At 41.4% G+C, this 142,836-nt stretch overlaps 8 protein-coding genes across 14 annotated transcripts; 3 read left to right on the top strand and 5 right to left on the bottom strand.

The window, feature by feature from the left end:
• Positions 1 to 28,322: 28,322 nt before the first annotated feature.
• LOC308116459 (uncharacterized protein) lies at positions 28,323 to 30,451 on the bottom strand. Its single transcript, XM_080474660.1, has 3 exons — positions 29,755 to 30,451; positions 29,487 to 29,604; positions 28,323 to 29,039 (listed from the first exon to the last, which is right to left on the bottom strand). Exons 1-2 carry the CDS (start codon positions 30,284 to 30,286, stop codon positions 29,489 to 29,491), a joined length of 648 nt encoding a protein of 215 aa, XP_080330786.1. The 5' UTR covers positions 30,287 to 30,451; the 3' UTR covers positions 28,323 to 29,039; positions 29,487 to 29,488.
• Positions 30,452 to 36,854: 6,403 nt separating this feature from the next.
• Positions 36,855 to 62,572, top strand: ptdss2 (phosphatidylserine synthase 2). 6 transcript variants are annotated; one of them, XM_080476144.1, is made up of 14 exons: positions 36,867 to 37,044; positions 37,917 to 38,274; positions 42,315 to 42,416; positions 44,413 to 44,495; positions 47,315 to 47,382; positions 48,004 to 48,138; positions 49,723 to 49,773; positions 50,782 to 50,895; positions 52,309 to 52,427; positions 52,806 to 52,920; positions 53,498 to 53,643; positions 53,792 to 53,977; positions 57,918 to 58,113; positions 62,351 to 62,572. In XM_080476144.1, the coding sequence occupies exons 2-13, from the start codon at positions 38,048 to 38,050 to the stop codon at positions 58,069 to 58,071; spliced, it is 1,500 nt and encodes a 499-aa protein (XP_080332270.1). In that variant the 5' UTR covers positions 36,867 to 37,044; positions 37,917 to 38,047; the 3' UTR covers positions 58,072 to 58,113; positions 62,351 to 62,572. The 6 variants fall into 6 exon arrangements, with proteins under 6 accessions (XP_080332265.1, XP_080332270.1, XP_080332269.1 ...); XM_080476143.1 differs by having other exon boundaries at positions 37,869 to 38,274; XM_080476139.1 differs by lacking the exon at positions 62,351 to 62,572 and having other exon boundaries at positions 36,855 to 37,044; positions 37,869 to 38,274; positions 57,918 to 59,812.
• On the bottom strand, positions 62,292 to 67,607 carry tmem168b (transmembrane protein 168b). Of its 2 annotated transcripts, XM_080476138.1 has the most exons (5): positions 67,421 to 67,607; positions 66,142 to 67,295; positions 65,279 to 65,421; positions 64,669 to 64,943; positions 62,737 to 64,093 (listed from the first exon to the last, which is right to left on the bottom strand). In XM_080476138.1, exons 2-5 carry the CDS (start codon positions 67,276 to 67,278, stop codon positions 63,546 to 63,548), a joined length of 2,103 nt encoding a protein of 700 aa, XP_080332264.1. In that variant the 5' UTR covers positions 67,279 to 67,295; positions 67,421 to 67,607; the 3' UTR covers positions 62,737 to 63,545. The 2 variants fall into 2 exon arrangements, with proteins under 2 accessions (XP_080332263.1, XP_080332264.1); XM_080476137.1 differs by having other exon boundaries at positions 62,292 to 64,093; positions 66,142 to 67,607.
• Positions 67,608 to 68,625: 1,018 nt separating this feature from the next.
• Positions 68,626 to 76,547, bottom strand: samtor (S-adenosylmethionine sensor upstream of mTORC1). Its single transcript, XM_080475827.1, has 5 exons — positions 76,346 to 76,547; positions 73,223 to 73,364; positions 72,986 to 73,114; positions 71,646 to 71,760; positions 68,626 to 71,348 (listed from the first exon to the last, which is right to left on the bottom strand). The coding sequence occupies exons 1-5, from the start codon at positions 76,503 to 76,505 to the stop codon at positions 70,716 to 70,718; spliced, it is 1,179 nt and encodes a 392-aa protein (XP_080331953.1). The 5' UTR covers positions 76,506 to 76,547; the 3' UTR covers positions 68,626 to 70,715.
• Positions 76,548 to 83,224: 6,677 nt separating this feature from the next.
• LOC308116531 (protein phosphatase 1 regulatory subunit 3A-like) lies at positions 83,225 to 86,183 on the bottom strand (the record flags this gene model as incomplete). The annotated part of the gene is made up of 5 exons (XM_080474782.1): positions 83,225 to 83,242; positions 83,352 to 84,095; positions 84,617 to 84,693; positions 84,805 to 84,872; positions 85,399 to 86,183. 5 exons carry the CDS (start codon positions 86,181 to 86,183, stop codon positions 83,225 to 83,227), a joined length of 1,692 nt encoding a protein of 563 aa, XP_080330908.1.
• A 3,267-nt stretch (positions 86,184 to 89,450) lies between these two features.
• LOC308116530 (forkhead box protein P1-like) lies at positions 89,451 to 101,401 on the top strand. The gene is made up of 16 exons (XM_080474781.1): positions 89,451 to 89,482; positions 90,316 to 90,487; positions 92,251 to 92,355; positions 93,347 to 93,427; positions 94,142 to 94,253; positions 94,866 to 95,043; positions 95,505 to 95,609; positions 95,746 to 95,833; positions 97,025 to 97,156; positions 97,754 to 97,949; positions 98,037 to 98,107; positions 98,586 to 98,687; positions 98,797 to 98,918; positions 99,912 to 99,981; positions 100,092 to 100,210; positions 100,307 to 101,401. The coding sequence occupies exons 2-16, from the start codon at positions 90,329 to 90,331 to the stop codon at positions 100,428 to 100,430; spliced, it is 1,764 nt and encodes a 587-aa protein (XP_080330907.1). The 5' UTR covers positions 89,451 to 89,482; positions 90,316 to 90,328; the 3' UTR covers positions 100,431 to 101,401.
• A 4,073-nt stretch (positions 101,402 to 105,474) lies between these two features.
• Positions 105,475 to 109,467, top strand: LOC308116286 (uncharacterized protein). The gene is made up of 4 exons (XM_080474382.1): positions 105,475 to 105,619; positions 105,986 to 106,075; positions 106,322 to 106,564; positions 109,124 to 109,467. The coding sequence occupies exons 1-4, from the start codon at positions 105,559 to 105,561 to the stop codon at positions 109,393 to 109,395; spliced, it is 666 nt and encodes a 221-aa protein (XP_080330508.1). The 5' UTR covers positions 105,475 to 105,558; the 3' UTR covers positions 109,396 to 109,467.
• Positions 109,468 to 115,460: 5,993 nt separating this feature from the next.
• Positions 115,461 to 139,283, bottom strand: ankrd26 (ankyrin repeat domain containing 26). The gene is made up of 42 exons (XM_080474411.1): positions 139,203 to 139,283; positions 137,938 to 138,223; positions 137,297 to 137,411; positions 136,995 to 137,168; positions 136,452 to 136,558; positions 136,230 to 136,367; positions 135,805 to 135,962; positions 135,650 to 135,676; positions 135,325 to 135,361; positions 135,175 to 135,244; positions 135,037 to 135,088; positions 132,466 to 134,624; positions 132,173 to 132,338; positions 131,727 to 131,788; positions 131,544 to 131,643; positions 130,747 to 130,811; positions 130,265 to 130,334; positions 130,125 to 130,169; positions 129,345 to 129,614; positions 128,930 to 129,000; positions 126,348 to 126,517; positions 125,851 to 126,057; positions 124,941 to 124,971; positions 124,700 to 124,841; positions 124,327 to 124,540; positions 123,985 to 124,168; positions 123,662 to 123,808; positions 122,994 to 123,456; positions 122,203 to 122,708; positions 121,918 to 122,070; positions 121,575 to 121,750; positions 121,041 to 121,134; positions 120,875 to 120,901; positions 120,429 to 120,506; positions 120,016 to 120,150; positions 119,811 to 119,923; positions 119,273 to 119,420; positions 118,900 to 119,190; positions 118,503 to 118,738; positions 118,118 to 118,361; positions 116,511 to 116,556; positions 115,461 to 116,429 (listed from the first exon to the last, which is right to left on the bottom strand). The coding sequence occupies exons 2-42, from the start codon at positions 138,135 to 138,137 to the stop codon at positions 116,299 to 116,301; spliced, it is 8,022 nt and encodes a 2,673-aa protein (XP_080330537.1). The 5' UTR covers positions 138,138 to 138,223; positions 139,203 to 139,283; the 3' UTR covers positions 115,461 to 116,298.
• Positions 139,284 to 142,836: the final 3,553 nt, after the last annotated feature.

The following is a 142,836-nucleotide window of genomic DNA, read 5'->3' as shown; positions in this document are numbered from 1 at the left end:
ACCATAAGTCGCTACTGAAATTGGATTTGATGTGTTGGATTTCACTCTGTTAAAACCACCTAGAAATGACTGTGTTGTATTTGGTGCTTTATAAGTAATGTTGAATTGAACTGAATTGAATTGAACTGAATAGAATTGAATTAAATTGGAAAAAATCTAACCTTATTTGTATTTTTCAAAGGCAAGAAATTTACTCTTTCAACATAGGAAATGTCTGCTTTATAGCTACATTTGTGTATTATAGTGTAATTTATAAATACCTGGTTCTAATGTAGATATTGTATACATTGAAAATAAGTCCAATGCCTGATATTTACAGTACAATTCTAGTTAAAAGTTAAAACAAGCTGTTTTCTACTCTTACTTGAGTATTTTAAAAGCAGTATCTTATTTGCTTATAATTAAGTACAAGCAATGTATTTGGGTATAATTTTCAGTACTCTTCCCCTCTGTTATTAAGGAATTACTGTAGCAGGCTGTAAGGTAATAACCTTTGTGACATTATTAAAGGAGTTACAGTCATTAAAGTTTCTGAGGGCTCATTACTTTTTCTAATCTTACAGTAAACTGTTGTGACACTTAGTGTACCTGGTTCTGTCAAGAACAAGTTTCATGCTGGTTTGTGCATGACTGGTGAAAATGTCTTCAGTCTCACATGAGAGCTTACAGTCGAAAATATCAGTCTTCAGTAATAATGGATTAACAGTCTAATTAACCAGGCAAAGTAACACAAGTCAACGTTTCACTTTCTAGCAACTAATGTGACTTCAGATAAAACACATCATATTGAGTGAATCAGACCGACAGCCCAGCTAATGTGTCACATCTACACTACAACTATATGTGCACATTAACAAAACATCTGAATTCAAAGGATGATGAAGAAAATGTTAAAAAGCCTTTTCAAGTAATTACTTTTGTTTGAAGTAGCATCAGAGGATGCTGAAATACACTCTATATCAAAGGTTTTGACAGCATTTTACATCTCCATAAAAAACCACTGCATTTTCCTCGTGATCATGAGGCAGTTTATCTTATTATCTTTCTCTAAAAATAAAAGGCTGTTACTCTGTGACTAGAAACCCTTTGCTAAGATCACAATAAGTCTAACAACTTGTTGTCACTCTTGTGACTTTCATCAGTCCAACCGTGCCAAGAATGACAGGTCAAACACTGGTGCCCTTTGTTTTTCCAAAAATCGGATTTCTGCATCACGACTATGGTGGAGACAGCAACAACTTTAATTTACGTCAAAAATTGAATTAAAGTGAACACCCATGATGCATTGAATATAATTCAGTGTCAATGTTACAAGTCAGCACAATGATTGGCTGTTAATGGAATCCTAAAGCAGAAAGGTTATTAGGATCAGGGTCTTTTACATTAAGCAAAGATATCTAATGTTGCCTCTATACATTGATCCTTTAAAAATCCAGCTCACACCTCAGCAAAAAAAAGAAAGAAAGAAAGGCTCTATTATCTTATAATTGAGTTAGCGTCATGAATCATTGAAGCTGAAATTACTCCAGTCACGAGCAGCTATCTCTGGTTATTTCCATTCTGACAGCTTCCAGAGGGATAACAGAGGTCCCACAGATGGTTTTTCACAGATGGATAAACTGTAGCTGTTTATCATATGGCCCTCTGCCTTCACTCAGCAACCGCTGCAGCGAGGTGGGATGCGGGCCTGACTCCCCAGACTCTCCTCTGCAGACGCAGCACTGCCCCGGCCTCGGCCTGCTGTGCAGCACCAGGCTGCAGCGGAATTTTCATTATTTTCAAAGCGGCTGCTCCTTCTTGGGTGGTCCTCGCCATGTGTCAGCCCCCAGTATGTGTAAATATGTGCGTGTTTGAGTATGTGTACGTGTTAGTGAGTTTGAGACTTGTTGCTTGCACGTTTTTTGAATAAATTTTCGCAAGTGTGCGTTTTTGCCCAAAACAGCACAAGTCACAGATTCCCTCCCCAAGTAATTAGCCATGGCTGCCTTTTACGAGGGCGATAATCTAAACTAGGCTGCAGCCAAGTGGTTATGATACGGCTAAGTACAGCTGCTGTCCACCCCGACAGGAGAGATGGCTCTGAAACAGACAGAAATAGCAGATTTGGAGATTTGACTGAAGTCTTGCGTTTATTTTCACCGACAGAAATCAGATTAAAATCTTTTCATAGCTAGAAATAATAGCACAGACATGAAGTATTACTAGCTTTGTTTCTCATGTTTGTCTTTGAACATAAAATTCTTTTTTTTTTCAATATTCCAGGATCTTTGTGTCATCTTATACTGGGAAAACAATTTTTTCAAATAAATGCATGAATCCATAGCCTCATATTCTGTACGTATTACATCCCAAAAATAAAAATAATCTTCTCCCAAGAACCTACAGTACATATGACAATTTTTTCTGGGGACAACACTGATGAGGCAATTACTAATGATACTGGAGTTCCACACAAATACGTCCTTTACTATGCCATAAACATCATTTTTCCATGCAATTGAATTTTACTGTCAAATTGCATCATGCTCCTGCTCTCTTTCATTTGCCTTAAAGCTGAGAAGCAACTCTCTGAACATGCTGTCGAACAAGTGCACAAACAGGAGACCCAGTCGGGGGGGGGGGGGGGGGGGGGGGGGCTTAGATTAAAAGCAAGTGACTCAAAAGTTAAAACGAATTATGACCCAACCTGTAGAAATGTAAAACCCTCAACAGTCAAAATGGAAAATGATCTCAACAGAACCCAGCAAAAACAACAAACTCTAACCATAAACAAACCAATTATGGTGAAATTATGCAAAACAATTGCTCGATGGAGATACAATTACCCACAAATGATCTCTACATACAAAAGCATTATATTGTATATTGAACAACCTGCTATATAAATGTGAGGTTCTTGACTTGTTGAAATCTGTAACCAAATGAAGTGAAAAGCTCAATCTGCACTATGTTCCTGGATAGGATTAGCCCTTTTTATGGACAGATAAATTGCACAATGAAAGTCCAAACACGTCAAACAATAGAGTAATTCGCTTCTTTAAAGCAGCTCATCCATATACGTAGATATAGCTGAACTGTCTGAGTTCTCTACCACGCTGAAACAGTGAGAGGAGATCAAACAACTCATGTCCTGATAGGAGACTCCCTCCATGTCTTTTGTCCTGTGCATGATTTCTGCTAATGTTCATCTTTAAAAAAATAAAAAAAAAACAATTAAAATGAGTTCAACTGAAGAAAAAAAACAACAAAAAAAAAACTCCCTTTGTCCAGTGTGCGTGCACCACAGCTCGATGCAAATGTTTAAATATTTGTGGTTGTTGGAGAAAAGGGCTGCTTGGAAATTTGACTCTTCTGCTCCAAAATGATTTTTCCATTGTTTTGGCCAATTCCACAGAAGTTGGAAATGCTGCCAAGCCCCAAGCCAACTGTGAGCCCCAGCAAAGCTGCACATGTTTTTCGAGTATACACCAGCTGTATATGTCATCATACCATTATCTAAATACAAATGTGGCACACTAATCACACAGAGAAACTGCACCAATTTTCTTGTCACGACCTGTCATGTGGCTCATTTACCAAAAATACAGCACATCCAAGTTTGGGACTAATTCAGTGTAAGTACTATTTTCCATGCAAAGTGATAAGTGAAGGAGAGCTGGAAAGGCAAAACATCCATTATGATTACTATTTTTCCCCGCTATGGACCATGGTTCCTGGTCTTAAAAGTACATTACGTTTTCCACCACAACTGGAAGTGAGTATCCATCTATCAGACACCCTGACATCTACTTCCTGTGTTAAATGCAAAGTTAATTTAAATAAATACAATCAAACCTTTTTTTTTTTTTCACCTGCGGATGTAGAGTAGTATGAATTTACTGACCCATCACAAAAAAAAAGAATCTTCACTTAGAGTTGCACAATGACATTGTGGTTCCATGTTCTCCCTGTGGGTGGGTGGGTGGGTTTTCTCCAAGTGCTCTAGTCTCCTCCAAAAGTCGAAAGACATGCTTATTGAGTGAATTAGTGTCTCTAAGTTGACCGCGGGTGTAAATGGACTGTTGATTTTTACAGGGTGCGCCCTGCCTTTCATTCTATGCCACATGAGACCTGATCCAATAAACCCAACTTAATTTTGTTCTCCCAAAGAAGATGCAATAGAGAATGCATTGCACTGATTTCATAACCCTGTTAGTTTACTAGGTGGCTCCTATTTGCCCATGCGAGGGTTAGGGTGAGTGTGTTTCTGTGCATTAGGCCTGTGTTTTACTGTGACTTGTCAGTTGCACCCTGTCCTTAGCCCAAAGTGATCTGTCTATTCCTCATGACTCCTAAACCTAAATGTTCTGCACACAAAAATGATTGAATGCAGATTGACAACACAAATACAGACTGATGAAAAGAACAATACCTTTGCTCTTAAGATTATGGATGCAGTGAAATGTGGCTTAAAGCTAAAAGAAAGTGCAAAGTGCTCTTGGGGAATCGTATTTTTATAATTATCACTGTTATAGCTACATTAAGTCCTATGTCCAGCCATATTCATGGATTAAAGCACATTTTTAGAAAAGTTATTGAGTCTCTTGTTTGTTCCAAGACAAATTGACTGCAGTGTAAATAGGAAAAAGCCCTAACCAACTTTTTGCTTAATATGCAAATATCTAATCAAACTACTTAGCGAAGCATTTTTAAAATCACTTAAGCGAAGTGCATGGTGAATAAAATAATTAACAAACAAAAAAAACATTACTTGACAAATAACAGTCACAATAATTACGTGGGAGGAGGAAAAGACACTGTGATCTCAGACAATAAGTCAGCAAGAAACAGGCCTGCGGGAGACTGACGGAAGAGAAAGTCTGCTGAATCACTCGCAGATAAAACAACCGAAACTCGAGAAGACATGAGAGGTCATGGTGCCATTGCACAATTGTAGCCAGCATAACAACAACATTCTGCAATTATCATATATATCTGATCTGTGAGGAGAGTTGTAACTGTAGTGAACAGCTGTATTTAGCAGAATGAAAGACTGCAAATCGTAATGCATTTTTGAAAGGTTTCACGTTGAAATGTGCACATGTGTCTCCCTGAGGGGGTTTTTGTTGCCGTTTATGTGAACATGCCTCCTTCTCTTCCCCACTGGCAGGAACAATAGATTGTGCTGAAGTGGTGAGGATCAGCCAAAGCCGGGAACAATGAGCGGGGCGTCGCGTGTCGCAGCGGGAGGCGCTTCATGCCCTCATCAAGGAAAACGTCAAGAGACACGCCGAGAACCAGGTAAAATGTCTGGAATGTCAGAATCCTGTCTGGCTTCCTGAAACGGAAAATCAAGCCAATGGAAGCCAGACGGAGAGAAAGTGGAGGATTGTGGTCTCTGTCCAAAAAGGTGGAATGTCGAGCTGCGGAGAACACCAGGGAGCGCAAGCAGAGAAAGCTGAGAGTCCAGCTCTTATACTTATGAGGGGGTCAGAGCAGTGGCAGCAAGAGGTCAAAGCCAAAATATATTCTCTTCCAATCCTTATGTATTGATGCATTACCATTGATATCCAAAATCAGACACATGCTGTAGGAGATTCTAAATTGACTCAGTGAAACGAAATTCAACTTGTAACTCTAATAAATGAGCGCACTGTAATCATTTGATGTGCTTAGTAGGAATGGACACAAGAGGAGGAGCTTCTTAAATGATAATGTAGCACAGCTGTAAGATGACATGTACGGCAATATTTCAGCTTCCTGTCAAGCCCTTCTCCATGTATATGTTGGATTATTTTATTCACTGTTAAACCTTGTACGTATTAGTATGTGCTTATTTAATATTTCAATTTATTCTTTCTACTTATTTCATATTTTGATATTCAATTATGTGTTGAAGGAAGTATTTCCAACTCTATTGTAATTTCACACACAGGGAGTAACAATGTTAAAAGGGGTTGTATCGGACAGGTGGAGCGATATTGTCATTGTTATTTTTTTTGTGTTTTTTTTGAGATTCTGACTCTGTCTCTCAGTTTAGGCCTCTTGACTTCCTCTCTTTGTGTCTGATTGCTGTTCCCCGCCCTGATGTGTTTCACCTGTGCCTGAGTGAGTGCTTGTCTGCACCTGGGGCCGGTGATTATATATTTAGCATCATGCGGTTGTTTGCTTGTCTGTGTTCTCTGTGTGTTGCTTTTTAGGCCACATGTACACGTACCCGGGCTGCGTATTTACACATAAACGCAGCGACGACTCACCACAAATGATGACTCCTGAAAACAGTGGAGATCTGGATAAACTCTGTGTCTCTGGTTGCATCTAAAGGGGGGTAGGCGGATATTTACGTCACAATTCGTGATGTGGTGTTTTTGTTTCTCCAGGATTCTGATTGGCTATCATGGCTTCATGCTTCTCGTTACACTGCCCCCTACAGGTTTGGCATGCTCATAGTAGCTCTGAACCAGGTGTATATGTGGGTCCATGTAAATGAAGATTTTTTTTTTTTTTAAAGGTTAAAGAGGAACTGTTGGAAAACAGAACCGCAACAGTATGCACAACAAGTAGAAATCTAAACCGTCCAACTTCATGTGATAGTAACAATGACTAAAGTAAATGTAATGATGACAAAGGAAAACTTTTACTGGGGAAAGGTGATTTTATAAGTGTATGTTTCATGGATAATGATAATATATCCTTATATAAAATCAAAACTTACAAATTAAGTTACAATTTGAAGAAAGACAACAACAAAAGTTTTTGGTACATATCCCTCAACCCCATCAGGAAATCACACCCTGCTAATGCTTATGATGAAGGAGAGCTTCTGCTAAAGAAGAGCATTATAGAAAAACAATAAATCAAATTCTGTGCCGGTACAAAGATCATCAGGAGTGTTTTTTCCCCCCAAAATAAACACACATCATTTTTGTACTTAAAAAAAATGAATAAATCAACAGCGCAAAAAGTTATGTCGAGATCAGCTCATGGATGTGCGGTCACGGGGCTTATGATCCTTGCAGTAACAGAAATAGTGTAAAGTGAGACTGCTTGCACTGTACACCTGCACGTTTATGACTGGGTTGTGGTGATTGAGCCCCTGAGCCTGAAGCATAATGGAAACAGCAGGTGCTGATTAGCCAATAAAAGCAAAACTGCCTGAACTAAGGCATGATGTGCGATTCCTTTTTTATTTGTGCATGAAAACTGCCTGTTTTTGAAAAAGTATTGAGAAAAAGTGTACCGGATGACATAAAGAAAACAAAACAAGCAGCAGCAGGCTTTATAGTTATAGTTTAAAAGAGAAAACCTGAGCTGAGTGCTTGTTTTAATTTTTCACTATTTAATTGCTCTTGTATGTATTTAATTCTGTTGTGAGCTACTAAACAATGCGTCATACTTCTTTGAAACAATCATAACAAATTCTATTCTGCAATACTACCTGATACATAATGATGTCGTTTCCAATGATGCATAGTTGTTTTCTTTTTCTTTTTTTTACAGTTCATTTGTTTCCCTCAAAGCTACTCCCAAAAAATGTTAACTTAAACAAGCATTCAAACTCACAGCAAACATAAAAATCTCAGCCTCAGCTCCGACAGCCACTATGGTGATATAAACAACTCAGAAAGGCTTCTGCGTTAAAACCAGTCCGGACAAGTCACTGCTCACTTTCTCTTTTTTCTTTTTTTTGGGGCGGGCGGGAGTTCGCCTTCATGTCCCAGATCTTTCAATCATTCAACCCGAGAAAGGGGACGATAATGGATGGGTTGATGAAAAGAAAATATCATTTTGATCAGGATTTCACAAACGATTGCAGGTTTCATTCAACCGCAAAGAGGACAGTAAAAGTGAGCTTTAATGTCTCACTCTGTAATCTGTCTTCCTTTGCCGCCATTTTCTTACCTGAGGTGTGAATTTTTTTTGCAACCACATAGTCTGCACTTCGCCGAACATTTTGTTTCATATAGTTTCTAATCTACTCTGCCTGCAGGGAACACCTGGAGGAGTTTAAAGGTCGACAGTTTGTGTTTGAGCGTCCAAATGGATGTGAATGTGAGTTTGGCAGTGAGGAAAAGGTCAACGGTCTTATTGTTCTTTCAATACTTAATTACAAGTGTGAATAAAATCCTTCTTTTTATACAGAGTTTGCATGCTGGGTGACGCCGGTTTGGTTAAAGCAAGCAGAAAGTATAAATTCCAAGCACAGCTTATTGGAAATAAGAATTGTCTTATTCACAGCTACACATTTCAGACAGAATGGAAGAAGTAACACAAAGAATGACGGGCTATCCGGATCTTTAATCACATACCTTTTAATAGAGTAATCTTTGTTCACAGCACACTGAACATGACAAACAGCCAAAACTACACAACTGAAGTATAATCTACTCCAACAACAAGAGTCTGTATGCCAACTTCAGTAAGATCGAAGACTATTTCCATAACTATTAGGTACAACTTCAATTTCGGAAAACTTGAATCTCCATAAAAGAGACTTTGAACTGAAAAGGGAACTGATTTGTAAAAACAGGTGCTTGATAGTGTGCTATTGCAAAAGTAATAATGTTTGCAAAAATAAATGTGATAAAGTGTAACCCAATGACTGAACTAGATGGATGGATGGATAGATAGATAGATGGATGGATGGATGGATCTCTGTCACAAAGGTATTTCTTATCAGTCTGAAGTTAAAGTTCCAACTTATCTTTACTCGAGATAAGATGAGACCTCAGGTTGCATTGGTGGCTGAGGCTATTTTGTGCATACGAGGAAAGGTAAACAACAACATGAATGTGAAATATGTTGCTGTTGGAAATACCAGGTGTGCACAACAAACTGATGGAAGTTACATTTTGAAGAGACTTCAAGTGTGAGTCACTGAAATGACACACAGAAGAGTTTCACATTAAAAAGATTAATTTGAATTGTTGATGTTCGTCTTGCACTTCAAAAGCAAAATGACACCTTGCAATGAGTCCACTGCATTAATTTCCAACGCCCGTGAGCTTAATCAACCTGGATCCTTTAGCTTTTCCCTGACATCCTCAGCTCGAATGGTTGCCAGTGATTATATGAACGTCCATTGTGAAAATGAATGGCACAGATCGTAAATAGGTGCTTTGGGACGTGTTTAACCCTTCTGTCTCTGTGTCTCGTGGCGTCCCAGCTTTAGCGTGAAGCCTCATTTAATCACTGTTATTGATTGTCCTTAATCACTGCTACTGGTTTCATGTCATTTGGTTACCACGTCTGCCATGCTAATGATATGGCTGGTGCCATCTGTGCAGTTTTCAGGCAGATCAAATTATCTGCCATGTGGCACCTATTCCCAGTCGACAGCGCCGCTCCTGCCTCCCAGCTCATTACTGATTACTGTTTCCTGGGGGACGCTTGTGTCTGCAGATGGGTGTGCCTGCAGGATGGGTAGGTAATGGTTGCTTATTTTGACCTTTATAGATTGCGTAGCCACATGTATTTTTGTTTTGCTGCGAAAGATTAAAGAAAGTGGCATTCAAACAAACAAACAAAAAAAAAAGCCTCCCCATTATATTTATTTCCTGCCCGCTAAATGATTTGTCACTGACATTTAATGGCAACGGTTGTTGTGATAAAAACACTGTGACAAAGCCCCAGAGGGGGTATGGCGTCTATAGTGGAGCATGAGAGTGTTCACAATGGAGACAAAGCAAGCAAACTAGAAAAAAACTGCACTGACAAACAAGTGAATTGCAATTGAAGGCTGCAGCTCACAACAAGGACACCGAATAATAATGGGCACTCTGTGCTTCTCCTGATGGCCTGCAGTTTTACAGCCAGGGGAGAAGGCCTTTTACTGTCTGGTAACTCAGCACCAACAGATGTGTTTACACAACCTTTATTACCTGTCATTAACGAGCTGTCAGCATGTGTGTGTGGAAACAATTGAAGGTTTACCTCAGAGACATGTGCGCAGAGGATGTAACCAGGAGCAGGTTTGAATCTTTGAATTTGATCTGAAAAAGTGGGGGAATATTGAAAATGCCAACAAGTACAGAACTCCAAATTACCTCAGTGTTTAGGGAGGTAACCTAATCTTCTCATCATTATATATGAGTGCGAAAGTAACTTCATGTCTGCACACACAGTAGATGTGTTTAGTCTAGTGTTAGCTTGGCACAAAGACTGGAAGCAGCCAGGAAGCTTCAAAAGTCAGGAAAGTGTGAAACAGGTCAGTGTTTAAAAACTGAGGAGAATCCAAGAATCTGTCGAGAATAGCAAAGTGCAACGTTTTCAACATGAGCTGCAAGAGGACATTTTTTATGTCTGACGGCATCAAGCAAAACAAAAGGCCTATTGATAACAACAATCACCTGTGAAATGTAGTAAAATAAGACATGAAGCAACCACAATGTAGGTATCCATTCACAACTTCTATGAAGGTTTATTTAGATCTTTATCTGCATTGCTTGCCTTTTTCTTATTTGCAATCAGTATTTTTATTCCAGTGAATATGCAAACAAGTTCTATTCCCTTTTTCTACAAATGCATCTTTTTGCAGTAAATTGTATTGTTGTCTGCAAATAAAATCGAAGCTGAAATATCCCAGAAGAAAATGTCACAAGAACATTTTACGGATGCGCGCAAAGTCGTTGTGCAGGCTCCCTCTCCTGTGCATAATTTGTCATAGACCGAAAATAAATTGTAAAAATGCATTTATCTTTATGTGAAGGCATTAATCTGACTTTCCTTTGCCTCCTCCAAAGGCTCACTGTGGAGAGGTCAGAGCTGCAGAACAGGAACCTGGCAAGGACACCGTGTCCTGCGTGATACTGTAGCAGAGTGAATGCTTGCAGGCCCAAAGGCCTGATTCCATTATTTTCTCCTATTGCTTTAAAGAAGAGCTTGATGTTTTGGAAATGTTGCTTCTTCATATATATATATATATATATATATATATATATATCTATATATCATACAGACACGCGTGATCCTGGTCACCGTTACTACGAAGCAGGTTATCACCTCGCTAGTTCAACCCAGACCTACGTGTGCCCGTTCACATGAAAGGGGCGGAGTTTGCAGCGTGTGACCAATCACACTCACGGAGAAACTCTGCGGTGCAGTTCACAGATTGCTGAAGGAGCAAATATTCCCTGAGAATATGAAGAATTCAAACACATCCTCCAAGCTAAAAGCAACACTGCTGCTGCAGCCATAATGGTGAGATTATACAATATTGATTAATCTGACAATATAAACGTACGGCACTTTAAACAGTCAATTTCACTTTATTACAGTAGAAAGTTTCTGCCAGAAACGTGTCGGGCTGAACTTCCTCACTGCTCTTTTTCTTAGTTTAGATTTTCCATCCAGTTGTTTCGAGTTTTCCCCCGTGTGTGTTTTGTATTGGAATATGAATTAATCACCACGACGGCATGAGAAGATGTGTGCTCCATAAATTCATGTTTCTGCAGTCCTGTCAGGTGTGATCATTACAGTAACCTCATTATTACAGATCAACCCTCGTGGAGCTGAACAGACTTGGAACAACCGCGATAAACATTGAGAAACATCCTTCAAAGCCTCAGTAACAAGGATTTATTTTATTATGTCAAAAAGATCGCTGTAAAGTACTTTCTCATCTCCTATAAAGAAGGAACGTAATGACATTGTTTCTACCGCTGCCAACAACACAACAGTGTCCTTTTCTTTTTCCAGTTCAGTGGGATAAATCCCATCTACTTTGACCATTTTCTTAAACTGACTGAAGACCTTGTCTATGCACGGCTGGAAAAATCTGACAATCCCCTTCAAAGTGCAAAGGAAAATGACTGGAGAGGCCTTGCAAAAAGAATAAAAGTGTCTGTTTATTTTCTGCCCGTCCAGAGTTTGTTGCCGTTTCTGGTTGGCTGCAGTCTCGGCTTTGGAGAAGTCCACAGCTGCAGGCTGTAGTGTACCATACAGACCACTGCAATTATAGTAGAGCATGTCAGCCAAGCAAACAGCTACAGTGGACACTCCAGGGAATGTGTGTATACGTGTGCATGTCTGTTCTGTTACATTGTGTGTTTAGTTATGGACAGCTGCCAGTGGAAGGAGAGAACAGGGACGGGGGGGCTGGTTGGATATCAGTGTTTGTTCTGGCTCTGTACCAAAGGCCTCCTCTGTTTTTTTCAGCTGGCGATAATAAAAGGAGAGGACAGAAACAGAGAAAAAGAGCAAGAACCAACCAAGAAGAATGGGAGAAAGAAAGAAGATGAAGAGTGAAAAGGAAAAGGAGATAGACGCCACAGAACGGTGTAAAAAATAAAGTCTGCAAAGAAAGGGTGCAAATACAAAATGAGAGAAATCCCAAAAGGAGCGATAACTGGAAGAAAGGTTGACAGTGAGGAGGAGCTGTCGGGAATCGTAGGGAACAGGATGAGGAAAAGAAATGACTGAGGGAACAATTCAGGGAAGGAACAAGGAGAAGAAGAAAAGGAGAAAAAGGGGAGGACTATGGCCCAAAGTGCACTTTCAGACAATGTCCTCGAACAGATGTAGAAGACAACCCTGTGAGAAAATGTCACAAAACTCTCAATTTCCTCAACAAAAAAAACCCAAAACACAATCGCTCCAATGTAAAATAAAAGCAGATATAAACTACAGACCACACTCGTAAAAAAACAGTCACCCTGTGCTGGTATGATTTAATTAAACACAGCTGTTTCCATCTCTGTTGAGACAGTGAAATCAAACCGCAGCCTCTTTTATTGCCGCTCACCAGACGGACACTACAACCAACAAAAACAAACAGCACTGAGTGTTTGTCTGATATACACGGCGACGCTGGAAATTACCCGTCCAATCACGACGTCCAACAATGTCCTTTCATTTATTTTCCGTGAAAAATCACCGGAGTTAGATTATTCGTGTGCAAACCATCGCACTGCCTGCTCACAGGGAATCGACCCTGGCTTTCTATGATTCTGCAAACTCTGGACAGGCTGAAGGTTACCACTCATTTAGATCCACCGAGCCCCCCAGTGTGAAAAGAAAATCACCTCTACTGGCTGTTGTACCTGTGGCGAATACAATGAAGAAAATCATGCGAGACATTCAGAACTTTATGTGATGACAAAGTTCATATTACAAGAATGTTTTTTAGTAGAAACCATAAATATGATCCACAATGTTATTTTGACTGATTTCTTTTTTCTTGTTAAGGTTGTACAGTTGGAGGATTATCACTCCTCCCTAGCAGTGAAGGAGCCTGAGTGGAGTTTGCATGTTTTTCTTGTGGTGGTTCCGGTTAATTGGTACAATAAAGTCCCCATCTATCTATGGACACATGGATGGTCTTTGGAGGAGTCTAACCATGTTGTTTAGCAGCCATGTGGAGACAATTGTGTATGTTGTGTATATTGATTTCTGCTCGCTGGAAACGTTGATACACACTGAATTTTGGTTTTACAAACACAAACACATATCAACGTTCTGCATGAGTGGAAAATCTCTACATCATATCCCACAAAAGGTAGTATGAAAATACATGTTTATGGCTCAGTCACATTTCTTTTTTAACTGCTCCCTAGCAGATTTAGTCTGGATATGTTTGGTAGTTTATGGATTAAACTCATTTCGTTAATGGTTCAGATGTTGCAACTGAAGTTACCTGCTCTGCAGGGGCTGCTTCCTTCCTCTGCAGAATGCTGCAGAAACACGAGCCTCGCCCAGCCAGTGGCTGTCACACCAGCAATTCATGGTGAAAAATACACACCCTTGCACAAACGCACACGCGGAGTGCGTCAGAGAGTGGCACTGTTATCGTCATGTTAGCTCATCAAGCTATACGGCGGTCAGGGTCATAAAGAGTTACAACATGAGAACCCATGTATTTGTGAAAGTGGCGCGCGCGCACACACACACACACAGCAGCAGACCTACCATCCCTACCAGTGGCTTTGATCACAGCAGCCACAAATCCGAGTGAGGCGGCGTTTATAGTGTGTAGTTGTCGCCTCTGTGTGACTTCAGGCTGGGAGAGGAGGGCGTTGCACCAAGTGGCATGACTCCCATGTTCATAAAGATCATGATATTAGTTCAGTGTTTCTACAGTCTGGCTCAGCTATGTCCAGGATTTTTCCTGCTTTTTTTTTTTAATGTTGGCCTCTATGTCTGTTGTTGTTCAAATGACCCCCCCCCCCCCCCCCCCCAAAAAAAAAATGAAAAGAGGGATAGGGCGGCAGTGAAGTAGCAACGTTAACTAATTGGGAGCCACATCTGACACAGGTCTCCTCTGATGCCAGTGCGTAGCCCAGATGTGTCGCTGTGGGCAGATGAAAGAGTTCAAAAGATGTGATGGGGGTTTTTTTTGGAGGGGGGGGGGGGGGGGGGGGGGTTCATCCAGGGAAACAAGGAGCGAATGGAGGCCTGGCCTACGAGGAGATGAAAGAACTGAGGGATCATTTTAAGCATAGTGGTTTAATAATAGTGGACTCTCCATCGCCGAAACAGAATCATAATGCCGGCACACAAAGCGGATGGGAGGGAGCGGCAGATAAAGGAGGCCGGCTCCTTTGGGTTCAGACGGCTTTTCAAAGTGTTTGTTGTTGTTCGGTTTTGAAGTTTTCTGTTGACGATAAGAGGCCCCTCTGATCATAGGGCCGTCTTATTAAAGTATTCAGAAGGCAACTCATTACAGCCATCTGATAAAAAAAAAGAGCAAAACAAAAAGAATGATTCGTGTTTTCATGACAAAAGATAAACACACAATATCTCGGTCCCAGTGGGTTTGTTTGCTTACTTTGCTTGCCTCCCCTCCTGGCTGAGCTGCAAGTGTCTCTTGAGGTTGACAGTGTTTTTTGAGGGGCTTTAAAATCTTAACACTCTCTTTCTTTGTCGAGGGACTTTAATCAAAGGAGGGAAAATCCTCTTGGATGCAGTAGAGGCAGGGATTGAATCTGTTAGTGAGATGACCAACAAGCCTTTCAGATACTCATGAATGAAACCTTCTGATCCACAGTGAAAAGACATTATCTACCACCCCACTGTTTCACGGGGTGAGATGTTTCCCATTCCTAGAGCTTGATGTACAGCTTCTACAACTCTCGTCTTCAGGTTTTACAAAGATTGTGTTTTGATTACTATCCAGATTTTAAAAAGTGTGTCTCGCTGTATTAAAAAGTTGTAAAGTAATATATATCGTGATGATTTCCTGACTTTGATTCCCCAGGGTGAAGTCATTTTCAAGGAATACTCTCTTTTCAACAAGTAGGCCCTATCTTTAAAAAGACTTCTCAGGCCAAAGTAATGATATCACTAATTTTACCAGCTTCAAACCCCACCAAAGCCACAGAAAGCATCACGTGTAATGATTTATTTATTTAATTTTTTTTAAGAGCTTGGCTGTGCTTTGGCCACTTCCCCTATTTGTATTACTGTCTGAACAAACCTTAATATATCAGATGTGATCTCGAAGGTGATTAAATAAGAAATGTTGTCTTAATAATGCATTAGGTGAAAGCTATAGCCGATACAGTTTGTCATAAATGCCGATCCATTGTGCAAGAGGAAAAGTAAAGGACGTGAACTTGGAGTGCAGTTGGACATGAAGCATATACAGTTTCATCCATCACACATATTTAAAGGAATAAATCTGTTTAATTGGCAGTGAGTCTGTTTGATAGACAAAAAAAAAAGCTATGCAAAAAAACCAAAAAACCCTCCAATACAAGTTTAACAAAACTGTTTAAAATCATGAAGAAGGGGGGCAAGAACTGGGCTGTGAAAAAAAGAGTTTTCAGTTAGTAAGTTCATTCACGCTGTTACCAACCATGATGTATTAATATATATATATATATATATGTATATATAACTATGATAGGCAAGACAGAATCATAAATAATGTATTTCTGTTTAAATTCACCAAATAGCCTATAAAAACACAGAGCTTTTTCCTCCCTCCGTTTTCGACCTTTTACTTCTCCCAATGATCACATGGGGGCATACTTGAACCGAGAGACTGCTTTTTCTTACACACTGTCCTGTTTGGACACACACACACACACACACACACACACACGCACACGCACACACACATTCAAACATTCACTCTCACACAGGGCGACACCCCCTCTCTTTAAAAATACACAATCACCATTCACTCTGCAAAATCCACACACACCACGTCCTGTCTGCTTGGGTACACTCTATCAACACACACGCGCTCCTGCACATGCACGCTCACACCACTACACACACACACACACTTCACGGAGGGCCCCTCGCCTTATTGCCTCTCCATTTGGCTGGTGCTATTTGTTCCACACTTTTTGTCAGTGTCTGAGTAAAAGCTGCTCAGGACTGGTGGTGATGTAAGGCCACATGATGGAAGTCTTGTCCTGACTTGTTGGGGACTTATGTCATGACCTGAGACTCCAGCAAGCATCTATCCATCAGATCCCCTGATATTCTCAGCGCTGCAATAGCATTTAGAAGTTGATCACATTGAACACATCGAGTTGAAGCAAATTAGTTCTATCAGGGAACACATGCTCATGCTCTTTAAAACCTGTTACTGTCTCCATATATTTACAATAGATCGAGCATAAAGCCCATCTGGGACCCATGAATGTTTTTTTTTCTTTTATTAAAAAAAAAAATTAAAAATCTAATTACATGTGTGCTTAGTTTAGATGCCAGGCATCTCGCATTCGTCGGGTTGTATTTAGACTTAAAGGGAGAGCTGACCCTGGCACCTGATTGGGATTTACACATGCTATGTGAATTCAATGGAGCTAAAATACTAAAATACTATTAAAAAGGTTATTGAGTTCATCTCCCCTGAGAGTCTACATGCATGGAGATGTGGTAGATTTGGAGTTCCATCTCAAAACTGTTGGAAGGTGAAAAAAAACCTTTATTTAGACTTTTTGGGGTTTCACAAATACTCAAATTGTATTATATGAAGACAACTTTATGAAAAGATTGACATGGATCAGATCATCTCCTGGTTTCCTGGGTTAACTTAGATCAAACTTTAATAATCCCACATGAGGAAAACACATTGCACAAAATAGTTAAAGTATAATTTATTTTATTACAGTATAGTTACACACAGAAAAACGGGCTATATATAAATAGATAATAGATACATATATACATGTATATATACACATTCAGTTTGTGCTGTTGAACTGACTCACAGCAGCAGGTATGAATGACCTGAGGTCGCTCCTTCCTGGATGGTGGCTGCAGTAGTCTGACACTGTAAGAGCTGGTTAATGCTCCCTCAGTGTCGTGGAGGGGAGGGGAGGGGAGGAGAGGCGTTGTCCATGATGGATTCCAGCTATGCCAGGATCCTCCTCTCACCCACCTCTTTGATGGTCTGCGGCGGGGTCTCCAGGATAGAACCAGCCCTCCTAACCAGTCTGTTCATTCTGATCCTGTTCCTGACTGTAGCAGAGAAGCGCCAGCAGACCACTGCACAGAAGATAGCTGATGCTACCGCAGTATCACAAAATGCCTTTAACAGCGCCCTGCACACGCCGAAGGACCTCAGCCTCCTCAGCAGGACGTTGGCTTTGGCCCTTCTTGTACAGGGCGTCTGTGTTGGTGGTCCAAGTGAATTTATTGTTGAGGTGAACACCCAGGTATTTGTAGGAGTCCACTGTCTCTGTGTCCACACCCTGGATGTTCACCAGAGTGTGTGTCGACGCCTTCCTGTGGAAGTCGATCACCATCTCCTTTGTCCTACTGGCGTTGATCTGGAGATGGTTCTGACCACACCGGTCAACAAAGTTGGCAGTTGTGCTTCCGTCTCATATGGGAACTATTAAAACACAGATTTAGCTGTCGTTTGAAAACAGTCCCTCAGAGCCTCCTTGGCCTCTTCAGTCCATCTCCTCACATATCTGGAGGCAGGGGGTTGTTTTCTCACCATTGGTATGTAAATCAGACATACAGCATGTCCAGAGTTTTGTTGTTTCTTGTGGGGCACTGGACGTATGAGATGAGATGAGAAGGGATGGGATGGGATGGGATGGGATGGGATGGGATGGGATGGGATGGGATGACACAAAGTGCAACGTGAGGAAGTAGGCTATGATTACCTTGGGCTGTTGGTGTATGAGAATGACACAAGGTACGCAGAGTAATACATTTAACATATACAATTGACAGTGCTGGTGTCATATACTGGAAGCTGTTCTGTGAAGCTGTCATTATTTAAACCCAAATATAATATACATTTTGGTACCCGGACAACAATATCTATGCTGTAAAGCTGTACTCTAACTCTAAACCTGCCCAAAAACAGTAAATACAGAAAATGATTTTAAAGACATTAAACCACTACTGTTTTTTTTGTGTGTTTTTTTGTAAAGTCGGTATGTTGGATTGTGGGATAGTGTCCTGGGTAACCTGGCTTTTAACACAGCAGACACTCATCAGCATTTCTGTTCTGTACAGCACTACTGCAACTGCAACTTCTGCATCCTAATATCATTCTCTCTCCTTTTCTCTGGTTCACAAACGCTGAAATACATTCTTTATTTTCATCCCTCTCGCTTTTTGTAATCTTTCTCTCTCCCTGCTCATGAAAAGATGCATTTATTATTTCCTCCATGTGAACATGAAGGCATGCACGAGGCCGACAAAACCAGCAGATTATGATTACACAAATGGGACCACACACTGACATACACTTGAGCACATGTGGTGCACACACACACACACACACACACACACACCTGAGCCTCACTTGACTCCTTGGGTGGTGCTCAACTTGCAAAATTTTCTTTAAATAAACCAGCAGCATGCAGCAAGGCGTGCAGCATAATCAAGGCTGTGAGAGTGAGAGTAACGAGCTAGTATCTTGGTTAAGGCTAAACATGGCAGTGCCTTAAATGTCTGCTGTGAAATTACACTTTTTACACTGTGTATTTATGCAGTGGCTTGCAATGGAAATGAATAAACATTTGGGTGCTGGAGCCGATCCCATCAACATATGGTGTCTGTTGGACACCGACACCCCCTCACAAACACGCAAAGGGAATAATTAATAATGAATTGATTTTTGTCAGACGTTCTTTAGATGAAGTTCAAAACAACGGGCCAGCTGGAAGCTGAAGATTTTTAAATGCTTCAAATACTATGACCTCACTGGGATGGGTCTATGCATTAAACAAACAGTATTCAAATCAGTGAGGCTGACTCCTGTCAGGCCCCGCCTCCCATTCTCAGTCACTCTCTAGGAACAAATCGGCTATCGCAAGAGAAGTTTCCACAGGGAAGAAGGTAAAAGTGTGGGATGAATTTGGGGGACGGACAGGAAAGGAGGTGCCCATGGTGCCTGAGAGCAGATGGCGTGCCGCTCCCTCTCTCTCTCTCTTTTTGGTGACGTCCACTGGGAATTGGAGAGGCCTTTAAGCATTCCTTTAGAGGCCAGAGACAGATAAGTGAGTTATGCAGTTCGCCACCATCTGGGCTCAGACATTGCCTGGCCTGCAGCTGACAAGTGCATGTGTGTATGTGTATACTATAGTAATAGTAGCTGGGAGGAGTAGAGTGGTGGTGGTGGGGTGTTTCCATAGCGATAGGTCTTCTTCCTGGAGAGAGGTCTATCCATACACATGCACGCTGCCCTCCTCCATAGTGCTGTGTTGTTATTGTTAACTTGGGATGTTTTGTTTTTGTTTTTTTTGCTTCCCCCCTTTTTTTCCCCTTAGTCCACCGTTATTGTCAACAAATTTCGGCCCATTCTTGTGCAGCTGACAGTGTCTTCGTGGAACATAGCATCTGTTGTGAAACAGAGGGAGGGAGCGAGGGATGATGGCAGGACACCGTGTTAGGTTTGCCAATTTCCCTGTTCCCATCGTTCAAGGCTTTGTGTGCATTGTAAGATGCTGCACCACGCTGCCAATTCTGAACTGCGCTTGACCTGATGTATATCTACGTGTTGTTATCTGGGTCGAGATCTTTTGTTTTTCTCAAGGGCGACATGGTATATGCACAGTTAAAGAATGTCTAAACCCCCCCAACAGTAAATTATGGCCAAAAAATTACTTGAACCTTGGGAAATTACATAAATCTGTCCTAAAGCGGGATTTCATATGAGTCTAAGTCACCGGTAGTAAAGACTTGCAACACAGAAACACAACTTGCTTTACCTAAAACAAACCTAACCATTATAATAATAGATGTGAAACTGATCACGGCTGTTAAACATCCATCGAGCTGCTGAAAAATGAAGGCAAATCTCTTTTCTAGGACAAATCTGAGTTGGAAATCTGAAGTCTATTAATGAAAGAGCTGATCAACATTGTCTTGCAAAAAGCACTCAAAAAGACCCATACTTTTGACCACAGTCTTTGTGCTGTAACCACCTAATAAATCATTAATTGATAAAACGTATACCATCACAGCTCCTAAACGTTTTTGACAACAACTCTAGCTGTAGTTAGATGCATGATGCAAGGCTGCAATACCTGAAGTAGCCAAACTGCAAACATACGGAGCAAGCGTTTAGAATAGTAATTGTTGGAAAGTGAGTTTGTTTATCACGCAGGCTGCCTCATGTAAGTTGTGAACACGAGTAAGATATCGTTGCCTAAATGTCCCCAAAATTTGCTGCAAGCCTTTTGTTACTTTTATCCAGAGGACAATGCTGGGGAAGTACCCACTCTGATAAACTAATGAACTATCGGCAAAGCAAACTATTAGCAAAAGGTAAACACAAGCCAAAGAAATCCTTAAACAGAAGCTCACAGCACTGGCCTGTCAAAGCATCATTTTTCAAATGGTAATCAGTTCAATCAAAGTGATGAAGTGGCTTTGCCAAAGACACGTCTGGAGAAGTATTGCAGAGATCAACACATGAGTTCAGGTTACTTGGTTAAACTTTCAAAGTACTGAATTGTAGCTCACATAGAATAAAGTTTTTTGTGGTAATTAGCACATTTATTATTTCTAAAAGCGATATGGAAAGAGAAAACAAAAAGTTGAGCTTTTACCGTTGTTGTATTTCTTTAGTGAAGCACTCACTTGCCAACACTAATGAAAGAGCCTCTTTTCTATACCTCAATCTCCTCAGGACAATGTGGTCACACTCTTTGGAATCAATCTAGAAAATTTCCCATCTTTGCCAGGAATCTGTTGGCATTCTGACGCTCTAACAGGGTACACTGCCATGTCTGTGAAGATAAGCTGCTGCTCAGCTCCTCGATACATTGATTTCCATGTACACAATGTCAGCTGAATACCCAGTGTGTAAGTACAAAACACCAAAACACACACTGAGACAGTTTCTCCTTCAAGCCGGCCCTCCGCCACATCACCTGCTTCTTTGCCTTCTCAGCCAACTATTCATGCATCTTTCCATCCATCCATCCATGCACTTTTATATGTGTGCGTGTGTGTATGCACGCATGCATATGGGTGCATGTCTAAGCAGGCCTTTCCCGCTGTGTAATTGCGGGCTGTGTATCAGCCCACTGGCGCTGCCCTGTGTGGAGACTAAAAGATGTTGCTAATCCGCCAGGTCAAGCAGCCAGCAGTGACTGAATTCAACCCCAGGACCACAGCCACAAATTAGGACAGGCTGACAAGGCCCTGAGGCATTCTGGGTATTGTTGCGAGCTGCCAACGGGCCTCTAAAGCTTCAGGTCCAGTGTGAAAGAGCAGCCAAGGAAAGGTGAAGATTAATAGTGGCTTGGTGACCTGGGAGTATGGCTGTCGATCTATATCGCCACCAGACGCGCTCTGTGTTTAACACACACACCCACACACACACACACACACACACACCATGTGAAAGTTCAGACGTGACTGAGTCCAAGTCTGGAGAAACTTTCTACGAAAAGGCAACACAGACTAGTGGAAGATGTTTCTCTCCATCGGCTGTTTTCTCATCTTGGACCCATCTTTTCCTTCGCCCATAGATAAAACAGATATGATAGAAAACAGAAAATAATGAATCCCACTGAAAAGACATCCATGCCTGAATATGACGCTGGCAAGAGCAGGCAGCTGAGCGCTTGCAGGATGAACCCAAACTTTGCCACTCTTGTGTTCTCTGCTGCCTGATGAATGATGGCCCTTTGTTGTGTGTCCCATAAAGGCTGCCGTGGCCATCCCTTTTCATAAGACCTGGCGAGCAAATGTGAGGCGTGAATAGCATTAGTCCGAGTCAGTGCACCCATAGCAGTGTAGCCAGCCCTGAAAACACAGCCTGCTCGCCCTCCTCCCGAAGTTTTATGAGCCAAGATGATTGAAGGAGAAGAAAACTGCTATGCCAAATAGAGAGGGGCAGGGAGGAGACGAGCGAGCAGGAGAAGAGATGGATGGATGGACAGATAAAACAGAGACAGCAGCCGCTCAACAGAGGACTCGCATCACATAGAAGGGGAACAGTGAAGGGGAACAGGTTTGCCTCCGAGGGACTGAAAAGGATTCGTACAAAGGGAAAGAGGACAAGAATGGAGGTGGAGGACTCTGGCTGTCAGGACTGGTGCTGCGATGGAGTTAGATCTCATTTCTCAAGTGTCATCGCGCTATCTGCGTCTCCTCCTTTCTCCTCTCTGTCCAATTACTGCCACAATGAAGTAGGCCTCCTCCTGCAGAGATGCATATGGCTCTCCGGTTGTTAAGCGATCACGAGCTACGCACTTTTTGATGGGTACAGTATGTGTGACTCTCAAAAGGCCGCAGTAGGTTATTGTTTGACTGAGCGTGGGCGGCTGCTGCGATCGCTTGTCACCACATTATTGCTTGTGAATGCTAACACACCACCGGTCTGTCACTGACGACAAGCTACTGTGCAGGAATAAAACATTTACCATACACTTCAACATCACCCTCAAACTTCATTATTCCAGACATTAAAGCCAAAAGAGATTCAATTCTAAATCAAAGCTCTGGATTATAAGTGCAACAGGAACATCAAAATGCCTTCCTGACTTTCATGTTGTGAAGGAATTCAGTGATCGCATAGCATCACTGATGTGTGTCTTCTGTGGGAATCCAACAGACACCATATGTTGATGGGAATCTGCCATAGAGACCAACTCTTTGTATGACCGCAGCTCAGGGGCAGTCACATGATCAGCCAGACAGGAATCACAGTTTATTTCAAGGTCTGTTTGACAAGAGAGATACTTTCATAAGAGCCACCACAAGCTGATTTGATTGTTTGAAATAAGATATGAGGAGAAGATGTAATTTATCTTCATGTCACATCCAGTATGAAACAGAGAAGAATAATTAATCGTGTTATCAGACAGCTGCAGCAAATATCAATGTGTTTTAAAGCCAATATAGCAAGTACAAGTGTTTTATTGTGGTGTGCCCGTTCAATGTTTTCCAAGCAGGAAAATATATGATTTCCAAGGAAAATGTAAAAAGACTAGTTTAGATTATTATTTTTTTTTCTCAATTTGGTTGAACAAAGAAATTGTAATAAAAACTGGAATATATGGCACATTGACTAAGTAATCAAAACACAAGAGAAATTGAATAGATATATTATTAAACATTAGATAAAACTCGATTTTGGAGTTACATTATTTTTTATTATATTTTAAGGGGGATAATGTTGCAATTAACTATTAATACAAATGGGTTTTTTTTACAAGAAAATCCTGAATGTCAGCTTAAATTACTGACACATTGCAATTGTATTTATACGTGATAGTAAAATAAGCCAAATATAAATAAATGATGGATGAAAAAAGATTTAAAAGTTGGCACCATACAATTACATCAATTTGAAAGCATGCTGGAGCCATAAAGGGGTGAAGGAGCTGGTTTTATAAAAGAAAACATCTTGTGTTTTAATGAGCCATCATCATCCCCTGCATGTCCTCTGACATTTATTTTCATAAAAGTTTAAACTTGTGAAAAAGCGCAATGGTGCATGTGAACCACAAAAATAAGCAGTTTCATGAAGCACACTTTTTACGTGCATTAATTAAACTGTGAAAATATCTGAATAATTTTTTTTTTTTCCTGCGAAATAAACATAGAGGCCTTTTTGTATCAGACAGGGTTGACCCTTTCACCTTTTCGGTCCCATAGAGAAAAGACATTTAACTGACATTCTTTACAAGAAAATCTTCCACTTTAAGTCAATTAGTCTCATATTAGGTCCTAAAATGTTATTTCGCTTTCGAAAAGGGACAAATTACAACCCACAGTGGAAAAGTACACGAGGCCCTACATCTTTTCTTTGTGTCTCATTAAGTCTTTTTCAGGCCCAATTTACAGGTTCATTTTTATCAGGTTTTTATTAAGGGTTTCTTTTTTTCTTTATTTTTCCCCTCTAAACCACACAGTTGTGAACGTTTTAAAAGCTGCAGCACGCCAGCAAACACTTTAAAATCCAGAGCCTTCAGACTACTCAGCCCATGATCATCGCTGCACTTGGCATCTGTTCTATCGCTTCTATCGAGAGTGTATTTACGCATAGTGCATGTGACATTCAATATACTATTTTCCTCTCTGTGATAGTTTACACTTTGCTGCGAAGCATCCCAGATCGCCCCCTCCCAAAGACACAGCGAGCCCCTCGCTCCGTCACGTTATGAAACACTGTAAAGGATCTGCCTTTTCTCTTCTTGTGCGCAGTATTAAATCCGATCCCCTTGATGCATGGGGAGAGCAAAGTGAATTAGAGATTGAGGTGGCAGGCCGACCCCCCCCCCCCCCCCCCCCCACCTCCCTCCTCCGACATCCAAAGTCGGGATGCAAATAAAAAAGGAGGAGACGCAGAAAGAAGATATTTGAAAAGCTGCCACGAGTTCCCTGTCACACCGCCTCCTGCGTGGATTGAGCCGTGCTCTTTGTTACCCACAGGCATGAATACTGAGTGGATGTAAAGAGAAAAAGGCCCAGGATGAGGAAGAATAGAGGACACTGGGGCAAGTCTGCGTCTGGGAGAGCTCAAACTAAAAATAACTTGACCTATTATTTTAGTTTATGTGATTCCCTTATTATAAACTTTATTTTTATATATAAAAAGCTTATTTTTTTCCCCCAGGTGTTACAGAAGTTTTCTTGTTTCGTTTGCAATTAATCTATTGAAAATGTTTAGTTATGTAGATTGGATTTGTGTCTAAACCATTTGGGTTTTATTATAATTACGCGTAAGTATCGAAAAATGTACGTATTCAAATTATCAAATCTTTATAAGGTGTGTTTTAAACACACACGCAGATTCTTTGGCCAATACAATCACCTTCCAGGTCCGTCGACCCACTCCACTCGTGCTCAGTCAGTGAAGGGGGGACAGGTGTCCAACAATCCAACAGCTATCCACCCCCACTCTGCACTCACTCCTGCCACTAAACGCACTGAAAAAGCCAGAGGGCATACGCACAAAAAGAGAAACAAACAGGAATAATTTAAGAAACTTGTGAATTGATCCCAATTTATTCAACTGTGGTCGAGAATTAAATTAGGCCAGTCACTGAACGCGCAACGGGAATTTTGGAGACATTTTGGTGCGCAAAGTCGCAAATGATCCGCGCGTCGAAGGATCAGTGTAAGAAAAACATGCCGTTAAGAAACGTTCCGACTAATTTATGTAGTTTGTACAATATTATATCAAACTCAAACTATTGAGCAGATAACCTTCACTGACTCATTAATGTATTTAATGGAGAAAGTGCTGATTACCCTGTTGTTTCGGGGATAAGCAGGTTGAAAGAGTCTGTATTAACGAAACAAACCTGCAGAATTACATTGTTTGCGCTTTTTCAAAAGCTCTTTTTTGACAGTTTTGGTGTGCAACTCCTAAACATACACAAGCCCCCCTTCGTCACGCTATAGATTTGGTGGAGAAAAAAAAAAGAAGTGTTTTTTAGGTAGGGGTGGGGGGTAAAGGGGGTCAGGGAGCTTTAACTCGGTGACAAAGCCTCATTTGCAGGTCAATGCGATGGCACACTCGCCTCTCCTCTCCATCCAGCTCGCCTTTGTTCCCTGTCGCCTGCGCCGATGCCAGATGGTCATGGAAAATGCTAATTCTCTCTGGCTGATTTTCATCCTTTCTATATTTAATTGCAGTCTTTGCAGACTGTCCCGTTAATTGTGCGTTTTGAGTGGTAAATGTGTTCTTTGAAACTATATTTCTAGTTGCAACATTTAGTTTGAACCCATGAGACGTGTCAAAGTAGCTGCATTTAATATATGAATACCGGTGAAGGGTAAGACATTATTTTCACGTGGGCTTTGCTCAATTTTGATGAATTAATGGAAAATGCATGTTTTGCTTTTTCACTACATATGTAAGAAATGTGCTTACAATAACAGCAGAGTCAGATTTACAATTTATTTGTTGCCTTGACGTGCGATCATATTGTTATAAGACAGACTGAATTGATCCATTCTTTTGATGCGTTATAATATTCTTTAATCTTGGAGATGGAATTTAGGCTAATGAAGATTTATTCGGGATTATAGAAACAGTTTTGAAAGAACACAGTCGTGTTGATATTTGAAGTTTTGTGGTGATGTTTGTCTTAAATGTTCAGAAAAATATAAAAGGAGATGCATGGATTTCCTGAAACTTGTACAGGCTGGAAGAAGCAAATAAGTACTGTTTTGCTGATGTCTGGGGAACACTGGGGAGAAAAAAGGTCAGCCGGGACACTGCTGGGACCATGAGGCTGATCCTCTCCATCAGCAGCTGGCTGCTTAATGATATTCTGTAGGAAAAGGCATGTTAATGAGGCTGTATGTTCGCTGTCATATTGTTCCTTTAGGCCCGTCATATTTACAACAGGACTGAATTAAGTCATAATCATACACTTTATTATGTAGAGCCCACACAGTAGAAGTTGCACCATTTGGGCCCTAAATGGTATTCCATTTCTATTTTTTTGTTAGCCTGAATAAAATGATTTGCAATTTAAAATACAACCACACTTCGTTGTATCATTTCTAAAAGAGGTTTGCCAGCTGATTTACAGGCTTTAACCCACGACCTTTCACAGAAAAGCTCAAATTCAAATCCTTTTGGGGAAAAAGAATAAGATTTTAGGTTCTATTTACAAGGACAAAATGTATATAGTTACACAGCTGTGGAGACAAATAAAGGAAGATGACCCCTTTAGCACGATGTGAGACTGGAGCCCCCGGAATGTGTCCAGTCTCCAGCATAGAGGGGACTTCATTAAAGTAACACATAAACAGCTGTTGTCTTTAACATGTAAACTATTGAGAATTTAAAACTGCACTGAATGGCTCTGCAGCTCCCCGTGGGCATATGGGCGTTAATTAGCTGGATATAGCCATAGATTAATTATAATTTTTTTCGCCCATTCGTATCAATAGAAGAGCCAGACAAAGTGTCTTTTGTTCTCTGATGCAGGACATTCTGCGGCTGACTGAATGGGTCTTGGCTATGTCTACATGGATTTGCCATATGGCAACAAAAAGGAAAGAATAGAGACGGAGAGCGCTTTGTGTTGGAAACCAGAACAAGCTCCGTCAGAGCTTATTGCTGCAGAGAACTGACAAAGTCACTCAGCCCATCAAAAGTCTCCATTTTTATCAAAACATTCATGTCAGACAGTCAAATCCATTCAAATGAGTGTAGAAACTTATGGGGAATTATGAAATGCACCAGTGTTTTGTGCGCAATTTTATAGGCGCAGCCCACGCAGGCCCGGCGCGCATTCACAGCCTGCATTTGGCTTCTTTCAATTAAGAGTAAACTTGCAAGTATGACCTGCTGAATGGTTTGTTTCAATAGACGAGGACAATTACAAAGACTAGTAGTTTTCTTTTTCGAGATCTGGCAGGTGGCCTCCACGCCCGGTGTGTCCACGATGGGGTAAACAGTGTGTGTGAGTGGGTCTTTAGAGGGCTAGTCGAGTGCGGGTGGATGTGGGGGTGTCTTCGTGGCGGACAAAGCGGGGATCCAAAGGCAGCTGCTGCTTCTTTAGAAGGGCGAAAGGGCCTTTAAATCCGAGCCTATATCCCGCAGCTGCCACGCTGCCCAAGGCTGTGCGTCTCAACGCGTTTTACCCGCAAGCTCCAGCCCAGACAGAGACAACCTTTACGCACTCTACCTGTCTCCACCAGGGAGGGGTGGGGCATTCAAAAATCATCCAGGATAATGAGGTGTGGAGAATTGGGTGGCGTGTATTGTGTTACTTTAAGCTGTGTAAACCACTGGAAAGATCAACGTCCACAATCAAAATAGAGACTAACGCTAGTTTCATAATGCTGCTGTTCAGCATGAAATGTGATGCCAATCTGTGAAGCGTGAGGCAACGAAACAATACAACCTCTTCTCGGTTTCACTTTCCAGACTATTTTTTACCAAACGGTTTTTTTTCTTAAAGAGGCAGGCTGAACCAAACAAATAACACAAACAAGGCTGCTTTAAATTTAAGTGAAAGATATTTTATTCCCATCTTTTGCAAGACATTAGGGCAATTGTATGAAAACACACACACAGAAAAAAAAACGGCTCAGAGACACACAAAACAAACTATTTCAAGTGTGGAACTACTATGTGGAAGCTACATGATTGCAAAACATCACAATACAAAAAAATGTAAATAATAAAATACAAATAAAATAAAATATGCCCTTTGGCTAAATCAACAAGGCATTTAACAAATATAAAGAAACATAAATAAATTATAAGTTAGAATAAACTTAAAAATATAAATTTACAGAGAAAAAAAAAACAGAAATAAACATTTATAAGCTATTGTCTCTATAAAGCTGTACACTTTTGGCCAGTGTAGACGATTCTTTTAAAGAAGTTTAGGATTGCACAGATGTTAAAACATTTAACACTGTCGAGTGGCTGTATGCAAAAGCAACAATGAATGCTACATTTGTACTGGATAGAAGTCATTCGGTGAGATTTCCTCTCTTTCCTCCTCCCTCCTCTGCCCAAACCGTTCAGTCCTGAGAGTGTGCTCCGGTGTTGAGGCTGCGCTCCGCCGCCGGGTCGACGCACCGAGCCGCAGCCGGCCGCTCGGACTTCTTTTGTGTCCTCCTCAGTCCTCTTCTCCAGCGTTTGAGGGAATCAAACCGATTTCCCCGAGTTCCTCAAAATGCGCAGGCAAATATAGTGCAAAAACCACCTGAGGGAGGAACAAAAACACGATAAGCTCTCTTAAGATCGGATAATTCCGCAGAAAGACGGCGAGTCAGCTTTCCGAGGAAAAGAAGCAGACCTCAGCAGCAGGCGTCACCCTTTACCAGAGCCTTTTCCCGCCACACGGTGACGCACATCCCCCCTCCCCCAACCACTGGCGGTAGTACAGCTACTACTATCACTACTACTGCGATTTCACCACCACAAACTCTCCCCACCCCCAACCCTGATAACAGTCTGCGCTTCTTGGCACTCATAGCCTCCTGCGATCAATGCGTAAAAACTGAATTACGCAAGTACTCTGAGAGGTATAATGCGTAAATAATCCCAACTAGTGATGATTAAAGTAAGACATATCATAGTGGCACAATGTATTTGATCAGAAAGGTTTAAAAAAAGTTTAAAATTAGAAGAAGAAAAACAATTTAAATACCTTCAACGAATCCTCTTTCGTGGAGTTTGTTCTAGCGGAATCGGAGACTTGGAAAGATGGCAAGAGCTCATTTCAGTCGTTTTTTTATCAGCACCCCTCTTTCGTTTCACGAAGAAGTCTGTAGGGAAAAGAAATCAAGTTATCACTTAAATCGGTCCAGTTGTTTCGATGAAATGATGTGGATGTTGTGCGATAATGCGCTCTGACCAAAAGCGCACAGGGGAGTGTGTGTGTGATTTTTTTTTTTTTTTTAAGCCCTCTTATTTACCTGGGATGTGTGTGTTGTTGTCAGTAGTGTCCGTTCTCTTGTGTCTTACACACGGGAGCTGTCTGTGAGCCGTCTTGCCTGAGTTGAGTTTGTCTGTGCGGTTCTCCTGGTTGATCTCCACCCGGCAGGGAGTGCTGCTACTTTCCGGCACGGCCAAGCGCTCCAGTACATCCATGCTGGGGGTCTCTGCCAGAGCAGGGTCCGAGGAGGTCCCCTGCTTGGCGGCTGCAGCAGACACTCGGCTCCTGCCGTTTTCAAGAGAGTCATGATAAAACACCGGGCTGTTATCCACCGGCACCTCTTCCCATTCATAATCCCCATCCAGCGGGGTGTTGGCTTCGAAATTAAAGTTCCATCTCTGCTGGTCTCGATCGGAAATTTCCAGCATCTTGACTTTCATGTCCCGGTTCACCTCGTCGTGATCCACCGGTCCGAAGAGGTTGCGGCAGACGCTGGTGCGTCTGTGAAGAGGGAAGGTTCTCCTGGCCACCAGCCTCTCCAGCGCACTGCTTGATAACTGGACGTGAGACATCTCCAAAAGCTTTTCCAAAGCAATCTCCCAAAACCACAAAATCAGACGGCGGATTTATCCCCGGTGCTGCTGTTGTTGTTGTTGTTGTTATTGTGGCTCAAGTGTTTGCGTGACTCCTCTCCTCGCTCTCACGTCTCTCCACTGCTCACGGTTCTGTTTAAATGTACCTTTCATGGTGAGTATCTGGGTATATAACCTCCCGACAAGTCGTAAGTCAGAGCAGGCACCTCGGGCGACTTTCTCATTGGTTGCCGTAAATCCAGCCCTCTCCAGAAACACAGACAACCCCCACCCGATTTCCCTTCGACCCCCTGTGCCGACTTGGCTGTGCGCCGAGCAGAGCGCAGCGTTTTGATTTTCCTCGCAGTGTCAACCAGATAAAACCCAGCGTACTTTCCCGGTGTCAAGGGGAAGGTGTCGGAGCTACATTTCAGGTTTTAGGCAGAACATTTCCCCCTTTTTAGCTTGCTTCCGTCTTTGGATACTATGGTTTTAATCCCTCATCCGTTACATATAATCTCACGCGTCCTATCACCATATATAAATGTTACACACTTGGCATTGTATTGTATTGAAGCACCAACAGGTGAACAATGTTATCCCGACTCGTTTTTCTTTTCTTGATTTTTCGTTGTTGTTTTTTCTTCAATTTTCGAGCACAAACTGAAAACATTGGCTTTCGCTCGTTAAAGCTTCTGTTTGATACCAACACGTATGCACAAACCCACATTTCAGCCTTTTCACATTCTCATTTCTCCTCTTCTGTCTTTCACCACAATAATACCACTATGAGCTCATCGGATCTTATGTAGTCTGGTATCAGCAGTCCGCTGCAGGGCCTTTGAGCTGAGACGGCTCATTTGGTTTTACGCACAAGAGCATAGTAAACAACAGTAAGGAGAAGCGGTCAGAAAAGAAAAAAAATGTTTTGTGTAGGATAGTCATATGACCGTCTCATGATTTATTAACCAAGAAAAACAGTTTGAGCTTTTTTTCCTGACAGAAAATTGATTTTGAACAGATAAACTTAAGAGTATTTACCATGCAAAGTGGATTAAGGCTCATTATCATGTCAAATCACAGTTTTTAGTTTGAGGATAAGCGTGTTTGGCTTAAAGATAATGACACAATCAGCCTGGTACTACTACTATGTGCCAAGTTTTTGCGCAGCTTCGTGTGGTAATAAGTGCGTCCAGAACATTGAGGAATAACACACCATCACTTCCATCTCACCAGAACAATAGCGGAGACAACTTTGGCTTTCGAGTGCTGGTGGAGTCCGTCGAGTCTCCGGATCCAAGGCGGACCAGGGACAACGCCTTAGCAGCAGACTGATGGTGCACAGCGACGTGCAGTGGCTCAAAGCACAACTGCAGCACATCAAAAGTGCAGACGCAGCAAAATGTGATGACGACCACTGAAAGATCGATAGGAAACATAAAGTATCATTATCACCAGCAAAAGCCGAACAATTGTGTCTACTAAAATGATCACTGATGTATTATATTGAAATACATACAATGTTGACGATTTCTGTAGCTGTAGGTCGGTGTGCACACTTCTACCATGTATTACTTAAAATGTACTCAAACTGTAAGTCTTTGCTCACAGAGGAGTGATTCCCAGAATGAATGAGCACAGACACAATATGTGCTCCATGCATCTCATCCATCTTAATAATGGTCACTCAAGTGTGTGAATAGATGAATAAAATAAATTAAAACAAGGAACATAAAATAAATTGATGTTTGATTAACACTTTTGTTTTTTCTCATACCATATATGAAACGTTGCTTTGTCACAGATCAACTGAAAAACTGAGCACCGACAACACATACAACAAATAAAATTTGAAATGGTGAGAGAAATTCAGAGAATACATAAAATGTTGTTTTATAATACCCCACATGGGATCAACCGGGCGAGCGAAGATGAATGGAAATGTTGTTTGTTGGCTCCCTCTAGCGGTGAAAAGGCACGTAAACATATATTGCTTCATATAATCTTGATTGAGTGCGCTCTGGTATTTTCAATTTAATTTGTATTCCTTATTGCCACTTGAGAGAGCAAATAAACAAATGAATCACTGATAAGAACTAAATATCGGGTTTTTTGGCACATGAAATGATGACCGATGTTCATAGGACATCGTTCTACTTTGTTTAAAGCTTATTACATATCTGCTCTGCGTGATACCTTCAGGCACACTTGTCAAACAAATATCATCAACTGATGTTTTGAAGGCCACAAGATTGCAAAGACGACGTCTGTATTAATCATGTTCGGAGCAGCCGAATGGCCATGATGTCTCCTGACAGAGTTGTGTCTTTGAATCACACAGACACACGCACATATTTGAGATGGCTTAGCTTGCTTTTTGACAGAAATGGAAATATCTAGAGGGCTGAGTTCTACTTAAAAAGAGTCTGCATGCTCTGCCTGACTCCGACATCTCGTTGATTAATGGAGCGAACAGAGACCAAAAACCGGTTTGGGGGTGTGTGCCTGAGCAGTGAGGCATTTTGAAGGGCTCCAGCTATTGTCAGGTGTTTGATAAATCACCGCAAGACATTGAACCCACTGAAACAAAAAAACGGTTCATGATCATATCAAATGTTTTTTAATAGGGATCAAAAATCTGTTATGTTATGTTTTTTTTCTGAATAAAGAGGCATAGGGCCTGTGGTTAAAGGTGAATAGTCAAACTGGTTCAAAATGACTGGAAATCAATATTCCAATTGCCATTCGTGACAACCAAGGCAATTAACAACACTTTAAATGTTGAAGCAGATAGGCTACAGCAACAGAAATCCACAAAAAATGTCACTTCTGTCAGAATCCACAATGCACATGAGCTCATCAAAGTTAGTCAGCAGAAATTTTAGCATGTCAAATTACCTCAAGCATCAAAACAAAACATGAGTTCAATTGACTCACACGGCCTCTGCTAATCACCTAATTTCAATCCAATTGAGCATTTTGGGGATGTGTTGGGAAAGGAGGTCATAGTTATGCTGTGTCATGTATACAAAGAATGAAAACAGTTAGGGCACAACAAGATCCGACCCAGTAATGACAAAGCATAACTAATACTGTGATAGCAATGAGAAATATAATAAATATGCACAATGATGTCTTAAAAAGAAAATCCATCTGAGTTCCTATGTTAAAGCAAAACCACCTCCTTTGCCAGAATCCCCAGTGAGGGGTAAACCTTCTGAGCCTCACTCCAAGATATTTATTTTAACTCTATCAATCAACGTCTACTTTTAACTACTTGTATTGACGTTTGTTTAGCAGGTTGCTGCTGCTGCTGAGTGTTCTTTCTGACTTGTAAAAGCGTTAACTACAACGCCCTCTCCACACCCACCCCCACACAGCCCACTAACCTGAAGGGACTAATCCTTTTGATGTCGTAAAGGGGCTGTGGGCGTCACTCCTGGGCCCGTTTGAAGCCAGATAAATGGTCATTTGATCCCACCATCAAAGGTAAAACCAACAGAACTGTTTTCACTGCATGTTGCCTTTAAGCTTGATGTTGGCAATTGTGATAAATCAGATTAGACTGATTTCCTTGATGAGTCTGTGACTATTTGACAGCCGCTGGTCCACCGTAGTAAAACAGCACTTGAACCACTCTCACGTCAGGAGTCATTTTCAGTTGAATCCTGATGTTTTTCACTTTATGAAATACTTTTAATGGCTGTTCGGATCCATAAGCAATAAAAAAACATGACTCTTTTAATTTGAATTATCCAGTACAACTGCTACTACTTGTGACTTTAGGCAAAAGTTTGTTTTTTAAGTTTAGTTTGTGTTCATTTCGCTTACATTAAATTGAGGCCGAAACATATGTGTTATTGAAAAAAAAAAAAAAGAAAAGAAAAGGAAATGGGATCCTTCTGACCCAAGTTTCCTGAAACTTTCCGGCACCCCCAGAAAAACCAGCCACACATTTTGAAAGCTAATGTAGTGCAGTAATACGTGTTGAAGCTCATCAGATCTTTCAATCAAGATACATACAAAATGTATGGCCGGCTGTGTCTTCAAACTTGGATTCTACTAATAAGTCTGTTTACTTGCAATCTCAGATCCTCTTTTTTTTTTCTGTCTGTGTAAAAAAAACAAAAAAACTAAACAGAGGCATTTACTCTTTGCATATATTACTACTGAGCTGTGCATCAACTGACCACGGAATAATGTTGCGTCAACACTTCTTCCTGACAAACGATGTAAGACTCTCATAAAATCCACTTACTGAAGCCAGCATCCAGCTGGACCACAGATTCCTGCTGCCAGAACATGTTCTGAAATGACCTGACCCCGTGTCAAGCACTGTGAAAACATTTTGTACAGAGCTGCTTGTTCGGGAGTTAAAATAGCTCTCGGAATGTTTTCATAATACTTTTGTACGAGTAGCGACCTTGCCTGCACTGCGCGCTGCTCGCACCTAACGTGAGCTGTTTCTGTCCTGATAAGATTTTATAGCTACGTGCTTTTGTGTGGGTGACTCTTTGAACTCCGCTTGAACCCCACCTCTCTATTATTCTGGCAGCAAGAGACGTTTCAATGCCTTTCCTGTAAACGACTTGTTACGTTGCGCTTCACGTAGGGACATGATATTCCAAGAATGGTCTCTGATGAAACAATGAATGTAGTCAAAGAAGCAACAAATCAGTGGGGTTTTTTTTTTTTATTTGGTTTTTCTTGCTCATTGTCTTATCTTTCACAAAGTCATACTTTCCTACGACACTTTGTTAAGACAATAAAACCTTGTGGTTCTCTCACCAATCATTTACCTGTCTGAAAACAAAATTTCCGTCCTCACAGTTTATGATCTACAGTGGCCTTCGGGTCTGTTTGCCTCAACAGTGGTCATCTAGGTTATCCAGATGGTTGCCACTGGTAACCACCCTGCAAGCACACAGAACCTCATCACAAGTTCTCAACCTAAGATGGAGTTGCAGTGTTGAAAATTGGCAAGATGTGAAACTTCCGTCTGTTTGTTTTTGTTTAAAAAGAGTATATTTGTTTGAAAATACAGCACATTTAAACAGATGGCGCACGCTTACATGGATTGTGGTTGAAGTAATGTATGTATGCCTACAATCAATAGAAGCAGAAGATTCTAAATAACACAGTAGAAATCAAAAAAAGGAAAGACCAATTGACATCAATTACAAAATAATTTGTAGAGGTGATTCATTTCTAAAAACATTTTCTATGGGAGCAGCATGTGGGCCTCTCTCGTCCGCTTTGCATGGTAAAACTTTTTCGCAGCTTTTCGGGATTTGTCTGGAAATGCTTAGCTGTTAACGTCCCAAAATCTATCGGATTGGTCCTTGAATGATGACAAATCATGAGTTTGTCAGTGAATACTCATCAGTTCACTGGTTCAACAGAGAAAAGCTGGTAAAAACCTGCTTCAATAGCTGCAAAGGAAGAAAAGTGCTTGCACATTTCAGGTTGCTTCATCAATGGTCCTACCAAGTTGAGCACCATTAAAGAGAATAGAGTAGAATAGAATTCCTTTATTGTCACTCTCTAACAATGTTCAAACAGAGTTAGCAGCAGTGAAATGTTGTGACAGCAACCTCAGTGAGCAATAGAAAAAAACACACACACACTCGTAGAAAATTATAATACAGAGAGATGAGATGTAAATATTAAAATCTTAAAATATGTACAACCAGATTTTTCACAAACTATATGACTACAAAGCTAACATGTGCAAAAAGTGATATTTCCTTTTAGCCATGACACATGATGGAATAAGGGGCCAGCACAGGTGGGGGTGGGGCTGGGGGTGGTGGGTAGTGCGGGTTTGTATGTTCTCCCATGCAGTGTGTGCATGGGTTTCCTCCAAAAACATGCATGTGAGGTTATTTGGTGACCATAAGGTGTGAATGTGAGTGTGGCTGGTTGTCTGCTTCTGTGTGTTTGCCTTGTGATGAGCTGGTGACCTGTCCATGGTGCCCTCCCCCATAGGAATTGGCTCCAGCTCCTCTGAACAGGATGACGCGGTATAGAAGATGGATGGGTGGATAACTGTCACTCGTGCATCTTTTGATGAAAAACTATTCAAGTTATTGAGAAAATACAAAAATGTTGACCCCAAATTGCAATGTAACATTCACGAGTGAATATGGGAACGTATGTTTGATCAGAAAAGAAAATAAATTATCATTCTTCAAAGCATTAAGAAAAAATAAATACATAAATTAGTCTTTATATTAACGAAATTATTCCTTATTGGTTTATTTTTATTTTGGAATTTCTCTAATTTGTTGAAATCAAAATATTGGTAATTTTTTAAACTGTTTATCTTCTCTGAGCTCTTATTAATATGAGTTTTACTCTATTTCATGTGCAGTTTCCATTAGTGATGAGACAGAAAACAACTTGCTGTGTGTTTTCAGAATTTCGACACTGGACAAAAGGCGGAAGATGGCTCAGCCTGTCAGCGCTTCATGTCGCGTGATGCGAGATCCTGTTATTTCAAATTAAGAGCGCCGCACAGTGAGTTGAGCGGGGATTATTTTATTGTGGAGATTTGAAGTGGATGCGGGATTGTTGCCCCAGTCAGCGCTGGGGCCATGTGATGTGTTTGTGTGGACACAGTAAGATCGACATTCTGCAGCGGCATGGCTGTGTTCAGTCACTTTTCATGACGGATTTTAAAGGCTTGCACTAATGTAGCGTTCACAGTTTGGGGGACTGGTCCGGGATTACAATCTGTAATCCCTCAAATTCATCTAGTAAGTATCATTAGCTTCATTTTGACTCGGAAAACGCCCGTTTTCTGCGAGAGGGTTAATAGATATCTAAGTTCTCAGTGAACTTAGTTCCACTTTAACACGAAAACGTTCTCTGGATTAAAAAAAAAAAGAAAAAAAAGAAGCGCAACTTTAATGAAACCCGTAGCTCTTGGCGCATGTGCACTGTGGCTACACCGACCGTGGTCTGCGCATGCGCGAGTTATAAAAACAACAATGGCGGATCCCGGTGTAACGCTTGTGCCGCTTTTTGATTTAGCGCTTCTCTGACACGTTGCTCTGTACCATCACCTGTATCACTAAAGCTATTTCTCGCAGATACCGCTTGGGCCCGTATGACGAAGAAGGACGGCTGAAAAGCGTTTTAATATTGACAAGTTCTGTCTTTCGTTCGCATGCGAGACACACAGCGCCCGCTAGCGGCTTGGCATGCAAACTAAAGCGGTTGCTGCTCGCTGTCTCGGGTAGTTATATCAAAACGTGTTGTTTTTTTTCGCCTGGAAGAGTAACTTTCCTGTAACGGAAGCACCACGGCGTTTCCAGTAGTCTTCTCTCCAGGGCTGAAGTCTGGCTGAGCAGGTGATAAACACGGCGTGCTAACGCAGCTAACTGCGCCGGGTGACATGCGGGCTAAACGCTCCCACACCGTCAGTCATTCGCCGTCTATTACTTCTCCGCTCGAGTCACAGGGTGGCCGTTGTTGACACATGCCGGTCCTGGAGACGCTTTGTTGTGAGTAGGAGGCGCTATAGAGGAAAATCTCAGCACGTTGTTTCTGATCCGCATGTGTTTGACGTGATTTTCAGGTTGTTCTCTCCTCCCCCGGTAACGCTCGTTTCCTCCGACCACCCCAGGATGCTCCCTGTCACTTGGGTGGGGCAGACGCGGGTGACGGTAGACGGGATCGGAGCTCAGGGATCGCTTTAAATCAAGGGCACCGTCGTGGGCGGTCGGTCGGTTTAAAAAAAAAAAAAAAAAACAAGCCATGACCAAACCGGAGCCCAAGAAAAGTAGCGTGACCGCCTCCAGCAAGTGCGCCACAGCCGCATCCGCTGCCGAGCAGATCAACAACAACGGCTCCGTGGATCCCGGCTGTCCGGAGCAGAGCACCGTAACCAAAGCCAAGGTGATGAAGCAGACCTCCAGGGAGAGTCTCCACCGGAAAAACACCGAGTGTGAGGTGTATGACGACGGGACCAACACCTTCTTCTGGTGAGCACTTTGTGACAATGTCACAGCCTACATGATGACTTTTATTGAACAGTTCCTGTCGGGGAAAAAAAAACAGAAATGTGCACAGTAAGGGTGTGTTATGTATCAAGGTGAACTGAAAGACGAGCTTAAGTGACCACTGTTAATCACAAAATACCTTGTGACCTTGGGCCAAACCTCTAAATATACACCGATCTATTCCTGATGTCAGCGATCAAAGTCAAATCACTGGCGATATTGTTAAAATTGATTGCAAGGGATCAACAGGGCATATTGTCTCTGTCAAAAGAGGCTCATGTGGCTTGCACAAGGTCTGAGCTTGCTGTTGGCAGGACACCCGTTAATATCCCACCCTGCCCCTTCAGCAGAAAGAGATCCACAGCTGACAAATATCATGTCCATTCAGCATGGCTGAGTGAAATCTGCCCGCGCCGTCACAATTCACACACACAGAGTGAGCAGTTGATATGTACAACCTGCAGGTGTTGCAGAGCGAGGGTGTTGCAGCCAGTCTGGAAAAGTGGCATTCCTTTCTGCAGCCGTTTTTTTTTTTTTTAAATTGACAGCTACCTTCAGCCTGTCGCCCTTGACGCTTTTTAGCGCAGCGAGGGTGTATGTGTTTCATCTCTGCTTGGTGTGCAAAGCAAGGGTCAATAAGAAACTGCTAAGCGATCCAATATCTTTGGCAGCAGACGAGGCTGGTCCTCCCAGAGAGAGCCTTAATGAGAATCTTTTATTACAGTGTTACAGCTTTGTTCTCTGGGTTCAGTATTAATATCATAAGTAGCAGAAGTACCATTCGACTTCATAAAGAAACACGTATTCATAGTGTATACGGTGGATTCTATTATATTACATAATAGTGACACCTTCCCAAATCCTTTCCAGAGTTGCTCTAAACTCAGTTTGACATTTGTCTAATAGATATCCAGTAATACTGACTGTAGAATTGAATGCAACTTTTGAGTGGAGAGCAAAATTCAAGCATTGTAAAGATGTTGTATTAAAATATTATAGTTAGTTTGACTAGTTTCTTCCTGAGTTTGTCCAGCTCTGGTTGAAACTGATTTATGTCATTCAAGGTCAGAGATCTGATCCTTGCAGTTTAGTTAAAGAGGTGGAACTGGGTCCTGTGAAACCAGAGAAAGCCTAAATATACAAGCTCAGAGAATAAAACAGAACTTTGAAATGCATCTCACTGGAAATGTGTATCATCTCGGTGTGAAAAATAACAAACATTAAAAGTTCACACTCCTTAGTTATGTTCTTTACCACACTTACTGTCCACTCAATTATCAAATGAAAACACGAAGAAGAATTACAAGCCACAATGTAATAGCTGTTGCAAAATATGGTGTTGCTTTGCCACAAACCAGCATGAGCAGTCCAGGATATGGCAGTGAGAACGATCTCTGTGGATTTCTGCCTGTGGAGTCAGAGCAGGAACACACTGTCTGTGTGGGAGTCAACCAAGTGTTTCAGAGTTAAAACGAGGAACTGTTTGTGGATGACGGCAGCTTCCTCCAGTTGTTAAGGAGGACGATCACGTGGATTCCAGCCTACCTTATTGGGACAGATTGGAGGTGGAAAAGTCTTGTTTTTCTTTCCAAATTTGATTTTGATTTCCAACCACAAGTCAGGTGAATAATCTGTCTTTGAAGCTTCACTGGCTTCGGCTGCACCGCCACACTGTCATCCACGTCCCTTCACTCCCAGTGTTGTGCGGTTGTCAGGCAAGAGAGAGGCCAGGCCCTCCCCTGTGTCTCCTGCCAAACAGGTTGGATCGGGAGGTGGAACAGGGAGAAAATTCTAATAACACCTGGCACACCGTCTTGTGATTCAGACTGCGCTGAAGGGCAGGTAGAGGGATGATTGCCGTTCTTCAGTTTGACCAATGATAGCAGTGACACAAATGGAAAATAAGCTTTTCAAACTGCCATCACATTGCACTGTACAACGCTCTCAAATAAACGGGCTGATCTTGTGTCATCACCAAGCTTGTTTTGCTTAAGCCTCTCATTTACCACGGTTGCTGTGTCAAAATATTTCAGAGCAAATCAATGAGGCATACAAAGGGGCTACGCTTTCTTTAATTTCAGTTAACAAAGAGACGACATTCATTGAGAAACAATACGATGACCACATCCTTCAAACCAGTCCTCTAAGCCCCAGTGGACCAGTTATGAACAAAAACTTCTTCTTTATTCTTGTTGGTCAGTGTTGGCCCGCACACAGCATGTTTAACACCCCTGCTCTAAATAGTCGCACATTCTGCTGCCTTTCGTAGTTTACTGAGTTGAGAGTCACAAACTGCTTTCCGTGATAGTAAATCACTGTGTTGAGAAATTCGTTAACACGGGTGACGATTACGAATGTAATACCGACTACCTGATTTAATTATATCACATGTTATCAAGAGTACATAGGGTTATATATATATATATATATATGTCCTTATGTTTGAGAAGGCTATTGACCTTAACTGACTCCTCTGTATTTTCAACTCTTTTTCTTTATTGAGGCTGCGTCATAGATCGAAAAGCTTGGTGAGATGGGAGACCTCAGCTCAAGAAAAGAGGTTTCTTAGCAACCAGTGTTCATAGATGCAGCGCAGGCGTGTCAAATGTTGACATGTATACAGCCACCTAATATTCTATCAGATGTATTGTGGAGCTCTAATTCTGAGGAGATTTGACCAGCATGAAGAGGAGAGATTTTTGAGGTTACGTAGGAGCAAAATGACCTTGCTGCTCCGTCCTTGCTATTGGGACTCATTCAAAGCACGTATTTATCCCTGTGCGTTAGAAAGTTAAGCAAATATTGTTGATAAGAACTGAAGTTTGCTCTGAATACCAGTACTTAACATACCACAAAAACGGAAGTTTATTTTTTTAGACGCTCCTCTCTCATTCCAGAAGCTACTGTAAACAAACACTTATTAAAACAAAGATTTCCCGGGATCCAAAGCAAGCTGCCAGTGTATTTCATTAACATTTCACTTATCTGAGCTTCACAGCCTGCTTTCAGCTTACCTGCTCACAATGTCCTTTAGTGGAGCACTGGGGTGTTTCTGACTGCTGCAGGCATACACTGAAGAAATGAATAAAGAGGGGGAAATGGCTAAAACGTATTCAAAAAGCTTGGTTTTCATATGACCCAATGCTTTCTGTATTAATCCATATCTCAAGTTTCTATGTAATGTGTAATGAAAAAGTATTTTATAAATGTCGGTATGATTCCCAATGCTTTCACTCAGCATCTGTGGAGTGAGATAACAAACGGATCTTTTAAGTGATCTATCTCTTTAAGTAACCTGTCTTTAGATCTTTCTGGTGGTCTGACTGATTTCACATCGCTGTTTGACTTGGACATTATCAGTAATCACAATAATTAGCCTTTGCCCCCTAAGTGTAGTTGAAGGCCACACATCGTACTATAAATAACAAAGGCCAAGGTTGAAGTGCAGCCATGGCGTGATGCGTGTGGTGTGAGGCTGTGGACTTCCACTCATCCACTCACATTCAATGTTGGATATGAGGAGTTTCACAGGCCACAGTTAGGGGGGCAAGTCCTCAGGCATTTTGATGCAAAAGCAATTTTTGATTTGTATTCTTTCCTTTAAAGGAAATTTTTGAACTGAAGTTTGTGGCACATCCTCTTTTTTTTTTTTCCCCCAAACTATTTTCAGCCACAGTAACCCAGTTTCTCAAAAGAAATCATTTTAAACTCGTGGTCTGTTTTTATCTCATCTTCACTGCTTTCATTTAGTAGTTGTCTGTACTTTTACGATCAGGAACGTAGATGTTTCAAATAAAGGCGCAGGGTGCTAAGCTTTGTGAAGTTGCTTCTGTTTATCCATCGTCAACATGTTCTCACTTTACTTGCAATGCAATAATGAACCTAAATGCTCACCCATGGTGCCGTCACTGCAATGTGTATCATAGTGTTTTCAGCCCTCAAGTGACTTTTATTGAATTTTTCTTTTGGGAAATTGTATTAACATCCCTCCTTCTGCCTCTGCTCTCTTCTTTTGTCCACAGGCGAGCCCACACTGTGACGGTGCTGTTTATCCTGACCTGTGCGCTGGTCTATGTCACACTGTTGGAGGAGACTCCTCAGGACACGGCTTACAACACTAAAAGGTTAGTTCACCATTTCGGTTTGGTCCAAAGAGCCAAAACCCTGCAGGGCAGGGCAGCCAGCCCATAACATCTCACCTTAACTACTGGAGACTTTAATTTAACTGAACTTTCATGCTCTCATGTATGTCTTCACATAAATAGTCTTCTTCATGTAGTTGCACATTTGAGCTTTTTTAAGTGTCATGAACTGGCGAACTGTGTTGTTTTTCTACGACTGATATCGATGTAAAATGACTCTTATTCAACACTTTGTTGTGAAGCCACAACAACACGGGTGAGTTGTTTCCAAGTGAATCACTTTTTGGTAACATTCACCTTAAGCCCTGCTGGCTCCTCCTCAAGGCCCCGTGTAGAAACATGTTGCTTTTCACCCAAATATGAAATCCCGATCAGCACAAATACTACACCATGGTGTACCGACTTGAATTAAAACGAGCTTCTGAGTATATTGAGGGGAAGAGGCTCGGAGGAAATAACGGAAAAGTGATTCAGTTTCCTTTTGTTTGTGCCAACATGAGAAAGTGGCACAGTGCAGCTGGGTCTGGAAAGTCGTTGGCATCTGTGTCAACTGCTCCAGAAAACGGTGTCAGAAACAAGGCTCCACTGCAGTAATCGAAAAGTGCTTAATGCTTCATACGAAAGAGTTTGAATAGCAATGTAAATATATTGTTATTGATATTTTGTTTTTGTCTGGTAACTTCGGTTGTGGTGCACGTGGTAGTGTGATTGTCTTGGTGGAGTCTGGCGCCCGGAGGTGTTTTTCTTCACACACTTTGAGGGAAGATGTCTGTCACTGCTCTGTCATCTCTGAATGAGTGTTGTAACTCGTGACTTATTCACAAAGTATTTGATAGCAAAGTTCACAAGAGTTGAACTGGCATCGTGTTAAAAATGTCGAAAGACCCTGTTCAGTAACAAAGCTGTCTTTTTGTTTATCATTTGACTGGCTAAGTTTGTTGACACACTTGAGGCACAAGCAGCCTGAATCAGACTCGTGTGTGTGTGTGTGTGTGTGTGTGTGTGTGTGTGTGTGTGTGTGTGTGTGTGTGTGTGTGTGTGTGTGTGTGTGTGTGTGTGTGTGTGTGTGTGTGTGTGTGTGTGTGTGTGTGTGTGTGTGTGTGTGTGTGTGTGTGTGTGTGTGTGTGTGTGTGTGTGTGTGTGTGTGTGTGTGTGTGTGTGTGTGTGTGTGTGTGTGTGTGTGTGTGTGTGTGTGTGTGTGTGTGTGATTGTAGGTTGTGTTTATGTGCATGTTGGTGCTGCGAGGGATTGTGAGAAGGTTCTTAACAGGATTTGCTGCAGTCAGCGCTGTCCGGCTCGTCAGGATAAAGACCCTAAAGCTTCTTCCTGGCAACACACACACACACACACACACACACGCAGTCACACTGGTGGTCATGCTCTCACTTGTGCACGTAAACCACACGTAGTATTATAATTAAGAATTATTTTCCCAAGCTATATCTTCACTTCCACACAACATTGTACTCTTTAAAACACACACACTTAAATCCCCACCCACACTCAGTCATTCACAATCAATCACTCAATCTCACACTCGTGTGCCCACACTGGCTGGCAGACACAAGCTGTAATCTCATTGCATGGCTAGTCCCTTAAGCCTACTCTCTTTACCTTTTAAGTTCGAGGAATATCCTGATTTGGTCTTTTGGTTGCCAGATCCCAGTGCAAATGTTTTTCTGAGATTGCTCGGATCGCTCGGCAAACAGAAGTAGTCTGTCGTGAGGCGTAAGCCCGTGACCAGCAGCTGAGACAGACCTCCGGATTGTGGTTAAATCAAATTATAGCTCATTACTTTCCCCTTCCTTCGCTGCATACCTACGGTTTGTTTAAGCCGTTGATATGTCAGATATTTTTAGGAAAGCACAGGCTTAAAAAAAAAAAAGACAGTTCAAAGTGTTTTCAGCCGGTAGAAAACGAATGGTTTACAAAGAATGTCTTTAAATAACATCTTTGGCTGATGATTTTGTCTCTGCAGAGGGATTGTTGCCAGCATCCTGGTGTTCCTCTGTTTTGGAGTGACACAAGCTAAAGATGGACCCTTCACCAGACCACATCCAGGTATGTCAAGCACATTTATCTTCCAAACAAAGTGACTAGTGATTAAAATGTGTTTATTATAGCTCATTAGAGTGGAATAAATCACAGGTCATTTTGTGTCAATCGAGCGGTTGCAGTGCTGAATAATGCCACTCTTTGTCAGGGGAGTGTTTGCTCATGAAGGTTGTATCTGCTGACTACAACATAGAGGAGTAACTTGAAAGATGGTGTTTTTTGGTAGTTCACACCAAAGTAAAAGTACAGTGTGAAATATGGCCTTTTTTAAGCGTGAAACCTTTTTCAGAAGAACTCAGTTCAGGTGTCACAGGCACAATGGAACAAAATGAAGAAAAAAACATTTTTGAAGAACTGAATTGAAGCAAATATACAACAAGCCTCATTATGAAATAACCCCCTCCCTTTTTAAGCTCCGGGTTGCAGACTAAATCTTGTTTATATGGAATCTTTTTTTCAGAAATAAGATAATAACACATGGCATTAAGCAGCAGCTGTTAACAAATTTTAAATACCAGATAACCCATGTTTAAAAAACCCTTTTATAAGGCTTTGCAATTGTAAACAAGGTTTGCACACCATATATTGTTGGGGCGGGGACAACACACACATCCGGAGGAAGTTTACCCCTCAGTGAGACTGACTCCTCATTCCCATTGGACCTCATTATCAATCATCTCTCCGCTTTTTGTTTACACGGTCTCCGTAAAGACGGCCCATTACACCGCATGAATCTCCACCAGCGCAGACAAGACAACAGCAAATATCTTTTTCCTTAGATCCCACATATAATACAACCTCACTTTTCCGGGTTATATCCGGCTCAATCCAGCAAAACCAGATGGCCACAATCATAACCGTGTAAATTCACCAAACTTCTCAGAGGTTTCCTCCTCACTGTTTTATATACATTCTTCAGTCTTCAGCCCTCTCATAGATCTCCTGCCTTCCCCTCCAATAGTGTGTCATCCTTGTTTCTGTAAAAAAAAAAAAGCTTTTCACGCCCTCTGAACAGTTTTTTTAACAACGGCATCCAGCTCCTGTAGCTGGCTTGTCATTCACCTGGTAAGGCCACCAAGGCATCTGTCGTCATACCCAGTCAGGTGAATGTTTCACTCTTGTCTGAGGCCCCACGTGTTGTTGTCATTCAGAATTCAGCAGAACACCAAGAGCTGGATATTGGCTAAGACAACCCCGCTTTTTTTAGATCTATTTCCAGGGAGGGGAAGCGTCTTATATTTAGACCGATGAGCTAATTGCATTATAAAGTTCTCGATTCTCTTCCTGCACATGAACTCTGTTGATAAACAAGTAGTATTGATACATTCCAGGATAATTGTTTGCTAAAAATCTTGTCAGAAGCACTTATAGATCTCCTGCTCAGTTGCATATTCTGCCACCATTGACCCAGAAACTTTTGTTTAAGATTTAAGTCACATGACACAATACCTACTCGCTCAACTGCAAAACCAACCATTGGTAGCCACATTTATTCTTGTTTCAGACTTGAGTCAGTCAGTGTAATGGGCAAGGCTTTGTGTGGCGCAATGTTGATGGATACTGCTGCATTTTGTTGTTCTTTTTTCATATAAGTGAAAATATTGATTTGCATTTGCGAGCATCCTCCAAAGCATTAGCAGCGATGGAGTTCATACAGCAGAACCCCAGGTGTTGTATTGATTATTTCTCCCTTTGCTTCCCGTTGAGAAGGGTAAGAGTCAATAGTAACATCTGAGAATCTCATGTTGGCTTCCAAATATGAAATACAAGGCTTTTAAGTGGTGGGGATCAATACTAAATGTAGTCATCAAGCCAAAGGAGACGTCTGAATAAATGAAAAATTGTGTTGAGAGCAAGTGGAGCCTCTTAGGTTTCAGTCAGTGTCCCGTAGATAATGAGATAAACGCCAACAAACAGATCAGACGGACTGAATGCTTCTCCTGATTTATAGCTGTAATATTGACGGTACGTTCATATCACCACATCTCACAGCAGCTGACTTCAGAGGGCAAAGAATTAAGATGGGGCAGAGGGCGGAGGGCGGAGGCAGGCTCGCACTGAATGTAGTCTCTTTTTGTAGGTCTGAAGTGCCCGGGCAAGAATTTGAGTTACCACTGTGCACTACTTGCCCCCTCCTTTTGCGGACTGAAAGACAAGGGGCGGTTTGTGTGTGATGCACTGCGTCGTACACCCTGACCTGTTGAGCCAGCCATGTGGCTTCTGATGCCGCTCACTTACTCACAGCTCAAACGACACTCCACCAATTAGTATCTGGGAATAAAAGAAAACCCCGAGGGTGTTGTCAGATGTGTAGTAACCTGTCACGCTCGCTGGATCACAACTTTCGCAATAAATACGAGTCGCTGGAACAATTTGTCTTTGTTGCATTTTTGTTCTTGAAAGAAAAAGTCTTCTGAAGTGTAAATTGAACAGAAATGAGATTTTGCTGATTAAAATACTTATTTCACATCTCTTTACCCGTCGTGTTTGCCACGGTGGACGGCGTTCATGTCAATGATTATGTGACTTTTTGGGGGCTTCACAGCAAAAGCCACATTATCCCAAATATTTATTGTGTGTGGGCAGGATAAGAGCACTGATGAGAAAACTAAATGTTTTAAACAGGACACGAACACAGAAATCACATAACCAAAACATGAAAATCTTGACAAGAGCTGAGAGCAGCGCAGAAATGAATAGTTAGGTTTGTAATTCACAGGAATGAATTTAGAAATGTGATTACATTACCATCCTATGTGTTTTTAATTCACTTTATTTTTACATGTTTTTGTTTTCTCGTGTGTAATTTCTCTCTCTCTTGACAGCTTACTGGAGGTTTTGGCTTTGTGTCACTGTCGTCTACGAGCTGTTCCTCATTTTCATCCTATTTCAGGTTGGTGTTCCAAGATGAGGCTCAAAGCAGTCAGAGGTTCAGTCAGTCATATAGTTTCACTGCTTTGAGAAAAAGACATTGCATTTGCATACCGGGTTAGGATTCATACTGTGATTGTCCTTTATATGGGTTCTCAAACATTTTGGAGACACATTCCCTCTGCTTTCCTCACAAGAAAGCAGCTTTACTTCCACTTTGAATGTGTCCTCTATTTTCTGGGCATTCACTCTTAACCTTTATTCAGATATTGGACGTAGTGGTCCAGAAAACTAAAGTCTCATTGGAGTTCTTGGAGGTGTCTTAAACCATACTTAATCACCCATCAAATGAAAGGATTTTTAATTTTATTTCAGCTCTAATCACTGGTGTTTTCTGCGGTGATCCTTGGAAGCCTCTTTCAGTTTAATTTGAATGTCTGTCTCTTTGCCAAACGCTGTATCTTAATCAAGCTTGCTCACTTAAAGAGAAAAAAAAGAATAAGATTGCCAGAGATTCAACTACAGTTTGCAGGGTAGAGCTATAAATCTGTATTGTACGATATGATGTACAACCGAGGAATGGAATGGTCACGTTGTGACGATAACCTATTAAACTCTGACGTTTCTCCTCCTCATTCCACAGACGGTGCATGATGGAAGACAGTTCATGAAATACATTGACCCCAAACTGGGGGTCCCTTTACCTGAACGTGACTATGGAGGGAACTGCCTTATGTATGACCCAGGCAACACTACAGACCCCTTCCACAACATCTGGGTGAGAAAACCTATAGATACTACTTGGTTTTGAAAAATATTTAATACATGTAGTATGAAGAAGGAGCTGCCGGGGAAGAGGAAGACCTCAGAGAAGGTTCATGGATGGGATGAGGAAGGGTGTGCAAGATGGCTGGTGTCATGGTCAAGGAGCCAGGGGATGAAATGGAGGCAAATGATCTGCTTCAACACAGACTTGGCTTCCTTTCCCCTTTTCTCTTCCTTTGCTCTCCGTCTCTGGCTGTTTGTCATTCACATAAACCAGCTCATACAGTGTGTGTGTGTGTGTGTGTGTCTTAGTGTGTGCGAAGTGACCCCAGCAGTTTATGTGCTGCAAATGGCTGCAAGTCAGTGGAAGCATAGCTTCTTCTCCTGTCCCCGGGGGGGGGAGGCAGTCTGCTGCTGTCTGCTGCTCTGACCCCCATCTCTGCTGTTAGCCTCATTTCAGCACGTCAAAGCAGGTCGCAACACAACTTCCGTCAGTGAAATACAGACCCCCTTTGAAAATGTCAAAATACTTTCTGATATTTGGAAAGTACCTTTTTCCCCAGGTATAAAAGTTGCAGTAACCCTTGAAATCAAAAGTAGAAAAATACGATTCTCTCTGCAAACTTACTGTGCAGGAGCCAGTATTACTCGGTGCTCGTTTCTGCTCTGTAGCAGTGTGAACAGGTTGTTGGGCTTTATTAGGCCAGTGAGTGTGCAGCTTTGGTGGCCCAGCATGGGTGTGAGTGACATGTAGTACATCTGGGCTGCCCAGACCATGTGCTCGCCTGTCAAAACGGCTCGCATGATATGGGGAAAAAGAAAATGGCGAATAACCTAGGATATTAACTGACGGAGTGGCACTAATAAACACAATCCGAGCCTGTCACTCCACTGGTCTCATCAGTCTGAAAACTGCTGCAGTTGGAGGCAGCAAAACCGTCAGTGCCCCGAAGGATCGCTGAGCCACTCTAAATTGTCTTTGCTCGTTATGCAGGGTAAGTTGGGAGCCTCCTGCTGTCAGTCGCAGGACATTTAATGAGGACTAATGCTGGAAAGAACTGCGTAATAGCAGTGCACCCTGGTGTGGCACTCATCAAAATAGAGTGTGCATGTCATCTGCACATATGCTTGTCTGCATATCATCTGTATATATGCATGCGTTTTCAGGAGGATGCAGGTGGCTTCAGATACAGTGAACTGGGGAGCCAGGAATTCCATATCTGTGTAGCAGCAATAGATGCCTTTTATAAAGAAGAACTTGTATCCATTACCGATGATGCATACTTTCACTGGGGAACCAAATCTATTTAGTTCCAGCTTTGATTGAATTATTGCTCCATAGTATTTACTTTGTATTCCAAATAAAGTTACAGTTCTCAGCAGTCACTTTTTTGGGAGAAACTGACGCATAAAGCTAATTTTAAAGAAGCCACCAAACTGTTGGCATGCAGCTTGCTCTTGTTTGTACGGTGATATTTAAGATGAGCTTAATGATGGGTTTGATGACTGCTTGTCAGGAACGTATTTGACTTTGAAGCTCAGTATCACTTCATCATGAAACACGATGTTAAACCATCACCCTGGTGTGCCTTTGCAGGACAAAATGGATGGTTTTGTTCCAGCTCACTTCCTGGGGTGGTACATCAAGGTAAGTTTGACACAGGCGGCTCGGCACACTCAGATCAGCTATTATATTCTCATTCCGTCGCTGCTGGCAGGATTTGGCATGTATTTATATATACATGAAGAAAACAGTACAGAGGAATAGCGCTTGCTTTGTACTTTTACAAGTCATTACGGTGGTCTCCAACACTTCCACAGTACAACCATATAATGAGAGATGAGATTCACCACCATGCAGTCAGAAATGCATAATATTTGATACCTGCCAGATCTAGAACCACGAACTACCGACTATAAAAAAAAAACCACAATCTATGATTTATTGCAAACATGGCTTCCGCTACACCAATTCAACACAGCTTAGCTCTGGCTGAGATTCACCACTTTGTCTGCATATTAAAAAAACCAAAAAACTATTGCGTGCCTGCATCATGAAGTCAGTTTAATATACTGTGCAAAATATGTGTGCAGAATTTCATTGAATATACACCCATTTTTTTATGATGTTCAATTTCAATATTTTTTCAGTAAAAAGAGTACAGAGAACGGGTTTCAGATTTGATTGACAGTTACATCAGCCAGTTGAACTCTAAATGGTATGTTCAGCTGTTTTATTTATGTAATCACTGAGAGTGGGGCATAGAAAACAAACAAGCAAACATTTTTTTGTTGTTTACACATTTCTACAACATTTGACTGTTTAACATAAAGGCTTCTCCCTTGTCTCTTACTGTGGAAGCATTTTTTGACAAGTATTTGTGCCAGATCAAGAAACAAGTGTACAGTTAGCCCAGACACAAGCCAAAACTGTAGAAAAGTATTTTTCATTTCATGAGCTCTTGATAGTGAAGAGGACTTGCTGAAGAAAAACAAATTCAATTGAGATTATTACTAATATTAAACCCTGTATTTCTTTCTCGCATAATTCAGGAATTCATTTTACATTTCTGTTGTGTTATGTGTTGCTGATCTCTTTGCACCATTCTCATTTTCTTCTTATCTCATTTAACTCTATTCCCCCCCCCCCCTATAGACGCTGGTGATTCGGGATTGGTGGATGTGCATGATAATCAGTGTTATGTTTGAGTTTCTGGAGTACAGTCTGGAGCACCAGTTGCCAAACTTTTCTGAGTGTTGGTGGGACCACGTAAGTATGAATATGTTCAAATGCTAATATGTCTTCACCTGCTGAAATGTGTTGTCATGGCCAACTATTTCACAACAATATAGTGTATCAATAAGACTTAACAGCTCGTATAACCTTTCTGGCCATTTTAATCCGTCTTTATTGCAGACTCTTAGGTCCATGTAAAAACATAAAAACAGTGAACGCTATAAAAACAGGCAACATATATATTATCCAACTTATAGTACTTCACAAGTGATGAATAGAGTCATTGGAGGAAATATATTTGTATACATACACAAATACATATAAATATTCAGAACTGCAAAAATGAAACGTAGAGACCAAAACGCACCCGAAACAGTTGATTAAAATGAACCAATAAAAGGTGATTAAAATACTAAACGCTGGAATGAATGTCAATTAAAGTACTTAATTGAGTCAGAATAGAGGAGAGGTTTAAGTGTAAAGATATTAATAGTGCTGTCAATATCCTAATGCCATCAAACCTTTTAACCCTAATGATTCCTCTGTATCATAGTAATGATAATATGAGAAGTGGGATGTAGAATAACAGTTGAAAAAGAGCAATCTGCAGGCAGCCTATCTAGAATGTTTGTTACCCCGGCCTGTGTTCTTTGCTATTGGGGACATTGTTCAGTCTCCATGACATTGACAAAGTGGTTAAAGATGATGGACGCATGTCAATAATGTTCCTTTCCTGTTGCACACAGAGGACAGAGGAAAAACTGCACTGTCTGTAATTAAAAGAATTACAGTCAAATCAGAGCACAAACTATAGAAACAAACAAAAAAGACTTTGTCCCTTATTTCTTTTGAAATATCCTCCAAGGCAGCGTTTTAGAGAGAAACTGCTGCGACTCAATGAAATGACCAAAAAGTGGTGAAAATCAAACTTAAATTTTTCTTGTTGGGACTTTTAGCAGCAATAAAATCCACATTTATTGTATGATAATACCTGCTTATCTACTAGATCTACTAATCAATGCGATTGCAGGAACACCTGGTGTGCAACTTTAGATGCAAATATAGTAGAACGTAAACGGAACATTAATGGGGGTATTGTACAAGGATAAACATTTGATGGTTGAAGCCGTTTTTATTAAATCTGTATTGCCTGTCGGTTTATACTTAAATAAAAATATTTTTGATGGTAACCTTTATTGAAAGTAAAATGTAGAGGAGTTTTATTTTTATCCTAGCTGAAGCGTCAGCGTCAGCAACTCAGCTTCTCTTCAGAAGTCAACAAACTCCCGAACCCAAAAATAACAATGCCGGGTGAATTCACTTTTAGCAGGAGGGTCAAGAAGCCTGATCTTTTATCTCCCACACATTTGTAATAAAAGTGTCGTTGTCTGTGGGCGGCGGATGGTTGCGTAGGAGCGTTGCTAATAAAGCCGCTTCCTCCTGCAGTGGATCATGGATGTGCTGGTCTGCAACAGTTTGGGGATCTACTGCGGCATGAAGACCCTGGCGTGGTTGTCCATGAAGCCGTACCAGTGGCAGGGCCTCTGGAACATTCCCACATACAAGTATGACTTTATAAATCTCTACTCTTCTTGAATAAACCAAAAATATGAAGTGATTTCTTTTCTAAAAATATTCTTCTCTCATCTAGTTTCTCCATCAAATGACCAAACAGTGCTGTGATAGTGAGAATTAGAATGAAACATTCATTTTCCTCTCGCTTGACTCACTGAAACTTCCATATATTTTACATTTATTACTTAAAAACTATTTTAAAGGATCTTTTTTTTTTTTGAAGCAGACTATCATGATGACAATCCAATGTTTTATTGCTTGAAACTCTTGAGTTTATAAACAGCTGACAAAACAATGACATCTTTTTGAGATGCTCCTGTGCCTTCAGTGGTTTTTATCTGACATCGTTTGATATTTCTGCCCAACAGGGGGAAGATAAAACGAATAGCTTTTCAGTTCACACCGTACAGCTGGGCGAAGTTCGAGTGGAAGCCGGCGTCCAGCCTCCGTCGCTGGCTCGCTGTGTTAGGCATCATCTTCATGGTGAGAAGAAATTGTTTGGTGATCCTAGAATGAAGTATTGTACAGTATTTATTTTTAGCATCCATTAAAGCTGTGAAAATAAGTATACATGTATATATTTGCCTCGGTGTTTCCTTCCCAAACCTTAAAAACTCATTGATTCTCACACTGAAGTATTGGGCTCCCTCTACTGCTTATGCAGGGAAGTGATTTTAAAAAATAAAAAATAAAAAAAAAATAAAGAAAACTAGATGTAATATTTTGAAATAGTACAAAATATAAAATAAGCCTAGAAAATTTGACAGTCCTCCTTTTCTGATTAAAAAAAAAAAATAAATAACAGCTGTTATTTTTCATGTTTATGCTTTGAGTGATTAAAAGTAGCTACACTTTGTTCAGATGACTTTATTTAAACTTTCCAAAGCTAATCAGGGAAGCAGCTCTTAACTATATCAGCTTGGTCATGGTGGTAATACACAACGGTCAACTTTTTCTCGCTGTGAAAAAGTTTAAGAATCATTGATTTACTTTATAAAATAAAAAAATATTTTGTTTTCCTTCTCATCTCTTTATTATCCCTTGTTTTCTTTCCTCCCAGTTTCTGTTGGCCGAGCTGAACACCTTCTACCTGAAGTTTGTGTTGTGGATGCCTCCTGAACACTACCTGGTGCTGCTCCGCCTCGTCTTTTTCGTCAACGTGGGAGGAGTCGCCATGAGGGAGATCTACGACTTCATGGACGACCCGTAAGTAGACGTGAAAATCAGTAAAGCAGATCTTTCCATCAGTCTCAGTTAGAATAACACAATTAACCACCCATAGGTACTCTTTTAATTACTATTTTGTATTTACTCATCTCAGCTCGCCATAATAATTTCTGTGATTTCCCATCAGGAAGTTCCATAAGAAGCTGGGCCAGCAGGCGTGGCTGGTGGCTGCCATCACAGTGACCGAGTTCCTCATAGTGGTCAAGTACGACCCCAACACCATCATGCTGCCCATCCCCTTCTTCATCATGCAGTGCTGGTTCTTAGGAATCCTCCTCATCCTAATCTGGACCCTGTGGAGGTTCTTTATCCGGTAAGAAGGGGTCAATGTGGGACAGTAGGTGCTTAAACTCTTAAGGGAAACCTGTGCTTCTCAATGACAAACAAGGCAGCCGTAGACGAGGTTTATTGTGAAATGCCTCTTGCAGTGAAACACAAGTAGCGTTTCCATCTGACCAGACGTCCTAAAGCTGCATTTGGAGCTTTTGAAGTCATATCTCGTGTCAAAAAGATGAAAAAGCTCACAGAATAAAAAAACAAATCTATTTATGTTTGACTTAACAAAGCTTGTTGTAGGTTGTTTTGGTTTTTTTTTTAATGAAAATCACTAAAACTTTGGAGCACAGTGTATTTCAACAGTTTTGTTGTCTGTGTGCCTGTGAGAAAGAAAAACGTGTAAAGATAAATGTAAGCATCTATTTGTGAGTCTTATTTGTTCCTTTTGATGGAGATGGGAAGAAGTTGTTTTTTCACTTGGTTGATGTCTGAGCTGCCTGCAGCCTCCTCAGGTTGGACAGAACAGTGTTGTGTTGGCTGCTGGTTAATCTGTAACACTGTGTGTACACGGCCAAGGCAGTTCTCTCTCTGATTGGCTTTACTTTACATCACGGGATTAAAAGATTTGATTACAATTTTTTTCCATCAATTTGATTAATTTTGTTATTGATAATAAGACCGCCTCAGCATTTATTTCATTAAGTAGATGTTCACATTCAGTATTTATGGGGATGTGGAGAGAAACGGTGCTTTTTAATCTGAATGTCGTCACTAGAAACCGAGTCAGTTTATTCACATTAAGCCTCGGCGTTTTGCTTCTGGTCCACACAGACTTTGGTCCTCTGTTGTGTGTTGATTTGTCCTGTTCATTATGAAAGAAGAAGTTGTTTGCTGGTTGTCAAGTCAGGGATATAAATCTCCCCGAATGTGGAACATCTGATCCCTGTGAGCGTTCCCACAGTGGGCCTTTCTTTTGAACCGGCGGGTCAGCTGCGACGCTCAGTGACCTGTCGTGGTCTTTTAAGCACTTTAGCACTTCTGATCTGCAGCTCTTGAATACGTTTCCAGCGTGCAGGCGATGAGATGTGTCGGATCAATGTTTCGAAGCTGAGGTCAGAGAGAGTTGTCTTGATAGACTTTAATTAAGACTGCTGTGCCTGATATTTAATGATCTCCACTATAAATACTGAGGGTAGATGAAACATTGAACCACCTGTGCTCAGCGGTGCTCAGTGATTTTTGAACTTTATATTATCTGAATAAGACTCGCCTTAAAGGAGACATATCATGCTTTTAAATCCTTCCTTTTTACATATAAATCATACAGTTGTGGTCTATATAAAGCGGAACTGCAATGCTTGGGTCTGAATTCCTCATTATTATAGCTCCACAGGCCCCTTTTCAACCCCTTTTCTGATGCGCTTCTGAGAGCAACTCGTTTTGGGGCGGTCTCTTCAAATGCAAATGAGACACTTCATACCCCTCCTCCTCTCCAGGTTGCAGAGGTGACACTCGGTTCAACGCCACCCTGTTCGGCCATCTTTGTAGTTTGATAGAACAGATACAATTATCTAGCGGCGTAGAAACTTTATATTCACACATTATTTACAAAATGTCAACAAGGGAAGATTTGTCCATCCAGCCATACATGTTGGAGCCAGAGTCGGACCCGGCGGAGCGAGATGAAAATGACCATGATGCACCTACAGAACAACGTCTTCATATGGATGTAACGCAATGGTGTGTTACTATATTTACACTAACTTCTCCATCCATGCCCACTACTACAATACTGCCTGTATTACAACGACTATTTAACACAGAAGTTACATTATAATCTAAAACGAGCACACAGCGCTAACATATGAAGACGGTGCAACTGCTAATGCTAACAAAACAATGACAGGGACGTCTTATCATCACACTTTTTAGCGTTATATACAGCTTACCAAAGTACTCTGTTCGTCGTCTCCATAGATAGAAGGAACTGACCGCTCAATCAGACCAAGTCTTTCGGCAAATCCTTCTTTATACTGGCGGAGGTTGCTGAAGCAGTCGTCCTTAAAGTGCTTCGCGCACACAAAAATGACCTTACCCACAGATGTGGGTACATTTCTGTGAAAAATAAAACTCAACCAGGCACTTTGAAAAGGTTCTGATGCTGGGAGACGGTGTAACGAAGCTTGTGGGTTACTACATCCAACAACCGAACATTTCGACTTATCCTCTCGTAACTTCGGTTGGACTACAAAATCGCAGCGAGAAACAAAAATGGCGGATTGCTCGAAGTGTCGATGTCCTAATTTGGCAGTTCCGCCGGGAATACTGTGACGTCATTGTTCAAAAAACGTAATAGAGAATAGAAAAATCGAAACCGATCGCAAAATATGACCAAAACAGAATATAAAGATATCAACGGAGCACCTGAAGAGACTACTTTGAACTTTTCTGTACTTCTAAACACTCTAAATATACAACAAAATGCATTTAAGGGCTAAAAAAGTGGATTTAGCATGATATGTCCCCTTTAATAAAAGTGAGCCTGCTAGTCTTGACTGAGGGCAAAAACTCCTGGTATTATTGATGAACCTGGGCAGGAGAACATTAATTTGTAAAAGTTCCAGCTGGATGTGAAAATGGACATTTACAGTTTTAGAAGGAGCACAAACAATTTCACACAAGTTCTCAGGGTCTCATAGGAGAGCTGGTGGATTACAATCCTGCCTTTAGAGACACATACACACAGACCACTGCAGTAAATTAACTGAGTCCTGCAGCTTTAGAATCATTCACTCACTGCTACCTTATGAAATATAACATCCCATCCAGAGTGTGTCTGTTCTGCCGGTTTAATTTGACCTCATCTTCTCGTATAATCCGGTGGTTTTAGTTGCCTTTGGTTTAATTCACCTCCTGAGGATTATTCCTGTAAAGTGCAACCCTGCCCCAGCTTGTTAAGCTTCTTGTCTGTTTTCTTCTTCCTCTTCCTCCTCCTCCTCCTCCCCTACTTTACTCCTTCGGTCCATTCCGACTTCCTTCCGCTAATTCTCAGCAGTAATGCGGTAATGTCCTTGTCCAGTGAGGTAGGTATGGCAGACGGCTGCTTTACCCTCCTATCACTCTCTCCTATCAGCAGTCTTGTTTTTATTGTTTTGGTTCACAACTGTTTTGGATGCATCATAACGACAAATACTCCAAAAGTCACTTTCCATGGATTCACCTCCAGCACGACACTCTTCACAGTTTTTATTACTTTCATTCCCCATGACATCTTATTGACTCTCGGTGTGCTGAAATGAGATGAGTAGAGGGAACGCAAAGGTTAACCCTTTATGTTCCTATCCTGTCATCACTGACAGGCTTCAATATTCTCATAAGAACTCACTGTTTATAATGTTTAGAAGATTCAAATATCTCTGAAAAAGATGCAGAAGCTCGCACTGTTTTTGCTTTTATGGAAGTTCTACATAACTGATAACTGTTTTTAATGCTGCACCGAGTCCACTGCATAGATTCGTTCGTGTCACCGTCTAATCAGGGATTTACCAGCATGTCTCACTTTGCTAAAGCAAGTGTCTCTGTCCCATCAGCTCAGTAACATTGAAGAATGACCACGTATTTTGTCAAGTCTGCAGCCTGGAAATGAAGAAAAAAAAAAACCATCCCTTGTAGTGACAAAAAGCTTCACAGACACAGTCAGCATGTCGACTCCTTCCACTGACCTGTCCGTCACTGAGCCAATCAGATGAGCTCAGCCACTTGTCCTGGTGCACCCCACCTCCAGCCGTGTGCTGCAGAGCATCCAGAGCACCACAGCATGCCGGTCTGTAGATAATCAGCCAGAAGACTTTAAAACAGTGTAGAAATGGAAGGACCATGCCGCTCCGAGCACACCCAGTAACTCTATGAGGAAACGCATTAAGTAGTAAGAGTTAATATAGTTCTTCTTATTTCTTTTTCATCCAACCTCTTCACAGTGACATCACGCTACGCTACAAAGAAACATGTCGACGCAAACAGGAAGGTCCCACCAACCGGGACTCTTCTTTGGGCAACGGCAGCACGGCCACCCCGTCCGGGCGAAGCAAGCTGAACGGCAGCTCCGAGACGCTGCGGCAGAGGAAGTCCTGAGAGGACGTCGCGTCAGACAAACGGTCTGACAGCGACTGACAGGTGGGAAGAGGACGAGGGTCGAGAGCACGGGGGGGGACTGGAGGGGGGGGGGGGGGGCGAATCAAGCCACAGAGAGGCAATAAATGGACACATGTGCTGTGTAGATGGTTCTCGTGCCTACAAGTAGTCTTTCAATTGGGGGGGGGGGTGTAGTTCATATATGTGTAGTTAGGGTCATACTACAGGGAGTTACCTCATTCTATTTTTAAAGAACATTTTGGGGAGTCAAACATCAGACCGGATACATTTTTGTGTTATGAATAGATCATTGTGATTGTTTGGTGATGATGGGGGGGAGGAGGGGTTGGAGAGAGGTGGAGCAGAGGGAGGAGGGGTGTAGAGAGACCAAAAATCCACGGCAGTTTCCATTTCCTCAGCTGCACTTTGTCTTAAACAACAGAAGGTGAACGTCAGGAAGGCGTTCTCCACTGTAAATACGCTCCGTTCAGTGTCGTCCAGGAAAGAGGACTTTCTGTTGGCATAATGACTGATTTGGATTCTGTTTATCGATCACTGCTATGCAATCTTCACAATCCGTCTGGGACTTTTGGACACAAGATGTCCTTGCAGCAGTTAAAATGGTTAGTGATGACAACGACGAGACATGCCATTGGCTCATTCCGATGACACCTTATCTGTTCACTGATTCACATTTTGGCTTTAAGCAGGCGTGGTCCCAGGCACATGGCGCCTTGTTTACATGTGGGGAAACAACAAAAGCTTATTTGCAGTTCATTCCTGTAAACACTGAGGCCCGTCCCTCAGTTGGACTCGGAGAGGAGATCCGGCCCGGAGTCGCTCTCCTCTCAGGGTCTGTTCTTTGAAAAGAACGCCACGTTTGTTTGGAACAAAACACAACGTTAAGATGTACCATAATGGGTTATTTAACTGGTAATATTATACGTGATAAATGGGATATAGTTTTGGTGTTTTTTTTTTGTAGATGTTTTGTGATCACTATTGTTTTGTTATATTTTTTCTTTGGGTTTAACACATCCACGACAATCACACAGACTGGTTAGGATTGAATTTATTATCTGATCTTTTTTTCTTTTTTTTTCTAAAGCCAAATTTCTTTTTCCATGGAAAGTTTTATCGTGATCACTTTGTGTGCTGGCTGAATTAGTGAAACCCAAATATAAGAGGATGGAGGTTTGACCAGCCTCTTCGTCTCTGTGGGTTGTTTTTTTTCCATATTGCACAAGCAACCGGCCAAAGCTTCAGTCTCATTCTCTCTTCAGCCATAAGTACCACCCAAGACCCGCCTCAGCCTGTCGGTTGGTTTTAAAAGCGAAACTTAATAGATTTTTAAAGGTAGCAGAGTAAACATCGGGGGTCAGGCGACTGAAACCAAACAGAAATGTCATAAATTCACATTTCTTAATCGGCGGCGATCTTTGTTGATTTGCTTTTTTGGTCTGTGTCGATAAGAACCCCGATAAATGTGGAAGCTGCAGTGTCCTGTCCACACATTACTCTGGACACCTGAATCCTTTTGTCCCGCACACTGAAGAAAAGAAAAAAAATCCCCAAAACGTGTTGAGTTTAGGTTGAATAAAACCATTTTCTGTTGTTACGTGACCAATGTCCTAATGCTTACTGTTAAATGCTGCTGTACAAACAGATATGTACAAACTCACTTCAAAAAAAAAAAGAAAGAAAAAAGCACAAGTGTCTCAGTTCAGTCTCTGCTTGACCTCGCCAACATGCTTCGAGGACGTGGAAGGCTGGATGGACGGAGCAGTAAATAAACAACATACTCAGACCAAGTATGCAAAGATACAGATAAATCTCGAGACATAAAATACAGTGGAAACATTTGTTACTCAGTGAAAGCTTCATTTTACTATTTTTGATTATTCATTATTCTTCAAGCTTGTGAGTTATTCAAATGAAAAACATTGCATCTCAGAATAATAGAATATTAGAACTGGGTGTCAATGATTATCGCAGCAAAAATATGTTTAACTGCGCAAAACATTTCAATTAATGTAATGAGTGTAAAAAAACAAATGATTTTCCAGTGTTTTTTTTTTTGTTTGTTTTTTTTAAGGCTGCAGCTGTATAAAGGAACCAGGTGCTCTTGTTGTGTGGGACAAAATCTGCATTAACCCGTGTGAATATTTCGGATTTCTTTCCCAGTATAAAACTGTGGACTCGTCTTCAGTGTGAGAGTTCGATGTTCATAGGTGAGGCTTTGTGATATCAGACCGAGCGTCTTTAGGCTGTGGGCTTGTTGGTGGACAAAATAAGGAATTTGAAGCTATAAATAGGCTTTAGTCACCAGTTGTCAAACATTGTATAGACATGATGATTAATCAGGTAAAAAAAGAAAAGAGTCTGTTGATAGAAGTGTTTGTCGCTGTAGCTAAATGTTTAAGAGGACTAAAATAAAAAAAAGCTTTATATTAACAAAGGTTCGACTGAAGCAAGTCCAGCTCGACGTCCACCGTCGCCACATGGAGTGTTTTTTTCCTGTCCTCCATCCGTGTGCCCGGTAACGCCGCCTCGTGGCGACCTAGACTACGTGAGCGACGCTCGCCGCAGCCGCTTCTGTGGGTAAACGTCGTACTCTTCTGGTGAATGTAATCCAGCAGGAGCTGCTGTTCAGACCAGAGGGGGTTTGGATATATAATTTCATTAAAAACACTAAAGTTTGGTGATTCCTGTACATCTGGCTGCTGCCTTGCGTCGCCCTGTGAACGCAGCGGTTGAATTGCTGCTCAACCTAAAACCCTGAACATATTGTTTGTCTTTGTTGTGTCTCGACTTTGAACTTGTGATGTGCTGATTCGGTCACTGGAGGAGTCCCACTTTCTCTGGGTGCTATTAGATCAATGAAACGACTTTGGCGTGCACGTGGAGAGTTTTGTGGATTTTGATTGGCGTTCAATGATATTTGTGAGCCTCCTAAAGGTGTGCATGTGTGCGTGCTGGGAGAGAATTGGCCAAACCTGTTCGGTTTTGTTTGCCCTCGGCGTAGACTGGCAGGCTCACACTTGTCACACTGTGTGCCTTTTGGTTTGCACTCTGACTCCTTTGTTATACAACCTTCACAACACTAAGTAGTACCGCCCAAAAAAAACATCACATGAAATCCCTTTGACAAGAGTGAGCCTTTCGAGTCCAGGCCGAGGGCAAAAAAAAACCTTAAATGGATGGACCAGAGTGGTCTTTGGTACGCATCAAGCATATTACACATGCGCTCAGTGTATTATGCACACAATCTGCACAAACTGACAGATACAAATCAAGACATGCACAACTCCACATGCACTCACAAGTCTTTGCTACTATGATATCCACGTCTTTGTTCATTTAAAGCTTGTTCAGTGTGCTGAGGATTTGCTATGTTCATGCTTCAGGTGAACTCTTAAACCAACCTGTCATGATTTCTCAAAACAAACTTAAAAAAATTAAAAAATCAATGGGAACAGTAGGACCTTTTCTTTGTGTGTTTGAGGGTTGAGTTCAGTGTCGCTTATAGCCACATGGGGGCAGTAGACACCATCTGCCCTCTGCAATCTCGTCTGCCCGACTATTGACAACTTGCTGTAAATGCCATTTTCACCTTGTGCAAATATGAACATGTTAAAGGTCATGGAAACTGAAAAATGCTGCTGCAACACATAATTTTATAATGTTTTCAATAAAATCCAGAAAACCTGTTTTACAGTGTCTGCTTGAGGTTCTACATCAATCGGTTGTTAAAGAGGAGAAAGGGAAAGTTTCTGTCTTGGAACTTGTGAGGAAGAAAAAGAGCAGCCATTTCCCTCGGATGAATACCGAGTGCTTGTAGTTGTCTGAACGTTGGAAGACATTTTCCATCTTCATAAAGGAACATTGGCTTAAGTTCACGCCTCCTTTCAACTCCATCACAGTTTAATTCTTTATAATTTGCCACACAATTGTTTTCACAAGAAGTTATTTAAGACAGAAGAACGATTGGATGAGCTATTCTCTAAACACCGGGACATTTGACGGCTCCATCGCCGCCTCACAGATGTCTCATCCTGATGTGGTCGTCTTTGTGAGCCGACACCAAGTGAAGCTGAAAGGGAGCAAAGGTGTCGTGAATGTTGGCACCAGGAGACTAACCCACAGGAATGAAGGAAATTCTTTCTTTAGTGGGTCCGTGGAGACACTTTTCAGGAAACAAATCAACTAAAGAAGCCAAAGTGGTTTGTGTTTTTAATGTTATGCAAGTGTAACGGCTCCATGCACTTAAATCTTGCAGACTGACTGAGTCCCTCAGCCTCCATCTGAACAGCTTCACCCAAGACAAATGGCTCCGTCGTCTTCTTTCTCCACAATTCACATCTACATAAAGTGCTCATGGGTGAATCAAACGTTTATCTGTTCACAAAATTGTCAATTCTACCAAATTTGTCAATTCTTTCATCATTTCGCCTTCTTGTATCCATCCCTTGGTTTGTCATTAAAGGGGAGGTAAACAGAGCTTTGCCCTGCCGTCCTTCCTCTCTTCACTCTGGATCCGGTCCAAAAACACTGAAACTACTCAACCATTGGTAATCTCATTACAAGTTTAACTTCACGATACAGATGCAGTCGAGAAGACTAGTATAAATAGTAGAATAAAGACACAATAAACCATTTGGTTTAGTTGGTATAAATATATATTTGATGGGAAGTATGAAGAGATCAGTAAAGGGATCATTTGAGCAGTAGAGACCTTATTTATTGCATAGTTCCATCCATCATACTTTCACCATTAAGACTAAACTTGCTTATTGCAGTAAATAGTAACAAGCCAAGGAAAGTTCAGTCATTTGTCCCTGCTTGTAGTGCATTCATCAGTACAGTTAAAACTTTGGAAGCAGCTGGAGTGGATTTAAAAGGTCACTCCCAAAAGCATAGAAAGAGCAATAAAGCAGTGCATCGGAGCAGATCACAAGCCGTGTCTGAAAAGCATTAAATACAAGAGGAACCATCAAAAGTCAAAGTGGTACTTCAAAAACTTGACCACTGAGAAGATTTCATGCCTGAGACGGTACCGTGACGGTACCACGTTGTCACTTTGGTTAACATAGGAAAGCTCTGCACAGGAACTTGGTGTTTGGTGAGTTTCAGGAGGAAGGCACCGTGTGAATGTAGAGATTTAAGGTGGAATTGACTTAATAGAGAACAAAATTGTGCAAATCAGTGTGCTTGGTCTAAAACCCACAAACTGGCATGTGTGACTGACGGGACGTCAGGGCAAGGTCTAAAACTCACATTAACAGAACAACTTTCCAAAACGTAGCTAAAGTTAGTGGTGAAGATTCCATCAGTAACTGATTCATTTTTAGGTATTTGACTTATGAAGATGCTGGTTAGCAAGGAGTTTAAAAACCAATAGCTGCCTATTTTCTCGGTACAAAACTCACTTTTAGGAAAAAAAACTTGGACACAGAAACCCGTTGCTGGTGTTCCTATGACCGGACCAGTTTGAAGCCCTGCCCCGTGTCCAGGACGGCCGGAGGAAACCAGTTCAGCTTGAGCCTCTTCAGACACCGCAGGCAGACGCCGCAGATCCACAGCAGGTTCAGGCCGCCGCACCACAGCGCCAGCTGCACCACCGGGTAGGTCATCCGCGGAAAATACACACTCCAGTGGTTGGTGACGTCACTTCCCGTGGGCAGGTGCAGCGTGTAGTCGCTCCAGTGTTTGGAGATGCCGTAGGCGGCGGAGACGGCCCGGCCTCGCTCCGCCCACTGGATGCCGCTGTTGGAGTTGCAGTTGTACTCCACCCACTGGGAGGTGAAGTCTCCGAGCTGCGGCGGGTCCTGCAGCTCCACGTCCGTGGCTCTGGCGAGCGTCGCTCCCTGAACGGCCACGTGCAGGCGCTCCACCTTCCTCACCTCCTTCACCCACGGCACAGAGTTGTTGCAGTCGAGCACAAGAATAAGCCGCGAGCAGAAGCCGCCGTTCTTCTCCCTCCACCAGTCCAGAATCTGCTTCAGTCGTAGGGTGTCTCCTCCTGGTGAAGATCGCACATCGGACAAGATCAAGTCGCCACCGTCACAATTATTGGACAGTTGTTTTCCCACCTTTATTCCTTCAAAACCACTAGTTCCCATTCAGACAGCGTGAACCACTGTTTGTACTGTCCATGTACTGTTACATGTGGACAATAACGGTTCCTAATAGAAATGTGTATTGACAATAACGTGTACTACAAATATCAAATGCTGCAATACTGTGATGAAGGCAAAAACAATGTGATTTATTCCACAATCTGATGGTAGAAACTCTGCAGTTACCACTGTGACACCTGCCTTACATCCCTCCCAACACATCACACTAAACAAACCGGCTGAGCGTACAAGAAAAATGTAGTTTTCATACTCGGCCACCAGGTGGAAGCATTGTTATCCAACCTTGATGGCAAACCAGTTCAGGAAATCAGGATTTGATTTAGGCCAATAAACAAATATGAATTATTCAGACTGGCTCGTCCCACCAAGCAGAGTACTGAACTGGACTGACTGCTTTAGTTTCTGCTCATCCTCATTAGTCATGGACAGAATTACTTCAAACTGGAGTCCCTCTCACCTGCCAGTGCCCACTCTCCGGTGCGGTGCGTGTGACCACTGTAGAAGATGACATACGTGTCGTGGCGAGGGCCATCCGCCGTGCGGAGCTCCAGGAAGGATTTGATCTTGGCCTGCAGAGCCTCCAGGGTCACTCCGCTGGTAGAATAGTCGCAGCCGAAGGCCTCGATCAGGTGGTGGGCGAAGAAACGCTGCACGCTGTTCAGCATGCCAGTGGAGCGCCGGTTCAGCTCGTCCACCTGACCCGGAGGCAGCAGCATCGGCTGGCCATCGGGACTGGGAGCAAGAAGAAACAAGCATCCATGAGTGTGTGACTATAAAGAGACAGAATTCAGAGCATCTGCAAAATATGACAAATTAACCCAAAAAAGTGGCGGTGAAATAAACACAAGGACATAATAAACAACATTAAGGGAGGAAATCAAAGGGGAAAGTGACTCAAATGTGCAAAAATATTAAAATAGTTTTGTTTTCAACATGTGAATATTTGACAGAAGCAGAGAAGAACAATGAATAGAAGCTCCTCCCGGCTACGGCTTCAACGTAGCCTCTCATGGTTATTTGACCAAACCAACACCATCGTAGAAAATACGAGCGTATCTGTACAGCACCTGCAGCAGTTGGTGGGGATGACGACAGCGTAGCCCACGCAGGTTCCTCCCAGGCTGCTCCCGAGCTCGTGGAAGAGGCCGTGAAAAAGGGACTCCAGAGGCAGAATGAGCAGAAACGTGCTGACAAAGATGCTGCTGGAGGCCTGCGGGGAAAACTTAAAGTCACAAAAGCAAACCCAGAACTGCTGGCTGAAGAGCGTAGTGACGTTCACCATGAGACACACCTAAACCCAGACAAACCAGTACACAGCCATCTCCAACAAAACATACATGTTTGTTTCAATACTGATTTTTAAAAAGTTTTATAATTTTTTTTTATCATTGATAAAATATACATGTTTTAGCCTCCATTAATATTTTTTTATGTAATGCACTTTGCTCATGAGGGTTGCAATACAGATAAATATGAATTACATATAAATTAGTCTGAAGCTCCAAAACATCCCTCTACACACTGGTTTACTGTTCTTCAGTTCTCTCCGTTATTCTTGCTGAGAAAATGTAATCAACATTACTTTATTGTTGAGTGTTAATTCCTTACCAGCATCAAACATAATGGTAAATCATATTTAGCAATGAAGGCAACTTCTCGTGAAATCCCCTAAAATTATGAGTGGGCCCCATTTTTTGTTTCAGACACAGATCATGAGCATTTAAAGGTCCAGGGACAGAAAGGACCTGTTCTCAGTGGAGCTCACCAGGGGGACTTTTAGACTGGCTGAAATCCAGGACCAAGGCTGGATTTAGGGAAATACACTTTGAAGAACATGTTGATGCGCCTCTGACAACTATGTGAAATTGTTGAAAAACGGTAAACTATGTGAGCTTTACGGTGGCCTTCCCACCAGCATCCCTTTCCTCACCTGCCAACAGAAAGCAGCAAGAGCAACAGACGACACCAGCGTGAAGACCACCAGGCGCTCGGAGATGAGACAGAAGTGTCTCATGCCCTTGGAGGCCATGACCTTGTCCAAGCTGCCGACAGATGCCCTCTGGGAGAAGCACAGCCTCTGGCAGTCGCTGAGTTTGGTGTGGAAGCCCCACACCGTGATGACGAACACCATGTGGCTAATGGCCCAGAAGAGCACGCAGGCCACAAAGCCGGGGATCGTGACGTACCACTGGTCCAGGTCGGCCAGCTTCTGCCCAGCCAGGACCACGAAGGTCACCTCCACCAGCAGCAGTGGCAGCAGGGACAGGCGGCGCCACAGGCCCCGCCACACCAGGAAAGGCTGCCAGCGCTCCGTCACAGAGAGCCCGCTGAAGTAGACATCCAGCAGGGGGTCGCAGATGAGCTGGCTGAAGAAGCAGCCCAGGGCGTAGGGGTTGGTGCTGATGTCCAGAGACCTGAAGAACAGCACGGCGGTGATGACAGCGAAGCAGACGAGGCTGGGAAGAGCCAGGACGGCCTTCATCCGGAGGGCCACCATGACAGTAGCCAGCGCCACCACCAGCACCATCACGCTCAGGGACTTGGGAATGAGCAGCGCCGTGCTGGCGGTGGCGAAGCCGGCCAGCTCCAGCCTCTCCGCGGAGGTGAGGAAGGCGGGGCGGTACCTGGTGCACCCGAACAGCCTCTCCAGCAGCGCCCACAGAGTCCGGAGCACCACGCTGGACACCAGCAGGTAGTTGGCCGCCTGCTCCTTCACGTCGCTCTCCAGGTTGGAAACGTTGAGGAAGCAGAGCAGCCCCAGCAGGAAGCCCAGCCACAGGTGGAGCAGGCTGAGGCTCACTCGCTCCATGCTGAAGTAGTAGTAGAGGATGCTCGCGATCCCGAGCACGAGCATGGCCAACACGAAGATGACGAGAAGCGTGGACTCGGCGGTCTTCTCCCAGCGGGTGTAGAGCCCCAGACACAAGGCCAGGAGCAGGTTGAGCCCGGAGAGGTAGCCCAGGCAGCGCACCGACGACCAGGCGCTCACCTCCCCGTTCACCTCCTCCAGCCGGGTCATCGCCGCGTGCAGACAGTGGCTCACGCAGTAGCGAAGAAAACGAAACATGTCGACGAGGTAAAGTCCTAACATGTAATAACAACAACAACAAAAAACAAGGTTCTTTTTATGACTTTGATGACTTCGCGTGAACCTGCGGGCCAACTTGTTGCTTAGCTTCCGTTAGCATCTCGAGGGCGCGAACGTTTACATCTTGGAGGTGGAGGTTTGGGACCTTTCCCCTGGAGTCCGGAGCAGGACGAGGCGGCTGCTGACGGGACGCCGTGAAGCCAGCTGACAGGGGTTTTAGAGACATTTCAGTTCACTAAGTTTGTTCCCGTCAAAAGTTTTCAGCCACAGACCGCCGCCATGATGCTGCTGCGTCGTCTACGGAGAGTGCGGAGGGTCAAAAAACACCCTGACGCTATAGAGCGCATTTAGAGTTTAATTTTCAAACTTAAGTTCAGTTTACGGGAGAAGGTAACGTTTTCGTCCGCGTCTATTTATTTATTTATTTATTATTTTTGCCAAACGAAAGTTGAGCCTTGAAGGTTGTTTTCATCTGCATGTAATTATTTATTTATTTATTTATTGGTATGTATGTATGTATGTATGTATGTATGTATGTGGGAGTGCAGACATTTGAAGGGGCAGGTGCTATATATGTATTTATACTTATATTTATATATATATATTTTTTTTTAATAATTATTAATATTATTTCTTTTACTTTTCAGCTTTTGAGCCTGACCAAAGTTCAGTACCTGATTTATATTGCTGAGAGGTGATTCTAGGTCCTACTCAGATGTACTCTCTATTACATATTGCTTCAACTAAGAAAATAAAACATTTTACCATTGAAAAAAAATGGGATAGCATATCAACATAACTGACTGAACATATAAGTAATCTTGCTACAATTCAGATTTCTATTGAGCAGAACTGAAGTCAACTTGTGGTCCAGTCCTCCAGTTTGCCCTGTCTAGAAAAATAATTTCAGCTGACGGAGGTAACTATTGTACATCATATATTGAATTGATTCCAAATGCATTACTCACAACATAATTAAGAAGCAGGAATTTTGAGTCTTTAAGTACATAACTTTTCTCATCCTTACAATATCTGCCATGTCATCTGAGAACTGTCGGACTTTAATTTGAATTAATAGCCCATTTAAAGCTGCATTTTTGTACCCAATAAGTTTATTGTAACACAGAAAATCCTTGTTTATTAGTTATGCACTTGCTTAATTACAGTGTAATTATATAGTTTGAGAAATGAGCTTTGAACATAGTTTATTATCCACTTGAATTGAATTCAACTCCTAGTACTGACGTTACAACTAAAGAGTAGCTCATACTTAAGTGTGGTTTGAGAAGAATACTTAAAGCTTACTCAACTACTTGTTTTAAACAACAGTACTTTTATTTGTCATCGAGTACAATTTAGGTAATGAAACAGTAGTTTTCAGGACTCTGCCCATCGCTACTTATGAGATCACAAGCAGTACACAGCAGTGTATCGGATATTCAAAAATAAAGGCAAGAATACACACAAAAAGACACACAGACAAAACGCAATCTTCATTTACAGTCATTTATAAAAGAGTAATACAACCATACTAAAAGCACATGTTGTTCTGCATTGTTGAGAATGCTGATGAAGATGAACCATCTCATGCAAATGGGCAGAAAAGAAAAACACTGGAAGACAAATCACAGAAGAAGAAAAAAAAAAAAAAAACCTCTTCGGAGTCTGAGTATGTGTGGTATTGTGAAATGTGTTTTTTTTTCCTAACTTTCTGGTCAAACATGAAGTATCAGCAGAGGACTGTGCATTAACTGGAACGTGATTTGAAAATGGAAGTGACACACTGCATTGCAGCAACACCGGAGACATTGCTTGTTTCATTAATGGGACACAGGAGAGCGGGGTAGTTTGTGTGGACTTGTTTGGCCTTTACATTTTTCTTGAAGAAGTGAGGAATTTTATTATGTCAGAGTGTGACCGTTATGAGGGAAGAAGGCACCTTATGCTTTTTTTTTTTTCTTTTTCTTTTTTTTTTTAAATCCCGTCGGCCCCATCATATTGGCTGTAAAACTCAAACAACTGCATTCGTTTTTGTGACAAACTTTATGATCAGTCATACAGTATATATATATATATATATATATATATATATTAAAAAAATAATAAAATCACGTCAAACCACACCCTAACATTCAGCCGGTTCAGACACGGTCACACACACACCCACACACACACATTAACATCTCACCGGGTCGTGCCCTCACCTAAAACCACCACCTGTAGTATATTTAGGACAAAACCGGAAATTAGTGCAAATCTCTTCAGTCGTGAATTTTCCAACTTGAAGGGGCTCAGATCTGGATATTTTTTTGTTGTGTGTGTGTGGAGGCAAAGTACTTAGTGGGAGTTCACATTGTCTATCAAGTTGTGTGCATGGACACTGGGGTGCTGTAAAGTCCATCGCATGTCACTGACGAGCAGTGTCCTGACTCTTTTTGTTTTTGCTTCAGAAAAAAAATGTGAAGTCTAACAGAAGACAAATCAGAATTTATATCTAAGTGCACAACAACAGGAGGAAAGAAAAATGTGTAATACCTATTTTGCACTCGGACCTTGTTACACAATAAGTAAACAGTTACTTTTTCACATTAGTAAACCTAGTAATACTCCTACAGTATGGTTCTGAAAATGTTTAAAATGCTACAAATACCACTTTTCTGTAAAAGATGCACAAGTCATTCGATCCCAAGCTAAAACGGCATTGTCACACTTTATACTGGACAACACCAATGTCAGACTCGGAGTATATGCTTCAAAACGATGAGCTTCTAACTATTTTTTTTTTTTCCTGGAAAACTAAACGCACATCGAGATTTCTCAGAAAGTTTAGCTGCATGACTGTGACAGAAGCAAGCGTACCAGTCCAGTCATTCCTTCTCAGCCCCTCCAGTGCAATCAAACTCCCGACAGACTGCTCGGTTTGCTGTATTTGGCTTTGTGTACGAAGCAGCCCGCGACACTAGCTTATTCAAACAGAGACTGAGTTACAGAACGCAGACGAGACGACTTTTCTAGTCGAGAGCTGTTTGGATGATGGGGTGGAAATCGAGGCGGGGGTGGGTTGGGGGGAGGGGGGTGGTAGAGGGGAGTTCAGATAGCTTAAGGGCGTTCGATTTCCAACTTTTAAAAAAACCTAGCTATTTATCAAAATATATCCATCTTAGTGTGTGTGCGCGTGTGTATGTGCATGTATTTGTGTTTGCGTGTGTACTCTCAGAGGAGCGTGGATATGAGAAAATAATTTGTAAACTTCTCTCTTTCACGCTGTGCAAACTGCATTGTTTGGAGGAGAGGGGGGAGAAGTGGGAGGAGAATGCAGCAGGTTAAGTTTGGCAGCGTAGCAATTGAAGGGGAGCTGACAGGTCGAAGAAAGGTCGGGGGGGGGGGGGGGGGGGGGGAGTTGTTGCTGGTTTAACCTAGCTCTGAAGCAGGATGGGATCTTCCAACTCGTGGAAGCCCGGCACAGAGCTACTCTGGCTCTCCCCAGAATCTGAATCATAGGGCGTGTCTGGTAGCTCCGTGAAGCCCCAGGCCAGCTGGTCATCCTCAAACTCGGAGCGCATGTGCACCGGCATGTCGGCGCAGTCCTCCTCCTCGTTGGAGTTAAAGTCCTGAGGGATGTAGAGCATCTCTGGGTAGTTGCGGGACACCAGGTCGCTGGTGGTGGCCAGAGACACCTTACGGAAGGCGATGAGATGCATGTGGGAGTACTTGACGTACTTGTAGCGCTTGAAGCCCAGCGACTCCACCGCCACGCGCCAGCTGCGCATCATGAGGGCATGGCGGTTCTGGTGGGAGGAGTCGGGCGTGATGATGAGCAGCAGCCCGTGCAGCTCCAGCAGCTCGTGGGCTTTCTTGCAGCAGATCCAGCGCTGGTAGGGCGAGGGGAAGTAGGAGAGGAGCAGGGAGAAGACCACCACGTGGAACAGCTGGGCGGGCAGAGCGTCAATGGGGTTGTGCAGATGTCGGAGGAAGGTATCCACCGCGTCGCCGGCCAGCTGGAGAGGCTGCTGCAGCTGGAGGTTGAGGAAGTCACACTTGTACACACTCTGGGGAAAAACAAACAACAAAAATCATCACTTACCATGTTCAAGCATACACAGATGACCACTGACACACCTTGAAGTGATTGCTGGTGTTTTGGGTGTTTTTTCTGCCAATTTCTTCTTCAGTGTCTAAACACAAGACTGACTCCCCAGCATGAGTCATTTCCAATGTTCATGCTTTGTAATGCAAGCTGTCAGCACCCAGGAAGTGAAAGTCTCACGCATGCTACTTGTATGAACGCAGAGAAGAGAGAAACAGGAAATCAGCGAGAAGTGAACAGGATGAATAATTGCGCTCACCTCAACAGCAGGCACTATGTCGATACCGACTGTCAGGAATTCATCAAACTTCAGGAAAGGGTTGAAGCAGCTTCCCACGTCCAGGAGGCGCATTTTGCCCAGCTGGGAGATTGAACTGCAGCACATATACAAGGGAGGAGTGTCAACACCTACAACCGCATGCAGCCGCTGCAGGCAGCTGATACTCTCTAAAGCCCTGATCTCACCGGGCTGTGACAACTCATGGCGAGTTTGAAACAAAAACATTATATTTAAAAAAAAAAACAGAATTAGCGACAATTCTAACTTTGAATCATACTCAAACAGATCTCACAGAAGAAGTGCAGAAGCTGCTGAGTTGGAACCAGAACCTGGATGAAGACCAGACCAGATTTCCCAGTAATCAAAGAAATTAACTTGTAAAATGGTTCAAGACAGGGATGAAACATCAGTGGAAAGAGCTACACACATGTCTACCACCACTTTCCTCTTGACTACCGGCTAACAAGGACATCTTCTGCCTCTCAGAGGATTTCAGTGATGTCTGTCAATACAACGGAGGTGAAATACACATTTATTGGAGAACAAACTAAGCAATGGCTTTACTTTACAAAAGCATGCACGACTACATAAAAGCTTTTAATGTCAGTGTTCTCCTTTTATTTAAAAGGAATTTATTGAATCGGTCTTATTATCACTCAACATCAGCCAGAGCAAGCTGAACGGTGCTGCCTCCAAGCCTGGATCTCTTCAAAGTTTCTTTCTGGTGAAAATGGATATTTTCTTACCACTGTTACTTGCTCGAGTGTAATCATTCTGTTTTTCTCAGTATGTGAATGTAAAGTGAAATGACATCACCATGTCGTAATGTTTGAGTCAAGTTTTCAGAAGCTCCCTTTTGATGAGATGCATTCAGGTGATCATAGTGAATTTGTAGTATTTCTATCATTGTCTGTCATCTGTAGTGCAGGCAAAATAAAAGTCCACCTGTAAATGGATGTTCATTTCTGTCCAGATTAGTCAAGTGACAAATGAGAATGAGGTCAGTCTGCAGCAGCTTGAAACATCAAAAACTTAGAATCTTCCAACAATCTGAGCAAATTGAAACACAGATTAGAGAAAGAGTTTAATGTACACTGCAGCCTTCAGAGTCAGTGATCAATGCACTGTTAATCACCTGGGAATCCAGGTAAAGCACCTTGAAGAACAAACCAAAGACAGCAAACATTTCAAACAGTTTCTGAAATGTTTTGGAGTTAAACTACAAGGTTGCAGTTTGCTCGAGGGCACTGTTTTTTTTTATTAAATACAAAGAAAAATCAAAGTTTAGTTGACCGTGTCTAAATGAGAGCGAAGCTTACCTGGGGATGGTGCTGTACGGCTGGGCACTTACAGGCGCTGCAGTCAGGCCGCTGGCGAGTATGGCACTTTTCTGGTCCTTTTCTAACATTCGTTTCATTCCGCCATCCAAAAAATATTCCTGACAGATGCTGTAGAAAAAGCACCATGACACAACTTAAAAGTCTCCACCAGAATCTCAACAAGTGCGGAACAGTCACACTGCTGCGCCACATGTGGAAGCATTCAGTCAGTCAAACCTGCGGCACCACTCGATCCGGCCCTCTCCTTCACAGCTTTTGGTCCAATGGTTGTCGGCAAGATTCTTCATGGCGAGGGCGTACTCGCTCAGCGTCTGCTCATCCTCGCAGTGCTCACGCCAGATCTTGTCAAAGTCCCCCACTGAAAGAAAAAGAGAACAAAATTCAAATTAAACCGACACCAACAGTAATCAATCAAGACCTTCAGTCGAACTAAAAATAAATGCTAATGCATGTTTTCCCTTCCCATAGTCAGAGGCATCTCTGCACCTAGCTTCAAATAAAAAGCCTCAGCCGTCTTGCGAGCACCAAAGCATGACCGTACTTAGACAAGCCAGCGCGAAAAACCTCAGGCCACTGCTGGTACACTGGTGCCAGCACAGAGGTAGAGCTGCTCCTCTCGAAAAAACAAAAATCTACCAAAAAAATAATGTAGATTTCCCTGGGATAATAACGTTCAGTCAGTGCATCTTCGCAGCTGCTCAGAAGCTGACAGCCTGCAGCATAAGCAAACATGCTGATAGGAGAGAAATCCCATGACCAGAAGGAAAAACTCTGTATCAGATTTGCAGGAATGAAAGGACAACAAGAAGAGTGGTGGTAAACAGCAGCGCTCTGAAAGCATGACCGCTGTGATTCCATGCCAAGCCTACCAGATCATGCTTTACTTATTAACCAATCATGAGGTCTGCTGAGGAGGAAGACTTCTTTGTGTGAGTCTCCAAAACAACCACCGACTAGTTTCTGCTATCCTGGATGTTTTCTGATTGAATGTGCTTTACTGAAAAACAAACATGTATACATATACATGTACACTACTCACAGAAAGGTAGGGGATATTCAGCTCTGGGGTGGAATCTCAAGATGAAGCTAAAATGCATTTTAACCTTTACAGGTGAACTTCTCTACATTTTTGAATGCGCATGTCCAACTGTTCAGTGTTTGCACCTCATCAACGCTGTTCACTTTTTAAAAACCTTGAGACCAAGACAACACCTAACATCTGATCAGCAGTACCTCGCCATTGCGAGGCTTCAAACAGAAGTTCTCAGACGGAAGTGTCCACTGAGTGTCTCTCACAGAAAGACATAGAAGCTGATGTCCTTTGTTCACATCCCACACTGATGACCGCTTCATTGTGAACTGAGCCCCGCAGAACCGGATGATGAACGCCACTCAACTCCAGGCACGTTTAAGGAAGGCGAGAGGCGCCAAGTGTCACGTCAGACCATTGCAAACCGTTTACGTCAACGTGGTCTGACTGACGAGGAGATGATGAAGAATGCAACAAAAAGCTTGAAATATTTCAGCGTATGTGCAATAAATCTGAATCGAAATTTCAAACGTTTAAGTGAATTATGGGGGAAAAATTCACCCTTACGTTACAATTTAATTTATGAGATGCACTTGTAATCCCACAGTAATTCAAACTTTTCTGTCACAGTAATGAGATAATCATCCCCCGTAGCTTCTGCTTTCTTAAGAGAAAGATATTCCACCTGACTTTTTTTTTTTTTTTTGTTTCCCTCCCACACAGATTCCAGGAGGACTATGAGGGTGTGCAACAATCACAACAAGCGCAAACATCCAGCCATAGGTAGGCACACTGACAAGGTTTTAAAACTTGGTATCATAAACCTACATTCCTAAACTTCAACTTCTGACTCAGTAAAACCCATGGTCGGAGCTACAAACAGAGAAGTGGATGTTTTTCCCTGAACAGCACTCGAATGTCATATGTTGGCCTCAATGTGTTAAAAAAGGGACTTTCCAGATTTCCCCTTTTGCATCAACAGGAACCCAAAAGTGCTGATAATAATAATATCTTTAATAATGGGCTTTCAATCAACATGCTGCATGTTTATGCCAGAAAATAGGACTTCAGACAGACTCCTCTTTAACACCAGTGTTTAAAATAAAACCACTGAACACTAATATGGCATTTAAAAGGTGTGAAATTCAGTGTTAGTCTTTTTTTTTATGTCACTGAAACACACACAAAAAGAAATTAAAAATAAGATGACACTGCTTCTGCTTTTCAGATTGAGTCTAAAACTAACCAACAACTAAAACAGGATGTCTTCTAAATCATTATCGGTTTCTATTAGGTGTAAACTTTATTCTACTTTTAGTTTTGTTAGTTGATAAATAATACCACGAATGATCATGAAAACTGATCATCAATAAATAAATTCACATCAAGACACTGTGGGTTTCTGTACTTTTATCCAACCTATTGTATTCTTTGTGTGCTTTGACCTTTATAGCTCGATGTGACATGATGTCAAGTGTCTGAAACAAGTATGAATGTGCTTAAGCCGTTTCCAGCTCCTGGGGTGGAATCGTGTCAGCATTGTCTTGGGTCTTAAAGGCTCAAGGTAGTAATGAGGACAAGTAATTTGTCTCCTATAAACAAGTGCGAGCATTTCTCTAACATGTTGCCATACAGAATCTTAAACAATCCATTGCACTCATTCATAAAGTTCATCATCCACCTTTCTACTACTTTATCCGAGGGGGTCACCCTCAATCATTTACCTTATAAAATGTGCACAAAAAAATTGACAATCTCAACCTCAGACCCAACCATCATTTTGACACATAAACCGTTACAAACTGTGTTTGCGTTTCTGTGTTCAGACAAAAAATCTGTCTGATACTATTTGCATGCACTTTGGCTGTCTGGTTGTGAATGACGGCAATACTCCTCCAATAAAACTAATTTGTGTCGCAAAAGTTGCTCCAAATGTTTGATGAGGGCGCCGTTATCTCTCAATGCCAACAGACAGATTGTTTTATTGTCTCTCATTAGTGACTTATTAATGTTTAGACAAGAGATAAGACACGGGAGACTTGTGCAGTAACATGTGCATTTACATGTTATGTGCAGGAGCTTTAAAGGCCTTCGTGCTGCTCTCACTGCTGCCGGCTGCAGTCCGGTCTGGACACCAGCGAATCAGCCCCATAACAAGACTGTTTACCACGGTGAGCTGGTACAACTGTGTTTACCGAACTCGCCTTTAGTGAAATGTGTTCAGTGTGAGATTAGTGTGGCCTCTGTGAGCTTTGGTTAGCCCTCAGCTGCAGGGCCACAGAACAGAGGGGCCCACCGAGGCAGCTTACCCTCTCTGTATTTCCTGCGCAGTTTTCTGTGGACGTTCTTCACGACCCCTGACAGCTTCTCCTGCTCCTTCTTGCACGGTGCCTCGTCTGGAATGGGCAGGTAGAAGTCGTCCAGGTGGTTTTCCGTCTCCCCTGTCTCGACATTGTCCCTGGGGTCCATAGCACTGCACCGCACCGCTCCGCCAGCCGCTTCCCCTTTTTCCAGACTGCAACCCGACCGGCGAACCGGTGCACGGGCCAACAACGCGTCAGCTCATTGGCTGGCTGCTGCCGACACGCGGCCGAATTGACAGCGAGTCGTCCAATCACAGACCTGGAAGCGCACTCGGGCTGGCGAGCGTGCTGTGATGCGTTCAAGTACATTTTGTAAACGCAAACCTCCTCATCTATAAAAAAAAATATAGCTGAATAACATTTTCCTCCCTGAACAAAATGTCATTTAGACGACAGAAAAAAAAAATCCTCTATCCCACAGCCACAAATGCAAAGTCTACCTACCAATAATCCCACGCTTAAACGACTTCCAGTGTGTCCCTATCACTCCTCTTTCTACCTCTTTACATTGCATCCTCTTGAGAGGAGCTACCTGGGATCTCAATAAAACCTACCAGACTCAGCCAGCTTTTTCTCTCATATTAGAACTCCAAATACAGAATACAGAATTATTTATGAGAGATGGAACAAACAGCAATGTAGTTGCAAAGCATCCGCACTCTTTAAATATAAATTTATCTTCACCAGGAAAAAGGCATACCCCTTTCTCACTGACAGCTGATATGACTGAGTGAATACCTGCAATGATATGAGATGCAAGTTCAGGTGTAATGTGGAAGTTACATGTTCAATAGTACAGAACATACAGTAATTCAGCTGCTGCTGCTGCACCAGAGACAGAACTCCAAGCTACCTGACTTGAAGTGAGATAATCTGATTTAGCCCAAAAATGGTTTATAGTCTGTTAGGATGGAGCTCTGAAAGCGTATTAATGCTTTGTCAGGGAAGGAGTTTTTAAGAATATCACTTTAATCGTCACCCCTCAACCTTGTTAACAAAAAAGCTCAGGCTCTTTTCAAGTACATCTACAAACTATAGAGTATAGTTATTAAACAGTCAAACAGAAAGGGGGAAAACTTCAGAATCGCACTTTTGAGAACAAGAAATATGTTAACTATATGTAATCCATATGTGTGCAATACATGTATTATTACACTTTTTAAATATACTGTACCGGTACAATACATACTGTATCACCAATGAAAAACAAATTCTCATGTATTCACCCCCTAAAAATAATGTAAAACATCCATACAATTCTTTTCATAACAATAGCTTTGTATATAATTAGATGTTTATATTTAATGTTTTTGATTCCTGTGCATTACGTTTTACTCAAAAATAGATGTGTACATAGTTCCACCCAATGGTTTCTTTCCCATTTGCCTTGTGCAGGCCATATATTTTCAAAGACAGGTTACTGACTACCTTATATTTATTTACAATCTTTGAACTGTTTTAATCATATATTCAGTGTGATGTGCAGCTGCAGCTGTATTTACAAGGTTTGTTATCCCAACTGTGCTTCAGAATTCTTTTAAACCCCTTGATAGTACGTGACTATTTCTAACTCCCAAAATAACACGTAGCACAAGACGGTTACTGCATCGTTTATTTAGCTGCAGAAATCCCCGCTGGGGTCACTGTGACTTTATGTTGGGGATTTAATTTTAATGTTGTCATTAAAGGAGCTTAGTGGATATTCAGGAGTATTGGTCTGCCAAATATTGTCTATAAATGTGTTTTGTGTTGCATGTCATTTTTATTATTTCCTATATACTATGGAGCTCGTAATGTGCCCAATAAATAAAACATCAAAAGTTCATGTCAACACTAAAGGTTTTAGTAAATCATGTTCATGCTTGAACACGGCGAGGTCTTGTCACAACATTCTTGATTTATCACTCAAGTAGCCTAATAAACACCTGAAGAGATATGGCAGATATGGCTTTGTAGTATAGAAGACAGTTGACTGGCTCCAGTGTTTTTTATATAACTGTTGAACTTTGTAGCTGTCATGTTGTGATCCAACAAGTGTATGATCCTAAGCACAGATGACACATGGCTAAAACGTCCATCTGTGGTTAATTTATACTTCAGGTTAAAGAAAAATATGATTTCCTGTCAGTAAGCCAACAAAGAGTAACACAATAATTTTGATATGACAGGTCAGATCATAAATCAATCTGAAAAAAAATATATGATAAATTACTCCTGGTGGCTGTAGCTGGAAATAAAAAATTGCGAAGGGTCATAATCTCCGCTTGATAGACTGACATGCCCTTCTGTCTGACTTGGCAAATATGTTCCTGTGTTTCCTTTCAAGAGGGAGTGGTAATCCTTTCAGTGGATCACTCTCCAGTCCTCTGGTAACTTTATTCTGGCAGCTAAAAGCCAAAGTTGAAAACAGAGAACAAGAACGTCATGCAACAGCTCCAAGTGACTTGTTTTAATTTGTTGTTGATTCAATCTGAAACAAAATACCGACCGACTTGAAAGCTGTCAAAGAGCAGATTGCTTTACCCGATATGTCGAGGTAGAGGAGTGCCAAAGTACGCCTAGGCTCTGATTAAAATGTGTAGTGAACTATGACATCTTGGAAACAAGCCTGACTTTCTTTACCAGATGCGGACTACACAATAAAAAGATCTAAGGAGAAATAATCCCCTCAAATTATTTTTCCCTATCTTGTCCTCATGTCCATTTATTAGATCTCAGCTCAGAGAATCTTGCAGGTGCATCTAATCAGTAAAATGAATAAGTTGTAAGTCAAATACTTGTGTGTGAATAGCTGAATGTAAGTTGAAGTTTGAATAGTTTTGAGCACCTTGATGCCAAACATATTTTACGACTGATAGCTGGCGATAACAAGACACCTGATTTGAAGACAATGCAGGTAAGATTGAAAAAAAAACAACAGCACACCAGAAACATGAATAGGAATCCAATCAGTCGAGTCAGAATCTGGTTTCTGTGTTCTTTTTCCAGTTTCAGTGTTCGACCGCAGATCGCTGATATAACACAACACCAACTTCATTTGTCAGCATTTTCTTTTGTAGAGCAACAATCTTCTGCACGCGACCTGTTTGCTTGCAAGTGATTGTCTGTCAGCCTATGCTCTTTTTACTCTGCAAAAATACCATGACGTTTATTGGAAAACACAATTTATTGTTTCATCTTTAATCCACTTTCCTAAGCAGCACACCAATTTGAGATACAAGTAATAAAGGAAACACTTTCCAAAAAATGTCATGATATAATGTTGACAACATATCTAAATTGGAAGTTTAGATCTATTTCATGATGATTGGATCTAATGGGAGCAACACATCTAAAAAGGCTGGAACGAGAGCAACAAAAACCTGAGAGTGGTTCAAATGAAAAAACCTGGAGGAATTAATTTTCTATCTATTATGTGACTTGTCAACAGGTTATAAAACAGAGCTGAGTACAAAACAGAGCATTGTAGAGAGGCAGAGTCTCAGAAGTAAAGGTGGGGAGACAATTGCAAATCTGCAACAAACCTCACAGACAAAATGTTAAAGTTTTTCACAAAATGTTCCTTGAGGTAAAACTGTGAAGTTTTGATTACTTAAAGTAACTTATTGATTCTGAGGAAATATATTGAACCAGGAATCACTGTTACACAGTTCACAGAAATTTCATCCTGTGTCATGCAAAGAAACCGTACTGTATGAGACGACAATCCAAAATGATATCTTCTTATGTCAAAACTTAAGTTTAAGGTGTAAAGGCTGTAAACATCTGCTCTGTGGTCAGATGAATGAAAGATTTGAAAGTTTTTTGTTAAAACACAGTTTCTAGTGGCGTAAAGAGGAAGAGGGTTCATCCAGCTGAGCTCGAATGCCAGCATCTCTGAAGGGTTTATGATGTCTGTGGCATGGGCAGGGCTAAGTGGCCTTTTGTCGCCGTTGAAAATGTATTTACAATAGTGGGAAATTAAAGGAATCCTTTCTTCTCACTTAATTTGCATGTTGTGTACTATGTGAATTAGTGTTTGGCATCAAACTGCACTTCATAATCTACGATTGAAACAGCAACACAAAAAGACAATTGTTTATTGTTATGAAAGCTAAATCTAAACACATATGCTATTATTTCTAATAGCAGGCACACAGCACACTGATATTTTTCATTTGCACCTCAAAAAAGGATTAAACGCTCAGCACAACTCATCAATGTGTGCAATGCTCAACAGCTTGATGGCTGAAGGGACACTGAGTCTTATGTACAGCAGGAAAGCATAAAGGAAATTGGTTCATACTCTTGACAACAGAGAGTTTAGGTCCTCCCATAGGGAATATACAGCATTTATTTTGATATGTGTTTATATATTTAAAAACAAAAGCCCATTACGCTTATCTATTGTACAATCTTGTTTTGTTCTTCGATCATTATTAACCGGAAAATATCAAAATTTACCATTGTGTTTGGGAAAATGTGCATCACATCAGCATCTTCCGCCTGGAGAGTCCATTTTAAACATCATTATGACTGAAGCATGTTTTTAACATATAAATCATCCAATTCTGTTGTTGTTTTTAGCCGGTTGTCTCTGCCCTTGACAGTAGAGCCAGACCACAGATATCAAGTAGAGCCCAAAACAGGCGAGAAAATCATAATGGTATGCCACGACTAAAAATACCACTAACAAGGTGGTGTATAACAATGTTTTTGAGATATTGCTGCAGGAAAAAGTATCTTTCCACCACGGAATATTTTGGTTGACGCTTTCCTGTCCACTTGACGCTGTCAGAGCTGCTGCTGCTGCAGCTGTCGTTGCATCTTCATGATTTTCCTGAAGGTTGCTGAGTTGCTGTTCTTCATCCAGAGACTCGCTGATGGATGGCATCGGTGTGGACAGCAGTTTGCTCTTGCTTATAGAGGGCCTTTTGCTCACAGTAAACCCTGCGTCATTGTTCCTGTCTTTATGGGCCTGAGCTCCCGTGCTTACAGCCCTGAGACAGTGCATGTATAGCTCCACCTCGTCATCTGAGTCAGACTCGGCTGAAGCGCTGTCGTTGCTTGCTTGGTTGTTTTCAGGCTCATCCGTTAAAATGCACATGTCTCCAGAATCACTCTCTGCTCTGGACCAATCATGTGTGATGTTAGTGTTGGTTTGAATTCCCTTCTCCTTCTCCTTCTCCTCCTCCTCCTCCTCCTCCTCCTCCTCCTCCTCCACCACCTCTTCATGTAGACAGATTTCAGTCTGATTTAGTCTTTCTCTGTTATCTTCTTTGTCAGTCACCCCCCCATTAACACCCTCCTGTCCATTGTCTACTACTGCAGACAAATAATCAGCTTTAACCACATTTTTTAACACTTGTAAACTTTCTTCCACACTAGCCTCTCCACTATCCTTATCGTCTAGTGCGATGCATGAATCTGCCTTTAGACTCTGAGCTCCTTCAACAGCTCCCATTTCCTCTTTGTGATATGGACTCTCCTGCACTTCAATTGACTCTTCTGGTACTATCTGGTCCTCCCACCTCAAACCTCCCTCAACTTCATTGTTGATGTCCATTCCCATTGTGTCATTTCCATCTTTCTCCTGTTGTAAATTTGTTCCTTCAGAAAAGACTTTCTCAAACTCGTCATGTTTTTCGTTTTCAGAGTCTTCCTCTTCCACAGTTTTCTGTACTTCAATCTCCTCAACAAGCTCTGTGTCTTTGGCCATTATTTCAGTTTTTGTGATTTGTGGATAATCTAACTCGACCTTTACATCTGTTGTTTCTCTTTCTTCTCCCGTTATTTGCCCTGTATTGACATTTGTTATTTTCTGATTGTCTTCTGATCTCACCTCTTCATTTTCTTTTACTCCGAGTGATGTGACATTTACCATAAATTCTTCCGTTGTTTCCTCATTTTCCTCATGTTTTATAACATCCTCTTTTGTTTGGATGTACTCAGTACGCCCTTCTTCTTCACCTATTATGTTATTTTCTTCTTCTTCCACCATGGTTTCCCAGTTTTTCGATCTAGTAAGTTCTGGGAAATCAAGATCCATTGCAGCTTCCATTGAAGGGTGCTTATCAATTTGCAAAGTATCTTGACCTTCAAGCCCCAAAGACATGATGCCCTCATGACCTTCATCCATGTTTATCAATGTTTCTGTCACTGTAACATCTACCTCACCCTGCACCTTAATTTCACCAGAGGGTTTTGTTTCATCTCCCTTGGAGCAGCATGCCTCTTCGTTGTCTTCTTTAATGTTAACCACCTCTCTGGGAGTTTCTAGAGATGTGCCAAGTGTTGCAAAATCCTCTTCCTCGACAAGTACACAAGGAACAAGGTTAGTGTCCGTTTCTTCAGTATCTAAAGTGTCAGTGTGGTTTGAAATTAATTCATTGTTCACATCGAATAGTTCATCCTCTTTTACAGAAATGTCAGTTTTCAATACAGCCACCACGGCATTGTTTAACTCTTCACTGTCATTATTTTTTTCTCCTCTGCTGTTGGTCTGTTGTTCTGCCTCTTCAATAACATCCTCTGATACGATCTGACAAGATTGACCTGATACAGCTGATGACGGTAGACTGACCTTGATTTCTTCTGTTTCATATTGGTTAGTTTTAGTTTGAGTGTATGTGTGCAGGAGTTGTCCTCTCTCTACTGTGATGTGGCTTTTGAGGTCCTGGGTTTCTTGCTCTTTCAGCACTTCTCCCTGGAGATCTATGCTCTCCTGAGATACGTGTGATTCCAGCAAATCAGTATTTGACATAATGTTTCCAGTCTGGGAAAGTTCCAATGTGTCCTCAGGAGGAAGTTTTGGATCTCGAGAAGTATACACAAGCTGTTTTTCCTCTATCTCGCCCAGAGTTTCTGCACAATCCACAATGCCGTTTACGCTCACACTGGTGTTTTCTTCTTCAATAGGTCTATTTTGTGGGGAATTGAAGAATTTAGGTGTCGGCTCCTGACCATTACTTACACCCCCCTCAAGCTTTCCATTGTCACTGGCATCTGTTGGATTAATACAACCATTTTGTCTTCTTTCAGTGTGGGCATTTATGTCTCTGATGTTCAGTCTTGCCCAAACAGGATCTCCCCTGTCAGCTACATCCTGACTTTCACTTCCCACTCTGCCAAACACCTGTTGGTACAGTGGAGCCACCACAGTTCCAAATGTGAAGCAGCCGGTCTGGCTAACAAGGCTCTCACTGCTCACTACTGCTATGCTGTTTGGATGTGTTTCACTCATGATTTGATTCCGACTGCTTCCCTCGGCTTTAGTGACAACTGCATTGATATTTGGCGTTTCTGCAGGAGCAGGCTCATTATCGGTGTGGACCAGCTTGTCTTGAAGCTCCGACGCACTCTCACCTCCTGGTAATGTGTCTAAACTAGCAGATGTGACGCTCTCAGATTTCCCTGACTCACTGTGAGATGTGTCGTCGTGTGCTGTTGACGTAGCATCTTGGAGGAGTTTGCTACACCTTTCAGCAGGTTCAGAAACAAATTGAGAACCGTGTGATTGGTTCCTTTCAGATAGTGATTTCACATCTCTGTGGTTTTCTTCAGAATTCTTATCTCCGGCAGCCTTAATTTGTGAAGGCGAGTCATCTCTTTCGTTGTCATTTACTCCTCCTCCTTTCTGGGCAAAGTAGTCCTTCACTCGGGCCATCCGTGCAGCCTTTCTGCGACTTTTTCGGCTGCTGTTTTGTCTGTTCTCCATCTGTCCATCAACAAGGATAAATTAGTTGCAGCTTGCTGACACAAAAGCCATGCTGTTTAAAGAAAGTGGGTCGGAATTTAGTGTTGCATGTTTCCCACCTCGAGTGATTGACATGTGAGGATGAAATCTTAAGATATACACAACAAACAGCATGCATGTCAAAATATGAGACACGGAGGAAATGCAAACTGCAAGCACCAAGTGTCCTTTAGGTGCACAGTACATTATGTATCGCTGTGCTATTCAAGCTCCAGTCATGTGACATTCTCTCAGAAATTGCACGAGGGGTCAGGTTGAGTTTTCTGTTTCTCTTGAGCCTTAGAGAAACACGCTGGTGTCTCTACGCTCCCTGTCATAGCTAATAATACATCAAACTGGTCGAGTCATGAACATGAATGAGGCACACTCTAAATAATGTAAACCATTTCACAAGGTCTCAAATAAAGGAGTCGGGATATTAGGATAATTACTCTTAGTGTAACGTAACCTGCACAGACAATTGATCTATGCCATTTACTCACCAGTAGTTTTTGTTTCTGTTCCTCCGAAACTTTCATGGCTGGAATAGTCCCTGCTTCCAATCCATGCCTGGACACATCTGGAGAAAGTGGACATTTTAGATTTGCAGCATTGATAGAATTAACATATCATTAAGACTTCAAAGTAAGTATAACTTTGACATGGACCAATCAGCAAAATGAATATTCACCTGTTGAATTATTGTCCTGGGGTGAATCCTCCTTTGCTGAAATGTTTTCCACAGTGGAGAAATTCTGACTGCGAATTCATAAAAATGTGTTCAGTCAGACTTAATTTGTGTCTCTTTCAAAGGAAAAAAGTATAAGAAATTTTGCTGATGGTGTCTCTCAGTGACAGCTTAGTACAACATGCAGACTGTATTCCTTTTTTGAGAGGCGCAATTTTTTTATTCACATACAGCCTGGATTCAATGCGGCTGAGCAGAAATTTGCTTTGAAACGGTTTATTGGATTGGACATAATACTAACTTAAATAAGCATCATATGGCAGGGGATGCACCCTATATGCAGAATTAGCCTTTTTATTCAATGACTGCAATTATAATATATTAATATTTATGGGATTCTGGTCAAAATTTCCCTTTGGGTAAAGAAATTCTTAAATCAAAGAACTGAAATGAAACCATCCGCTGTTTTACCATTGGTATAACAGACAGTTTTTCTGAGTTATAGTCAAATGAATCAAATTGCAACTGGAAACAAAACCAGCAATGTTGATCTTTAAAAACTTCTACCTGTAAAAAAGAAACCTCTCATATTCTCACCTGGTCGTTTTAAGGCAGCTTTTCTTGGTCAAGCTTTGCTTGCGTGGAGTCTTTTTCTCATCTTTCTTTCTGTGCTGACAGAAGAGCCCATAGTTCCTGTTATTATTGTTGGACCAGAATGTGCCCACAGGAGTCTCATAACGCAGACAAAAGTCCACCCGAACTCCCTGTTCCCCAAATGGAGGCACTAAGGTGAGCCTGAATGAGAAACAGTCCGTGACGCCATCACTGGAGCCGGGGATATACTCAGCCAGGAGGTCGAAGTGGGTGGACCACGAGTCCAGTGTGGTTCGGATGTATACTGCCTTATTGAACGATATGTTGAGGACACGGATTACCCCTTTAAGTATCGTGGTCCCTTGAAGTAATTCAAGTGTTTCCAGCTCCACTTTCTGCTCCCGAACATTAGTATAGAGGTCTTCAGTTGACAGTGGACGAGAAAAGGTAAGCAGCGAGAGCAAGTACTCTTGTGCATCGTTGCCTTCACCCTCAGAAGATTCATATCCAGGCAGTTTGGGTATATCCCATGTGTCGAACTCCTTCACTTGCACCAAGCTGAGGCCATTGACATCAGCAAAGGACACTCTTCTGGAGCCAGACAAGGGTGGCTCGGGGTCTGAGTCCTCGTCACTGACAGAGGTCCTTCTCCGAGGGAGTGGGGAGGATTTGGGCCTGATGCCGATAACTATGTCGCCCTCATCATCATCCAGGTCCACGGTGCTGAGGCCTGGAACTCCTAAGAGGTTACAGGCCTCAGAAGGACTTGGTTGTCCCACAAACTCCATGAAGTTCACTGTGAGACAGTCAGTGAGAAATGACTGTGGTGCTTCTGCTTCTGACAACTGACATTCAACATGCTCTGACTTAACAGATGGAGTCGAGTTACAGATGACATTGTTGCGAGGGCCAACACTATAAATAGGCCAGAAGGGACTTAAACTATGTCCAGTGGTCTAAGCTCCAGAGAGCAAAATATCACACACTTGCTTTTTCTGCTTTTTCTTTGTGCATTAAACTATAGATTACTCAAAATGAGCTTTACTTTCCTTGAAACTACAGCAGTTCCTTAAAGTTTTTAGTTTTTTTAAGTATATATTTGTTTTGTTTTACGTGTCTTGAGATTTCCCAAGAGAGTCATAATGATAAAACATGAGAGTTACCACAGCAGCTATTTGGGTTTTGTTTGTTCTGGCCCACAATGGGTCACTTGAGGTTTAAAACAGAACTAATGACCTTTTTATGCAGTGTGGGTTTCCAAAAATATCCCTATTGACCAACTGGTGACTTTCTGATGGTGAAACAACTCTAAAAGCCTGATTTGGGGGAAAAAACAGCCATTCTACTTACACTCATTCTTTTATCTGTTTACACATATCAGGACTTACAGATACCAGAATTATATGGTTGTTTCATATTCTATTTCCCGTATTAATCTTCCTACTGTGGCAAAGTGCCATCGCCGGGCTCAGGTGGTTTGCCTTTAATCTAGGAGTAAACAAAGTGCATGCTTTACTGCTGAGTAAGATGTTTGTAAGAAAAGATAAGCACTGCCCTCCTTTGAATAAGACAAATATAAAAAGCATGCAAGACTGTTCTGCAATATTCTGCTTTGGTCCATATTTTCAGAGGATCTAAGAGCTGCCACAGATGAGATACTTTGCGATGCTGCGCTAACAATCATAAGTTACAATAAAAAGAAAACAGTGACTACTAAAGAGAGGAGGCCAAATCAATATCCATGAGACACTTCGCACAAGGAAAGAGGATTTCATAGCTGCATTTAAAATGGAAGACTGCAGCATTATTGAGAGGAAAAAGACGATTGTTCTATTGTTCTATTTGAAACGATAACAGACGCTGTTAGAACCTGTGGGAAGACCCTCACAAACCCAGACCATCCTTTACAAAACAAGATGAGATGCTCATCAAAGAACATAGAGGACCTCTCATAGCCCTCACTCTCCTGCATTGACCTGATTACAGATGTCATAATTTCCAACCTTTCGAGGAATCTAAACCGAGGATCTATTTAAAAAGTCATGGAGGAGCAGTTTCTCACCTCAGGAGTCAGGACCCCAACTGGAGAAACCGTATCTGGCACGATTTTTCTGTTCGCGACTGATTTATGAAGGTGAGCCAGTGCGAAGTGTGGCCACGGACGTTACTGGGCCGCCCATCAATCACGGAGACCAGTTCGGAGTCTTTGGCACAGCTGGATCAAGAATAACCTTTGCAGGAACCACACAGGAATCAGATGGCTTCTTTAGACTGAACACAACTGTACTGTCAGCGTTGGAGCTTGGGTGTTAGTCGGGGCAATTCCCCTCCCTGGATGACACATTACTTTTGGCCAGCGAGACTCACAGGCTTATGTGGCATGAGAGAAAGCAGCTTAGTCACCCTCCGATCTCTGGACTGCACTGCAAGTAGATCGATCACCGAAAGGCTTGACAGAGTCATATAATGGCAGGTTCATAGCACCACCGACCCCACCCCCTCAGGTTTCACTGCTGCCGCCTGCCGGTGCATGTCTCCTGTCAGCAAAGATTTCATAAATCCTGTGTCCTACAGAGACAACTTTAGGTTTTAATCCCTCAACCGTCCTCCAACGTTATCATGAAATGGAAAGATAGAAGATGGCAATGACTTGTGAAGGTTTTTCCCGCCTCTGAAAAAAAATGCAGCATTTGTATGTTACTCCCTTTTGAGTTGAATACAAATAGAAGGGCAGATAAATACTAATCCAGTAGGTGGCAGAAAGTTACCATGGTAACAATATCTATAATTCACTCATTAATTGCTCCTAAATCCTTTCTTTCTTCAAGACATATTCATGTATTTTTGGCCTTTTCTACCAGATGTTCATATAAATGTACAACAATAATTCACATGTCCATGATTTATTAATTTTTTTACCTTGTGCCAGCCTGCACTACTGTTTTGTGTATCAATTATAGTATAATGTTTTTTGATCACATTTATATCATGCTATAAATACTAAACTGTGTGTTCACAAAGCTGGAAATAATATACAGTAATTTGTTTTTTTTTTGCCCCCTACCTTAGTATGATGTCATATTTTGACATTTTGGTTCTTTCGCTTCACTTACATGCAGTCTGCATGAAACCATGACACATGCAAAAACATAAAACAAAAAGAATATAAACAACAATCTTTATAACTAAGAAATTATTTAGCAGAAATGTATTTTGCTTACAAAGTTAATCATGTCCTAAACAGATCTGGAGGTTTATTTCAAGTGCTGTTTGTCAATGTGGATAGACATCTACACTCCAGGGTACACTGCATTTATCAGCAGCCCAAATTAAAACACTTTTATTTGTTTTTTTAATAGATGCACTGATGTGCTTTTCAAATAAAAGAGCAGAAACAACTGTAAATAGCTCTTTGATAACAGTTTGACAGTTGTGTAGTTACTGAGCGCCTTTTGTTGTTCAAAACTCTCAGATACTTCATATCTAAATAAAGTCACAGACAACTATACTTGTCTTCTCAGATAGGAAAAAAAGAAGCTTTTTTTTTCATTTAGGACAATCAATGATGCTTGTTTTGAGGCATCTTTAAAATCATATTTTTATTAGATTGTTTAAGTCTATGAATATCAACAAAGAAAGCTGCTTGCATTAAGAGATCATGCTGCTAACCACAAACTGATGCTTTGTGTGTGATGCACGTCATCATTTAATGTATGTGAGGCTTTTTTTAAGTTTTGCAATGTCATACAATAATGATAATGAATGTATTTTAAATGGGATTACAATGCGAAACTATGCAAGTAAAGAAACGCACATTTGTTAAGTGCTCTTACTTTTGCATCATTTTGATTATAACATGAACATTTTCAGTGACTTAGGTTGATTTCAATTTTATTTTTTTTTGTATTTCGTATGTTGGTAACTGACTGTGAGCCTCAGTGTCATATTTACTGACTAATACTTTGACTCCTCCCCCTCAGGTAGATGCACAACTCCATCAGCAATCTCCCATCCTCACCAGAAAACTGCTTGACTTGGAGACAAAAACTCTGCCTGACTGCACTGAATTCAAGTATTCATCTTAACGGTAAGCAGCTTGAAGATACTATATTTGTCAAAGGGACTGAGGCATCACAGCTCTTTGTTTTTTAATAGATGATGTGATAAAAGTGTTATGTGTGTGTTTTATCAGCCATTAGCTCCATGAACTTAAATTGCTTTTCTTACCTGCTTTTCAGGAAATAGCGACTTGAGTGTTTTATCTCTTATTCACGGAATCTCTCTTTTTCTTTTTTTTACTTTGCACAGAAATCAATATAAAGGTGGCAAATTATTTTTTGCACATAATCATGGACTCTTATTCCCGTACGTGTAATATTGTAAATGTCCTGTCTGCAATCTGCGGTGATGATTTGAGACATGATGCTCTTAAATTGAACAAGTTTTAGTATACAATAAATGTGATGTTCATTTCCAATAACATGACACTTTTTGTGCTTAATTTAAAATGAAACCATATTAAGAGAACTTTTTCAAAATTATGTAAAAGTAGAAAATTAAGACAGTGACATGTCCATGTACAGGCATTTAGAAAGGTACTTTTCACCTGGATTGTTTATTGTATTCACATCACTTCAGTGAATTTTAAACTATTATAAGTCCTTTATCTTCATTAGACAAAAATGCAGTTTTGCTTGAAAATGTTTTAAGTATAATCCCGCACCCTATGAATACACGTAGATGTGTATTCTGGCGGTTCTAAAAAAAAAAAAGAAAAAGAAAAAAAAAAGTAATCCAAGTTTTTAGAATTAAAATGTGCCCAACGAGGTCACACAAATTCAGAAATGAATTGTGATGGAGAAATGTATCTCGTGCGTCTGCGTCTTACAACTTATCTGTTGTTTGCTGATGTTCTTTCAGGACTTAAGTTGAAATGCCTGAGTCTCCTCTCAGTCCCACGGCTGCTCGTCAAACCCCGGCAGCCAGCAGCCTCCTCAGTCACACCAACAATAGAGCAGGAGAGAGAGTGTCTAATGGGGACTCCTGCAGTGGAGTGAGTGCTGAAAACTGGCAGAGTCTCCACCATAAACAGGTACGCTACGCCGTTTCTTCCCCCTCATTCACTTGCGCGTCGTCCTTCAACTCTTCCTCCTCCTCTTTATACAGTCTTAGGCAAACAGATGTCAGGAGAAAAAGCTCGCTGGTCCATATTGGATATCTCCTGACAGGACACCAAACCCAGAGCCTGTAGCTCTGTTGACAGTGCCAGAGGTTTCATATGAGATCTGATCTGAATTGGGAGTTGACACGCAGAACTCCTGTTTGCCTTTATTATTAGTTTGTGAGTCAGAGCCCGGGAGGAATAATTGTGCAAAGACCGAGGTCAAACAGATGCAAGTGAAAGGCAAATAGGCATGGCCCCAAATAATTTTATGGTTGTCTCTTGCAATTCTGTCCCTGATAATCTCAATCTAAGGGATCAGCCGAGATAATGAACACTCAGGAAACATTGTTTCCTTCGGTTTGTTCTCTCATCTCGCCATCTTCGCTTCTGTTTTTCTTTTTTAATTCACTTTTCTGTGAGCTTGCAGAAGTCTGCCAGCAGTGTAACTGTGTGACGTGAATGCTTAAACATGTTACTTCTTGTAGTATTTCCAGCTAATATAAAAACTATATTGAATGACAATGTCTCGGCTGTGCTGCCGCAACACTATCTGAGTGTGATTGTAGTCATCAGAATAGAATAAAGACTTGGGATATGAGTATTTTTCAACTTGCAAGCAGCAGAGAAAATTTTCACATGAAGATTATTTACAGTGAAGACTGGTTTTATTGTGGTTGCAAAAAGGAGCGACCTCCATCTCTAATGTATTTCTTTTCTAACTATAGCGTTCGGTCCACACATCATGAATGGCCTCTCCGTGGTTTATAAAGCACGATAATGAAGCCGTCTGTGCATCAGTGTTTTCTTCAAAACGGCATACAACAGAGTATTCAAAAGGAAACTGGATGGTCTTTATTATTGATAAATCTCCTTTTGTAACGCTATGGGATAATTTGCTTACCTACAAAAACTTCAACAAAGGATGCATGTGTGATGTGAGCATTTTTTAAACAGTGCCGCTGAGTTTGTTCAAAGCTGGGATGGAACTTTTTAATTTGACCTTTTCAGCAGAGGAAGAGTTTAGCTGACTTTATTTAAGTTTAGAATATATATTTTTGAGTTAGAGACACATCCAGCCGCCTCTCTGGGGTGGAGTCAGTGGTTTCTTGCTTTCCTCTCTGGCTTTCCAGAAAAAACAAAAACATGTGGGACTTTATCTTTAGTGTGTTCTTCTTTCATTACATCTTGCAATCTACTGAGATATCACATGTTACTCCAATATCACAATAGACACTAGTATATGTGTATATATGATGTTTCTATTACAGCATGTTGAATATGTAAGTATCTTTTGTTGTGTCTTAATACAGTCATGGCAATTGCTGCTGCCTCAGTTTGACTACAAAAGGAGACAATCACTATGTTATTTGTCTCTCCATCAGTAACAGCGCACAGATCAGTTATTATTCTGCGAGTGTTTGCCTTTATTAATACCCATACACTTCTATTAAGAGCCACAACAAGCATGAAATTGTGTTGCTAATTAACTGCTCGTCCTATCTCCCCATTTCATTTAGGGTCAATGACACAATCCGGCATGATGATGTTCACAAAAGGTTGACAACACTGTTGTGTAATTGGAAAGATTCCCATTGGACGGTTATTACTGTTTATCACCTGACACATACTCCTCCCCTTGACTCTGCTGTCGATTGTGGTCTTTTAGAATTGTGTTCTTCCTCTCCCGGCAGGTATTTCTGGCGATGATGGCTCCTCAGCAGATGCAGCAGCTTCTGTCCCCAAACCAGCTGCAGGCTCTGATCCACCAGAAGCAGCAAGCCCTTCTGCTCCAGCAGGTATTGATGGCAGCAGGTCCTGCAACTGCATGGGAGACACTTAGTGGATTAAGGCAGACACAGTTGTACTGTCGGTTGTCCAGGGATTGCATACTTTTTTTTTCTGTTTACATTTTTTTTTTTTAAATAAATGTATTTTCAAATGTAGAAATTTATTTTCAAGCCCACTTATATGGTACCACAGTGACCAAACCAGCTGCTCAAACACGGGGTAATACTCCACTAAATTACCACTGACAGAGATTTTTTTATTACATTTTTTTTTTGCCTGCAATTTGACTAAATGTTACTTATGGCTTCACATTGTGGCTCTTTTTATGCTACTGTTGGATTTATCATATGTTTCCCCCTCAGAATGCTGAAATCTAAAGTTGTGTATTTAAAAAACAACTGGTTTTATTCTGTAATTATGACTTATTTAAGACAAATTAATCTAAAAAAGAAAAATACTTGGAGTAAGGCGTGAGGAAAATGTCCCTGGTCCTGCATTAGCTTTGCTCAGCCTTACTGGCCTATTACAAAAAAACCTTCAACAATAAAGGAATTGATGTAAGTAACATGCCAATAGAACAAACTCAACCTAAAGCCGCAGCTTAGACATATAGCAATCAAATGTAGCTTCGTTTCATGAAGCAGACTTTATAACTTAAAACAATATTTCCTCCAAATCTTGACAAGGAAAACTGCATTTGAAATTTATTTTCATTCCTGTACACAAATTACATTTTTGCTCCTGTTGCTATAGCCATGTAAACTTTCAGTGTGGTTGTCTCTGATTCTTCAGTTGCTTTTTTTTTGTGAAATCTGACAAACTGCTTATAAATAACCCCTCTTGTCGTTCTTGCCTCTGACTGATCTTTAAATAAATCGACTCATTAGTTGCAGTAGTGGTGGATGGCTCTGAAGAAAGAAGTAGAAATATTGTGCTTGCAGTTTTTGTGATTTGAAATCTGTGAATGACGGGGAAATGTGTTCCCATTTTTTCCTGCAGCAACACCTGAAAGACTTTTACAAGAAACAACAGCAACAGATTCAGCTACTTCAGCAGCAGTCCAGCAAGAAAATTAAAGAAGTAAGTGCAAATTAACGGTGTCTTTATTTACAAGAAATGCCATAGCCCCGTATTTGTGATCACATGTTGCCAGATATCGACAGGTGCATGTAAAAGAAATGGAAAGGAAAAGCCAATTTCCCACGCAGTTTAATTCAAACGTCCTTTATATATATTAGATTTGTTACACTGGACGTGAACTGAAATATATAAAGTCTTCTTTGTTTCATTGTTTCTGACTTTACCTTTAGGTAAAATTAGCCTCAAACACGAGTTTTCTGACTGTGTTGAAACTTGGAGAAAACCCAGCGCTCAGAGAGAACATGCAAACATGCCAAAGGAAGCTGCTACAACATTGTGCAGCCAACCATCATAATAAGTTTATATATCAAAGATGTAAAAAGAACTGATAATTATTTTTTCCATGATAATGTAATTATTTTTAGACGAGCTGATATATAGACCATATTAGTAATTAACATGCTTGATCCTTCAATTGATGCGGAATATAGTACAGAAGGCAGAAAAGCATCTTGACTGTACTGGATATTACTCCATAAAACACATTAATTTTTTTTCTATATGGAGATGTGTCCGAGTTGTGTTGATCTTCAACACACGCGATTAAAACCCTGAACAACTCACAGCTTCAAGTCATCACTGGATATGCTGATTGGCTAAAGGAGAGCATGAGCATTTCATCTGAAATGTCTTCTTGTCCTCCCTTTCCTCAAGCTGCCGGCGCAGCAGCTCATCTTCCAGCAGCTGCTTCAGCTTCAGCAGCAGCAGCAGCAGCAGCTCCTCCGCGCTCAGAGACCAGCGCTGTCCTCCCCTGCCCTCTCTCCAGGTCTTTACACACAAAACGATGTCCTCTATCTGTCCCTTTGTCAGCTTTTGTTCACATCCATCGCCCTTGAGATTGAACTGTAGGTCGATGAAGTGTGAGAAAATGAAAGAATCATAATATACAGTCCGTAAATATGTTTTTAGTAGGTGTATTATCCATCATGTAATATCAGCAGGGAACGCTCCAAAGTGATTCAAGTGGCCCAAATAAATAGCCGGTGTTGATTAGGAACTATCTTCATCGTGAAGATGATAAAGAATGATCTTTACATAATCAACTTTGTCTGAGTTCACATGAAGTAACAAAAGGATCTGAACCAAACGACGCCCACAGAAGATCTGGGCTTAGATGTCCAAGATGTTTTAAACCAAACGTCTATGAATGTTCCTCCTGAACCTGTATAAGTGTGCTGAGAAGGTCTGACTCTGCTGTGAAGGCCACATTTCCTTTGCAATCAAGCATTAAGAGAAAAAAAAACAACTATTAACACATCATTTTTGGAATCATCTTTACAGCCTATTTGCAAATGCAACCTCCACATTTCTTTTTTAATTTTCTTAACAATTAAAACATAGAATAGCTCTGTGTTCTGTGTTTCCTGTCATGTTTCAGCTTGTTTCAGCCCTGCAGACATGCAGCAGATATGGAAGGAGCTCACTTTGGGGAATAACGACGAAAAAACCTCGGTGAAGGGCAATCAAGACTCTCCTGCTGCCAAACTAACGTCCCCTAAAGTCCCGGAGAGGCAGAGCGGTGACCAGCAGCCTCTCTCCCCCCGCAGGGCGGAATGGTGAGCGATGCGCCTGCTGGAGCTGCATGCAGCCTGCAGCACTCGTCGCCACTCTGACTTCGTGCAAACATCAAAGACTTGTCATCAGTCGACATTTTCTTTCTCTTAAGGCGTTGGTGGAGAGGTGTTTGCTTTGAGACTTCTCTTTTAATTCCCCTTGGGACGATACATTTTGTATTGTTTGTTTGCTTTGTGTTCCGCCACCCGAAGTGGTTCAGCAAAGACAAAGTTTACATGACTACAGTACATGTCCCAAATCAAAAGTAAATAGTTTTCCGTTTATTTCTCAGTGCGCCCTTCCACCCCGCTCTGTCATTTCACGCTGTCTGCAAAGAAAACAAAACACTCTTCTATCTGTTTCATTGCTGTTTTGTAGTCTTGCTGCTACAGATTTATTTTTTATTTTTTCCCCCCCAAGTCATCACGAGATGCTTGTCTTGTCTCTCTCCCTCCTCTTCCAGCACTGCTAAAAGCGATCCCGCTGCCACACACGTCCTCTTCGGTCACGGTGTGTGTAATTGGCCCGGCTGCGAGTGCGTCTGTGAGAACTTCAGCCAATTTGTCAAGTGGGTTTTAACTTAATCCTCATGCTTTCACCTCATCTTCACTCCTCTGTGGTTATCACGCCGTGCATATAAATTGAGCCAGTGAGTGAGAAGTCACTGTAAACTGTAAACACCCTGATATTGTTGTGTGTTTCAGGCACATGAGGCGAGAACACAATCTAGACGACAGAAGCACGGCGCAGTGCAGAGTCCAGATGCAGGTGGTTCAGCAGCTCGAGCTTCAGGTCAGAGTCACGTGGCTTTTCTGGAATAAATGAGAGGAAGGTGTGTCCTCAATCTTAAAGAGAGTGTCCAAAACGCAGCCTCAGAATTGCTGGGTTCCATTTTCTTTTCCAACTGCTTTACATTCTAGTTGTTCATGATTTCATCCAGAATGAATAATTCCATGGGGATTATAGCAGGAAGATACATTCTTTATGTATTGGTTAAATACATAATATTCATATTTTGAGACTTTGTTTTACACAGACAATGTGATTCTTTTTTCACCTCCTATGCAATTCCAAAGAAAGTAGTCCGAAATATTGAATTTTTTTATGCCAGAAATGTTCCTATTTAACCATTTACAACAAGGGAAATCCCTAAAATGTATAATACAATTGAAAATGTACATTTCCTCCCTTGACCTGAATTGAACAGTGAAATTCTTCCCATAAATTTCAGAATGTATTACATAGAAATTGAAGCATTGCAAGCCTTGTCCTGTTTGATTCATTTATTGTGTTTCCATCTTATGAGTCTCCCAGTGAGAAACCCAGTTTCTCCAAACACCAGCACATTTCATGAGAGATGTTTTTAAACCAGAGGGCACAATAACCACCTTAACGCTTAAAGAGATCCAATTTGAAAAGTAGGAAATTGAAGATTGCAGTCATTGAGAAGTGTCACTAAACAAATAAAGGAAAGCATTAAAATGACCAAAATGTCAAACGTGTCTGGCCTAAAAATACCATAAATTGGACATATTCAAGATTTAAGAACAAAATTCTTCCTCTCTATTACTACATAATGTTGTGATTTAAAAAATAGAATAAAAATAAATATGATTCCCAACAAACATATGTTGCACTTGCTTTATGTGTTCCAGTATGATTGTTTATGGTTTGTTTGTTTGTTTGTTTGTTTTTTGAGTCTTATCAGCATTTATTTGGAAGAACAAAAAAACACTTAAAACTTTCCATATTATAAAGTGTCTAGTAACATAACAAAGAAAACAATCGAGTGTGGCGACGCACACACGGTAAATACGGACCGTTCTGTCATTGCTGGCTCTTTCCTAAAGTTCTGCCCCAACAGGAAGCCTCCCTCTACTGTGTTTGGTTCACGGCTTCCCATTTCAATAACCCCTGTGCAACGATTTTCATGTGACACCATCCGCTCTGATTTCCTCTTCCTCCCTTCATCTCCTCTAACAGCTCTGCAAAGAGCGAGAGCGTCTGCAGGCAATGATGGCTCACCTTCACCTGCCGACTCTGGAGACTCGGCCGCTCTCTGCTCCTGCTCAGACGCCGCGATCGGATCCGTCCGCTGACCCACGCGGGCTACAGGTAGATTGGTCGCCTTCGCGGCAGTGGGGTGGGGGGGGGGGTCAAGCAAATGAGCCGTAAATCTGAGAGGAAAACACCAAATATGTGGTGAGACCGACACTTATCTGGTGGCAACTCAATCTTCTCCAGCACTGGTGAAGATGCTTGCCGCACTGTCATTGACCTGCTGCACTTTTCTCTGAAACATTCCAGATTGGGTCACAAACACACTTTTGGAGCTTTTTCATATTATAATACTTCTCTCTCCATCTGTGGATGATCTCCTTTGCTCTGTGACGAGCTGGAGTCTCCAGCTGTCGGCTCCAGACAGTGTTTTTTCAGACAAGCAGACATGTTTTGATTGCGTGGAAGCTTAATCGTTTATTAATCTGGCAAATATTGCACCGTAATCTCAACAGTCACCAAACAATTTCACCCTATAATTAACTATAATTGGCTTCCCCACCATTGTGATATTAGTAGAATCACCTCTGAAGGGGTGGATCAAATCACTTTGTTACACTCAGTTAAAAATCTCCCTCTCTGTTTTGTTTCCTTGTCAGTCCCCCCCCGCCGTCCCCTGGCTCCTTTGTTAACATCTGCTTTTGTGGCACTCAGCTCGGCTCCGGCAACGTCACCAACAACAGCAGCCTGTCCTCTCTGAGCCCGTCGGACACAGCCCAGGTGTCCCCCCAGCTTCTGGACCCCGTTGGCTCTCCATCGCGGGGATGTGAGGAAGACTTGCTGTCTCACACGTCCTGCGCTGGGGCCATCAGGCGCCAACATCATCCTCTGGTGTTCTCTCTGTCCTCAGGTAAAGCGAATAGGAGTTTAATCAGATGGGAAATGAACACGGCAATCCGTTGCGGGCTTCATGTGTGACTCTTGTGTCTTCTTTCAGAAAATGAATATGAGCTTTACAAGAACACTGACATCAGACCACCGTTCACCTACGCAACCCTGATTCGACAGGTGCGTTCAGGGAGTCTGAAAGTATAACGAGCTTAAACCATGTTTGCATGTTCATATGGGCCCTTTGCAAATGCATCATTTAATTTCGCTGTTCAAGATCTTCTTTTCCTTTCCTTCTGTTCTTACTTGTTTGGTGAACTTGTACAATCTAATGCAGGAAAGGACAATTTGATTCATTGACAGCAACCATGTAGGGATTTATCTGAACTATCTAAAATTACTTACTGATTTTATCAAAAGACTGAATTGTGTGTCTCTGAATTTGGTTTATTAAGTCATGTGTTATATTTGTTTTATTTCGGTTGGATTTGGTTGTTGAGTACATGCAGGGTGATTTCAATGGATCTGTCGTTCAATCGCGTATCAGGAAGAAGTGCAGAAGTTACATTTACCAGTAAAAACTAAAAGCGAGTTATTCCTTCCTCTGGATTTAATTTAAAGCTGCAACTCCAAGTTTTTGTTCCCTCTTTATCTGCAGGCTATTATGGAAGCGTCAGACATGCAACTAACCCTCAATGAGATTTACAACTGGTTCACGAGGACGTTTGCTTATTTCAGACGCAACGCTGCCACGTGGAAGGTATCCCGCTCGCGGTTGATTCACTCTGCGATCCCACTGTGTGTCACACCTTATTTATGCGGCATGTGTTCCATGATACCTCCCTTTGCTGTGATCTCCCCTGGATCAGAACGCAGTCCGCCACAACCTGAGTCTGCACAAGTGCTTCGTGCGCGTGGAGAACGTGAAAGGCGCCGTGTGGACGGTGGACGAGGTGGAGTACCAGCGGAGGAGATCTCAGAAGATTGCAGGGTAAAGCACATTCCCTGTCGTCACAGACCTGAGTGTGCATTTCATAGGGGTTTTGACATTTTAAATACTTTCCCTTCAATAGAATGAGCGTTTGGGGTTTTAAACATGGATCTAAGACACATAGAGCTACTTATCAGGGATGGAAGAAACACACAAATACAAATTCTCTGATTATTTTGATTAAATTGTATTTTTGGCTACATTTGCTTTTTTGACTTTTCATTTGAAATATGTACTTATGCTTGAATTCAATTTCCATCCACTTTGCTACTTTTAGAGCCACCACTGATTTCTCCTACAATTTGTTTATTATTCAAATCTTTTTAAACTGCAAAAAAATTGGTTTCTTTAACAGAGAATTATATTTACATTTGTTAACAAACAAATAATGCCATTGTGTCAGGCTTTTTTATTATTAGATTGTCTGACAAATGTGCTTCAATATTTAGTAGATTGAATGATAAGTTTTTCATTGGAAATGCAGTTGATGAAAGGTTAAAAGAAGAAATCAGTCCTTTGCTAAATTTGTATGTCGTACTTTTACTCAATTACAATTTAACAACAGTGGATTTACTTGTAATTGAACACAATTTGATCAAAATACCATACTCGAGAACAAATGCTGAGTATGTTTTCAACCTAATCTAGAATAGACGATTGTAGATTAACTAGACTATGTTGATTTAGTCTAAAGTACTTTTTTAATGTTCCTTTTTTGACCACGTTTCTAAGTGAAAGTCTTAGGAACCTCAGAGGATCGTGGATCTGTGTTGTATTTACAGAACAGACTCAAAGATGCTGATTTATGTAACGCCACACGAAGAGAATGGTGATATTTGCAAAGGCTATGATAAAATACAATAAAATCAAATAAAATGAAATAAAATAAAATATGACATGAAAAATACAAACTGTGACAGCTCTTTATTTTTTCAGATGTCAGTGTTACACATGGGCTACATTGCACATTACTATCATTGTGTTGTTCTGCAGGACTCCGTCACTGATAAAAAACGTCTCCTCTCATCTGGCCTACGGCAGCGTTCTGAATGCGACTTTACAGGTGAGCACATGTGAGTCAGTGCACCTTTTGATCGGCGGCACACCGATCACGCGAGCTGGATGTGATTGAGTCGTGCTCACTGTTTCATTGTCGATCAATCTTCTTTGTAGACGGCGCTGGCAGAGGCGTCGCTGCCAGGATTCAAGAAGGAGAGAAGCTCGCAGAGTCAAATAACAGAGAACAAAGGAACAGACAGCGTCAGAAGCGACTACTCTACACGAGTCCAGCAGTGAGTTGTGTCTGAGATAATCTCCGAAAGACAACAAAAATGATTGATATGGCTCATGAAATTTGTCTAAATGATTGATTCCCTTTCCTCCCTCAGGCCAATTCTCTTTAAAGACGAAGATCTTATTGACCAGGAGAGTCTGCTGCCGACACTGAAGCCCGTCGGCCTGCAGCACGACGTGACCGAACACCACCAAGATCATTTGTTTGACCTTGAATGACCCTCCGCAGTCATTATAGCCAATACATGGATGAATCATGTTAAAGCAAGCTCCCACTGATCACCCAGGGATGGAGGGCAAACAGTACAGCTGACATGATTATGTTGTCCAATGTGGTGCCACACAGCCTGAAAACCTCCTCGTAACAGTATTTCAACAAATACACAAAATGATGACTGTCTAGTATTATGTGGCTTATCCGTATATCGCTACACATGAACAATGTGTCCGTCGCTGTTTTAATGTCTAGAGCAGGCCACTTTTCTGACGATAGCTGAGGTGTACAGGAAGACTAACTAGTCGGTGTTGCTTTTTTTTATTTGATATTAGAGTTTTTACTTCACCACAGCTGACAGTGCGAGCTCTAAACAGGTTCAGATGCGTTGTAGTTTAGTCACGCCTGATCCTCCATACAACCCTTTCTTGCACACAGTCACGTTTGAAATGAAGAAATCCAACCATTCATGCGTTTCAAGCAGCTTCATTTTTAAGAGCTAAATAATCAAAATAATTTATTACGGCGGAGGAAATGATTTGGTGTTTTGTTAATGTGATGTATTAAAGCTTAGAGATGGTTTGTGAATTTCATATCGCGACAAAGACAGAGGATGTGTCACTCAGCGAAATAGTACAGTGTGTGCGGTTCCTCTTCTCGGGTTTCTCAGTGTAAATAAAATGATCTACACCACAGTTCATTTGGCTGAAAACTCTAGGCGTGTTTAGTATGCCTTATGCTTTGTTTTTCCATGTTTAGATCATTGATTCCTGTCAATAATTTTCTGAGTGTCTTCAAAACAATGTAAATAAATATATATGTCCCTATTAGTGTAATAAATACATGTTTACTGTTGTATATAGATCAACGTTTTTCCTTCGGTATGTTAATACACTTCATCTGGTTACGTCTGTTACACTTGATGTTTAGTATTCAAATCATTTTTACAAGGAAAAGAATAAAGTTGTTTTCTTGGATTATTTGTGCCTGTTTGATTTTGACACTGTGTTTAAACATCGCTGCTGTTTCGCCTCCACTTCTTGGAAACTTCAAACAACAAAAACCATCCCAGATTTTTAATTTGGTAAATTTCTGTCAAGTTAGAATATAGATATATGACAATTCCAGAATATACATTATTTTGTCATTGTGCTAAAACTTTGAGATATGTGCTTTTCTACAGTAACAGTCAGTGCACCTGATGCATTTAACTCAAAGTTGTAAAAATATGAACACAAGTACATTGCAGATGAAAATAGTTCTCATGCACATTTAAAAAAATATAACCATTGCTTAAAGTACGCCATATTCAAGATAATTTTTTTAGGCATATAATCCATCATCCAGCAGAACAGTGGTCGTGGTGCCGATCAGAAGACTTACCAATAATTTTGCATTTGATTACAAAAAATGTTACATATGTGAGTTGATTCACACTCACTTGATTGTAATATAAAAACTGTGACGTGGATAAAATCACAGGCCTTATGCAGTGCAGCTCAGGCAGTTTATGAGTAATTTTCTGAACATAGCAGATCATCAGAATGTTCTACCAGTTCTTCTATTAATATACACCAAAAAATACCTGTGTAAAAAAATAGAAACAGTGCTTAGGGAGAGGAAGGGTTGGGGGTTGTCCTCATTTACATATTATTACATATATAAATAAAACCTGCAGCATTTACATTGACAAGATTGTCACAATATCGTAATATTTGAATTTGTCTGTTTGTCATGCCTTACAATGAACCTATGGATTGTGCCAATCATTCAAAGGGAAGAAAAAATATTATTATTTAACACATGTAATATTAAGTGCCAATGTTCAGAAACAAAAAGATTTTGAAATGTATTACCAGTTTGTTCATAGTGCCCAGTCCTTTTCGCACCAACTGTTGCGTATCAATGCGTGTCATAGGTGATGATAATATAAAGATATATATTTTAATGCGATTTACAAGAAAAAGACAGTAGCCTAAAAACAAGGTGACAACAAAGTACCACTGATGTGAAAGTATTTGAATGCTGCAGTAATACAACACTACTTGTCCCTCTGCCAGTGATACTGTCCTCCACCCTGACTATTAGTACACTGCATCATGCTACCATCAGCCCCCTTACATGGACGCGTTCAAATCCAGAATTATTTCTAATGATTACATACTCTCACGTATGGTAATCCAGTTAGTATTCTCGCAGTTGGATAATTAAGTGATAATTCATTTTATACCGTTTTCATCAACGTTGAAAACGCGTAGTGTCCCGATGATCACCGAGTTTGTTGCTATACTTTTATGTGCTGCCTTTGTGTGCAAAATCAAAAAGCAAACATTGTCTCATCAACTGAAGCGCGCCATGAAGTAAAACTGTGACTGTTCTCTTCACAACCAAACACAGAAGCAAAGAGTCTCTCCGCTCCCTGTTTTGACTAATGTCAGTGATTGTCTTTGCTGATAACGTGTTGGCTTTAAGTTTGCTGTTGCCTCTCAGGGTTTCCTTTGATTTGCTGTCAGCCCCTTTAGATGACACTTTCTTTCTTCCGATTGCCTCCCCCAACGTGGCGCGCGTACTGACGGAAAAGTTAGCAATGGCGCTCAGACAACTTCAACAGCCTCGCTCACGCGCCGCTTTGATGTGCCGTACGCGCCGTGTGAGGCAGGCAAGTCAACACGCCTGTCAATGGAGCACTTTTGACAGCACCGAGTCAACAGCTTGCAGCAGGAGAGGGCTGGTCTCTGCTCCTCTTCCCATCAATGTCATGTCGTCACGCCAAGTGATCCGTCAGCTCTTTAGGGTCTCTGCATGCACGTTACCAGATCGCGTTCGGACGTCTCTGATTGTAAGCAACCGTTTTTAAGTAAACAATCTTGTTTTTTTGCGAGAACACCAAAAAGTGACCTGTTTCCTCCTCCGCCCTATACCCTCTGGAGGAAAAAGGAGCGTGAGACTAAATCAACAGCTGATCTTATCCGCTAAGGCAGAGAGCGGAGAAGAAGGTGGAGAGAAAAAAACAGATCATGGTTCCAATAAATACATCATCTCTAGACTCGTGGCTTACAAATACTTTAGAGAAAGTATTTTTTCGTGATGGAGTAAATTTGATAAGCTCAGGAGTTGGACAAGGTCTTGATCACTCCTTCAATCCTCACATAACCTCCTTGTTACCTCCCGTCCTTGTCTCAGATTGCTTTTCTCCACCCTCTTCTATCGTTCATTCATTCATGCTCACGCTGTATTCCTCTCCATACCCGGTCCACGTTTCATCTTCATTCCGCATCCCTCTTTTACCCACCGTCACTACACCCATCCATCCCCATACTACAACAATCCACTCCCCCTGCTCAGTTCATCAGGATGCCTTTATTCCTCCCCCTCCCTCTTCATCTCCTGGTTACTTTGATACTTTAACCTCTTCTAACCTCCTTCATCTTTGGGTCCAAAGCTGCCTGCAGCATCACAAGCATGGAAGAAATTCTCACCTGGCTCATCGTTTCTAACATCCACATCCTCCCTCTCTTTAATTCACCTATTAACCTCTCACTTTATCTGTTGTGGCGTGGTCCTCGCGGGTGAATTGTCCCCCCGGCACTGACATCCGATTCCTGCTTTTTGCTCACCAGAGAAACACAATGGAAAACAGGAGACTGTTTGCTGCGCTGACTCGCCTCTCAAAGTTTGGTGAGAAAAGAAAATAAATTCTAAATATATTTGCTGGATCACCGTGACATTTTGCATCAATATTCATGTTGGCACAACACTTTGAATGTTGGTGACCCTGCCGACCCCCCCTATAGCTCCAGCAGCAGGCCCAGCAGGACACCTGCTATGCTGAATACTCAAGTTTATTTGTAGACCCAGGAGGTTTGACAACTCTGAAAACAGACAAAATATAGAGAACTGAGGCTGGAATTTGATCACAGCAGAGAATTTCTGTCACCGTGATTAAATTCGACAAGTAAAAAGCATTGTAATAATAATAAAAAAAAAACCACTGTAAAATATTTAAGTAATCAGGAGTGAGAAAGGGAAGGCTGTTTTTAAGAAGAGGGATTTAAAACATACAGGCATTGTCAATATTTTGTTTTTGAAAATGGATGTCTATGATGGTATTTGTGCTACAATGAGACAGAATGACTTTATTCTCATTTTATATATTAAGAAGCTAAGGTGCAGCTCCAGCTGGTGTAAAATACAATGATGCAGTTACACTGTACAAATACACAAGAAAGGTTTTAACATGTGGTGAAGCAGATTTGAAAATGTAATGTAATGATTAATATGATTGTACTAAGGATTTGATGCCTCTCAATTGAAAGGTTGCAAGTTTGTTCCCCCGTCTTTCCATTTATTGAATTGAGCAACAAACTGAATCCTCGGGGATGGACTGAGTGCTTTGCCGTTTCCATTGGTGTGTGAGTGTGTGTAAATGAGTGTAAATGTTACGAACAATGCAAAGTTGGTAAATCATTTATCTTGATCCATCTTATATCACGCGGTTAATGATAGAATTCAAAACAGAAGAATTGGTGCACATTGGTAATAGCATGAATCCCATTCAGAATTTCGTTTTTACAGCTTTGTCTGAGTGTGCGCGTGTGAATGTGTGTGTGTGTGTTTTTGCGTACATGCAGGGCAAGCCTTTGCATATATTCAATCTTGAGATAACACACTAATGGGGTATGTGTCTCCATTGTGTTAGGTGACCAAAGGCAGAACAGAGAAGGCAACATAAAGTCACACGGCGAGGCCTCGGCCATCCTCGCTGCTCTCTGATCAGCATGTTATGAGGGGCCGCTCAGACATCTGCTGGGAAGGGGAGTGTTTCTTATATTATGCTGAACAGCAACAATGCTCACACACACACACACACACACACACACACACACACACACACACACACACACACACACACACACACACACACACACACACACACACACACACACACACACACACACACACACACACACAGGACAGCTCACTGTGTCCCGGGGCAGTGACTCACGCCGGCATGCAGGGTGTTGCTGGAGGTTTCCTGACCTCCCTGGTGCAGACAGAAGCAGGAGGCTTCAGACGAAGTTGATCGAGTGAGTTAAGTGTGGAGAAGATCCCGAGCAGTCATGTGCATCAGACATGTTGCCAGGAGAGCGTTTATCTGTGGGTGGGAGGGAGACACTCAGCAGCCAGACTGAAGGCAAGTACTGACCGTTTTAATGAGACAATCCATTCTGCTCATGTAACAACAATCAACTTTTCAAGCCGCTAACTAATTACAGAACATTTGTTTTGAAGTTTAAATTATCATTCCTGATATACAGACATGTTCCTATGTTTCTCTGAGAAATCTCAACTCTGAGGACGAGTTTCAAAGTCCCTGAAACAAGAATAAAAGCAACGGGGGAGAATGACGCATTAGAAAATACTCCTGTGAAACTACACAAAACTATCTCTGCTGATGATGTGTTGTTGCAATAGTATGGAATTGCAATGGAATTTATCTTTCACTTTTGAGTTTTGACCACTCCTCGGCTAACATGGACACCTTTTTACTTGCCTCCAGGTTGCATGTCTCTTAGCTCAGCCCAGGAAATCCGCGCAGTGTGCGCCCCCGACACAGAAGGAAACACCGCCCACGCTGAACCCATCAGCAGTAAGTGGAAGGCGACAGCAAACAATACAGTCACCCAAATCAACTCCTGACACTCTTGATTAGAGTCTTATGAACAAATTGAGTAACTGAGTTATTGAGAAAGATGTATTAATGTCTGCATCCAACACTTGGGGGTAGAACCTGCAGACAAAACAACTAAGAATTGTCCCTTACTTTATTCATAGTGATCTCATCCTTTATGTTCCTGCTCTGTTAAAACAAACTTGTATTCTCTGATGTGTTCAGCCCAACCGCCTCCTGCCGAAGCTTTACTGACAGAGAGCACAGCCGAGGCTGTACTCGTTCAGACTGACCTCCAGAAGCCCGCGTGTCCTCGATGTGGTCTGACAGTCCCAGATTCAGAACTCCCCCGTCTCTCCACAAGTCAGAGTGAACTGCAGAGCTCCAGAGCCATTGTGCAGGGCAGCAGAAGGAGCAGGAGCAGGGCCGGTGTGGCTGGACCACACCGAACGGCCGCTACACCTGCTGGTAGGCTCAAGGATCATTCTTACAGACTATTTTAGATAGGAACAAACTGTCGCATTAATCTTCATGTCAACTACCTGGAAAAAAAAGAGAAAATGCAGTCAGTCTCTTTGAAAACACTGAATCTGGTTCACTCAGTGATTTGTTATTTCATTGTAATCCACAAAAATCTCATCCTCACTGTCACCAAACCAAATCATTGAAAAGGCCTACCAACAAAAGTATGCATGCCAAATTTGTTCTTGGGAGCCTTTCTGTGGTTGTTGATTCTCCACATGTGTGGATTTTCTCAGGTTAATTGGTGCGTCTGAATTCGCCCCTGGATATGAATGTCTGACTCTTTGTGATGGAGCTGGGACTTGCTCAGCCATGCAACCTCAGACTGGATAAAGATGTATAGAAGATGGATGAATAGAGGACAGGAATTTGCTCGACAGTGTAGTTTCCTAAACATATTGGTTGAATAAAAGTTGTGCATTTGATATTATTCACCATTTAGATTTGCAATATTTGAGGAGTATTTGCTATTTCGTTCAAATGTGATTAACTCATATGTCTACAAGGATGATACAATTCAGATTTTATGCACGCAGAAGGTGCAGAAACATGAGTGCTTCTGCTTCTTTTTCAGAGATAACTTCAGCTTTCATTATTCATTGTTACTAAAAAATAAAAGGGAATCTTGTCTGGACTATGGTACAGCAGAAAGTTGTAGCTTTTATTTCTCTGCTTTCTGGTAGTGTCTGTATTTCACAGCTCTCGTAAACCATCTATAAGTCGTGCTCATGCGATGCCTGAATAGATCATTTCTGGATTTGAAGGGGACTCGAGCGTATGAACGTTGAACAGTCGATTTGCAATCATTATCATGAAATTGTGCCATGCAGGTGGCCGGCAGGCTATACGGCGATAGGTGGAGATGATGAAAAGGAAAAAAATGTTTGTGTTTTAGAAACATGGGTTTGTGGAAAAGAGGGATGATAACAGGTTAGTACACTGGTTAATTTTAACTTGGTGCTCTCTGTCTTTCCTGAGGACACTTTGATAGAAGATGGCTTCATAGGAGAAGAAGGTTTTATAGACATTTACAACAAATAGTACATTTAACCCTTCCTATCGGATTAGCACAAATTAATGGAGGCAAAACCGCCTTGATTTCAAGTGGTGAAACATTTTTGTTGTCTCAAAAATAAGTACTACTACTACCACTACCACTACGAGTTTCAGTGTTTACATTAAAAGTGTATCATTTATTCAAAAAAATACTATTCAAAAGTGTCTTCAATAAACACAAAGGAAAGCTTGCAATCTAAGCAGCGGAAGAAGAAACAAATGGACGTGTCAGGCTAAACAGAAAGATGAATCTGTCAGAAAGAGAGAGAAAAAAAAAGAGTGTACCAGGAGAGTTAAAATAGCGTAGGGCTTTGTTGAAGCAATGGACAGAATCAGAGCTGAATCCATCTTTTGTGGTGAAAAAATGGTGAATGAAAGTTTGAAACGGGTCGAGCTGAAGCACCAAACACTCCGAGACGATGTCTAAACCCAAAGAGTTTGTACTCTTTGGGTTTCTAAAAGGAAGTCATTAATATAGCATTTAACAAAGAAAGTGTATTCACATATAGTGGGTTTTTTTTTTTTTCTCAACTTTTTTTGTAATTGTACAGGCTGTGGTGGTGGTGGTGGTGTGTATGTGTGTGTGTGTGTGTGTGTGTGGGGGGGGGGGGGGGGGGGGGGGGGGGGGGGGTGTGTTAACAAATGGTCTCCTAAATTTCTAACAAAGGACAATCAATCATCTCTACTAAAAGTTTCCCATGCAGACTTCTGCGAGTTTGATCAAAGCGTGTGATGGGCCGCTCCTTGTTTATGAGTGTGTTCATGCTATTATCCCGACGAAGGTATGCATTGAATGAATACAGTGGCCACACTTAATGCTCCTTTTTTCATCTGCACACAGACATTAGCATAAGTTACATATGGGGGGTGTATAATTTGAGCAGCGACGCTGGAGTATGCTGGACCCCACTCCCCAGGGAATTCTGCCTTCTCCGTTTCATTTGCTTCCTTGAGTAAACAGGATAAAACAGCTCTATTTGCATGAGCTCACACACTATCAGGTCCTTGTGAGGATGAAAACAGCAGCTTGGTAATAATACAATGGGAAGGATCGCGGGAGATGCTCTGTAACACACCGCCGGGGTTAATGTATGCAATTTCCTTCTGCACCTAATTTTGGTAGCAGAACAATTATCATGTGACAGCATCCTCCTAGTTGTTGTTCATCACTGGCAGCCTCCGTGGCCTTTTTTATTCTCCCCCGAGAACTGAACAAAGCTCTGTGATTAAGTAAACACAATCACACTTGATCACCGCGGCAGAATGGTTTCTCTTTTAAGTTCTGGCTGGCACCACAAACAAACACACTGGAGATTAATTTGGGGTTAATAGAGTCGTTAATCCCCAATCTGATGGAGTGTGACAGGCTCTCAGAACACACGGCAGCTTTGTTTTGACCTCCGATGGGACGTTTGATGCGTCTCACCAGCCTCCGCGTGTCGCCCACAGACTGGTGTTTTCACCTGCTGCTGGCCTGCCTGTCCTGTCAGTGCTCGGCGCTGCTGCTGGGTGCGCTGGAGGCCTGCTCCTCCTGCCTCCACGCCCTCTGCTCCTGCTGCTGCCGTGGCTGCGCCCGCTGCTGCTCGGCCATCCAGGAGGTGCCCGTGGAGGAGCTCAACTGTCACGCCCACTGCCACTCGGTGTTGTTCGAGTCCTGCTGCGAGCCGACCGAGTGCCTGGAGTTTTGCCTGGAGTGCTGCGACATCTGCCATCGGACATAGGACGCTAAGAAATGGATGAATGAATGAAGTGTTGATGTTTGCTCATCTATTGATTTGTGACAAATAAATGCCAAGAAATAAGTTTTCAATAGTTGTTTTTTTTCCCCAGTTTGAGTCCAGTTAGGATCCACCTGTGCATGTGTGGGTTTCATCTGGGTACTTTAGTTTCCTACCTTTAGTGCCACGGATTTCTCTGAGTTGCCTGTATGTGTGTGAGGGTGTTTGATTGTTTGCCTCACGTCACTTAGGATCTTCCTGTTTATGATATGAATGAATGGATGGATGGATGCCACAAAGTTCACATTAACAGAAGCTGACTGTTTGGTTCAATGTTAAAGTGAACCAACACTGAATAACACACACACACACACACACACACACACACACACACACACACACACACACACACACACACACACACACACACACACACACACACACACACACACACACACACACACACACACACACACACAAACTAATCCAACAATTTACCTAATATAGAGATCTGGATATGCCGACTCATAGCAGCCACATGTAATAATCAAGAAAATTGTCTGAAAGTGGCACTCCAGGAAATGTACTTGAAATTTAGAGAAGTTGGTAAAAGGAGTCCTGACAGATGCAGTATACCTTTCTATATCACTCAATCCATCTGGAATCAATCCCAACTGACCGGGAATGAAGGCAAAAGATGAATCCTGAGCAGACAGTCACACACACTCAACACTCCGGGGGATTTAGAATCACAGTGGGCTTCTTCAGTGCTCAGGGATCCACAGCCGCAACCTGTCGGCGGTGGGATTCAAACCTGCAAGCATCCAATCACAAGTGGTGTTAAATCAGAGAAAGAACTATTTTGAATGTTTTTAATCTACATTAGCTGATCCGCTTTTTTGTTTTGCCTCCAGCAATAAATGAGACTGCTGCTATTTCTGCTTCTATTTATGTTTGTGAGACATCACACATGCAAAAACGGAAAAAGAAAGCTCACGTCTTTAGTTTCAGTGAATACAGGCACGGACCTCTGTATCTTCAGCATCAACTCATTCACACCGCACAACAGTTTCATATCGATTCCAGTTTAAAATATTATTGAACGATACATCTTTGCTGAGACGCGGACAGAAAGTGTACCAGACCTGACTGGGTGTAACAACCTGAAACTTTTCAGTAAGTTGTGTTTGAGCTTCTAGACAGAGACTCTCTTTGACACTGAGGACTGGACTGATATTGGTGAAGGACAGCAGGTCTCCAGTCCATCACAGGCAAACACACAGAGAGAGAGACAGACTCGTGTGAACTGATGGTGGGAAACGTTAAGGCCTTCTTGAAAAACACGCTCACTTGAGGAAACATATGCATTATTTATTCATTTTGATATTTATTGAGAAAACAAGTGTTCAAAATCTTTTTGAATAAACATTCCCAAACATATTATTTGCTCTCTTTTTTAAAAAAAAATTGCTGAGCAGCCAGAGTGACTAAAGCTGAAACCAGCAAGGGACTGATGAGTTTAGTGTTGCTGCTTGCACTGCACAACCACATGATTATTTCCAAGGGGTAAACAAGCGCACGTCAGTGTGCGCGAGTTGCACTGCAGCTCCATTTTCAGGAATTCACTCCACAGACGTGCCTCTTGTTTGTCCCTGAAGTTGCATTTAAATAACATTGACCCTGCAGGACCCTGAGCAGAGGAGGCCTCCGCCTTTGCTCGGCTCGGCGGCGGTTTCTAACGTTGTCAGATCGCAAGCTTGACTTCTCCCCGCGCAGCTCTTTGCGGCTGAGGAACGGGGCGACGCAAAACTTGTCAGCTCCCTCCTGAATCCCGTTTCATATTTGTCATATGAAACACTTAGAACATAAAAGGATGCTTACTCTCCCCAGATCTCGGAAGATCTAAAGCAGCTCCTTTAAAGTGGTAGCGCAGGATGACAGCAGAGAGGCGGAGTAAACAGCCAAAAATAAAACAAAGTGGCGATAAAGACAACACTGTCAATCTGTCCGGGCGAGCCAAGAGGCTCATTTAAATCATGTTAGAGCACGTAAATCGAATCTAAGTATCTCTTTTGCCCACAACACATCCAGACTCCGCTGCTGACAAGAAACTCTGCTGATGTCTAATTTAGAGCATGGCGAGTACACACCATCAAATAAACAGTCAGGTTTGTTCCACTTGCCCCACTCAATTTGTTCTAGCCTTTACCCACAGCTCACGTCTCCCTCCACAAATCACTCACAGCCCAGACTGTCACATTCCTGCAGACATATAAACCGCGTTCAGGATGGATCTGCATGTTTCAGCCTTGAAATCACCGCTGAACCCGTCAATACGATGAAACTGAAGCCACGTCTGTGTCGCCGATCGGGCGCTAAAAGCAGAAACGTTCACGAGTTGTAACATTTCAGCGGTGCCTCTTCAGCAACACGTTCCACATTCTTAGTTTAAGCAGGATTTAATTTTATTAAACTTCTATTAAACTCTGGGCGGATGTTTTTGTACGAGGTGGAAGGAGATTGTCTGGTAACAGAAATCACAGGAAAATAATAGTAATCGTAAAGTTTTGTTTGAGCTAAATATTAAGATCTACCACTTCTATGAAACAGTTATTGTAACAATGAATGTAATGCAGACAATAGAATGCAATAAGTTCAGCAGGTTCATCAAGATGTACTAGAGTTCTCTTTTTTAAATAAAACTGATCAAGAATTCCAATGATAAATCTACAATTAAACCTCCTGCAGTGAAAATACAGGATTCTAAAATAACAGTACGATGCAAATACCTCAAATAATGACCTCAAAATTAATCCACACATATCAAACATGCAGAATCGCATCTAAATATTTGACAATTTGTTCAGTTGTTATACTTACAACTCATCTTGTTTTGTTATTTTTCAACAAACTAATGTGATTTATAATGAAAAAATATCAGGAAAAAGTTAAAAAATTTAAATTCAACATTATAGTTCTTATTTCTGAATAAAATTATATCAGGGACTTATTACAACCTATATATTTTAATTCTTTATTAATGACTTTATCAAAAATAAATAAGATTTAATCCATGGTCTGAGGTCTGATGGGATTGTTTACTCTTTTTATCAGTTCTTTTGCTCCTTTCCTTATTGTTTGTTTCTTTTTTTTCTGGCATCATAAAAATACGTTTGGAGAAATATTTGCGCTTCCGTGTGCAGCATGATGACAATGATGAATGTACAGACCTCAACTCCAGAAAGCTGTTTTCACATCTATCAGCTGAGCGACAAACCTTTAGAAAGACAGAAGCTGATCCTGGTAAAATATTAAACACTTTATTAACTGAGATCGATCAAGAAAGAGAGGCAGTTTCATTTAATAAAAAAAGTGTTTCATCATTTATTGTTGTAATATTTTAATATATATATTTAAAGATATTTTTGAAGCAGTTTTCAGAATGCGATAAAATCCTACAGGTAGATATGTATACATTTGAATTTCAACTATAATAGAACAGAATTTCTTTAATTGTTTCTGAAACAAGGTCACAATGTGTAAAGGTTATGTGGTTTTATTTTAAAGTCTTCTACTAAAAGTAGGATTCGTTTTAAGTGTAATTGTCCATCAAGTCCTTCTCAGATGGCGCCTGTGTGAGTTAACTGACCGGGGTTAGCAGGTGAGATTCTTCAAATGGTAAATTCTTTTAAATAAATCTAAGATTTCTATCATTCTGCTGGCGTAAATGTCTGTGAGGGATGGTAGAGGTCTCTTGATGCTGAGCTCCTCCACACTTACAACCCGCTGGAGCTCCATCTTAAAGGTGGAGAAAATAGTTCTCCCTCCACATAAACATTTGAGGACTTATGATCATAACGTGAACTGCTGTACATGTTTCATGCTGTTTGTCTTCGGGCTGCTCCCCTCAGGAGTCGGTTCCTCTGCCTCCACCTCCTCCCATCTGCTGCACCCTCCACCGTCCCTACGTCCTCCTTCACTACACCCATCAAGCTGCTCTGACGTCTTACTCTTCTCCCTAGCACTCGACCAAACCATCTTAACTTGGCCTCTCCGGTGTTTATCTTTAAACTCAACCTCAGCTGCTCGCTCTAAATAAAGCGACGTGTTAACAACATCACAACCTAAAGATTTCCTTCTGTGACTGTTTGGTGTCTTCCTTTGAAGTGTTTTCCATTGTGTCATTATTTTTGTGTCACGTTTGATTAAATCCTGTGACGGTCAACGTTTGAGAGATTTGCACATTTGTTTTAAGTTTCGTAAATAAAATGGTCGATTCGGTTGACAACCTCGTCGCGTGTACGTGGAGGCTCCAGGTTTAAAAACCGACACCGTGTTTTTCTTAACGGTTGTCGGACTGGCAGCCGGAGATAACAAGACCGGGCGTCACACATGGAGGGTGACCCAGTGAGGAGTGGCTTGTTTCAAACCTGAGTTGCTTTTCAAAAACAACTCTTTCAACAGTTTTCGTCTTTTTTTTTTTTTTTTTTTTCTTTTCGAATTCAGAATCTGTCTATTTGTATTCTCGCCTGCCTCCAAAGCATCACGACAATGGTTATAACCTCCTCAATCAAAACAAGCTTCAGTGCGTAGTGTATGAAGTGGCGCCTATTGGAAAAAAAAGGGGAAATAATAACACCTAATAGTCAGTCTGTCAGATGTGCCCATCTGCTGTAAAGGAAACAAAAATAAATGTAACCAGATTTGAATATCTAACATTTGAGGCTGACGCAGAGAGGACGGATCAAAGGGAGGAGAGACACACCAGAGGGGGGCAATCATAAACACATTGTCTCATTTTAATAAGTGAGGAAAATGGTTTCTAAACCGGCGCATACCATCAGGCTTCATGTGTTTGGGCGAGGGGGGGAGCGGGGGGGTAGTGAAGTACATCAAAACACAGCTAATGAGGGACGGGTTAAAAACGGGTGTGCATAAAGGAGTGATGGCACGCTGCAAGTTCTGCAGGAAAATGAAAAAAATAAAAAAAGCCAAGGAAAGAGAGAGGTCAACACTAAACACACAGCATGCTCGAGTGGATCCAGTTAGAGAATGCAGGGCTGTAGTTTTCTGTTCTTTGTCTGGATGGTTTGTTCATGCGCGCTCAGAGCACCAACATTGCTTCAGTCTTTCCGGAAAGTAAAGCGATTACACTGATGGTTTTGATACACGATTCAGGTTTTTGCTTTTGAGCAGGAGATTTAAAAAAACAAACAAACAAAAAAAAAAAAAACTCCAAACTGCCCCCATTGGATGAACTGAGCACCTCGCCTGGCGGCTGTCACAACCGGTGTGTGAATGTGAATGCTAAAGCCGTAGAAAGGCGTTCTGGAAGTGAAATTCAATTGTCTTTATCGTGTTCAACTCACTTTCCTTTTGGAGTTATTGTGTGGACTTTCTTTGTTTTTACTCGCCTGTGCCACTGGAAAGAAGACGTTTTAAGTGGAAATACCATACAGCAATATAAAAGAAAAAGGGATCAAGTCCTGGATGCAAAATGATCAGAATGAATAGTATGTGTTGTAGCTTCTTTATGTCACTGCTGGAGATTCAGGGACAGACGTTAAATGAGGGGCTGTCAGATCACAGGAGGCTGAAATGCTCACAAGCCGAGATCCAGTTTTACACTTTTGTAGAGGGATCGGGTGATTTGATCATTTATTGAAATCAAATTTAAAATTTCTATACAGTGAACTAAACACATCTGAAATATGACTGTGGCCACTTGAATATGAATCTGTTATGGTGACTACTTTGGCTTCTCATTAGGTTTAACAATTTTGTGCCGTATTCTAATAACAGTATTAGGATAGTACAGTATAAAGTACAATACTCTTGTACAATTACCCCAAGCTGTACTTACACATAATGTGACTCTCTTTAATCACAGCTGATGAGTTGCTTCTGGAAGTAAACACCCAGGTTATAGCTCTTACTGTAAACACCAGGAGGCAGTGCAAGCTGATGTTCAGGCGGTAACACGAAGTGACCAGTTTAAAATTAAACGCCACTTGAAGTCACATCCTTTTGTGTGACATGCTCATGAAATAATTAACCACTGAAACATTTAATGTTGTAAAGAGGAACCCTTTAATTATACATTTCACAAAAATAACAATATACATTACAAAATCTTGTGTCTCTATCTTAAGACTGATTATCTTTCCACGTTAGTTAATATACTTTTTATTACAGTATTTATGAATAGTAAGGTTTCATGTTTTCACCTTTTGGTGGCACTTAAAAGCCTCCGACCAAAGACGATGTGACAGTTGTATAAATGAGTACTCCTTTTTATAGCTGAAGAGTATTCCAGCTCGTCTTATTCAAGTATATCATTTAAAAGAAAATAAATAAAATCATATTAAAACACAAAACTAAATGGGAGACCAAAACAGAACTTGCACCATTTGATGGCACGTACCATGCAGCATCTTGGCAATGTAATGAATGATGAATACAAATACTAAAAAAATACCCATTTAGAAACACTAATATTCACAAATAAAATCCAAGCTACCATTCTGTATATTATATATACACACATATGAACGTATCTATGTCGTTATATGTACAAAAGACTGACGGATCAAAACCAAAAAGTCCAAAAATACAAATACTGTTGAGGTTGTAGTTAATCGTATCTTTCAATAATGCTCTAGTGTGTGTGTGTGTGTGTGTGTGTGTGTGTGCGACTCCTGCCCTTTGCTCCTGAGTGGTTAAGTGCAATGTGCATCATATAAATGTTCCTACCAGAGTACCGATGTCGGCTGATTAGGGTCAGAAACTTTGGTTTTTATGAACAAGTGCAAGCAGAGTCTTAGTGTTGGCTTGAGGGGTGGAGGGGTCACGACTCCATGACACGAACATCTACAACATGATGCGGCGCTTGGCTGCAGGCAGCCGTCAGATCTTGTTGTTCCTCTTCAGTACCTCCAGGTACTGCTGCGTGGCCCTGCTCAAAGGGTCCAGCTCCACTCGGGACGCCGAGCCCACTGGGGACAAACGGGTGGAGGCGGCGTCCAGCTCTGCTGCGGCTGAGAGGAGGGGAGGGGAGGCACAGATTAAAGACTCGGGATGAGCAGGATTCAGGATGTTTTAAGATCCGGTGCACTCACCGCTGCTCAATTCCTTTGATATGTTTCGGTCCAACTCACTCTGCATCTGGACACCCAAAAAAAAAAAAAGGAAATGGTGCCGTTAGATCTGAGACATCATGTTCTGGAGAGATGGCCCCCGAAAACAAGTGTGAAAACTAAAACATGAATGATATCACCACAAAACACGACAGCATGGAAATAATACGGAGCGGGAAAGACAGCAGGACTACAGAGTGAGACACAGCGGGACATGCCAAACATGCAGGCTCGGCTTCAATGTAGTCATTCTGACATTTTAGATTATTGGGCAAGGTTTGATGCTTTTCGAAGTATCATGGAATTAATGTTGAATTTAACGAGCACGTAAAACCAAGAGTTTTAAAAGAGTGTATAAACATTGTTGGACAACTAATTTTCCGGACATGAGAAATGTCGGTCCGAGCCATGAGTTGACTTCAGCTCTGGTCCATACGTCTCTTAATAGCAAGCAGTGGGTCACATGGTACTCTGCATCAGTAGTCAATTTCTGCATTAAGGAATCGTCCACGTCTTAGAAAAAACTTTACACTCTTTATTAAACTTGGTTTATCTCAACAGTTTGTAAAGTTTGCTCGCTCTGCTCGCCAAGGTTTTTTTTATTTTAAATTCCTGATTTGTCACTGAATTGACTTCTAGACTTCGAGCTATAAATACACTTTTTGATATGGTGATCCAGTGAAATAATGTATTAATGTACTTCAATTACAGACTTTTCTGAATTGTATAGTTGCACTTTTATCTTACCGACTTGTATTTGTCTAAATTGACATGTTTAGAAGAAAACTGTTTAAACTGAGCCAAAGATTTCTGAAGTGAAAACAGTGAACTGACCAACTGCTTCTTTCCTCTTCAAACGTTAAAGGGCACAAACACAACATGCTGTAATTGTATGTAGAGTTAATTGAAATGACGGAGAATGAAATGAAATGGAGCTGTCGAAATGTTAAATGATTTGATGTCTGAAAACATAAACTTTGCATATTGTTGTCACAGCAGATATAACTGGTGACAGTCAAATTCATACTTCCTTTGACTTTTTTTTTTTGAAGAGTTTACCTTTGGAATAAGAGAGCTGACGTTGCTGTGACTGCAGTGCTAAGAATGCTCAGTTGATGTGTTCCATGCACAACCCTGAGTTTGCATGTTAACAGAGCCGTAAACATCAGCCCAGGAGCGAGCAGGGGGAAGGCATCAGACACTGAACTAAGCACATCTACACACCTGGTTATGGGTCTGGCTGAAGAGAGGAGAGGTGAGAGACAGACTTTTGAGCTAAAAGCTAAAAGAGTGAGAAATAGAAGACAGGTTAGAAGTACTACTGGGAAGACCAGAGGGAGAGAAAAAGGAGGAGAAATGACTTTTGAAGGTTTCTTGTCTTTGCACATACTGAAGTGTTCTAAGAGTAAAGTAAAATCCTTTCTGTGCATAGAAAGCAGCATGCTTGACCAAAACACCACTGGTTACACGGACACTGACAGTTATGGAGCTGTGGAAATGAAAATGGCTCAAAATAAATAACCTTGTCTATGTATTTCTTTGTAATCCGAGTTGAGAGTGTGAGTAAGTGAAGGAATGACGGTGCAGACCTTGGCCAGATAGTCTTCAACCCTGCTGCTCTGTCCTTCAGCCGTGGAGCTAAAGAGAGGGAGTCCCAGGCCAAGACTTCTGTTGAGGGGCCCCAATGTGGCCCCATAGTTCGCTGGTGTAGGCAGAGAGCCAAAGTCCAGTGAGGCGCCTCCAAGGCTCCCGTTAGCAATGTTACTGGTGATGAGAGACCTGCTGCGTTCATTCAGCAACTTAGAATTCGCTTCATCAAGCCGACTATTTGCCCTGTGGGTGGACAGCAGCAAGTTAAAACACCACATACCAATCACCACATTTTTAATGTTTTCAGTGCAGCGGCCTTGAACATACGACCCGTGGGCCAAAACCCTGCGAAGTTTAGAAAAACACAGGGGAGACATAGCCGACCTTTCCAGCTTAGCAGCAAGAGACTTGCGGAGGCGTAGCTCCTCGGTGTAGAGTTGGCGGTATCTGTCCAACTCGGTGCGTGTTGATTCTCTTTGGTTAAGGCTGTCCTGCTGGGTGGTACGAGCCCGGCCCAGTTCCCCCTCCAGCTCACGGATCTTCTGCTCCAGCTGGGAGCGCAGGTTCGCCTCATTGGCAGTTTTGATCTGATCCAAAGCCTCTTGGGATGCAGCCTGTGACTGGGAGTCGAACACAACACAATCATGGTCAATCAGATTTGAATTACCTTGTGCGTTAAATACCCACAACAGCTTTGATTGCATTGAACAAACTAGACCATTCAGATACGACTTGTTCTGAATTTGGTTTCATTTCCACTTCTAATCATGTTAAATTTTACCTGGAGGAAGAAGTTGACCTGCTCTAGCTTTTGTTGGACTTCCTGCCGAGCTTTCTCCTCTGCATCGCGCCGGTACTGCTCCATCTGGCTCTGCTCCATCTGAGAGACCTCCATTCGGCGTCTCAGCTCCAGCACCTCCTCCTCCAACTGCCTCTTGCTCCTCTCGAGCTGGTCATTGCTGCGGCTCAGGCCTTTCAGGGAGGCCAGCTGATCTTTGAGGTCGCTGTTCACCTCCTCGAGCTGGCTGCGGCGAGATGCCTCCTTGTCCAGCTGCCCCTGAAGATCATCCACCTGGCAGGGAGGAAATGTTGCAGTACAAACTTGAGTTTTTCTCTCCTGGTTTGAGCTGAATATGCAAATCAGAAGGACAAACCTTGTATGTCATTCGCCCGAAGTCACCATCCGCCTTGCTGTGTCTGCCCATGTCCATCCGTAGGCTGTTCATAGGAGAGACAAACTCGGCTCCACCAGCGTCTTGAGCTCGCAGTTTCTTCTTTGCAGTTTTTAATAAAGTGCGCAGCCTGACACAAACAAAGCAAAAGTAGATTTCACACATTTCACGACACACAAAACCAGAATTCAATGAACAATCTGAAATCTAACTACAACAAACCAAACAAGAGCTGAGGACATAAGACAAATGATCATTCCTTCTGATTTATGGCTTCTGAAATTTCACAACAAACATGGAAGACATCGCACAGCGACTTGAACAGTTTAAAGGGGAGGCAGACAATTTCAGCAAATCTCATCATGAACTGAAACAAAGTTCTTACATTGAATACAGATCATCAGGAGCCACAGTCACATAAGCTGGGAAAGACTGCACTCTACTGGATCCTCGGAGCGTCTACAAGCTGGGAGGTACTGCTTGTGGGAGAGTCGGGTGCGAGGAGGAAGTTAGGTGTCACCTGTACATTTCTTTTTGAAGCTCTGTGTTTCTCTGCATCTCTTGATCCAGACGAGCGTCTACAGCCTTCTTCTGCTCTGCTATCTTCTTGGCTCTCTTTTTTTCAATTTCCATCTAGAAGAGAGATCAACACAGGGTCCCAATCATCTTCAGAAGCTACAAGCACAGAAAGTGCAGTGCATGCGTTCATATGTTAATGAGATCACCTGAGTGTTCAGTTCTCCTTTTTCCTTTTCGAGCTCTGCCAGGCGCAGCCCTAACTTGGAGCGGCTCTTCACCTCCTCCTCCCACAGAGCCTGGGAGTCCTGGGCTGTGTGAGACAACATGCTTTGCTTCTGGACCTAAAGCAAGAAATACACCAAGAAATTACATGGAAAGACATCATGGAGATTTTTCTTGTTGTTAAACAAAGGTCTTTTTTGCTTGTTTTAAATGTCAGATTATGAGAAATGCGAGATATCCTGTACAAACCCTCCCAAATTCATATTTTATTAAAATAAACATATCAGGAGAATTCAATTTAGGCAAGAGAAAAATATGATGTCAATATTCTTCTAGGTGTCCATGAAACAACAAGAGGAAGAATCAGAATAGAGAAGGAACAAAACGTGCCACCAACCTCTTTATTGAGTTGGTCTTCCAAAGACATCTTACTGCTTTGGAGGTTTGTGACGAACTCTTCTAAATGGCCTCTGACCTACAGAGATAGGAAAATACTTGTAAAGAGAATATAATAAAAGAGCAGAAACTCTAAAGAGGGCGACTGGATCCTTGCTGTTCCATTTCAGAAAGCTGACAAAAGGCTGAAGGAGGTCACATGCAATTCGCAGGTTAAGAGAGGAGAAGTAGAAAACCCCACACACCAAGATCAGGATTAAGGGAGAACAAACATTAAATGTCAGCAAGAAAAGCTAAAGCAACACAAAGATATCGCTTCCTGAAAGTTTGGATCCCAGGCTAAAAAGCCACGACGCCCCAACTTGAACTTTTCTGTTATTATTCAACACAAAACAGACATAACATAACCCCACACAGAGAAGCTAAGCCTACGACCTCAGTACTAACCCCTCCTCCAGGTGAGCAGTCAGAGAGCTGGAAAAAGATTACACTCCTTAAAATATAACAACAACTTCATCATGCTAAAGCAGTATGTTGATTATCATGACAGTGCACCACGGAGATATAGAGATCGTGTTAGCGCAGTGCGCTGAGTTTGCTTCACATTACTCACCATGGCAGCTTCTTGAGCTCCTTTCTGAAAGGCTTCAATTTTGTTGGACTGTTGTTTTGCAGCGGCTTCTAATCGAGCATTCTCTATTTCCAACCTGTGACAACACAGTGACATTACAAACAGTGCTAAGCCCTCTGTTATACATATATAATTATCCGTGTGGCATGATGGCGACTTGTTTCTCAGGCTTCATTTGTTTTCTTTTAATGCTTTTCTAATCTCCATTCTACACAGCTTATAAAATGTTGTAAAACACAAATTAGCTCAATTTTCTTTTAAATAAATGCCCAGCTGTGAGGTTAACAAGAATAAAGAAGCGAAATAATGGAAAAGCTGATTGTAAAAAGAAAGAAAACAGGGAGGAGTGGTGAAGTTCGGACACCACTATCACTTTTCAGCTTAATCTGATTGGCTATTTTGGCCATGTGAATTTTCACTTCAAATATTTCTTGAACAAGTGGTATTTCATAAGATAAATACAACTGGGATAGACAATCATGCGTGTGTGTGACCACAGAAAGGATTAATACACACCTCTGTACGGCGTCCTCCAGCTGTTTGATGGTTATGTTAGAAGCTGCTGAGGCAGACAACGCCTCCTGCACTTTCTGAGCAGCAGACGCGAGATCCGTTTCCTTTTCATTCAGATTGCTCTTCAGACCGTTGATCAGTCTCTCTGCCTGCACGTACTGATCTTCGCTTTCTTGTAACTGCATGATGGAGACAGAAAATTCACCTCATCAGCGATCATGTCAGAATATTTGAAGCAAACCAAATGCCTGTAACCAAAAAAATGAATGAACTTCTACCATTTTAACCTTACTATAACTACTGCAAGTGTACTATGACATGATTGTTGACATAATATATTTTGTACCTTTCCTTTAAGCCTGTCCAGGTCTTTGAAGAGCCGAGCCTTCTCTTCCTCTAGGTCATTGCGATACCGTGTGTTCACTTCCAAAGAAGCCTCACTCATTGACATCCTCTTCAGCGAGTCTGCGAGCTCCTGCTGAAGCTGCCTGAGATTCGTCTGTAAAGACAGAATAGAGAGGAGTTAGGCTTACTGGACAGAAAGGAACAGCGGCAGCATGAAGATAGTAAAAAGGCAAAAAGTAATTCTTGAAAAGAAGATTAGAAAAGACCTAACCCCACTGAGTCTTACCTCTCTTTCATCCTTCTCTTCCTCCAACTTACAGATCTGCTCACGTTGATCAGCAACTTTTCCGACGAGCTCTTTGTTTCTGTCCTCGACTAGCTGTACCCTCTCTTCACAGTCAGAGCGAACCTTGGACAACAGGTCACTAAAGAGCTCCTGGGCATCCGTCACGGCGCGCTCCTTTGCGACACCTTTGTTTTGGGACTCTTCCAGCTGTTGACGAAGAAGCATGGCCTCGCTCTGGGTTTGGGCGAGCCGTTCTTGTAAGGCTTCTTGGCTTGCCCTGGCACGGCTGACCACCTCCTTCTCAGCCTGGAGAGCTGTGTCGACCTCCTTGACCCGGGCAGACGCCTGGTCCTTGTCACGCTGCAGTACCTCGAGCAGCACGCTCTTCTCCGTCAGCTGCAGCGTGACGCGGTGAACCTCATTCTCCATGCTGTTTGCACGAGCTTCTGCCTTGGCGAGTTTCTGTGACAAGCTGCTGACTGCTTCCCGCTGGCTGGCTGCTCCATCTGTGGAAATAAACGGTTAAATAAAGATAAATAAATAAAATAATAATAATAATGAAATTACAGGCAGGAGACTTGGGACTGGGAATTCATTTTTAAAAAGTGCACAATGCAAAACATCGGCTTTGATATTTACATGCAAGGTGTGCAGGACTGGAAAGTAAATTCAAGCTTCTGTTTCATACAGTAGATAGTAAACCGTGAACATGTTCTCTCAAATTCTGAGTGTCAGAGGTCATAAGATCAGGAAGGGGATGTGCTACGCCCATCTGTCTGAACATATCTCACCTGAGATTTTGTCTTTGAGGCGCTGGTGCTCCTCTTTCTCCCGGAGCAGTGATTTCTCTACGTCTGTGCGAGCGCCCAGGCAAAGCTCAGTCTCCTTCACAGCTCCAACCAGGCGGATACGAGTCGACTCCACCTCAGCCTCCAGCGCGTCACGAGACTGACGCTCGCTTTCCAGACGGTTGGCGGTCAGTGCCAACTCAGACTTTAAGGCGGTCAGCTTGCTTTCGCAGGAGAAGACCGTCTGGGTCAGGGCGTCGTTGCTGAGCTTAAGATCTCGTCGAGTGTCTTCAAGCTGTTCCTTGAGGGCCTCTTTCTCGTCCAGATGGTGACTCTCTTTCAGACTGCTGTTCGCCTGCAAACCATCAAGTTCTGCCCTCATAATGGTCAACTGCTCCTGTAAGGTGGCATTGTGCTGGACCAGCTCCCTCTCCCTATCACTGGCCTCAGTGAGCTGAGACAAGGCCTGCAGACATCAGGAAACAAAATGATAAGATGGCCTTGATTGATAAGACCCTTTTATTAATTACCAACTACTAATAATTATGACGATGATTCACCTCACTTAAAATGCATGAATTATATTGACAAGTATTTAATCATCATTCTTAAGATTTCAATATGTGAAGCAATCATCTATTAATTTGCATCCCAATTACAAATCTCATTACCTCATTACTTTTACTCATGTGTCTTTTGTTCTCATCCTCTATTTCTTGCTGTTTCCGGAGATGGGTGCTGAGCAGATTCTCCTGCAAAGACCGTGCACTGCGTTCCTGGGCCAGCAGCCTCTGGGTCTCACTGTGGTCCTCCTCAAGCTAAGCAGGAGTAACAAACACATTTAATAGAAAAGCGCAGTAACAGAACTAATAGAAATCTCTAAACAATTAAGTATGAGAACATGTACCGATATCAAGATAGTAAATGTTACACAGCAAAGTCACAGATGTTTTTGCACTGCACATAAATACAAATGGAATGTATAAGAAAGCACCTGTTTCATGTTGTTCACCAGTGTCCTCATCTCGAGCTCCTGGTTTCTGAGTGTGAGCTCCACCTTCTGTCGCTCCTGCACCTCCAACTCATGCTGCTCCTCCATCCTCCTTAGCTTATCCCGAGTGGTGTTGTACATCATGGTGGCATTACGGCGATTCTCCTGTTCCTGTTTCAGGTGAAATCTGTACGGAGAGTCAGGCAGAAGGGGACATGTCAACAATATCATATAATGTATGAAAAGTGCTCCATCAATAAAGCTTGATTGACATTTATGGGAGGGTCCTCATCTTATGATCACAACATTCACTGAAGGAAAAAAAAGAAAAACAGAGGTTCTCACTTGAGGTTTGTGACTTCAGTCTGCAATTCCAACTGGTTGCGCTCCAAGGCGGACTTCACATCTTTTACGTCCTCCAGAGTGCCCTTCAGCTCAGTCCTCTCCATCTCCAGCTGCCTCACCTTGTCTGCCTCATACTCACAGCGGCTCCTCGTCTTTTGGTTGGAACGTTCATATTCATGGAAAATGTTCTGGAGTTTCACTTTAGTTCTGGAGTCTGAAAAAAAAAAATCAAATATGTCGATAAAGAGTTTTCCAGCTGTAATCATGTCAATTGTATGTATCAGCATAGATGTGTGTGTCTTCTGTTGAGAACTGCAGAAAACAATCAGGTATTACATATATATATAAAAAAAAAAAAAAGCTTGATCAATACCCAAATCAGGCAACTCAAGGTTTTGAATGAGGAGAGATGCATGCCGATATCCAGAAGTGGGGGAATCAATGTCATCTGTGGCTGTATCAGACGACTGTGTGAGTTCATCAAAATCTTCTGCCATCTCCACTTCTTCAGGGTTCTGGATTTATGAAACAAAACGTGACTTTGATGTAACTCAGTGGTGTTGTCAAACAACTGTCCTGTCGCTGTCATTAGAAGTACATTTTGTGTACAGTACCTTGATGTTGTGTTGTTCAACAGCTGGAAACCTTAATGATGTCAAAGAACAAGAAAATAAGTGTTAAAAAAAGAAGACAGTTTAAGATGCTGGGAGTGTATGGTATAATGCAGTATACTAGTTAACTTTTGTGAAACAAGTGGTTAGCCATGCAGTTGTCTAGTGGGAAAGATTTCAGAAAGGAATTATTTGTTCCAATTATCACCAGTTAGTATTGAAAAGGTTTGTTACGACTGAATGCAAAGCCAGAATTTCAATGCTGAATGATTTTATAGGTCAAGTAATGATCTAACAAACATAATTCACACATTTGTTTCTCTCATTTCTGTAATTATTTTATTTTATTTTGACTCTATCTGAAATTATTAAATGGTAAAGAATCTTGGATTTTTAGTGTGATTGGGACATTTAATTTATCTGAAAAAGCAAAGAAGGAGTTCCAGTGTCAAAATAGCTCTTACTTTTTCCATATTTAGTATTAAATTGATAGGAAAGACCTTAAAAATGTTTTTTTTAATTAAGTGCTTAATAATAATCAGTGATATCTTGTGAATTAGCTTTTTGCATTGTGATGAACAGAAGCTATTGAATTGAACAAATTAATACTCATTGTTAGTTTTAATAGGTCAAAGTCTAAGTGCTAATAACTGCGTGACTCCTTAACTTAAAATAAATTAAAACTATCAACCTGAAACAAAATCCACGCATTCATTGACGTTGAATTGCAACTTCATTCCAAAAATGACCAAACTCAAATATTTAGAGTGAACTTGTTGTTATTGTTACCTTTCACATCCCTTCACATGCAAGTAGTCATGATGCCAATTTATTTCATTTTGCATTCAGTCTCAACACGCAGTTTAGTGACAGAAGAGGGAAATTGAACAACAGTGGCATACTGCATGTATACCTTCCTTCATCGTCCGATACGTCACTTAAAGTGCTATCGTCAAACACAGAGAGATGATCTCCATTAACATGTGTGCTGGTCTGAGGGGCTCTGCTGTGCCGGGCCCCTTTGACCGGCTCCGGCTTTAAGTTCTCCTCTACAGTCTCCGTCGGCTGTTTGTTGCTATCGCAGCTCTGCTTCACTGGAAGATGCAAATGCACCGGGGCCCTGTTGGTGCCATGGAGAGGGATAAACTTGACAGTCAATGAGCTGTGACATCTACATGTTGGGGTCCTTGGAGGACGGGAACAACCTTTTTAGTAGGTGAGAGACCTCCTTAATGGACATGAATAAAATTATATTGAAACGGGAACATCTTGCTCAACTTTGAAAATAATAGGATTATAACAGTTCAGGAAATGATGACGCTCACAATTTAAACATGAGTATTGACACAGCATGAACAATTCATGTTTGTTTTAGGGACACAGAATGTAGAAAAACTAAATACAGCATACCTCTTTGCTGCCATTGGACGCTGTTGCTGGTGATCTGCTTCACTTGCCAAGCATCCAGAACTGATCTCAGGTTTCTCACTGCCAACTTCTTCTAACGCAGTTTCACCGGCATCTCCGGAGCCACTTGATATTTGGACCTCTGCCGCAGACTTTGTCATCTCTTTGTCAGCCTGAAAGGACCGAGAAAAATGATGAATACCTGGACCTGAAAGATTCATTCTCAGCGAAAAAAGGTTGCAGCCAGCCTTTTAAGATGCATTCTGAAGCAAGTACTTGTACACTTTGTCATACATTATTCACTGCCGCCCCTCCCTCTGGAGACCGAACACCTGAGTGGTGTTACTCTATTTGACGTGGTATTTTTAGTTAATTACAGTAAAGACAAAATGCCATGCATTGTGATGGTTGAAATAATTGACAACATTTTGACAATTTCTTTTAGGTTGATGTCAATAATCAATCTGAAGTCAACATTCAAACCAGAATTCACACCATGTGTAATTCTACGAATCTATATCTTACCTTCACAAACCAAACACAGAGAACAATTTTTAAACAGATCGTATCAGGTGCCTTACGTACATTTTCTTGTCCTCTGTCTGGGAAACATTTCACTAGAATGTAAACAATATAATACAAAGCTTCTCATTCTTTCGAAATATATAACTTAAAAGGCTGGTCGAAACACTCTCTTCAACAAAAAGTTCTCCATTTACAAAATTACTGCATGTATGAAAACTCATGAAAGCACATCATGCATGAAAAGGAACAAAAAAAAAAAAAGTATTTAATTTCTGTATCATAAACACAGCACTTCTTTAGTGAGCAAAGAAGGCTTTTATTCATACAGGCTTCGAACCACATCAAGGTTAAAGACAGATGATACAATATTAGGTTGTTCTGTATAGATAACCATGCATGGTGAAAGGAAAGTCAACAAACAACAGAACTTTAAGACGATAAGAAGTACAACAGAATATTTCTAATATGCAAATCAGTAACAAAAGCTTTTTGAGTTTCAAGAAAAGTCAAATTTAGTGACACAAATCTATACTTAAGAACATGCAAGATGAACTCTGCAACACTGAATCAAACCTAAAGGAAAAAAAAACATTAATGCTTGAGTCAGTGTAGGCCTGAATGAAAGAAAAGAAATTGAGGATATGAATGAAATAAGAGGAAGAGATGCAATCTAGAAAAGGTCTGAGAGGGACGGACATCCTCTACCTCTTTCTGAAGTTGGGTCTTTTCCTTTTCCAAATCGAAGAAGACAAACTTCAGCATCCCTACCTCAACTTTAAACCTTTCCATGTCCTCTTCCAGCTCTTCATCCGAAACACCTGGAATGGACGCTGGACATCTGCCTAGGGAGGGCGGCTGAGATGTGGAAAACTCTCTGGGATCATCTTCTGACCTTGTATAACTCTTCGCGGGTTCATTCAGATCAGCACTTCTGTCCTTCATCATTGACTCCATGGATTGTTGGGCATTTTCTTTTGATGAGGAGGTACATTCAGGGACGACTGTGGGCATGAAGAGACCGTCCACAGTGGTCTGGGATATGTTGTCTAAGATCGCTCTCTGTGCTATGTTGTGTTGTTTTGAAGAAGACTCCGCTCTATCATCAGTGATTGGGTCTGCTTCATAATTATTACTGCAGCCAGCAGCTGGCTGCTTACAGTCCTGGATTCTGTCCTCAGATAAAGAATTATCAGTCGACTCTGTAGCAGAGTCCTCCAGTCCAGACTCCCTCTGCTCAGGTATGGTTAGGAGGACAATACTTCTTGCTCTGGCTGTAGGACGCACTATCGCTTCCCCATCATCTTCATCACTTGAGTCTTCTTCTGCAGAGGTGGAGCTGGCTGTACCCACTTCATCTGTGACATCTTCTGTTGGAGTTTTTGACCTGAACAGCTCTCCAAACCTTTCTTTTAATTCGCCAGCAACATTCTTGAAGGTGGATTTTACCTCTTTTTTCTCCACTTCCACCCAGAGCTTCTCATAGCGCTTCTCCCATGGGGTGTCATCACTTGTCTTCTCTCTTCCTTCATTGTCCTTTTTTCCACTTTCAGAGCACACAGAGTCACTAAGATCTAACTCGCATTTAGCGACCGCATCATCTTTCCCCTGTGATGGCATGGATAGACAAGGAAAACACAGGACAAGACAAAAAAAAATGCAACACCAAGATTTCACAAAAATATCCAAATGGATACAAACACATTTTAATACTTCTGATTTGCAATAACCCAAATGAGATGAAATTATATTTGCTGACAAAAAGAAGCAAAAAGAAATGAGACCCCTTTGCCATTTGCCCTTTATAATATTAGATTTCTGTCCAAGATTAGGTTATGATTTGATTTGTTTTGTTTTTTGTCCAAATAATTTGTCCACAGTCATTATGAGCTGAATTTATGAGATATCACAGATGTTATTTCATCTGGCCATGAACCCTAAAGATTGGGAGGTGCAGGACTTGCTCAGTAACATTCAATACAGTTTCATGCTTCCTGACTGGTGAAAATGCTGCAGGGTTTGTTTGTGCTATATCACAATAAGTTCTCTGTGTTGCTTTTCACCTTTTGCTGTTGCTTTCCTATCTCCGTTCCACTTGTGCTGTTTTTCCTCCTCAGTGAAGGTTCCGGGGAACCTAAGGAAGAGACAAAGACGTTATGTAAAGCACAGAGCAGGTCTATACATTTTTCTTTTTAAAAAACCTGCTTAAAAATTAGTAGCCTTACTTGGTTTAACCATTGATAAAGGATTGGCTACGTTTTGAAATTGTAGTTGAGCGTGAGTTTGAACTGTTTTGCCAGAAGTAATTTTGCCTGTCTCCCAATCTGAGTCTGAATGAGAGGAAAATCAACAGAAATGGTCTGAACATGTATCTGTTGTCCATGTTTTTACAATACGACATGTAAAACTGTCAAAGGGAAAACCATAATAGTGAGAAAATAAGAAAAAAAAACAAACAAAAGCTCTACTACAATGTACCTTCTTCACTGTCTGGTTTCTGAGGCACAATCTTCCTTGTACGAGGTTGAGGGTGTGGAACCGACGCAGGTGGTGTGCTGGCATGGCTTTTATCATCAGAGTCAACGCTCATCTGACTTGTCAGGGGTGCAGTGGGAGCAATGTCTCCATCCTTGTTCTTAACAGGTGAATTGGAGCCCCGTGGGAACTCCTCGAGGTCAGGAGAGGTCACTCTGCGGCCAGGCAGGGTTCGTCTACTGGTGGTGCTGGCTGAGTCCCAGTCTGATGCGTCTATGTCATTTAGACAAAAGGCATTAGGGCGCTCGGTAAAATATCACACTGATGTTGCAAAGGGTAAGAGGTCAGTTTGCAGAAGGAAAACCACAAAGCCCCCATGCTTCAGGCATGCACAGAAAAGGAAAAGGTCAGCGACAGGTGCCTCTATGGATTCTAAGAGACTGGGGTCCCAAAAGTGTTACTAAAGCTACACGGGTACAATTCACCTAATCCGATTAGCTTGCTTATCTTTACTGACCTGCTTTTGGAGCTTCAAAATGTGTAATGACAAATGAACAAATGGATTGAAAGGTCAATGAGGCATGCAGAGAGCTGGTTTCATGAAAAGAATGAACAGAGCTACTTAAAAATCAGACACTGATTGTTGTTCAGTGTATGTCAACAAATTACATGCAGCGGACGTGTTATAAAACAGTTATCAGAGCTTTCAAAGATAAGGCCGGTTTTTTTTTTTTAACGTGCTTAAAAATCTATATGAAAAAAACAACAACTTTTTAGTCTTACCTTCAAGATCATCAACATCTCCCAGACCAAGTTCTTCCATTAAATCTTTTATTTTAAGAAGAACAAAATCAAAACAATAAATACAAACATTATCAAGAACCTTTACGTTAGATGGGCAATTCCTCTTCACTTTTATTTACCTGTCTTTGGAACGGCATCACCTTCAAGTTTGCTCACAACACTGAGTGGTTCAAATCTCGACCTCTCCATCTAGTAGAAAGAAAAAAAAAAAACACACTGGTATTCAACTCCAAATTATCTCATTTACTTTAATCTTCATGGCAGAGATTGACAAATTTAATAGTTGGAAAAATGTCCTCTTGACTACTAGCAGCCCAAATTAAACACCGATTAAAATAATTTACTAGAAATGTGGTAGGAAATGTATAGACAAAAGCTAACTGGATATCTCTAATTTGAAGCAGGTACTTACAACCTTTGCCTTTTTTAAACTTTGAACTATACACAACATTGATTTGAAGATATTTCAATTGAAACAGATTTTTCCAAAATGACCATCATCCTACCATTACCTGCAAAAATATTTTGCTATTTTCAAAAAGGCTTAAAGGATGATTGTTGCCTATGTGTGTCCTCCTGTGGTATTGGTGGCTAAATGTACCTCTTTCTGTGTCGTATCGGCGAGCTCATCCTTCATCTGATCATCTCCATCACCATCATTTCCAACTGGAAAAACAACAAGGCATATTTTCCAACAACATATCTTATGGAATCAAATATCTTGGTTTAGGAAAAAAAAATACATTCTGCAGAAAGTGGGTGAGTTTGCCACAACGTCGTACAAAGCATTCCCATGCAGATGAGCTTGTGGCTGGTTAGTAGGAACATAGATAGTTTGGCATCAGGCAAGCATTTAGAGTCCCCTGTAGACATTCACTGAGATTCAAGCTCAACATCAGCCCAGATAGATTCTCTTTAAAGACGAGCAAACTGAAAACAACCCGGGGCTGTTGAAATTTAACGTTTCTGAAAATGGAGTTTAAAGGCTGCAGGGGAGATGGTGTTCTGTACGCTGCATGCATTTTTTCAGGTAGATGTGAGGTGGTCGAGCCCATTGTATGGTTGACATGCCATTTATTTTGACCTTTAAGGCAAGACATTCATACCCTCTCCCTGGCTTCCTCCTGGCCTGCCTATATTCTTCCAAGCCTCTAGCATTGCCATCCTACTGTCTCCTTCCCGTCTTAAAAAAGAGGGAATATAAAGCAAGTCTACAAAAGAAATGTAACATGTTTTGAAGGCTGTTCTGTTCATGGTGAAATTGTGTTCACAGAAGGCATACAACTTTATTCAGATTATAGTATGCATGCAATGTTTAAATAAGACCACATTGTTTTTTGCAGCATGGAATGAGGCCTGTAATCGCATCAGAAAAACTACTTTGTATAATAGACTTACTTTCTGTGATTTCTTCTTTTGGAGCGGTCGTCCTTCCCTGTTCGGCGGCTCGCAAACTTGGTCTTCCTTCGTGTGATACATTGGAGTTTTCAGAGTTGGACTGGAAAAAGTAAAGTTTACTTTATTGGTGCTGTGTAGCAAATCTATGAGTCTACATGGTGTTTTAAAATAGAATTACTGTACCTCAGAGTCCCATGTATCCTGCTCCTCCTCGCCATTCTCAAGACCCAGCTCAGACAGGAAATCTATTCAGAATATGTAGATCACAATAACACACTTAAGAAGGAGGTCTTAAAACTTAAATTTCATTTAGTTGCATGGATGCCAGTTGAATAATTCGATACATGTGAATTCCAGGAACTTTTAATTGGTAAATATGACTTCTTCATCATCACATTTGCAAACCGCGGTTTTTTTTTATTCAATCTTAAATGACACATTGACTTTTTTACATGCCGACATAATAAAACGTATAGAGGCTAAAAACTATTACTTATGTTTCAGAACAAAAAGGGAAACATCCTGTTGCTCTTCTGTAAATTTCCCAAAGTAGAAAGAATTCCCCAAGTGGCATTCACGTTTCATTCCACATTTCTATGGCCCACACATCTGTAGCTTTCACTCCTGACCTCTTTTCTTATCTTTGGAGACTTCTGCCTCAGGAACAGTCAAAGTGGTATTACTGAATTTGCCATTGTTCTCAGGCCGATCATCTGATACATTTTCTTCCTCCTCCTCTTCCTCCTCCTCCTCCTCCTCCTCATCAGACTTATCGCTACTGTCCAATTCTTCTTTCTGTAAAATAAAAGAACAAATGTTAATTTGCATTCATGCTCTTTAAAAGAGAAGTGGATAGCCTACAATATTTTTTTTATAGTCACATTACTTCACCAGAAATACAAATAAAATGTTCCTATTTTACCTGAATCTCTGAGCTTCTAATGTCTCTGACCTCTGGCCATTTGAAGCCTGTGTTTTCTGGCTCATCAGGTGAGTCTAAATCAACTTCGTCAATGTCAGTCTGAGGCAACGCTTCATCCGACAACGGACTGACAAGTGAACGGTCTTGTTGAACAGCAGTGACATGACCGTCAGCTGGTGGGCTTGAAAGTCTCTTTTCATTTATTGGTTCTGTATTGAAGGCACCTGACCATGTACTCGCTTGTGAAACAATGGGAGTGTCATTATCAAGTTTAACGTATGCAATTAGTTTGGCCTCATGTTGATCATGTGACTTGAGCTGTCCATCGAGTCTGGTGTCACTGCCGAGATCAGGCAGTTTGATTTTTGCGCTGACAAAATCATACTCAAGCCTTTGCTCCATGCTGTCGGAGTCCTCACTTGCGTCGTCATCTTTGGTCAGGCCGTCTGTCTTAATACCCATCACATTTTCCTCGATTGGCTTACAGTGCTCTGGTAACTTATCATCTCCATCTATAACTGACCGAGAGACCTCTTCACCATCTTCGTCACTCTGAGCCCCATCCACTTCGGCTTCTGCCTCAAGCGTCTTGTCTATTGCATATGTCTTCCGTTTGTCTGACTCATCACTTTCTTCTTCATCATCCCAACTACTATCATCGTTTTCGGAGCGCAGGTGTCCCTCCTCTTGTGACAAATGCGCAACTGATTCAACCGCATCATCCAGAGTTTGGTTTCTGGTTTCAAATTCAGTTTGTGGTACTGTTGAGTCTTTAGGGAAGAGTTCATCATGTTTTTCTTTCACACAGTCATCGTGGTGTTCTGCAGTCTGTTTTTTTGTTGGAACACAAGCTTTGGAGATCTTGGACTGTACTTCACCTTCCGTGGAAGGGTTGATATTTCTTTGGTCAATACTTTCAGAAGAATCCCACTCGGATTCATCTACTTTCTCCATAACTGGTCTGCTTTTTGATGGCGGAATGTTTGTTGAACATAACTCTGATGACGCTGCACGCTGTTTATCATGTTCAGGTGATACACATTTTCTAAATGCTACCATTGGTGATGGAGAATCCCTGGAGTTTTCTAAGCAATCTTCATTTTGTAATGTGGTTTTGTCAGGTGATGCATCTGGTGACAAATTTGAAGATTTAGAATCCCTCTCATGATGAAGAATGTCATTGTTTACCTCATTTTCTTTAGGTAAATCATTGTCACTGCCCTCTAAAGAAGAGCCCCATGAGGATCTACGTTTCTCCCCATTAGAAACATTTTCATTTGAACCAGCAACATCAGCATTGGACAGACTGTCTGTATTTTCTGTGGCAACTTCACAGAACAAAATTCTTTGATTAGCAAGCAAAGTGTTGCGACTACACGCTCCTGTTTTATTCTCCTCCTCATCATTGCTGTCGTTCCAATCAGCATCACCACTGTTTTGTTCATTGCTCCTGTGATCCTCGTCCGCATTCTCTGTTCCTCCTTCAGACTCTTCTTGTACTTTACCTGGCCTCTCAGTCTCTATACCATGTTGGGATGGTTCCCTCCCTTGGCTGTCGTCTTCATCAGAAAACGTAGATTCTACCCTAATGGCTGACACCACACAATCCTCTTCTAAAGCTAGAGTAGCTGGTAGAGCATAGCCTGCTGTTTGCGAGGGGCTGACAAGGTCATTGTTTGAAGTCTCTTTTTTGGCATCTTTCTTCAAGGCATCGACATTGTCACATACAGCATCGAGAGAAGTTCCATGTTCATCAGTAGTTTGTATTTTTTGAGCATCAACTCGGTCCTGGAGTGCGAGGACACCACTGACAGAGGGTTTTTGTTGCACTTCATAAGGATTCACGCTTTCCTCGACAGCAGCCACACAGTTGCTGTCATCTTCCACAGATTCACTCTCATCTTCATTCTCTTCCCCATCCTCATCTTCACTATCTTCGTCTTCATCTTCGTCTTCATCATCCTCTTCATCCTCGTCATCGTCATCATCATCCTCTTCTTCCTCGTCATCTTCTTCTTCTTCTTCTTCCTCATCGTCCTCTTCAAGTTCCTCCTCAGACTCCTCCGCTCCTGAGCTTTCCTCATTAGAGTCAACTGATGTTTTATTATTTGAATGTTGGGTTGTCTGCTTGATTTTCTCCTTCTCAACTGAGCTGTGTGCTTGGTTAATGCATTTAGGGGACAAAAAACATAAAAGAAGACAAAAAGATTGTTTCAGAAATGCAAGCAGTAAAGTTTTGACAATTTGCTTTTACCTGTCTGTAGTTTGGTAGAGGGGTAGAGGTCATCTGGGGTGCTTTACAAGGCAAGGAAACAGGACAGGGAGCTACTGGGCACTGTACAGTCTGGTTGGATGATAAAGCCTCTGGGTGGGATGGGATTCTCTGGACTCTATTTTCACTCTCTGGCTCAGATTCTGTACCACTCAAGGATGTGTCAGTGCGGATCTGTTGAAGGATGTGTCTATGGAGTGCAGAAGCTATAGGGCAGGCAGGGGTAAACGATTACTACTGGAAACTACAATCTATGGAGGAACACTACAGCCTGAGAATACTGAAAAACATCCAACTACCTTCTGTCTTTTTTGAGGCCATCATTTTGCTGAGGTTGACTTTAAGTCGTTTCTGAAAGTTAGAAGACAAAATGAAGGTCAGAGTCAAATTTAAGAAGAAATAAATATGCCTGTGCAAGGACAATAACCGACGCCAACCTTTTCTGTTGAAACGGACTCATCGTCATCCTCTGATGAAGGCCACTCATCTGCAGCACTTTTGGAAACACTGAAGAAAAAAGATTGCGTGAAACTGGGGAGCAATTTGTAATCATGAATCGTAAACTGTGAGAATTAAATTTAGCTCACCGACTTAGTGATTCTGACTGAGAATTGTCATCAAAATCTACACAGAACAAAAATAGACATTTTTAATTTATCCTCCTTCATCACGTACGGCACAGTACATCTCATCCATCTTGATCACAACTGTTGAACAGCACACTGAAAGCATCTAAAATATTACAAAGCTGAAAAAGGCACAGATCACAAAGCACAACAATGTAAGAAGCAGGAAAAATGCATTTCATGAAAAACTGAAGATCGATGAATATCCACCCTAATCACTGATGACAGATGACAGAAAGTCTTTGACTAATTGTTGTCAGCAGATTTCATCTAAGCAAAGTAATACCTCCCCCTGCTTCATTTGCTCCATGCTCTAGATCCAGTCAGGGTGTTATGCATGAGGAATAAATAAAATGATCGAAGTCAATAATGAAGTGACATGATGACTTAAAAAAAAACAAAAAAAAAAACATTTGTGAGTGTCTGATGAAGAATCCTCACCATCCCTGTCCGTGGCAGGTCCCCCCAAAGAGAAGCCTGCTTCAACATCTTGAGAGTGACTGCCCAACAGTGTTTTCTTCTTTTTGCTGGGCCCTTGATGCGATAGGGACCCACCGTCATTCCTCTGAGTGCCGTGTTCAATGATTAGATGGGAACAACTGCAAGACAGACAGAACATTCAAGCTATAACACTGAACGTGCTTCAAGGTTTTTAGGTGTAAACACTCTGTGAGAACAAGAAAGAGCAAATGAGGAAAAAAACAACAACAGAAAAATGGACTTGCAGTAAACAAAATTACCCTTTTTATATTTGACATTTAATTGTATTATATTTTGTGCTCTCCTCTCACATCACAAATGCAAAAAACAGAATAAACTGTGTTGATAAATGAAGACGCGAAAATACAAAGAAAAGCAAATCTTACGGATGATGTCCATTCATCACTGCATAGTCATCAGCGGAATAACCATTGGTATCCTTCAATTTGATATCAGCATCAAACCGCAAGAGCAACCGTACCATACTGATTTGTCCGTTACCAGCAGCAATCATTAATGGAGACCTGCATGTAAAATCACACCAACTGTTAGCATTTTTTGTAATCAAAACTTTACAACAAAAAAACCCATTACTGTGAATTAATGACCTTTGGTTTTGGTCCATGAAATTCACATTGGCTCCTTCCTTAAGGAGGAACTCCGTCATCTCAATATGATCCTCACGAACTGCTACAGACAAGGGTGTGAAACCCTCCTAAAATGTACAGAAATGCATAGACAAGTGGCAATTTATTTTGGTAGACGCAGGCAACTGATGAATACATACCTAAAATAAGCTAAAATCATATATTTGGCATTTTTTTATGAAGAGAAGCAGAAGTGTGTAGCAATAAACATCAATAAAGGTTCTTTTTTCAATAAACGTTCAGTGACACACTATGTGTTCAGCATAAAATTATGTATGAAACAGAAATCGAAAGACCCCCCCCCCCATTAAAGTCTATATTGCTTCGATAAGCGACACAAAGTCTGCTATATCATAGGCTTCAGTAATGTCAAATATCATTCAGCCTCTTATAGCTTATGTAGAGCAACCCAGAGTTTTAAAACATATACTTAGCAAAAGTCCTGTACTAACAAAAGTGTGTCCTGATTGGTAGAAAGTTGAAAACATGCAAAAACAAAATCACCTTGTTTTGAGCATTGATTTCAGCATCATACTGCAGCAACAGGATAGCAGTGGACACAGCTGGGATGTTTGCTGCTAAATGTAGTGCTGTATTGCTGTTGATGTCCACAAGGTTGGGATTGGCATGATTTTCAAGCAGCACATTCACACAACGCTCATGTTGGCCCTGCACAGCCTGGTGAGTGAGGGATAACAACAAAAAAAAATCGGAGTCACAGGGAGTATGGGAGTAAACTATCGACCACGATGTTGCACATTTAATTACCTATCACTCTGTACTCAAGTGTCAACATCTAGGATTACCTTCATTAAGGCGGATCTGTTTTGATTGTCACATAGGTCAAGCTTGGCTTTGCTCTCGACAAGGAATTGCACAACTTCAGCATGACCGCTAGCACAAGCAATATGCAGTGCAGTTCTGTATCAGGAAAAGAAAAGAACCACTATTATGATATTTATATGCAACAGCAGATTGTCCCTAATAGAAATGACACTGTCTGAAGTGCTCCACTTACAGCACTCAGTTACTTCTCACACATACTAGTGGTGAGTGGTAACTTGATCGCACCTTGAAACATAAGTAGAAACAAAACAATGGGGTGCCAAGTAAATTTAATTAGTCTTTGACAAAGCTGGCAGTTTGCTGCTAACATTTAGGATATCAGACGCAGCCCAGCTTGAGATATTATTCTACATAAACCCCTGTATTTTAAGAGAAAGTATAAGAAGTGCCAAAAACTAAATCAGTATTCATTTAAAATGTTGAAATCTGTGTATAATGACTCTAACATATGCAGAGATAAAACACAAGTCAACTGAAGACTCTGTTACAGTGTGTAATTAAACCATAGTCAACCTTAACATTTGCTCTCACAAAACAAAACAAAAATGACACCCAGAAAACTTTTTTAGAATGGGACAACCATGGCTTTAACTCCACTTACCTGTTTTCCTTGTCAAGCTGATTAATATCATTCTTCTTAGCAAGCTGCTTCAGCTTTGCCAAGTCACCCACTGAGGCAGCCTTGTGAACCTTGCCAAGGTCCTTGTCTTTCAGCTCATAGCCCACGGAAAGCACACTGCCATTGTCGGGGGTACCAGACGGCTGTTTCTTTTTCTTCGTGAAGCTGAATATCTTCTTCATTGTACAGGGCTGCACAGCATTGCTTTTGCACCGTCACTACCTGCCACTCATGTAGTGCTGGGGGATCACAGGAAGCTCTAGCATCCCTAAAATAAGACGTGTAAAGCGGATTAGAAGCCTATTAAACTGTGCTGGGAGCACTCCGGTGTCGCCTGACATTAGATTTAACACCACAATGGCTTTCGTGTTTGTTCACGTCAGGAGGAAACATCAAGCATCATGTAGATATATCTTCTGAACCGTCGCGGTACATTGACAGGAAGACATAGCTGTCATGCTAACCAAGCTGCATAATACTGTACCTTCATTTTTCAGACCATACCTTACATTAGGACGTCCTCTAGAACGTTCTGCGTAGATTGGGACCAAGAAAACAGTGCTTCATTTTGATACTGATGCAATACGAAGTATAAAACCTGTCGTTATTAGCATAAGCTATGGTCAACGTTGTTTACATGAACGCACTTAATATTAAAGGTTGTCGGCTGTTGCCATGGCAACTGACTTAACAAATAATGTGCGACAAGGTTATCAATACGTATCAGCGCGGGCGTTGTCAAATTGTTTTTAGAACTATTACGTATTACGTCCGTCTATATATGCTACAGCTAATTAACAATAATTTTTTTTTAAAGATCAACTTAAATAGCATGGCAAGCGACGCATTAAAGATTACTTGTTGCCTAGCAACATTATCTAGCTTCGCCTGGCGGCGAGCTGCGCCTCCCACGTCGTCACTTCGGCAGTGATGCAAACCGCGACATTCAAAATGAATCTGAAGCAGAAGCCAAGCACAGCGGCCAGTGTCGCTGGCTGCTAAAGTCCCTTAAGGCACAAGACATCGGAGTCGTTCCTCCAACAGCTGGCGTCTAACCTCAGTGTGACGATCTTAACCTGCTAACTCAATGCTAATAAGCTAAATATCAAACTCGGTGTAGGTGCCGGGGCGATTAGTGTGGAGAACTTATAGCCACGTATAAATAAGGTTTGTGGCCCTTAAAGGTCCCAGTTCCCGCATGCACGTAAGTGACATAGCAACGATGTTGCATTAATTCAAACACTAACCTGTTGATCTTGAGTCGAGTCGCTATCATCACACAGATAGCCTGAAGCTAGCGAGTACCTGCTCACAGTACCGTGCTGTCTGTTGGGGGACATTCAGTAAACCAATCAGTGATGAGTTTGATATGAGGCTGCTGTGATTGACCAATCAGGGGGCTTTGTGCATCCTAAAGGTTGGTATACGCGTCACAGGGAGGGTTTGTTTTGAGACAGCCACCGCTTGGTGGTGACATTTATCCTAAAACCCTAAAAGTGTGAAGGACATCATCATCATCATCATCATCATCATCATCATCATCATCATCATCATCATCATCATCATCATCATCATCATCATCATCAGAAGAAGAAGAAGAAGAAGAAGAAGAAGAAGAAGAAGAGGAAGGAGGATGATGTATAAATTGCTGCAAAGTGTTATAAAGTAAATTACAGGTAGTGTTGCCTATTACACATCTAAATTATACAAAGTTATACACATTCTTATGCATACATCACTGAAATTGTTCAACCTCCCTTATTTGAAGTGCTGCTTGTCCAATGAACTGTTGTGACAGCTTGAAGTTTGAAATTCAACATTGTGAACTCATTTAGCCTCTTTGATTTAAAGCAGGAATGCAATGTTTTGGACTACACTTCAGAGACCTTGAGATTAGACACATTTTCATCCAGAAATTTCCCCTGATGAAATCTATGTGATGGTAAATACTAAAAACATTTTAGTTTAGAAAAATAAATATCTTACATCAATAATGTGAGAGGGTATGTTTTTAATTTTAGAATCTCTAAGAAGCTCTGGAACTTGAAGATATACTCATTCAGTTTCCAACTAAAGATGACACTTTCATGCAGCAATGCAGTGCAACACTATTATTTCTGCCTGTAAAAAAGTAATTTCATAAAACAGAGAAATATGATTTCAGATGGTGTCGTTAAAAAGTGTATGTGCACCATTCTGTCTTGTGAAACTATCTGTCATGACACACAGTATCTGGAAATCAATTTTAAGACAAACATCTTTCTCTGACATCAGCCGTTGCTAATAGAAATATTTTTTTCAGCCCCTGAATCAATGAGTCACATTTTAATTGAAATGTCAGACGCATTTAGTGCCTAACCATGTGGTACTGTTTGTGATGGCACTCTGTCACTGATAGTCAGACCTTTCATACAAGGATACCAGTGAAAGTTGAAAGTATACTTTACGACTTCATTAACATAGTTGCACAATGATCTCTCATGATTATTAGGATCACAACTACTTTAACAGATCCCAGCTGACCAGGTGCACTGTGTTCACTCTGTCTCTCTCTGTGTTTATTCTGTGACTGACTGTTCAGACAATCACACGCCCTCACATTCACACCTACAGACAACTTAAGGTCACCAAATAACCTCAATACTTTTCGATTGTGGAAAGAAACCACAGTGTGTGTCGATACCTGTGAAAATCCTTTTTGCTGTGCGGTAAAATTTCTAACAATTTTGACTTAACTTTCCATTAAATAATATGAAGAAAAAAAAGAGCTTGTAAATGCCACAGTGAGCTTTGTCTTCATATTTATGCAGCAGAAAATTCCATAAAACAATCTGAATGACTTGAGGTAATACAGAGTGAGCCAGTTTTTACACATACACAGAACACATATAGATTTATTACAGTTCCATCCTGTTCACAGTATTGAGACCAAGCATGCTCTCTTGTCAAAACACAACTGCACTGATGGAACCAAGCACAGCATCACAAAACCAAGTTTCACATGGAGCTGATGGATACCTCATCAATTTGACCGATGGTCTACAATTGGTCACTATGCAAGTGCTGTGAAAGGTGGAAAAACAACATACACATGTTTATTTAGACTGAGTAATGTTTTCACTGGTTCACTTTTTACACCCAGTGTGTGGGAAATGAGGCAATAGGCTACAACAAACAGAGGCCTGGAGGTTGTTTTCCACTTCACTATTGGCCCATGTTTGAATACCTCCAAGAACATTTTCAGATGAGTATACACCAGCAATATGTCTTTTTGACATTTATTAAACCAATGTCTACATTATATGTTAATGTCTATATCATAATAAGTCTTTGCAATCATGTTCAGGCCTCAAAAACGATTAAAAGTTTGATAATTATTCCAGGTATTGCCAAGTGAATTTGAATTGTCACTGTGAGGTTTTATACAATTCATGACACTATTGCTGCTGGAGGGCACTTATGCAATAATTTGAAGTCAGAAGAGAAGAATTGCAGGGAATTCTAATGGTTGTGATTTATGTGACAGAAGCCAAGGAGGATGACAACACATTCAATCTGAGAAATCTATTTATTATAATTTAGGGGACAGATTTGAGTTTAGGTTGAGATGAAGGCCACTACTATCAAAAGGCATTTATTTATTTATTTATTTATTTATTTATTTATTTATTTATTTATTTATTTATTTATTTATTTATTTATTTATCTAGTTATTTATGGATTAAATGTTTGAAATCCTAAATATATGAAATAATTTTCTTTTCTTTTACACAAGCAGAGCAAAAATCCTTCTTTCAGTAGCAATTATATTCTGAGTACTATTTGTATTTAAAAAAAGGGGGGGGGGGGGCTACCAACAGATCCACAACAACCTCATTCAGTTACAGTTGTGCTCTGTTGACATCTAGAGAACAAGGGTGTCAGAACACAGGCCCATTGATCCACATTGATCTACATCCAAGCACTGCCTCACATTTAGGAGCTGATCAAGATCTCATCAAACTGACTGACAGTATTCAAATGGTCCCTCAGCAACTGCTGTGAAAAGATGTTCGTGCTGATGGTGGATATGAGGCTTCAGGGGCTGGAAGAACAACATTCACATGTGACTTCAGTCTCAGTAACCATTTCACTGGTTCAAAGGTTTTACACCCTCTGAGGGAGGAAATTCGGGAAATAGCGGCTTGAAGGTTGTTTTTCCTTTGAATAATGGTACTTACTGTGCATATGGTTTCACTGTATACACAGTACATGCAGCTGCACTGAGTAATAACTCCTGTTTTACTGAATCTCAGATAGATAGATAGATAGATAGATAGATAGATAGATAGATAGATAGATAGATAGATAGATAGATAGATAGATAGATAGATAGATAGATAGATAGATAGATAGATAGATAGATAGATAGATAGATAGATAGATAGATAGATAGATAGATAGATAGATGTATTTATGTTTTTGGAAATAGCAAGAGTCTGTTCAATTTAGAAACTATTTTCATATGTCACATCATGGTCTTATAGTAGCAATAGGTGAGCAGAGATCAAGCCTAATGTACAGGGGCATGACATTCCCATGGAGTGGATGTTTGGCCAAAGAGCCTTTGTGTTGAAAGCAGGAAGTTGGTGGTGTCTCTTATCTGACCCATCAGCTATTTTTCATACAAGTGACGATGTCATTCATGCAAGACGGGAATTTTGTTGTAAGCTTAATCAAACCAACTGTAAGTAGCTTTAAAGTTTCGGCCTCTTCATTTTTAGCTCAGGATAAGAAGCCAAGCTTTGAGGAAATGGATGTAGAAATATCCCCTTCCACAAATTGTCTCTTATTGTATTGCCCCCCCTCTGAACTGAAGAATGCATTGGGCGGATGTGCTAT

Source organism: Lipophrys pholis (genome assembly GCF_963383615.2).
Source record: "Lipophrys pholis genome assembly, chromosome: 11".
Taxonomy (NCBI): Eukaryota; Metazoa; Chordata; class Actinopteri; order Blenniiformes; family Blenniidae; genus Lipophrys; species Lipophrys pholis.
The sequence above is the reverse complement of the archived record's forward strand: the minus strand, read 5'-3'. Positions and strand labels throughout refer to the sequence as shown.

Coding starts and splice junctions, on each gene's coding strand:
- LOC308116530 (XM_080474781.1), top strand. CDS start 90,329: ATGCCTGAGTCTCCTCTCAGTCCCACGGCTGCTCGTCAAACCCCGGCA. Junction 95,610..95,745: donor AACTTCAGCCAATTTGTCAA/GTGGGTTTTAAC, acceptor TGTGTGTTTCAG/GCACATGAGGCGAGAACACA. Junction 99,982..100,091: donor TTCTGAATGCGACTTTACAG/GTGAGCACATGT, acceptor TCTTCTTTGTAG/ACGGCGCTGGCAGAGGCGTC.
- LOC308116286 (XM_080474382.1), top strand. CDS start 105,559: ATGTTGCCAGGAGAGCGTTTATCTGTGGGTGGGAGGGAGACACTCAGC. Junction 105,620..105,985: donor ACTCAGCAGCCAGACTGAAG/GCAAGTACTGAC, acceptor ACTTGCCTCCAG/GTTGCATGTCTCTTAGCTCA. Junction 106,565..109,123: donor AACGGCCGCTACACCTGCTG/GTAGGCTCAAGG, acceptor TGTCGCCCACAG/ACTGGTGTTTTCACCTGCTG.
- samtor (XM_080475827.1), bottom strand. CDS start 76,505: ATGGACCCCAGGGACAATGTCGAGACAGGGGAGACGGAAAACCACCTG. Junction 73,115..73,222: donor CGGATCGAGTGGTGCCGCAG/GTTTGACTGACT, acceptor CTTTTTCTACAG/CATCTGTCAGGAATATTTTT. Junction 71,761..72,985: donor CCGTACAGCACCATCCCCAG/GTAAGCTTCGCT, acceptor TATGTGCTGCAG/TTCAATCTCCCAGCTGGGCA.
- ankrd26 (XM_080474411.1), bottom strand. CDS start 138,137: ATGAAGAAGATATTCAGCTTCACGAAGAAAAAGAAACAGCCGTCTGGT. Junction 124,541..124,699: donor CCTTGAGTTGCCTGATTTGG/GTATTGATCAAG, acceptor TTTTTTTTTCAG/ACTCCAGAACTAAAGTGAAA. Junction 123,809..123,984: donor TGGTGAACAACATGAAACAG/GTGCTTTCTTAT, acceptor ACTCCTGCTTAG/CTTGAGGAGGACCACAGTGA.
- ptdss2 (XM_080476144.1), top strand. CDS start 38,048: ATGACCAAACCGGAGCCCAAGAAAAGTAGCGTGACCGCCTCCAGCAAG. Junction 44,496..47,314: donor CTTCACCAGACCACATCCAG/GTATGTCAAGCA, acceptor CTCTCTTGACAG/CTTACTGGAGGTTTTGGCTT. Junction 47,383..48,003: donor TCATTTTCATCCTATTTCAG/GTTGGTGTTCCA, acceptor CTCATTCCACAG/ACGGTGCATGATGGAAGACA.
- tmem168b (XM_080476137.1), bottom strand. CDS start 67,302: ATGTTAGGACTTTACCTCGTCGACATGTTTCGTTTTCTTCGCTACTGC. Junction 65,422..66,141: donor TTGCTGCTTTCTGTTGGCAG/GTGAGGAAAGGG, acceptor TTTTCCCCGCAG/GCCTCCAGCAGCATCTTTGT. Junction 64,094..64,668: donor CGGAGAGTGGGCACTGGCAG/GTGAGAGGGACT, acceptor GATCTTCACCAG/GAGGAGACACCCTACGACTG.
- LOC308116459 (XM_080474660.1), bottom strand. CDS start 30,286: ATGTCTCACGTCCAGTTATCAAGCAGTGCGCTGGAGAGGCTGGTGGCC. Junction 29,605..29,754: donor CAACAACACACACATCCCAG/GTAAATAAGAGG, acceptor TTTTCCCTACAG/ACTTCTTCGTGAAACGAAAG.